This window comes from Patagioenas fasciata, chromosome 2 (genome assembly GCF_037038585.1).
Source record: "Patagioenas fasciata isolate bPatFas1 chromosome 2, bPatFas1.hap1, whole genome shotgun sequence".
Taxonomy (NCBI): domain Eukaryota; kingdom Metazoa; phylum Chordata; class Aves; order Columbiformes; family Columbidae; genus Patagioenas; species Patagioenas fasciata.
Window position 1 is genome coordinate 63,985,013 of NC_092521.1, and position 138,265 is coordinate 64,123,277.

General features: G+C 43.9%; 1 protein-coding gene across 3 annotated transcripts; it reads right to left on the reverse strand.

Moving 5' to 3' along the window:
* Window positions 1–6,048: 6,048 nt before the first annotated feature.
* On the reverse strand, window positions 6,049–78,432 carry RIPOR2 (RHO family interacting cell polarization regulator 2). Of its 3 annotated transcripts, none has more exons than XM_065830944.2 (23): window positions 78,140–78,432; window positions 42,835–42,961; window positions 41,471–41,626; window positions 40,749–40,827; window positions 40,517–40,540; window positions 39,441–39,494; window positions 36,077–36,226; window positions 35,090–35,153; window positions 30,719–30,762; window positions 29,536–29,661; window positions 27,442–27,590; window positions 26,183–26,312; window positions 25,485–25,631; window positions 23,378–24,070; window positions 20,584–20,768; window positions 18,581–18,749; window positions 16,634–16,769; window positions 15,536–15,697; window positions 14,418–14,576; window positions 13,172–13,374; window positions 11,584–11,667; window positions 9,538–9,628; window positions 6,049–7,670 (listed from the first exon to the last, which is right to left on the reverse strand). In XM_065830944.2, exons 1-23 carry the CDS (start codon window positions 78,198–78,200, stop codon window positions 7,570–7,572), a joined length of 3,294 nt encoding a protein of 1,097 aa, XP_065687016.1. In that variant the 5' UTR covers window positions 78,201–78,432; the 3' UTR covers window positions 6,049–7,569. The 3 variants fall into 3 exon arrangements, with proteins under 3 accessions (XP_065687016.1, XP_065687017.1, XP_065687018.1); XM_065830945.2 differs by lacking the exon at window positions 78,140–78,432 and adding an exon at window positions 61,098–61,365; XM_065830946.2 differs by lacking the exon at window positions 25,485–25,631 and having other exon boundaries at window positions 78,140–78,427.
* Between the last annotated feature and the right edge of the window lie 59,833 nt (window positions 78,433–138,265).

A 138,265-nucleotide genomic window follows, 5' to 3' on the forward strand; every position in this document is an offset into this window, starting at 1 on the left:
CAGGGCTATTTGGAAAGGAAATTTGGTGTTATTTTCAAAGTACTGCTCTGGTATCTACCAAGAAGTGAGGCACCTTTTTAGCAAGATGGTAATGTTCTGAAGGATTTACAGGAATAAAGTTGCTCACCATTTCAAAGAGGCTTTTTAAAATAGCATTTATCTGGCATCCACATGGGGGGGCAAGGGGGTGAGATGCTTACAGCTGAAAGCACTGAGGTAGAAAGTGGGAGAGAGTATGTTGAATATAGGTTTTCCAGTTCTGAGTGAACTCAGCAGTTGTCCTGTAAGTAACAGGGTCTTCGAAGGATAGGCTTTGGTTGCCATTGAAGTCTCTTGTGAAGAGCTTAAAGTTGAGTGGCTTGCAGGAGGCAGAGATAATAGGAGAGATTCTGGTTTATGGATCTATCAGGCCTTGCCAAAATGGGTGCTTCAGGGCATCTGTGAACACACCTGTGGTGCTATCAGATAGGCACCTTTAGATTCCTCCTGCATCTTATTCCCTGTGGATGTCCGTAGCTTAACAGATGCTTTACAGCTGATCAGTTGTGACATTTAGGGAATGTCAGGACCATTATCTTCCTTCTAGCTTCCATTTCACCTTTAATCTGGTAAACACAAGGTGAGGCATCATATTTTCTTGTGTTAAATCTATTCCCAAATACCTGGATACTTTCTAAACAAAAGATTATGCCTTCCAGTTTGTGCTCTAGAGGATGCTTAGACAATCCTTTCCATCACAGGGCATAAGTGGTGAAAAATGTGTATCCTTTAACTTGCGGTGTTTAAGAAAAAAACAAACTGGATGCTGGATAACTGCTTTGTAGAGTAACCTGGGTTTTCTGTTCAAAAATAAACAAATAATACTGTCAAGTGACTTAAACATCTTCTATATTGGATTCTAAACAATTTTCATGTCAAAGTAGTTCTTCAATAGTAAATGAGGAAACAAAATTTAACTTGTTATAAGTCTTTATGCAGTGCAATGTAGTTTGTTATTCATAGTTAAGTCATTCTGCAGAAGTGGCTTTATTTTTAAACATCAGGAATATTTTGCATTTGGAGAGACTGTAGAAGGGAAGAAAGCACTGTGTGATTAGCTGGCCAGGCAGACCAATCCAACCGAAATGGCAAGTGCAACTTCCACCATTTCACCTCTTGCTCTGTGAACTCCTGTAATACAGGTGCTGTTGCTAGAACAAAGAACTGCCAGACAGTAACAAATCCAGAATTTTCATGCATTATCTGCATCTGGCTCTTTCTTATTTTCATCAAGATGGTCAAGAGGAATGCCTAAGGTTAAATCTTGTGCTTTTTTTTGATCAATTAAAAAAAAAAAAGACAGTTCCTTGAGTAGCTGGATCATTACTTCTGTTGAAATGGATTGTGTACAAAATTAATCATGTGAGTTCTTCATGTAGGCTGATGGACATATTGCAGTACTTTTAATAGAAGAGCTTTTGGCATCAAAAAGATGTGGGCCACTTAGTAATAGATGTACTTTCACCCCAAGTCTCTTCAAACCAAGGCTACTATGGTTTTATTAACTCTAATTCATTACCAGATATAGTAGTTTGCTGTATAAACTCTTGAAAAAACATGCTGTGGGGAAGACACCAGATATAAGACAAATAAGCATGTGCTCTGTCATGAATGTATTGGACCTTGATACAGTAAGTATGGAGAGATTACTTTATCAGGAAATATTAATGTATGAAAGTGTCAGTTTTGTGATGCTGAATTAATTGCTGTTTTAAGTGTTCCCAAAGGGTCAAGTTTCATTTATTGTCCCAAAAATTTCTGAGTAATTTTTAAAACATGCATGGAGTAGAACTATCCTGTAGTAAGTATAGAAACTTGGTATGCACATGTGAAAGCCTTTGTTTTAAGTGTATAGGGAAGCTCTTATTTACCACTGAAACATGGCTGTGTAATGGGTGAAAATCAACATCACTAAAGACAAAGACATTTCATATCCACCTGAACTACAGACAATATTCTGTCTAGCATAATAAAACTATCAGTTGTGGAACCTAAGTGCAGAATGTGATTCATTCTAAGAAGTCATAACTGCCTTTGTGCACCAACTTGACCAACATACTGACTTCTTATCATCGCAAAGGCTGCAGCCGCAATCTCGTCTTTCACTGGTGTACCCTAAGGCTGCTTGGAAGTGGGGCATCTGCTGTGTCCTAGCACTTCTCCCATAAAACGTGGATGTCTTGACAGGACAGTTTTGGGTATATAAGACTAAACCCTGAGGAGACTGCCCATTCACAGGTGTCAGATGCTTGAAGAAGGAACAGCTGTGTGGGGACTAGCAGAGGCAAGCAAACTCTGGGGAGGGTGGATGCTTTGTGTGAAGAAAAACTTTTAATTGATTTAGCAAAATCACTGATCTTAGTGCAAACACCCATTGTATTTAAGACAATGGGTGGAGGAGAAGTGAATTAGACCACAGTAACTACTTGGCTGGGCAGCTGAAGTCACTTGATGTTTGCATTGTATTGTTTATGTGAGGGCCAGTGTTGCAGTGTGTTCTAGCCTGTGCATACGTGATGAGGTTGGTCATCTGTTTTTGCAAGGAAGTGTACTGCATAGTCATTTACTTTTCTTTAAGGGCTGTCTGAGGTTGCTTTCAGAACTGGATTTGAGTTTTTGAGCAGGTTTGCAAATCTACCAAGGCCATGTGTGTTGTTCTTGAAACTGAATTGCATTGTTATCAACATTTTCTTCAGCAGAAAATGTTTATTGTTGATTGTTATTTTTTTCTTTCCATTCTTGTAACAACACAAGCAAATGATAATGGTGTTCTGAGAAACTTTAATGTGCTGCTGCTGTGTCATTCTGCCAACAACTGCCTGTAAGGAAATGTGATCAGCTACCTTCAGGGTCAGACCCTTGGCTATTACAGTACCTCTGTTGTGCCTTTGGGTGCCACAGCCATTTGAAGGGTGCGCTGTGGATCCTGTCATCAGGAGGATTTCATTGCAAATAGGCAAAGCAGGGCTCCATACTTCAGATACAGAGTCTGGTAGTCATATTGACTCCTAATTTTGGATGCTTAAAATCAGCAATAATCAGAACTGCAGAATCATAGAATGCCCTGAGTTGGAAGGGACCCACAAGGATCATGGAGTCCAACTCCTGTCCCTGCACATGACAACCCCACAGTTCGTACCATGTGTCTGAGGGTGTTGTCCAGTCTCCAAGTTCTTGAACACTGTCAGGCTTGGGGCCGTGACACCTCCCTGGGGAGCCTGTTCCAGTGCTCCACCACCCTCTGGGGGAAGAACCTTTTCCTCATGTCCAACCTAAACCTCCCTGGCACATCTTCCTGACATTCCCTTGGATTCTGTCACTGGTCACCAGAGAGAAGAGATCAGCGCCTGCCCCTCCTCCTCCCCCTGTGAGGAAGCTGTAGCTGCTGTGAGGTCTCAGTCTCCTCCAGGCTGAACAAACCAAGTGACTTTAGCCACTGTTTGTACAGGTTCCCCTCCAAACCCTTTACCAGCTTCGTAATCCTCTTATGGACACTCCCCAGTAGCTTTATCTTTTTTTATCCTGTGGTGCCCAGAACTGCTCACAGTGTTCCAGTTGAGGCTGCACCAGAACAGAATGGGAATGTAACAGATGGCAGCACAGGGTAAAGTTGTAGTAGATAACCTTTCCTGAGGGTATACTGGGTAGAGGAGTCATCCTACTGATAGCAGCATGAAACTCCGACTTGCTGCTGTTGTATGTACTGGGTGGAATGCAGAGGTAATAACAGCAAAAACCACCACAGTTCATGGAAAGGATGAGGTGAGAATAAGCCACTAACTAAACCATTAAGGCAAACTCCTTTCCCCGAGTGCACTTTTCCTGGTGAGCTCCCTCTCTTCAGCCTGCACTGTTGCTGAGTTAGTTTGGTAATGGAACCTTTTCCTGACACACCTTTCTGGGGTGGCCCAGACCTTTAAATTTGTTGGAGTCAACCTGCTGTAGCCCTAAGAAAGAGGTTTTATAGTTGCTGCCTGCTTGTTCCTTCTTTGCTACTTGGTAAGTGTCCACTCACCTCTATGCACCTGGTTATCCCTGTTCTACCAAAGAGAGCTCTTGCATTAATGTGGTAGGAAAGGGCAGCGTTGTCAGCTCTGCAAGCACAAAAGTGTGTCAGTTATGAGATGAATATATGATTTGTTCCTTTTTATTTGCCTTCTGGTTTTGGAAGCTTTAAGGTTTGTTCACTTTTTCAAAGGCTTGTTGCCTTGAGAGCAGAAACTTTTGGGACTTCATTTGGTTTTGTTCTTAAATTAAGAGTGTGGTGTTTTTGTTTGTTTTTATGTGTTAGAATGTGATCCTTCGTTTTATTTAGTTCTCTAAAACAGCATTAACACTCAAAATGAAATTTAGCCTCTATACATCTATATATCACATTCAAGCTTGTCAGTCTTGGATACCACAATAGGAACTAAATTCAGTCTAACTGTTCCCACTAAAATTCCTGTGAATTTTCCTTGCTGACTTTGAGAGCAGTTTTCACTCCTGTTTCAGATGAGCTGTGTACATGGGTTTTTATGTTTATAATGGTGAGCAGATAAACTTTAGGTTAATAAGCTTTTCAAAGGGTGGATTTAAACTATGAGATGTAAGTAGATCTAAGTAGATACAAGCTCCATTTGACATGGTACCTGTATTTGTGAGCAGCCCTGTGCCCTCTGCAGATTTGGCTCTGCACGGGCAGCTCTGTGTTCCCCAGGTCCATGTTATCTGCCTGAATGTCTCCAAAAGGAAGAGAAGTGTTTTCTGTAGAGACAAGTCTGTCTTCACAGATGGGAACAAATAATCAGCAAATGTTTGGTAACAGTCCTGGATCCTCTTCAGCACATTTTCTGCTCGTCCTTGTGGAGTCTTTCTTGATAAATATCTTCAATGATAACACAACGATGATTTGCTCTGAACTTAAACAAGGAGTACATAGAAATGTAGGGTACTAACGCTTGCTTGAGAGTAAACTCATCTCACTTGTTCCTAAGCAACCGTTCAGAATGTACCCTGTTTCCCTGAAAATAAAGACAGGGTCTTACAGTAATATTTGCTCAAACTTATTACTTTTTTATATGTATAGCTGCCTGGACACTATTTAAATTGACTTTTTAAATTAACTGTAACTAGGACTTATTTTTGGAGCAGGGCTTGTATTTTGAGCCTCCTCAAAAATCCTGAAAAGTCATGCTAGGGCTTATTTTTGGGGTAGGTCTTATTTTTGGGGAGACAGAGTAGGACCCACAACCCAATGACTTCATAGCTTTTGCTTTAATGCAATTGTGTTCTACACTGTGATATGGAAACTACAAGCAAGCTCTTGACAAGATGCTATGTATTACAGGTAGGAGCTTTTGACAGATACAGGAATATAAGAATATTCACATTTTTAAATAGTGTATGCCTCTTGCTGATGCTCTGGGATGAGTGCAAGGGCCTGCACAAACATATTGGAGCAATCAGAGAAGGAACACAGAGGGCACAGTCCTCCCTTTGCTTCCAAAATAGCATTTTAGTTTAAAACTGATGTCTTTAAAATTAGCTTTGTTTTTAAAATTAGCTTTGGTTCACCTCACAGAGGTACAACTAAGAGCTGTCATTTTCACTGTAGTTTCACCCCTTCTCTACTTTTCCTACTTTTGTGGTTTGTGTTTATTTCAATCACTAAAATAGTTTGCCACTTACACCCCACCTTGGCCAGCAGAAAGATGAAAATGCAAGAGTTGTGCCTATTAAAGCACAAGCAAGTATTGCACCATTTCTCCTGCTGCACAAGAACTTATAATTCTCTGCCCACCTTCAGGCAGTAGTTCTTGCTACATGTATTGTTCACTTGCTCTAAGGCTTTTCCTTTACTATGATTGAACAACTCCCTAATGGTTTGTCCCAAATCCAGCTGCAAGTATGTGGCTCTTTCTGAGTCACCTCTGGTGCTGGGAGCTACTTCCATGATGTTTGAAGGTTGTATGAGCCTCACAGTGGAGAGGTTGCTCATAGAGTGACTATACATATGGACTGATGTGCTTAGTAGTTAAAAAATAATCTTTATTATAACTTAAATGTGATAGGAAATATGGTGAGTACAAATGTCACATAACTAAATGGAAAAAAAAGGAGGGGGGGGAGAAAAGTCTTTACAAAAGGACACCTTGGAAGAATTCAGCTGATGGAATAAGCACGGTATAAAAACCATGACATGGTTATTTCACCTTCTGCAAAGAGTCTGTATCCTTCAGTAACAAGTAAGCATTTTGAACTGTACAAAATGTACGTTTTTTTAAAGGAAGAATATATATATTTATAAATATACAGATATGTACACCGTTGTAACATTCACAGTAAAAAAAAAAAAACCAAAACAAAATGACCCCTGCCTGCCAATGTGTTTGGCGCACAAGGCTTCCTTTTGATGTGAATTGTTTGCAATCTTTTCTATGTAGCCTATGCAAATTTGGATACTTTAACTGACATCTAAATAGCATTTCATGCATAATGAACACAGTACAGGAACACTCTTCTGTTAAATTCTATTCACCTCCTCTGTTAACTTAAGGCTCGTAATCAACAGTTTGAAGTACTTGCTGTCTTTAATCCCTGCAGTGAGGGGGGGGAACATGTTCACTTCACCCTCTGTTTATTACTCCCTCCCAAGTCCTCTTCAGTTTGTTCTAGTTGCTTATATTGAAATCACTCAATAGAAGCTATGAATCACTAATTAGAGTGTATGGAATCCAATCCTGCCTGCGACTTACAGGACCAAATGGCTTTGGGGACTCGTGCAATTAGCTGTATTCACTACTTCTCTGAATAAATAAATGTGCTTTACCTTTTCATTTAGTTTTTGGAAACCTATGTGATTGTTTGATTCTCTGGATTAATGATGGCTTGTTGCTGGAGGGCAAGAGAAAGGAAATAAAAGACCAGTGGAGGCATTTAGAATGAGTCACCTAAGTGACACCTTTCAGAGTTTACATCATGCTGTTTCTGCAGGCAAAACTTGAAGAAACTTGCTATGTATTTCATTACTGAGACAAAACTGAGAAAGCTGAGTGGTGTTCCCTGCTTGCTGGTGTGTTGCTGGGGACACTGCATGGCAGCAGGCAGCTCAGGGTTGAAGAAAAAGCATCTTTGCAGTCCTGCTTAGGTGGCCTCCTGCTTGTACTTCTTAAATACAATATCACACACCTCAAGCTTTCGTGACAACTTCAAGGAGGGAAATGTCGTAGTAAAATATATGAAGTGCCAAATTCTAGAAACTCGCAGAAGTTTGTTGAGGCCGAATAAGTGCAATTACATTATTTGCTATGAATCAGTCACCAAAGTACAGTTACTCAGCATCCAACTGTTCCATCATGAGCTGCAAAGAGAAGCCAATAGGAACTCTTGAGCTGGGTTTTAGATTTTGCTTTTCCTTAAGAAGTCTGTAAATTGCTACATTTTGGGACACTCTCATAGAATTCTTTGAAGTCTTCCTTCTGTTCCCCACACTGAAGTGCAGCTCCATCCTACTTGAATGACTGTCAAATGTAGGCAGGTTTTTTTTACCTAAAAAGCTGTGGCAGCTTCAGTTCCACGGCGGCTTCCAACTTTAACAAATTCACGGGGAAATTTGTCCAGCTGTTCGTATGCCAGTCTCCCATCTTCACCTGAATGCACAATGTTAAAGCATAATTATGTGTTATATCATTGCACAAGTCTTATAAGGAGTGCCTGAGGGAAGTGGGTCTGTTTGGCCTGGAGAAAAGGAGGCTGAGGGGAGACCTGATCGCTGTCTGCAACTCCCTGAAAGGAGGTTGTAGTGTGGAGGGTGTTGGTCGCTTCTCCCAAGTAGCAAGTGATAGGACAAGAGGAAATGGCTCAAGTTGTGCCAGTGGAGGCTTAGATTGGATATTAGGAAAAAATTCTTCATGGGAAGGGTTGTCAGGCATTGGAACAGGCTGCCCAGGGAAGTGGTGGAGTCATCATCCCTAGAGGTGTTTAAAAGGTATTTAGGTGAGGTTCTTAGGGACACGGTTTAGAGATGGACTTGGCAGGGCTAGCTTAATAGTTGGACTCTATGATCGTAAAGGTCTGTTTCAACTTCAATTATTCTATGACTGCCCTACAACATTTAATATACTGGATGCTTTGCTGTTAGAAACTACTGATCTGCCAGTAACTTCTTTCCCTGTTTAAAATTTCTTATCTTGAAGGCAAATTCAGAAAGTACTGAGAGAAATTTAATGTGCTTTGAATGTTCACATTATTTTTTAAATTTTGTCTTGTAGTTTGCTTGTTTTATCTAGAGTACAACAGAAGCAGGTGTGGCTTGTATGATTAGAAGACACTATCTGTACACTTGTCTCAGTAAACAACCTATCAAGGTTTGCTTGTCAAGGTCTCAGCTGCAGCTGCGATACACTTGAGGCAGATGAGGTTTACCCACTTCTACTTTGAACAGTATAAAGTTTCCCCCGCTTCTCAGTTCCTGGCACTTTAAAGAAGTGAGTCTAGCCACATCTTTACTTATATATTGCTGAAAAGCGGGAAGCGCTATGTTTGTGAAATGTAGCTATTTGTGTATCTCAGTTCCTTTTCTCTTAGGTACTGTCACTGATAGGCACCTGCAGATAGCATTGAGCTCAAGTGTGTTGAATTGGCCATTAGAAATCAAAACGGTCTCTGTATGTCATCTCGAAGAATGGCAGTACAATCTCCCAGAGCTTACAAGATTGTCTCTAGGCTCATTGTTTTATAACTTGAGCAATAACGCGTCCAGCAGCAGAGTGAATTCCTGCTGAACCGGCGAATGAGAGTATGTTTGAAGAGCTTGCCTAATTGCAGTTACAGATGGACACATAAGCTGTGGAGTGGAAATTCATGCTTAGCCTAAAGGCCCAGATAAATACAATTTTTCTGTTCCGCTGAGGTATTGGGCCCTTGAAACTGTGCAGCCACATTTGCAGTCACATACTGCTATGCAGCCAGGTTACAGGTTAATGAACAGAGTATCTATGGTCTCAAGGACAAATGAAGGTCAATACAAGGTGCCATACAAGGTGCCTGAGGTGCCGTGTCAAGGAGGATTTGCAGGCTGGGGTCTGCCCAAATAAACATGTAAAGATCATTTAGATTCAGTGAATGCTTGGCAGTGCTAGTGGCACTACAGGGGTGACAGGAGGGGATCCCCGAGAGAAGGGTGTATGATAGGCAGCACGCAGTGTGCCAGTCCTGTCTCCTCAAGGCTGCTTGGTATTCAAATTCATTATGAATTACTTCTGTTTGTCAACTTCTCCTTTACTGTTCCTCCTTTTCTACTTCCCCTTCCAGACTCACACAATTCTATTTCTCTCTTTTTGGTCCATTTTCATGATTTTCAAAATTATATATTTCTAAGAATACATATTTTCTAACCTGAGTCTCTAGGTGAAGTTCTGTTTTGATTTAGAGTCTCACATTTGTCTAACTCAGGTGCCTTACATGCTGCCTTGTTAAAAAAGAAAATCAAATACTTCTCTAAGACAGACAACTCACCAAGTGAGAGCAGGGTTTCAGACGCCACTTTTCTGATCTCTTCGTTGTCAGACTGGCAGAGCGTGACCAGCATTTTAATACTCTCAGCAGCCTGGGAAGTGCAAAGAGAACCGCATTAGCATCGCATCATACACCACAGTTTTATTTCACAGACTTGTGTGGAAACAGTGACCATCCTCTGTATTGCCCTTCCTACTCCAGGGGGAGGGCCTTGGTGGGGACATGAGGAATGACATGGACCTGTTGGAGAGGGTCTGAGGAGGCCACAAAAATGATCAGAGGGCTGGAACACATCTGCTCTGAGGACAGTCTGAGAGGGTTGGGGTTGTTCAGCCTGGAGAAGAAAAGGCTCCAGGGAGACCTTATTGCAGCCTTTCAGTGCTTAAAAGGGGCCTACAAGAAAGATGAGGACAGACTTTTTAGCAGGGCATGTTGGCTGACCAGCCCGCTCTCTCCACTGTGAGCTCCTCACTGACACCTGCACTCACCAACATTTCCACATTTCTGCCTCGCCTCTCCTATTTTGGGGAGAAAGCAAGGAATAATCCTGTTCTCTTCTACAAAACTGTCAGGCCTTTGAGGAAAGCAGCTGTCAGAGTGTCTCTGGCAGGCTATTTAATACAATAAGAGAGATTAGTGAAAGGAAAGGGCAGGTATTGTGCTGGTGTGGCACACAGAAGATGCTCTGAGCCACAGAGCCAGGATTTGTGTGAGCCTTGTCAATCTGAGGGGCTCAGGTCAGGTCTAGAATGCTCCAAATCAGGGCTTAGCTACTGCAACCATTAAATCTCGCCACCCCATCTCAAACATGGTCGCTTTTGCTTGACTCAGGGCAAGACTGCGGTGGGTGCCTACTGATGACTACAGCTCAAATACTGACATGAGTGATGGGGCCACAGCAACGCAGATGCAGAGTGGGACCTGGTGCAGCCAGCATGGTTGGATGTGGATGAGGCTGCCACTGGGTTAGCTCATCCACAGTCACCTCTCAGAGCATTCCCATTCTTGAAATAACATCTGTCAGAAAGGCTTCAGCTTTTTATTTGAAGATCCCAAATGACAGAGGTCCTTTTCCTCACTATTTTTCTTTTCAGCAGCTGCCATTCTTACTGTTCGAGATGCATCGGGGCTACACTGCTCAAGTTAAATGTGTCTAGCACCAGTTCCCACCACTGTTTCCCAGTCTGCCTTTCCCTGAGAGATCACAAGCCCTGCTGCACCCTGCATGCAGCCGAGGTGTAATGCCCTTCACCGTTGCCTCTGTGAGATTCCTGCCAGCATCTTGTTTGGGGAAAATGTTTTTTCTGTATTTAAACAATATTGGATTATGTATTGGATGGTATCAGTTCTGTCTGGGATGAAGTTACATTTTAGAGATGTCTTCTCCAGGGGCCGGTTTTGAGGGAGAAATAGTCAGTCTGCAGTGGGTCTGTCTGATGGAACACGTTTTTTTGGCTCAGTGTCCCGTACCAGCTGGGTTTAGGCGACTGCTGTTTCCCATGGCTCTGTACAGCCAAAACAAAAGCAGCGTCTTTCCTTCCTGTCATGGGAGTGCAGAAATGGTACCAGACACTAGCTGAAGCTGTAGCACCCAGATGTACCAGCTATTTGTCCATATGGTTTGTAGTTGCTGCCTACGGCCACTCTGTGTGGTGTCACAAAATGAGCTGCGACCTGTCTCTTCTCCTGCTGAAAAACAGATGCATTACAGCTAATTTTATCCTGAGAGAGGATGATCTTTTCCCCTCTCAGTCAGTACTCTGCAGATGAATATTTTTTTTCTCTGTAGCGTGGAAGTAAGTCTCCCCAAATCAATATGAGAGGGAGGAAAAAGCTTTGTCATCGTCGCAGAGCCTGGCTGTTTCTGAAACAAAGATTCCAAACCATTCCCAGACAGCACAGTACCTGTAAAAGGATGCAGTGCAGCAATACAAAAGCGCTGCTGCTGCTGCTGCTATTGTAATTTCTATTTTATTATTTGTACCTCACAGATGTCCATTCTTTAAAATAAAGCCTAGTGCCACAACTGAATTCCTTTTCTCTTACCTTGAGGTATCTTAGAGCCAAACAAGCTGCTTTCTGCAGCTGGAGGTTGGGCTGGGTTAGTGCTTCACAGTAATAAATCAAGGCCTGAAAACAGATAAAGAAGCAATTAAAACATTTCTGCCTGTGTGGAGCAGAAGGGTGAGTGTAGAGACTGCTAAGCCAGTAAAGACAGAGGGATTGCAGCCCACCCCCCTGACAGTGACATGTGGGACAGAGATGCACAGGTGATGTGGTGGGATCATTCCCTACAGCAGATCCAGGCCAGGCTACTAGGTACAGCTCAGTGGGAATCTGAAGTCTCAGGCCAGATGTAGGTGAGGAAAAGTTCACGTTAAAGTGAGAATCACAATCTGGCACCCTTGAAGGCCTTTCTACATAAATCTCCAAAAAGCTTTAAATGGGCCTTAGAGTTTAAATAGCTGAAGAGCTGATCCTTGAGATGATCTCTCTGATGTAGGGATAGTAGTGAATGGGCTGGGATTGGACCCCAGAGGGACTGCAAATAACTATTACAAGGATATTATGAGCTGCTAAACCAGTTTACGGGTTGATCCTAGAAATTAGTAGCTATTACTGAGAGAACAAAACCAGCACGGGCAGCAAATCTTGGTGGCAGTCGGCTGCGCGATGAACTCATCTGCAGCATAAGGCTGCACAGTGCCCTCATACAAGGCACCTTGTGGTCCGTCCTGCAGGCAGTGAACCAGGTATCAGCTACACACACCTGTTCCAAGAGAAAGTTATTTTTTCCCTGAGATGCTGCCTCCTTGACAGTGGGCAGGAGGAAGGATGGTATGAGATACCAAGAGGCTGTGAAAATGGAAGATAAGATGAGAGGGCAAGCAAAGAGGAGACTGAATCAACAGAGAAAAACAACAGAGTGAGCTCCTTTTTCTCTTCCCTCTTCCTTCTGCCACTCTTCCAGCTGCATTTTCTTTCGCTCTCTCCTCACAGGGAAAAAGAAGGATAGTAGAGAAAGGTTGGCCATGAAAGTGTAGAAGCCAACTCCTAATTTCTTCTTATTCCTCTTCTTCCTTCTCTTTCATTTCTGTGTTTAATCTGGCCCTGCTTGTTGCCTTTGGTATCTGTGACTGACTCAAATCTTAGACCTCACAGCCGAGCTGTGTTCACCCAAGGCAAACCAACCCCTCCAGAAATGATGGGAGATCCTATAGATGCCAGCCTCCTTTGGAAAAAAAAAAAAAAGAAAAAAATCTCAGACCTATGTCTTTGCATGTTGATGATGCTGGGGACTGTTGCGTTGAAGCCTTGTACTGAAGCCAAGTCTGAGGCAGGCCAACAGAAATGCTGAAATGCGGTAGATAGATGGAGAGCACAGCACTCAGTAAGTACTTGCAGAGTTTTAGTTAGTACATGTTTAGTGTAATGACAGGTAGAACCAGACTGGCATCATGACAGAAACAGACCTGGATATTCGCAGGAAAATTCGGCAGGAAATCCTTCAGGATCGGTTTAAATCAAGCTTGGAGCAATTATTCTGTATATGTAGACATTTGAGACACTCAGGCAGAAAAAATGTCATGATGACACAGGTCTCTTATGTGATAGGTGATTTTATGCTACTTACCTTCTCCCTGAAGTGCCTGTTTTCTGCAGTAGCTGTTAGAAGTGATGCCACCGTCTCACTGACTTCATTTTTATTTTCATTGAGAAGTAAAGCCAAAGCTCTCAAAACTTCTTGCTGTGGTGGAAGGTTGTTGGAGTTTATTTTGGCCACATTTTGCTGCAGTTTTCCATCTTTCACTGACTGCAGCACTTGAATGACAGAGGCTAGAAGTGCAGGAGGAAGGTCCTTGTTACTTATTTTAAATTCTGGGTATTTCAGACTGTTCCTTTCCCTGCTAACAAACATCAATTTCTACTATACACACAAAGGACATGAAAAATCCCCATCTGAGCAATTGCTATGCATCCAAATTGCAGTATGTCTACAAGGGGGATTGTCTGGGTTAGTTTCTCAGATGTTCTACCAGAAGAGGAGATGAAGACATGGGCTGGGTGGGGCACTGTGGCACTTACGCCTGCTCAGAGTTAAGGACATACCTGTCAAAATGTCACTTTCTGCTGGCAAATGTAAATCTTCTCTAGAACAAGTGAAACCCAGTATTGTCAGTGTATTTCCTCCCAGGGCATCTTTGCAAGAGCTTTTCCTAGGCAGATTGGTGTCTTCCACCGAACGCCAGGGCTAATGTGTTTCAAAGGTGGGCTGAAGTGCCTTTTTCTTTCCAGGTTTTCGAGCAAAAGCTCCCCAGTATGCCCAAATAAAAATGAAAACAAGGCAAGATTCCTCAAACTCCCTTTCAAATAGGAAAGAAAACTTGGCTTGCCAGGGATTGCAGTCTAGCATGCTCTGTGGAGCATCTGCTTCTCTCTTTAGCTTTTGGTAGCAGAGCCTGCCAAACATTGAGGTGCTGTGATCCCTTGGCTCCTGAGAAGATCTCAGCACTTCAGAAGGTCTCTCCATAAAGGATGGTGAAAGACTGGAACATCATCCAAGCCATGGGCACAGAAAACTTCACAGACCTTGGGTCCAGCCCACCACTATCAGCTGTTTTCTAAAAACTAACTCTTTCAACATATGTTTTCCCATTCGAATATGGAAATAGAAATGTCTGAGGGTGTATCTGCATCAGCCCTTTTCCCTTTATATGTACAACTGTTCAGGTGCATTCAGACTTTATATCCAAGGCACTTTCTTGCCCCCTTTCCCCACTTCTTTTGTAAAATCAGCCTCAGGGCTGAACCGATTTGTGCTGAGCTCAGAAGGACACTAATGTACTCCCCTGTTAGCCACCAGAATTTAGATATCCTACCTTCTTTTGCGAGCTGCAGCAAATAGCTTCCAAGGTCATTAACACTGTGGCTGGCAAAATAGTTGTAATACTGAAAGACGGTGATGATCTCAGAGGACATGCTGGAGTAGAGGACAGGCTCTGTCCGGTCCAGGATCTGAGACACCAGGATCCTGAAGACTGCAGGCACCGCAGAAAAAGGGAAGCGTCAGAGAGGGCAAAAGCTGCTGGTAAAATGCCACATTTCCACTTCAAAGACAGAAAGAAACATATTTGCAAAGCCAGATGCTTCCCAACGTTTCTAACCTCAACTGTGGTTAGAAGCTAGACAGACCTTCTCCCTGTCTAGCTCTCATCACCATAGGATATCTTTGTAAGGATGAACCTCTGCCAGTTTATGGATGTGTAGTGCAGCTTCCTATCTGATACAGCATACTTTCTACCCAAACGATATCCTGAATCGCTAAACAGGTATCCACATGCACTGCCAGTTGCATCTCCACAACACCACTGAAGCAAGGGAGGTGGGCCCAGATGCAGGATTTCGCTTTATTTGTTTTATGTTCCTGCATGAGCATGTGGCATGCAGAAAGCCAGTTTGAGGCACTGTCTGTGAGAGCTGCAGTGCAGAGCAGGAAGAAAAACACTATCCAGGGCAATGAGGAAGTCACTCTACATCCCTGTTCTAGCCCAGGGAGAGCTGGTAAATGTGGTGCATCTCACTCCAAATAGTAACCTATATATTCAGACTCACTTGGATGCATATTAATTCCATCCCAGTGAACTGAAATGGCCAATGGACATTACACAGACACATTAAATTGAGAGGATTCCTACTTCACTGAGTTACTTACAAACTTGCATTTGGGAACAGACTTATTCCTGATTAGCTCATAAACCTTACAACAATATTTTGTTTTCTGCTGACCTCACCTTTTTTGTCCTATTCTGATCTGATCATTTTGGGCCAAAACTGTTTCAAGAGTTGTAGGGTTAGTTTTTGAATGAGATCTTGGAGCCATGGCAAAACAGATCTCCAAGGGGTTGGAAAACAAGTAAATGAAGGTTGAGTGAAGCCCAGTATACAACTGTTCTCCATTTTGATGACCAACACAATTTTTTTTTGCAGCACTTGGTACCTGTTTCTGCAAGTCCTGGACACTCCTCATTCACAGTGGTGGCAAAATTGATATCCAGTTGCTTCATCATCTTGTCTGCAGACGTGTGATACACTCCTGAAGGGCCAGTACACTTCATCCAGAAAGCCAGCAGTGATAGTTTCTTGTGGAACTCTGGAATAGCTGGAGAAGGAAACAAAATGAACAATGAAACAAAGCCGTGCTGGACACATCAACTCCCAGAAGAGAAAAGGTGGTAAGAGTGGAGGAAATCTCACTCCAGCCCAATGATGGACAGTTGCTGCTTAGTGGGTCACCCTGTGCCATTACCTTCACAGAACATGACCATGGGCTCACTCCAAGCTCATAACATGTTTTTTTTTTTTCTGTTTCCCCTGGTAGGATGTGAGAAAACGTACTCCTGGTTCAGTTCTGGGCACTGACATCTCATCCTTTTAAATACCATGAAATACTAGGGGAGTCCTGCAAATGGTCTGCACAAAACTGGTCCCTGTCCTAGCACTGCTCTCTGGCCTTGAATAAGTCACTCAATTTTGCCTCAGTTTTCTGATAAACCAAGTAAATAGACCATGGTATATTTACCTATTCTGCCAGAGTGTTCACAGGAGTAACTGTTTGTCAGACTCTTTCAAGGTTTTAAAATAGACACAACACCACCACAAATATCTAAATAGATCTCCACAGAGATGACTAAAAATAGCCTTTTGGATAAACTGTTTGAGAAGACGTCTTATGCCTCTGATAGTATAAAGGCAGATCCGGTCTTTCCTCAGGAAAAAGAGGTGGAAGATTTTGGCTCTTCAGAGACAGCAACATCCCCACACCACTGCAGCAATGACCTCTGTGCATCTTCTGTATATCAAGCAGCATAAGTCCTTTCTCTTCTCACCTGCTTATTTCTGGATACCAACACTGCAAACAGAATAAGGCCCCTGACCAACTCTACTGACTGCTACCTCTGCTGGTAATTGTGAGTTGACCTGACTATGCTGGCATCTCCTGCAGCCATGGTGAGGTCTGCACAACGACTATTTTAGCAGGCACACATGCCCAAACAAAAACTTTTTAAAAATAAGCCCCCCCTAACTTATGTCTTACCATCAGTAAGGGAGGCGATGTTTCCCAAGTTCTCAGTGGTGATCTCCGCAATATTCTCCATCACGAGGATCTGCCTGGACAGCTTATCCAGGAGGCCTCGTGCCACGAATGGTGTTTTACTGGAGAACACAATTTGCTGGTGAAGACAGATGGGAAGAGAAGAAGTCATCGAGTAGAAACAAAACAAAACAACAACAACAAAACTAAACCAACCAAACAAAAAAACCCACTGAAACAGAACAACAACAACAAAAAAAACAAAACAAAAACCTAAACCTCAGAAGAAAACAAAAACCTCCAAAACACTTGGCACCTGAAGAACTGCAATGGCAAATTCATTGCCTGAAACCATGGGATCTCTAACTTCAGAAGTGTTTTTGTCTCTTGGAAATTTTATTGTCCTGGTTGATATGTATTGTTGCTTACATCTTTAACATCTACATTCAGATCCAGGCCCACTGAGTATCCAAGCAGCCTTTTGCATAAGCTAATTTCTGATTTATACACTCTGCAAAGCTGAAGGAATCCATTATCATAAGCCTCAAAGCCAGAAAATAATATTAATCTGACTTTTGTACAACATATGCCATGGACTTTGAGGACATATCTGCCTGGAGGCAGACCACAGGTCATTCATTCTCCACTCCATTTCAGCTCTGGTTAACTACTCAGGTGTCTTTATTAATTTGGTTCTTTTTCCTTGCTAATACTCCCTGCTGCTGACATCTGCATTTTCTTCAGCATTCCATGTAAATATTGTTCATATCAAATCTGCTCCATGTGTGGACGTAGTTCAAGTTCGCCTCCCCCAGCTGCATATTTACTGTGTACTCTTGTATTTAAGCCAAAAACTTCCCTTTTTCTCACACTTGTGAGCCAGCAGAGTGTCCAGCTCAGCACTAAGGGTGCTGGAATCAAACTTGCTCTGTATTGTTTCAGTGGGCCTTTGGGAAAATAAAACTAATTACGTCTAAGATGGAAGATCCAAATAATTGCAAAGAGGAAGCTGCAGTATGTTTTGATTCATCAGGAAAACCCTGACGCCCTCACTTGCTAGAGTGGTTTGCTGGAGGGTTAAAATCACATTTGCCGTGCTTGGGCTCTGAAAAGAAACCCTCTAAAAGGTTGTGCTTGTTAGTTGCGTGCACAAACAGACAATTTTTATGTCCCAGGGGGGCTGTCGTGCGCTGCCTTCACAGTGTGTGCTGCAGACAATCTTTCCAGCTCACGTGCAGAAATTAGTTTCTGCTCCTGAAAATCACAGCTTTGTCTGGGATTTGGTTAAACAGTGGGGCCACGGGCTTCTGTTTTACCTCTGAAGACATGTGCTGCCTTAACCAGGGACTGATCTCACTGAGGACATCCCGGTGAAGCTAGTGGACATTTGTAACCCAGGGCTGTCCCTGTCATCTGCTGCACCGTCCATCAGTCCTGCTGGGCAGTACCTGCAAAATTCCCTATAGTTTGCACATCAGGTCTCTGCTGTGAGATGGACCAGTACAGAAGTGATGGAGCATTTTCTAGTGTCACCTTCACCCCATCATGATGGCTGTCTCAGCCATGTGGCTCACTGCCTCCCACGAGCAGCACTGGTTTTACATAAAAAGAGGGGAGATACAGGCTAGACATAAGGAAGAAATTGTTTGCAATGAGGGTGGTGAAACACAGGCACATGTTGCCCAGAGAGGTGGTCAATGCCCCATCCCTGGAAACATTGAAGGCCAGGCTGGATGGGGCTCTGAGCAACCTGATCTAGTTGCAGATGTCCCTGCTCATTGCAGGGGGTTGGACTAGATGACCTTTGAAGGTCCCTTCCAACCCAAACTATTCTATGATTCTATGATTCTATCTGACTTTGCCAGCCTGCTCATACCCTACATCGCAGTCACACTAGTGCCTGCAGGGAGGATTTTGTAATACATGCCCTAAATGAGCTAGATCTGGTACCTGAATGAGCTGTGTGCAATACTGCAAGTGCTTAACTATGGTTATATCGAGGCTATCGTTCCCTGTGGTCAGAGGCAGAGGGCTGCCGGCCACACTGGTGCCCACACCCGTGTCCTCGGTGAGAGCTTCGCTCAGGTGGCCTCTGGCTTCTGGGTGCTCCGTTCTGTAACTGGGGAGGGACAAGGGAGGGAGGTCAGTGCAGGGCCCACCGCCGCAGCCAGCACACAGACACACACGCTCACCCAAGACAATGAGCAATGAGAGCAGCAAAAGAGCTGAAAGCAGCCAGAAACCTCGCGATGAACACATCATATCACAAAGGAGCAGTGCTGCCCTGGCTGGGCATGGAAGGGCTGTCCCTGCCATGGGGAGAGCTCTCTGTTCCCTGACCAGTTTGCATCCAGCCATGTGATGCCCTCACTAGCAGGCCTTGTTAACCCCTGGTTACTGTCGCTTGGTGGTGACAGTGGTTTCTCCCACTTGTTGGTAAATTATCTCCCCAGTGCTCTGGATTAAGCACCATTAGAATTTGTGCCATTCCAAGCACCCAGCTGCTAAGAACAGCTCTGTGCTTTCGGTGTCCTCCTGGTGCCAAATTTAATGCTCATTGCAGAACAAAAGGAAAACCACTGCTGGAGTAAGAGACATGATGTTTTCATATGCTGTTTTAGGCACAACATGTACAGTTTACTTTGCCAGTCATTTCTGTAAGAGCGTAAAGCTAGTTTCACTGTGTTTTAAATCATTATTTCCAACATTGTCTTCTTGTCCAAATGGTCCTCCCTATGTTTAAATGCAAAGGCCGAGGTCAGTCCCCAGATGGCAAGTGTACTTGGCTGCAAGTTCAGAAGTTTCAACACTTGCAGTCTTTACACTGAGTCACACACTTACACATCTAAAAATGGAAGTGTGAATCTACACTGTCCGGGCATGAGCCAGAAGGGAAGAAAGGAAATATTAACTTCTACTTTAACTTTAAAAAATTCAGTTATTTTCTAAGTTAGCTTATAACTAACTTAAATTTTTGCTGCTTAAGTTAAATTTATGCTAAAGCGCCTAGTTAAAGCCAGATCCTTAAATCAATGCAGACTGAACTGAGCTCAGATTGCCAGTTTAGCAAGCAATGCAATTTTCCAAGTTTTTCTTCCCACTAAGTCTTATTCTGGAAAGAGGATATGCATTGAGATGATGGAATCTGCATGATGGTTGCTTGTTTGCACCCCGAATTGTTTTAAACAAGCCACAATAAGCTGTAAGAAATACTGCTTCCTAGCCAGAAAGTGTGGGGTGTGAGGGAATGATGTTCTTCTTTCTCCCAGCTCTTAGTGCCACTTCTGTGCCTGTTGGGCATTGTGCCAGCTCTGAGGATGCAAACATGCTTTTAGGATCTAATGATTGAAACACAGCATCTTAAGGTCACACGACAATGGCAGACCACGGCACAAACACCACAGCATTTTTGGTTTGTTTTTTTTTTTTTTTTTCTCTCAGAAAGACCAGAAGTGATGAAAGAAGGGCAGGTAACACGCAGGGCCATGAACAGAGTACCAGTCATCACTCTTACATTCCAAAGGAAACCTACACCATGCTGCTTAAATCTGGCCCTGTGTTATTGTTACTGACAAGCTTAATCCACTGCAAAGACTCATTTGGCTAGAGAGAAAAGACAAAGGGAGGGGGGAAAAACCACAGTGGAATTAGTAATTACATTCAAAGAAATCCAGGTCCAAACCTATGTCAAGGAAGAGGCTCTGCCAGTATCGATGTCAGCTTAATTTAAGTTACACTTTTCCTTTGGAGGACAGATTGCAAATATTTGAAAATGAAAAAAAATTATCCTGGAAGCTAAAGATTTTTTATGCAGCAGCACAGGGAACTCTCTGACCCTATAACCCATCAAGCAGTCTTCCTTGAGTAATGTGTGCACCAGGAACTGCTGTTAGCGACAAAGAGCTTGGGTATCAGTTTGGCATAAGCACAGCTGGCAGTGACTACAAACTTACCTATTCTTCTCAATCTCAGTATCTGAAAACACTGAGTCTGCACCTCCTCCACCATTACAAACCTCCACACCACCACCATCCTCATCATCAAAGTCAGAGGTGTTCAGGAAATCAAAGCTTTCTAAAGCACTTTCAACTGTTAGACTTAAACTGGAGGACCTGCTTCGGCTTACTGCTGGCTTGCACTGCAAAGGCAGAATGAACCAATGAAAACCCCAGATATTAGCTACTACTCAAAGAAAAGGAAAAAAAAAAAGGATAAAGCTTAAAACTTTCAAATTCTTCATTTTTATTTTAAAAACTTCTTTTTATTGGATGTTTCATTTCAAACCTTCATATTCATAGCATATACAATCAAAGCCTGAGAAGTGGAAAACCTTCCCTTCCTCCTCCCATCCCCATCCTACCCACTTTGTTCCCCAAAGGAAAACCCTCAAAGGCAAAATTTCATGTGTTTTGTAGAAATGAGGAGTACGTCTTGAATCCAAGTGACACAGCTTTTGGCATCCTCCAAAAGGAGAGATGGCAATTAACACACTGGAAGTTGGAAGCAGAAGGCACATTCCATAATTACTTTTCTAGTTATATGTATCCAATGGCACTATCAGATTTATTCCAGATGTAATTCCAACTGAGCTTAGCCAGGGATGAATTTGGTGCCATATCTGCAGATTTAATCATGGAATGAGAGGATTTTTGTGGCCTTTGAAGCCAGGTGGCTTATCAAGGAAAAGGCAATCACGTGTTGGATTCCTAGGTGACAGAGAAAGTCAGTACAATAACTCAGGAATTAACAGTGCTGGAGAGGGGAGAAGCCATGGCATCTCACTGCTGGGAAGAAGTGTGATGTAAGCCTTGCTGCTGCTGTAGAAAGTATCAAAGGCCTTGGCCCCATGTGGCGATTCATCCAGACTTGCCCACAGAGCTGCTTCCAAGGATCGCCTTGCAGGATTGAATGTAACTTGAGGGATCAACTCCATCAGTTTGTGCAATGACTTCACTATGTGACCAGAAACCGCCAAGAGCCATCACTACCATTCCACAAACCACATCTTCCAGGCCCCGGCAGACGCCAGAACTTTGTCCTGGCTTATAGAAAGAAATGCATTGGCCTCTGAGTTCCGACTTGGCACCATACCCTCTAGAACTGAGGAGGCATAGAGTTTTGTGTGCAATTCATTAATGCTATAATGGTCATACATTAGCACTTAGGATGCTTGACACCTTAAGTTGTTCGTGTAGTCAGTAGCTGATCAAGCACACTTCCCATCACGTCTGTGGCACAACAGATGGGTGCTGTATCCCACTTCCTCAGCAGCACCGATGATTTTAGCTACCATTTCTTTCAGGGCTGCTAGTGCAGCTTCTTCAGGCAAAAGCAAACAGCAAGATGTGGGCTTCTCCTTTTGTCTGATCATCTGATACAGCCAAGTGAGATTTCTTCAGCCATAGCTGGATTCCAACTCAACCTTTGTGCATGGGTAGCCCAGCAGGGCTGCTGGTGATGCCGAGCGTTGGTCTGCAAGCTGATCAATAGGCAGCACACGGACATAAAGCAGATCTGGAAAAGGCATCCTTCTCCAGTGTGTAGGAGTCCCACATGCACACATCCATTCTCTCTCTTCCCCTGCATCCCATGTCTGTGCCTTTTAATTTCTGATAAAAGGAGTGTAAATAAACAGTCTCCATTGTCCCTCTGATTTTTGGATAGTTGACCTCTTTGTACAAGCTGCAGAGCAGCCAAGAAGTTAAAAAATGATAGCAATTGTAGCTTTGCCTGCTCAAACATCCTTGGGAAATAATGCAAGAAACAGGGGCTGCAGGCTGTCAAAAAAGCGTTTAATTTGGGAAAGTACCATGCAGCTGCAAACACCAATGGAAACAAAGATGTTAACAATGTTTCTTTGTAAAAAGATAATGCTGAAGAAAAAATGCTTCTCTCCTTCCTCGTCAGCTATGTTTTTAAATGATGAGGCTTAAATGATTAGCAGACCAACTTGCATATGAATATGAAGCATTTGAAATGATTATTGCCCATATAATACTCTTTGCACAGTAATGCGTCATGAGTTATTATTCATGGAGGAGATATGAGTCACAGTGATCGGCAGTAAACTTATTAAAAACACACATGCAAAACTCTTTTCTTATTTCTATAATACTTCTCAACATGTTACCTCCATCCTGGTTTAATGACAGAATGTTTCTTATTTTAAAAATGGATGGGGAAAAAGAAAAAGTCTTGGGAAAAGCCTAAGTAACGTGAGGATGGCAACCTTCAGTGAGACTTGTGCTTCCAAATCTCTGGCAATTTAGAAAATTCAGCTTCTATGGCTACAAGGCCTGATCCTCAGCTGGTGTTAATTTTGCATAGCTCCATGGAGTTCATGTAGGCTAAAGTACACCCACTGAGGGTTTGACTCATAGATTTTAAAAACAGAAGGTTGGGTATAATCTGGTCTTCACTATGGCACAAGCAATGGGTTCACAAGTGGTTTCTTCACAGAAGATTATAATGTAATTACCCCTCTGCCACTGCACCTTTTCTCTTTCCCCCAGGTTTCCAGTAGATTAAAAGATCCATTGCTTGAGGATACAAGGCTATAGAAAGCAGGTTGCAGACAAGTTTAAAAATGCAACACTGTGACATTATGCTCCAAGCAGGAGCAAATCTACTGCAACTAAGGAATTTTACTGATCTCCAAAAAGCCTACTCTGATGTTTGTGAGGCAGGGGAGGAGATTCTACCTGCTCAGATTTTCTTTACAGTAGTATTTTCCAAAAACGTACTCACTTTTAGGATGTCATCTAGACGCATCACTTCTTGGTCCAGGTCCTGAAACTCTTTATACTGCTCTTTATGTGGCTCAAGAGCTAAGAGAAGCCCTTGTAAGGCTTCTTCAATGCTTCCATCGAGATAAGACTTATATCCTTCTGATTCCCCACTAATGGATCCCTCACATGGCAGCTTCTCTGGGGTCACGGGTGCCTCAGCCGACGTCAGCCTTTTCACCAGCTGCTTTGTGATGTTGCCCTCGTAGGTATCCAGCTCCACAGGCTTAAGCTCCGAACCTTCATCCGTGTCCTGCAGCAGAGACACTGGGACGCTTGTCTCTATAAAGACACGATCGCTCCCAGCGTCGGAGTTGTTTTGGCAAACGTCAGGAGCTGCCCTTGGGGTGACCTTGTTTTCAACCGCTGCTCCCTCTCCCTGGGACGGCAGGTCCTTGGGCTCAGCAACAGAGTCTCTGCGGGAGTCGCTGCTGCTGCTGCAGTTCAGGCTTGAGCTCCTGGAGGACGTGAGGGCTCGGTGCTGGGTAGGGGTGGCAGTGATGTCAGGGCTGGAGTTGACGTGAGCAGAAGAGGACTCTGCTGCGTTGGCTGGGGGCACACGGTCTTCGTAAGGCAGGTCGCCGAAAGTGAAAGAGAGAGGCCGCTTCTCGGTGGTGGCAGTCCCGTTCTCAAAGACGTCATCTGGCAAATTCGACTGAAAAGGTAACGAAGAGAGAAAATGTTTTTCATGTAGCCGTGGAAAGAAAAACAACACTGTTTTTTGTTTCCTGTGCCCAGGAAACAAAAATGCAAGTAGAAAGATTAGAGAAGCATTCAAGACTTGAGATATGGGAAAAATATTTCAAATCCAATTTCTGCTTTCATCTGGCATGGGTCCTGATTTCAGCAGGAAAACTGCTGGAAAACCCAAGCTCAGCATCTCTCTGTTAAGCAGAGAGCTCTAGGAACTGAGTCCCAGAACAGAGACCCAAATTCTGCTCGTCCTACCAGGTTTCCTCAGACAGCTTTTCCACTGTACTGCTCCAGTTCCTGTGACATGTGTCTTTTTCATGGGGCTGTACTTAAGCCACCTTGGCTGTATTTTCATATCCATTATAGTTTTCTGTTGTATTTATTTTCTGACTTCTAAAATAGCAATCTCTAAAATTTAACACAGTTCACTCCAAAAGTTTCATGGGATTTTGAAAGTGATATTACTATGCTATTTCTTTTCTGTTGAAAGTATGTTCTGTATATGGCGTGGGTATCTCTTATAATTGTTGAACATGAGTTACATAGGAGTCCTGTTGAACATGCGTTTCTGCTGAAATGAAACAGAAGAATTTGTGGTGGTGGTGTATTGACCAGTACATTGATCATTTAGGAAGGAAAACAGTGTATACAGACCCCAAAAAGATCACAGCATATCTATCTATCTATCTATCTATCTATCTATCTATCTATCTATCTATCTATCTATCTATCTATCTATCTGTATGTTCATCTCTCTGACTGGCCTATGGGGAAAAATCACTATAGGAGTCACAACCTGCCTGTCTGACCTACAAATCTCACTTTGTTAAGTGACCAACTCATAGAATTGCACAGCACAGATGAAAGGCAACTACTATTTTGCTGACAATTTGCTGGAAAGAACTGTAGGCATTCACATGTTGGTATGGTGCATAAGATTAAAATGTCCAAAACCTGCATTTTTTTTTTTCCCCAGCACTATTAGCAGCTTTTTTTCCCTAAACATAATTATACTGAAAGGTTAATTTCTTCTTTTCCCTGATGGGGGTATGCTTTTAGCATCTGAAAGTCATGTTACTAGGTGAATGTATAACACCAATCAGTGTAGCAGGCCATTTTTAAGTATCATGCTGACTTGTATTCCTGCCCTGCTCTCTGCCCACAGATAGTTGGCTTCTGATCATTATCCCTGCAGAAACCAAAAGGAACTTTGATTTAATGTGAGCAGCATGGGCTCTCACAGTCATGTTCTCTCCTCTAATCAGTCAGCAAAATGAGTGAGTTGCAACAGAGAACAACACAAGAAGCATGCGTGGGAACGGAGGTGCCACACAGGGACCAAAAACACCCTTCACCAAACCAAATCCAGGACTCACATATAGCTCTAGCCTTGCTTTTGGGCTTAGCCTGAGCGATGGCAGGTCACTAAAAGAGCGACTGCGACGAAGCTTGTCAAAGAAAGTGTCTTGCAGAGCATCTAAGATTGTCAACTTTGGCCTGTCTTGAAGGGGATGCAGCCATTTCTTCAACAGTTAAAGCAAACAGGGTGTGAGGGAGGGCAAGTTAAAGGAATGTTTTGTAGCAGAGTACTAAATTACAGGCATGGGATGCAGCACTTCTTAAATTCATATCTGTACAGATGGCCTATTCAGCTTAATACACAGTCCTGATTAAGCATTCAGAATTTGATTCATGCAAAATGTAAGAGCACCCTGTCAATATCTTTGGTACAGGGGCAAAATTGACCATGGGATGCATTAAAAATACTAGTTCTAGAACGGTTGCTACAGTTACAAAATCAACACACATTTCAGAAAGATTATTCAAGTGTTATAGCAGTCAGGCAAGAAGAATAGGTACGCAATAACTGGCCACTTAGTTTCAAAGATGCCAGGATCATAGTCACATTTTAGGATTAGCAGCTAGGAATGCACTTGCTTTGTAAGTATTTGTATGGGTAACCTGCTGAAATCAGGGGAAAAAAGCTTAGACATGTAAAGCAATGCAGCATTTGCAGTGTTTGAACTGCTCTAGGGCTTCTCATTACGTAAACATGAAGGCAAACAGAGCTTACAAAGAATGAGTGGTCCTTGAAGGTTGGCGTTTCTGGAGTGCCTTGGCTGTACATGGACATTCTCCTCTGGAGAGCAGATGCCTTGCTCACATTTCCTGTGGACGGGGTCAAATCTTCAACATCAAAGGGACTACAGGCACACAAGCAGCAAAAAAAAAAAAAAAGAAGGTTGTTAGGCTCAGTGAGAAGGAATTTCAGGTCCATGGAAAGGATTTTTGAAAAGGTTGTTTATTAGCACATCAAAACTTGGAGGTGGCAAATTTTTTAGGAGAAGTGTTTAAAAGAAAATGTCGTTAATTAGACACCAGGCTCAGAAGCGTGGTTTTCAGTTCTGATAAAAGTATTCTGCTCTCAGAAATCGTTTATGTAGTGTAGTCTGATGCTATTCTTCTCACATGGAAAGTATTCTCAGATTTGAGCTGACAAGTGTCACACATACTAATGAAAAACTTGCTCTACTATTAATAGAGCTCGTTGCCTTATAAAGGAAATCAGTAGCTGTTTTTGCTGGCTTTATGTTTATTGCATTACAAGAAACGGCATACATGACTGTAAAAGCCAAAAGCATCAATGCTCCTTGAAGAATGACAGTTATCGATTTTGTTAAAGTGCCATGAGAATTGTGTTTGGATCCTAACACCATCAGCTCATCTATGTTGACCAACACAGACAGAATGATAGAATCATTTTAGTTAGAAAAAACACTTAAGATCGTCGAGTCCAACCATAAATCTAACACTAAATCATCTCCCTAAGCACCATGTCTACAATGGACAATGCTGGTTTTCCCACCACCTTCATGGCATATGAATCCCTTTTAAGCCAGTTTTTAAAGATGGCCCAGCTTCTGCACTTGGCTATGCTAGTGTAAATCCAGAGCAACCTCACAGAACTTTACACTAATATTAAAAAATTCTAATGAATATATGAGGACTCAGTTATGCCGCTTTCTTGAGCTTGGAGAAGTATACATTTCAGGCAATTCTATGATCTCTCATCCCTATCTGTTCCACAGGCATCATGGTGTCAGTACTCACCACTTGTACTGTAACAGCTAAACCTAGCCACAGACCCATGTGCCACAGGTAACCTGTGGCTGACCATGAACTAATTCTCATCTCCCAAATGTGGGCCACAATTCCTTCCCCATTGGCCTCAGCAGGGAGCAAAAACTAGAGAAGAGACCACATGGATGTTTTCTCTTTAGTTTAATTTTTACAACTGCTTGACTCAGTGACCAACCAGACAGCTCTACTTACTACCAGGTGATTTCAAGATTCAGCTTTATTGTGCCAAGGTCGTTAATGTCTACTGCAACCACCTGAGGCCGAGCTGCAAACAGGTCTTTTGTTTCACAGGTAACACTTCCCACAAGGATATGAGTAGCAAGTCCTTTAACTTCTGTGACCTGCAAGAGACAAGAACAAGACACATAGGACCACACAAGGCATTGCAATCTTTAATTACAAAGCAATGGTTTTGATTTTCTGACCTGGACCCCTTGCTAAAAGGCTTCCAAAATAGGGCTATGTTCATTGCATTTTCATCACTTAGGGGAAAAATCAGATTTATTTTTTGAAATAAATATATAGTTACATATGATCATGCTTCTGTATTTTCTTTATGTTTCTATGAGTGTCAGAAGAGAACAACCATGCTGGCTCAGACCAAGGGGATGTCTGGCCTTGGTATTTAGTCTTTTGCAGTGACCATAAGCAGAGCCCAAGGGGAGAGTAAGAAGAGGGAGAGCATATTGGATGTTTTCCCATCTAATACTCTCTCAGTAACTGACAATTTTCATGGCAGGCAAGGTCCTGATGTAACTGGACTACTTAGTAATTCCCAGGGGAGCTCGCTTTCATGTGTTTGTCTCCTGTAATTCTGAAGCCATGTAATTGTTTGCATCTATGATGGTCTTTGGTGAGGACTTCCATGGATTTATTGGCGAGGAACGATCTCGGTATGCTTTTGTAGTAGGAGCAGAGTAAAGCACTATTGACACTTACACATATATCTGTCTGAAAATTTAGAGGGACAGTTATATATGCAGCTCCAATACACAAAGAAAGCTTTGGCTACTTGCTTGAAAGTTATGTGAAAGTCTTTGGAGAGAGTCCAAAAGGGATGAGAATATGTACATTAGCCTTAATAGTACTGGGACTCTCATTTGTAGCTCTTGTGTACTGTAAGAAAGAATTCCCTCCTAAACTTCCCTCTAAAAATTGTGGTGTTAGATTAGGGAGAGTGAGTCATCTTGTGTCACAACTTGGCTGACTATGAAAACCTACTGTCTCGCATATTTGGGATTATTTTGTTGGTGGTTTTGTAATTGCTTGCATTTTTTTCATGAAGGTTTTGTAGTCTCTAAGTGGGACATTTCACATGAGACTTTCAAGACACTCCCCTGTTTAAGCTGCCTAAGCAGGGACACCTGGCTTAATTATTAGCAGCAATTTCTAGACAGGGGTCAGGGAATGGATATCTCTGGGCTGGAGCTTTGTTGGAAGGAAAGCACATGGGTGCATGGACCTTCAGCCAGCAGAAAACTGTGTGGGGAAGCCTGGAGTAATGAGGGGATGAAGCAGTGGTGGAAAGACTCTGGTCTGGGAGGAAAAATCACTGCTGACTGCTAGGAGTTACAGAGGTTGTTCTTTCCCTGGGGAATGAGGCACAGAGCCAGAAGAAAGCAGAAGCTTGCAGGCATTAAGAAATTTTGGGAACTGCTGTGCTTTAGGAAGCTGCCAAAAAGTCTGAGAGATTTTTCTACAGGCCCCCATCTCACTGTGAGCGGAAACCTCACAGCACTGCTACCTCATACTGTAGCGCTGCTGTTCTGCACAGGACGGTGGGACTGGACCTCAGGGCTGTTCCAGCTTATGCCCAAATGGCCCCTACATGTGTTCAAATGAGAGACCTGTCTATTTCTCCAGAACAGCAGATGCTGCTCTCTTATCTGAGCAGTATTAAATAAACTCAGCAGCAGTGGGAGTTTCTGGGTTTGGGTTTTGTGTTGCTGTTGTTTCCCTGAATGCTGTTAGCAAAAGAAGTTCATAATGTCCCCTTGCTTTGGTGCAAATAATCTGAGTTGCTGGAGAGAGATGTGAAGCAAGGCCTGTGTTAGTATGGCTATGACACCAGTCTAGGCAGATTTAGGACAACCTCTCCCACAGGACTGCCCAACTGATTACAGTCTTGTAGCATCTAGATTGGACAATACTAATAGCACTTCAGTAGGTGTGTTGGAAATACTAATGATGGCTCATTTCCAAAGACTTTAATGATGATCTGCTGTGTTTTTGCTGATGGCACACAAGAAGGTAGGTTCTTGAGTCCTGCCTCGCTTGCATGCATACCTTAATGGAGATCAGTCCAACAATGAGAGGGAGGAAAACCATTTCTTCTCCATCCCAGCTTTGCTTGCCGTTCACTTCTATCTTGCCTTTCAGTTTCCATCGCTGGCGACCATAACGCATGAAAATCTGGAAAAGAAAAATCCTCTTATTTTCTTGAGAAATCTGGTCCCTTGATGCTCAAACACCAGAAACAGAACAGGGGAAAGGGTCTGAAATAGGTTGGAAGAGTTAGTGGCACAGGTGCTGCCAATCTGCTTCCCATCGAGCCAGAAGGAGAAGGTCTGTCCTGCAGAACTTCTGCCTCTCAGTTCTCCTAATGACTCCTTTGGGCAAGGCACCCCTCACCCCAACTTTCACCATCATGTAATAGATGACTAATAACAAAGAAGCTGCAGGAATTTTAACTGTCTTTACATGGAAAGCAGCAGTGGGGTGAGCAGAAGATTTGTGAGGGGAAGGATGAAAGTCCCTGTGGCCTTTCTACACCTACAGCTTCTGCACATTTCCTGCAGGGTTAGCTCAGTTCTGCATAAAGCTGGAGGCTTTCATTTTAATCCATCCCCAATTAACCTGCTCTTGATGTACTCCACTGGAATGCTGCAGTGACTGGAGATCCTGATGTTGCTTCAGAGCAGGTAACATCTGGGTCTCAAGAAATGATTCTTCTATGTCTTTCTGCTATTCTGCTTTATGATGAAGTCTAAGTATGCAGTAAAGGATGCTTGCAAAGACTTGTCCTATTTGCTCTGTGTGCATGGGATGGGGCATACACTTTTTTTCCAGGGAAATAAGAAACATTTATCATGAATAAGACAGTGAGAAGGAGACACTTAAATGATAAGCAGGTTTTGATTTTTTTTTTTAACTTTTTTTTTTTTTTACTTGTTTGTTTTAATAGAAATTTTTAGAATTAAAAAAAATATATAAAAGCTTGTAGTCCTTTGAATAGCCATCGTCCAGTGCTCTGAATGTAATTTTCAGGTCTTCTGACAGATGCCCTGACATAGGCAGACATATAAAGAACTACAAGGTTTTTCAGAGCATATACAGGGACAATAATAGCTGTTTCTTGGGGTGCTGATGTGAAAAGGCTTTATTCATTGTGATGTAAAAAGCAGCAGAAACCTGCCTTCCTTTTGATTTTTTTCTCTATTAAACAAACTATAAACCAACCCAGACATACCTCATATTGATCTCCGGGGCAGAGCCGAGCGAAGCCAGCCAGACCTGAGGAGGAAAGACACGGAGGGGCTGTGGGAGGGTCTGGGTTGCCGAGCACAGGGGTGCCCAGCAGCGGGGTGCAGTGGGGTGCCCTGGGGCAACCACTGCTACCATGCTTGGACAGAAGAAAGCAGCAGCCCCCCAACAGCCACTCCCCAGGACAGGTTTTTAATCCCCATCTTAGTGCTGCCTTAGCACCCTCTAAACCAAGATTGTCCCCGCACCCCACAGTATTAATTTTCTTTCTTTTTCTTTTTTTTTTTCATATAATTCACTGGGTTGTGGTTTCTTACATATCAAAGATTTGCACTTCCACCTTTTTTTTTTTCCTACAACAGCTCAAACTATTCTGTAATAGTTATAGAAAGAGAAGAAACAGCTCCTTGATGTCATCTGTCTTCAGAAACCCAGCTTCGCACCCCTGCTGTTGTGAGGCGTATGTGAGCTGCTGAGTACCATGTAGTGCTTGCTGCTTAACACTAATCAGACCGAGCTATACATTATAACACAGATTCCTTTTTAGCACATCTTAATAGAAACACAACAGGGTAACCTGCTGTTTGGCGTTTCCATGACATTATCATTCCCATACCTGCTCAGTTTCTTTCAATCGTAAATACATCAATAAACATGACTGACGTCTGTAATAAGAGATTTATCCTCTTTCCCCAGAGGAGGAAAACTAGTGTAGCAGAGCACTTGTGGTATATGTTTGCTTTTTTTAGTTCGTTGTTTGGTTGTGGGGGTTTTGTTTTGATTCGGTTTTTGTTGTTGTTGTGTGTAGTTAGTTATTTTGTTTTGGTTTATTTTTGTTTTAAGGTAGGACAAGATGGTGGTATTTTTGTGTTGGCGCTGTACATATGAAATGGAAAGTTTCGCGGGGCTTGTGACCATCCTGAAATCCCAGGGAAGTTACCATTCCTCTCCTGGCTTTGTGACCTGCTCTTCTACAGGACACAACTGGTTGTTTATCACTAACCTAATCCTCTCTCTCCACAGAGGGAATCTCTCCTTTCTCACAGAGCTCCTCAGTAGGTACCTATGGTACTTGTTCTGGTATAAAAATTTACTTGTAGCAGCTCCCGCAGCACTATGAGCTTGCAGGGCAGGTGTGTCTGTCCTGCACAATCCATTCTCTTAATAGGACTCAGCTTTGCCTGCATAAACCTAGAACTAAGCTTGCAATCCTGCAATGCCCCCCCAAAAACATCCTGAGGACACATATAAAGCCTGTGGCAGAGAAAGGAATGAAAACAAACTTTCTGGGGTCTTTGGGCTTCATTTATCCTAAGATGTCATGACTGAACATATATGAGTGAGTTAAAATCAAGGCAAGTATGAAAAACTAGTGTTGGCCTTATTTACTGGGCTGAATTAGTTCTGTTAGCTGGACTGTAGGAACAGCTAGATCCCTGCATGCAGTCATGGCCTGTCCCTGTGATCTGCTGATCTTCCTCTTCCATTTCGTTGACCAGAAAAGAGTTTTCTTCGCTCATCTTACAGTTTAGCAGAACAGAGAGGCCCTTGCTCAGAGCTCATGTTACCAATTCCTTTCTAATTTATTTACTGTTTATAAATAATTTAAGCTTACTAGCAATTCACTGATGCTTCTCTCTCCCCAGGTATGCTTTTATAATTGAATTTGATCTGTTGGGACATCACTGAAAGTATCTGAGGAAAATAAAAGGCTCTTTCTTTGCTCAGTGGATGGGGTGGAAGGGGAAAAACAGCTTAAAACAACACATGGACCTTGTATGGAGTGGAGGTCTGTGAGCAGTGACTGCCCCAACCAGGCACTGCTTTGGGTTGATGGACATGGAAGGGAGAGGTGAACCTGGAACTGAGCTCCTGCAGCGGTAGGTGATGGTCAGGTCTCCACAGCCTGATGAAGAGGGGGCTAAGATTTCATGGAATAGGTATTTCGAGTGGAAAAAAAACTTTTTGTAACTGAATGGCTCTTGGGGACTAAATGTATGGCAGGAGCCAATGGCTCTGTTGTACCATTTCAAATGTCACACCTTGGTAAAAGCACTGTGCTGGGCTTGTGATGCAGGCTGGGCGGGAGGTGGTTCCTGGGGTGTCATCGTAAGTAATGAGGGACAAAGTCATTACGTGGCTGTGGTAAGGTGGCAGGACACTCATGTCCTTCATTAACGGGGCCACCTGAAATTCAAGCAGCAGGTACACCTCTGCTCATCTGCAGGGTGCTGGCCACATGGACTGGGGTTTCTGGCGCTGGGCTTTGTGTTGCAGACCCCCTGGTGCGTCAGGCCAGAGTATTGCTGTCCTTAAGTGAAATGCCTGAGCATTTTGTCTCCTGGTGTCCTGGCACTTCCAATAGGTATAGGGGCACTTCCGTATATATCATAAGAGGACACGCCAATTCCATACAAGGACTTCTAAATTTCCACATTGGGTTTCCCTGTTTAGTTTCAACAGCTGATTAATCCTGAGCAACAATCAGAGCATGCTGGCAAGTTTACTATTTTGAAAAATGATTTTTATTTTTTAGATAACAGTCATAAAATCACAGTATGGATCCCCTTCTTCCAGACAGCACTGTGCAGGTTGGTGTACTTTCAGTGTAAGTGACAGAGGGCACAAAATAAAAATAACTTTCACTGAAATGGCTAGGAATAGATAAGCTTTGGGGACAGGAATGCTTTGATTTTAAATTAGATCCTAAAGATAGTTAGATACACTGCAAGTGTAAAATAAGGGGGAAGCTTGCTGCATGACCTGTAGGCTTTTGTGCTAGAGCTGTTGTGAGCTCCAGCACTAGCAATGGCTGGATTGTCCTATTGGATTCCTGTTCCTAATAGAAATCTTAGCTGTCCTCATTAGAGAATGCTTAGTGATACCACATTTCTCTTTGCAATTTTCTAATTTGGTCATCCTTACGTTATGAGAACAGTGTTCAGAAGTCACTGTTGTTTGTGGTTTGTTCTCTGCTCCTGCACGTGAGCGCAGCACCTGGCTCCTGGAGAGCCCTTGAGCTTTGCTGGAGGATTTGGGTGTACAAAAGAGAAGGGGCCAGACCTCTTCAGCCCAGTCACTTGTGATGCCACAACAGCTTCTGCAACGTGTCCTGCTGTCAGAAACTATACATTGCACTGACTTACAGCAAGTAAGGAAATGCTCCAAGGGACCTGGCCTAATGCAGTTCCCTTTCTACATTGCATAACCTCATGTTTCCTTCAGCATGTCCATGCTGAGGTTCTGCTGTGGGGTTTTATATAAAAATATCTGTCTCAGGCTCTGTGTGTCCATCTTGTTATTTTACATTTGGAACTGCCTTTCCATTACCTAAGAGTGAGGCGCTTAATAACCTGAGGTTTGTTGCTATGAGATGGAGCTAGGAGAACTACAATAGCAGCTGCATTTGTTTTCTCTAGTGTGGAAGCACAGAGTAACTATTTTAATTTGATCTAAGCTAGATCATGTCTCATGCACTGCAACCACTGGACAGAAGTATCTCACAACTATGACAAGGCAGGCAGAATCAAAACCATGTATGAGATTCATGAGCTATAAAAACTCCACCAGAAATGCTGTGAATTTTTAAAATGGCAAGATTTCAAGTGAAAACTTAAGAGTGCATGAATATTTAGACGCTGACTTTGTTTCATAGAACTATTTTCAAGGCAGTGATGGAAGATCCAATAAAGATCCCCCCACAATCTCTTCTTTAAAACATTGAGTCTTAAAGAGATAACATCATTAGCAATACCTGGTGATTCACTGAGGCTTCAGGTAAAACTAATTCCATTGTATTCAGACCCATAAAGCCCCCTGTCATAAAGGTGGATGCCATCACTGAGTTATCTCGGTGTTTAAATGGTAAACTACCCCCAGTTCTTTCCTTTTTTACATTTGTTCAAAAATAGTAGTAGTCAGCCTCAGCAAAAGTAAGCAACAGAGAAACAGCTGATGTCACATTAAGAAAGTATTTTGAACTTCAGCTCCACAGGCATTCACATAATTTCCCAGTCATCTTCTTAAAGGATTATGGAAATAGAGACCAAACGTACAGCAGCCTTTAAAACTAAATTGCTTTGGTTTTTGGGAGGAGCATTTGAGGGAGGCAATTAGCCTTGAAAACGAGATGCAGCATCTCAGAAAGTCAGTCTGAGAGCTTTGATGTTCCTGGCTCTGTGATCCTTTCCACTGGGCAGGGGTGCAAATTGGGGGTTTGAAGGCTCAGCAAAGAGTGGAGGAAAATCACACCTATCACAAATCCATGTCAAACTAGCCTGTCTCAATGCCTTCACTAATGTGCGCAGATACTGTTACTGTCCAGGGGGAATGAAGGGAAAGGTGAAAAGGCAATTACCTTTCATCTTGATGCAAAACTCCCCCAATAGGTTTTCCAGCTCTGCTTCTATGGTACACATGTTCTGTGTTGGAAAAGAGAATACTGAGGTCAGACAAATCTTTCTGCTTTTTTTGTTGTTGTTGTTGTTTTGTTTTTAAGATCTATTTGGAAAGAGAAGCTTCTGCTAGACAGTTGAAAGATATTTTGCAATAAAACCAATCTGCCACAGCCATCCTTGCTGTTTAGCTAGGTCTGGCCCTAAAAATGGCAGCTATGCCTACTTGTACCAAAGCTGAATGTAACCCCATGCTGTTCTTCTGTTGTTCTGTGATCCTTCTGTTGCCAAAGGGCAGCTGTGACGCCTGAAGCATGACCTGGTCACTGTCCCAGTCCTCTCCAGACAGGACATGTGCCAGAAGCAGCAGCTCCATGCTCCGGAATGGCTCATAGCATGTTTTCAATCTCTCAAGAAATGTGGACTACATTAAGAAAAAAAAGACTGTGGGAGACAGGTACTGGCCCCTCTCCAGTTTGTCCTTCAGATTTCAGAAGGATGTCACAGCGTGTGTGCTGGCACATTTGTGACACTATTAGACCCTTCTTCATCTACTGCTTTTTCAGTAAAACAGATGCTGATAGCAGCAAGTAAAACAGGGTAGAATGCAGCATGTCTGTACATAGACGGGTTCCAGCCAACCTGCCACACCAAAATCTGCAGAGCGGGATGGACATAGTAAGAATATTTGTAGTTTCAGGCAATATTTATGCTTTTTTTTTTCTCGTGCAGCAGTTCCTGACTATAACCCTGGTCTTGTAGAACATAAACATTATGATCTCAAGGAGTTCTTTGGGCCCTTGTCAGCCATCTCTGTAAGTCATCAGGTATTCCTCTTTGCTGATTTTGCTTTTAATTCTTTTATCTTGATGAAATTCTCCCTGAAATCAGTGGCAAAGTTCCCATGGCCTTCAGTGCAAGAGAGAAAGCCTAAACTGATAAGGGTGTACCTCTGTGTACTCCTTGTAACTCCTGTTGATCTCAGTTAAACTCTCTCGAGCTGCTTTGCTGGCAGGAGACATTGCAAAGGCTTGCTTCATTTTACTGGCACCATCACAGAGACGTCTTTGGATACAGTATGCTTCATAAAGCTCATCCACCTAGTGGGAACAAGGAAGGTGAATTGGGAAAAAAACAAAACAAAACAAAACAAAACAGAAAAGACAACAAAATAAACTCGACAAACAATTAATTTCTTTGCATTACAAGGAAACTCAGCCAAACTGTTAGATCCATTGGAGGTGGTGAGCAAATGAAGCTGTGATACTGTTACAGTCTATGAAAAAAAAAAAAAAACCAACGGGTAAAAATAGCTTCCACTGTAAAAGCTTCATTACAGCTACACTAGATGCTGCCAGCAATTCACCTGCTTGCCATGCATGCCTTTAACCATTGCGACTCCCTTTCCCTCATAACAGCAGGGCAAACACGGTGCAAGCTTCTCAAGCATATGTGTGGAAGAGTTCTTTCAAAGGCAAATGCAACATCCACACCACCACATGGGAACGGATGCCTTAAATGGCACATCTAACAGGGTCAGCAATATCTTCTGTTTTGGTAACACAGATAGAGGCTGTTGCAATATTTGACTAATAGGTAGTACTGGATGCAGAGAGCGATTCTTTGAATTCTCACTGCCCATCCTCCAAAAGCTGGGAATCACAGTCAGAATCAGCACAAGTAAAGGACTTAGAAACAGCTGATGTTAAGAAAATATTTCAAACTTCAGCCCCACAGGCATTCACATTATTTCCTAGTAATCTTAAAGGCCTTTGGCATGGCTTAGGCACCCAACATTTTGAAAGCATTCTGGCACTTCTACAAAACCTACTCACGCACAGTTTAAAGTCTCACCTGGATCTAGCTTCAGAGTGCAATGGATTTCCGCGTGTCTCATGCTTTTGTTTCCCTTTTCCCTCTGATCTCGGCACTGAATGTATATATTTACTCCAACTGAGCTGCTTGGTGGGAGTCTACAGGGGTATAGCTGGTGTATATACATATCTATCTATCTATCTATCTATCTATGCACACACACCAGCTATTTATGGTGGTATATATCGTGGTACATATTTATATAAACTTAATCTGCCAGATACAGGAGATGCACGTTTTCTAATCTGACTTTATCAGGGTGAGGAAAAGGAAAGGAATAGAGGAAACTGTCTCTTCTTGCTGCCTTTAATGACCCTGCTAAGATAGGATGACACTTGGTTTTGACCTATAATAATTATTTCCTTTGTCATTTCTGACATCAAGCGATCGCCCTGTGCCCCATGTTGCTCAGTAGCATATTTTCATAGCACAGTCTCTCTCTGTGAAAGGTTCCAGTGCCTTGGGCTCCTCAGTCTATGACTTTGTATTGCAGCATTAGAGATGACCCTGATGTGACAACCTAGGTGTGTTCCAAATCCCACTTTCCAAGCCTGCTTAACCTCCAACAAAATGTCTGTTGTTGCTTATTTATTTGGAGTAGAACTAGTCTTCCTGACAGCTTTGAAGTGTTAGGTTGACCTTTACACAGCTAGCTTGGATACCTGGTGGCCAAAGTCTCTGACTGGAGGGATCCCTCACCGAAACAGGGACTGCTTTGAAAACTGAAAGAGTTCAGCAAGGAGTACTGGAGGCACAGGTAGCATTTTGCCATTTTGAAGTTACAAAAAAAGCTTCTTGGAGTCATATCCACTCCTATTTCTCTTGCAAGTCAGCTACTATAAATATAAATATCACTTGGTATTTACTTCTGCCATTGGGTGGAGTGTTAACCCAGAGTCGATGTCCTGCCCCTGCCCATGCTAGAGTGGCTAGGCCATGCTCAGCTGACCCCCTAAATACATGGGGTCTGCTAGTGTGCATTTCATTTTCCTTGCTTTGCTTCCTCTACAGAGCAGCAGCACATAGAGGGCAGAAGGCATCGCTGTGGCCCTGGTTCAATACAGCTGAAAACAACCTTCTTCTATCAGTAGAAACAAATATGTTTCTTAACCTGTCCAAGTCTGTATGTTTTATAGAATCATGGAAAAGTTTGGGTTGGAAGGGACCTTCAAAGGTCATCTGGTCCAACCCCCCTGCAATGAGCAGGGACATCTGCAACTAGATCAGGTTGCTCAGAGCCCTGTCCAGCCTGGCCTGGAATGTCTTCAGGGATGGGGCATCTACCACTTCTCTGGGCAACCTGGGCCAGTGTTTCTCCACCCTTACTGTAAAAAATTTCTTCCTCCTGTCTAGCCTGAATCTCCCCTCTTTTAGTTTAAAACCATTAACCCTTATCCTATCATACACCCTGCTAAAAAGTCTGTCATCTTTCTTATAGGCTCCCCGGAGCCTTCTCCAGGCCGAACAACCCCAAACGTTCTAATGCAGCACAGCTCCATTCTTTTTCTCTCTGTTGCTGCGAGTTACGGAAAGTGAACTAATGTACTCAGCAAGCCTGCGTAATACTGACCAGCGTTACCTCTTGCGTTTCATGCTTTTCAGTCCTATTATCATGCCAGAAACCATTAGCTCTGAGCAGGCTGGAGTGGGAAGGACTTGAATGGAAATGTTCTCTAAGCACTAATTTTGCCATTCATGTTGCCAGCAAGAGAGAAGGTGGTTTGAGGAACAAAATTCAAGTCTATCACCTGATGTGAGAAGACTGGAATTAAAAGGTTTGGATGGGTTGTGGTAATTGGAGCACTCCAAGCAGCATGAACGTTTTTCAAATTACTCTCAAAAGAGATTTCGTCTGTCAAAAATAATTCATTCTTTTGTCAGGCTCAGAAAAGCAACTAATTGCTAGCAGATATGTTTATAACTAAGAGAATACAAGCCATGGATTTTGTCCAGCTCTAAAATGTATTAGTATAAATCACAAGTATTTCTACTGATTATTCTCACAGATCTAATCAAGTGGGTGTGGGCCCCAAACCATGCAGCAGAAGTGTTAGTAGTGAAATCCAGGAATAAATCCAATCTAGCTGCTGTGTACAGTAGAGACAACTGCTGAATTAAATTGCTTTCAGATGCAACTATCTTTACACCTATGGTTTAACAACAAGCATGTAGTGAGATAGACTTTTCCCAGCAAGCTCCTGACCCTGTGTTCTCTCTGTACTTAAAAGTGAGAGGGAGTGTCTTGTGGCATGGCTGGACCTCAGGGGCTACAAACCATGTGGGAACCCTTTTCTTGGCTCTGACCATCAGCCCATTGCAGTAAAATACCAAATCTAGGAGAGGCTTTGTCAAAGCGATCTCCCTGGAGCAGAGGGGTAGCAGGAGGTCAAGGGTTTGTTTTCCTAATAACAGGAACAGATGCAGAAGAGCGCCCGTTACCTTGCTAATGTGGAACTCCAGCCTTCTCATGTATCTTTCAACCGCTTTGATTTGCTGAAGGAAATGAAGATGCAGAGGGTAAGGAACATTTAAATAAATCAGTAAGTCATCACACTAACTCTGCTCAGGTCTTCAGGTCCTGTGAGGCTCAGAAACTCCTACTTAAAACACAAAGGGTTTTTTTCGCTGTGAATCTGCAATTAACTGTCCCACATTACTACTGTTACTTTGCTGATGGAAATGGAGCTCACTGACTTCTGTACTTAATGTATTAAAAAACCAAAAAGTTTTCTTTGGTGGGATTTCCTTAGTTTTTTGAATTCTTAAAAAAGAAAAAACAAAGAGCTTTTTTAGCTGAACAGATAGTATTTTGAGTACTTTGAAAACCTGCATTAATCAGGTTTTGCATTTCAAAATCCATTCTGTTCTTCAGCAAACTGTTTTTGACAGCAAAACCAAGCTTGGCATTTTGACTGAAAAAAGCCAGACTTGTTCAGGAAACTTTTTTTTTTAAAGCTTTCTTCTTGTTTCACTCAAATTCTCCTGCTGAGAGAATATTTTCAATTTGCCATCCCCAGAACTGGCAGGAGCAGGGGATAAGCCAGGGCTCGACCTGGGTCCCACAGCCACCCCTGGCATGTCCCTGCCAGCCTCCCCCCAGCCTGGATCCGGCAGGGCCATGGTGCACAAGGCAATGGACTTAACAGCCAGCAGCTGACAGAAATTGGAAGTCTCACTCCTTTTCCTCCCTCCTCCCCTGGCAGGGGGCTGCCTCCTTCCCTGTGCCTGTCCTGGAGCCAGTTTAACTTGATAAACCCTGGGAAAGGGCTGATGGGTTAAGTTTGATGCTGGGTTAGTGAGCACAGCTAGCTTGCAGAGACGCCTGGCAATACCAGGTCCCCTGGGAAGAGGGGAGGAGCAGGACATCTTCCTTCGTAAATGTAAATTATCAGGTAGCTTCTCCTTCAACTGTGTTGGCCTGGGTAGTAGATCCAGGCTAAGAGAGGCTTCCATGCCATATACCATATGGATACGAACACTTCCATGAAAAAACAGTGCCAAATGGAGTAACATACCTTATCTAAATCATACAGGACTCCCTGCAACAGAAAACATGGAACTGTCATTAATTTTGCAGCATAACAGCACCACGAGAAACTAATGTTTGTCAGTCAACAGAAATCACAAACAAGACCAAGGAAAGAACAGCATCAATGCAAATCCCTTATATCCTGCTTGCACCCCGGTGGCTCCAGCACCTCGAGAAGGTTACTGTGCATCTGCACCATGAACAAGCGTGACACGTACCAGGCGTGAGTTTCTTTTCATGTCTTTTAACTGAGTAGTCAGCTTATCCAGCTCTGTCTGGTGAACTTCCAGATACTCGCTGTAAACACAAACCAGAGAAGGGATGCATGAATGCTGCAGCACATACCGAGCTGGCTGCTGACCATCCTAAAAGAAAATCTGTGCAACAAATGGCTTTCCTAATTGGATCTGTTTTCAGATAAAAACTTATTTATGTTGATCTGTCCAAAAAGCAGCTCCCTACTGCATTTTTAGTAATAAACAGGAGCCATTTATTTCACTGTGTATAAGAGCTCGGTGTTCTCCTTACATTGAACAACCAGTTTAAAGTAAGCTAATCTGTCGCTTAGTTTACAGGCTGGTGCCTCCCAATTGCTGCTCTTGTATCTGGCTGGTAGAAGCCCCATTATCATCTGGGAGGTTCTCTTAAGGGTGATACAAGCCTCTGATGGGACTCTAGGAAATTCAGAGGAAAAAAAAAACCCTAATGTTGAAATCCCAGCCTTTGGGAGCTTTCCTAGCAATGTAAGTGGAAATGGGATTCTGCCCCCTGTATTTCTGTTTCTCGTACAAATATTTCAGATCCTGAATCTTACAATCCAGGCTCCAAGAAGTATATTTTCCTCTCCTATGGTCAAGGATCCCTGTTCCTGTGATATGTTTCTGTAGGGTCTAAAATGTCACAGGAAGCTTCAGTCAACAAGCAGGATAAAGACTCTTACTTCAGGCCATTCTTCAGGGCTCTGTAGACCTCTTCCACCCTTTTAGGCTGGGGCTCTTTGGGTGTAGTGCTGTTCTTATGGCCCAGATTATGCATTTTCTTCACCTTTGCTTGTGGCTTCTTGACTGCAGAGGAATTCTCAATAAAGGAGTTACACCTGCAAAAGAAACATTAAAGAGGAGGAAACCCCTATAAATCACAACGATCTCAAAGGAGTGTAGCTCGAAGAAATCTTCTGATATCATCTCTGCTAGCAGAAACAAATCTGCTTCTGTGCCTGCCAGCTAAAGGACTGCATTTGTTTACAGGTTAAGAGTTCTAAGCAGTCTGGGACAGGCGCTGTCAGCTTTTGATGTGCCAGTTGCCTCACCAAGATACGAATGCTGGTCTGGAAATGCCAGGCTGAGTCTGAGGCTCATCAGATGCTTCTCTGTTTTATACCATGCCTGTCTTGCCTCACGTTCCTCAGACACAGCCATAAAAGGGATGAGCTACATCCAGGTGCCAAAAACAAACAGGAGCCCAGATAATTTCAGGCATAAAGCCTGAGGGCTGCTAAGGAAGACTGGGATTTAGTTAAGAGTGTATTTGGAGGACAGCATCACGCTGCTGGTCCTAAGCATGGACTGTAGGTAGCTCCACAGGGCAAAGGGAGGATAGTTGTGCTGCATATAGGTGACTCTGCTGGGGGTTCATCAGCATCTAACAAGTACCACTGGCCTGAGCTGGTGATGGGAGGCAGCATTTTGCCTGTCAATCCTTCTCGATTGCTAACTGGTGGTCTGACACCCAGAGACTTTGCACAAGTTACAATTAATTGTAAAGTAGCCTCTGGGGGCCTCAGGAGCAGGTTGACTTGATAAGGAGCTGACTCAAAGCCCTAAACCTTGTCTAGCTAAAGGGTCATGCAAGGAAAGGCTCTGCAGCCAAGCTCTGCCCTGTTTCCAGCAGGACATGAAGGCAGCCCTGCAAGGGAAACAGAGCTGTGTGGTAATGAGAAAACTGCCTTTTAGGTAGCAACGGTCTTAAACTGGGGGCAGTGGGAAGTGTATCATGCTCCTGCACATTTCACACATTGAAAAGATCACTGCATACGTTAGCAAATTAAAATTATTCTCTGAAATTCTCTCACAGCTCTGAGGCGTGTGAGGAAGCCCTGCATTAACGGGGGAGAGGCAAACAGGCACTTGGTTGCTAAGGCAGAGGGCAACAGCATAATTATACAAACAATATCTAGAGAGATTTTTAGCCTAGAAGACATTATTCTGCAATTAGGGAGAAGGCAGCCCTCTCTCACCTCTTTCCCACCTTCACCCTCCCTCAGTGCCTGATTCAGATATTCCCCCTAGGGAGCATGGCACTTGCCTGGAGCGTCTCTCCTGAAGCCCGCTGAAGCCAGCAAAGGACTGGCTTCTAATAATCCCATTAGGACCTCCTGGAGAGAATGAATGTGATCCTATTGACATGATTTCAGGAAGCCTGGAAGATATTCCTGAAAAACAACAGAAATCAGGTCAGCAATGACAGAGGGTGAGAGGCAGGCGGTGAGGCAAGGACTGCCTGGTGCCCATCAGGCATGGTAAGGGCTAACTGAACCCCATGAGGGGTCACAAGCCGAGGCAATAAATCTGTTTGCATTGCCAAATCGTCTCGCCTGAAAAATGAAATGGTCCTATTTTCACTTCTGACTTGTGGTCCATAGTCTATTGAAAATGTGCTGGAGACACAAAGAGGGTCTGGACTTGGGACTAGAAACCAAATGCTTCAGTGTACCCATCCCAGTGCCATCCTCAATTTCTGCCACGCCTGGCAGGCTTCTCCCCCAGCCCCGTGTCCCCATCTGCTACATCAAGATGCTCCAGAGATTATTCTGGGAGCGTGTAGAGCTCTTAGGGGTCAGTCACCATCACTGTGAGGTGTTATTAAATATATTAAAATTTAAAAAAGAGCGTTCATTCAGTATGAATCAAGTCCTGCAGCTCCCCTTTGATTCTTGCTCATTTTCCCTGTGGCTGTTCCTGCCTGGCTGCTGAGAAAGAAGATGCGGTGGGGGTATGCACAGCCATGGCACGCTGTGATGTGAGAGGGATGATCTCCACCACAACAAGAAAGAAGTAAACGAGCTCCAGGCACCGTATGCTCTGCGTTTCACATGTTCATGGTGGGGGCCTCAGCACCCGAGAAGGAAGCCCTTGCTCTGTGTTTGTGTGTGCATGTTTTCAACACTCAGCTCAGCATCTGCACCAACCTAACGTGATTTATATCCACTCATACAGAAATAGCAAACAAGTGCCGTAGTTCTTATAACAGCTCCATCAGCTTGCTGCTGCCATGAGGGGAGAGGAGGACATCTCCCTTTTTATTTCCTCCTTGTTTCACTCTTTCTTGTCTTGACTCCTGTGCTTGCTGCCCTCGGCAGACAACGAAGCAGATTTTTCCGCTGCTTTGGTTTTGTGCTGCTCTGGTGAGATGTATGGCCCCACCGAGCTGTCTGAGGAGCAGCACAGCCAGCTGTGCCCAGGCAGCAGGGCAGGGAGCGGGAGGGTGATGGTGGAGACGACGGCACTGGTCAGCAGATGCTGCCAGGGACCTGCTCCCCAGTCCCGCAGGACCCATCCTCTCACCCTTCCCAGGGTGCCAGCATGGCTGCTAATGCCATTGTGCTGTGAAACGGATTGAGAAACTAGGCCAGCTTAAAAATAACCTGACAAAAAATGAAAAAGAGATTTTTCTTTCCATTTATTTTAAAAGCTGGACCTAGCATGCCCCATGCCCCGGTTCATTTCACTCCAACAGCTGGGCCGAAGGGTGAGTTTGGTGCCCAGGCAGGATAGCACGGCAGGGGCTGGGTCTGCCCGCGGGCAATGGAGCTGATGCCCTGCAAAATGCTGACCTATGATGCTGAGGGGGGTGACAATGAGTCTAAACCACCTTCTTATCCCCACAGACTAGGAATGACCACAAGCACCCAACAAAGCAGCCACTTGTGAAGGCCACAGATTTGCAATGTAAGCCTTCACAACCAAACATATTTATTAAAGATAAGCACCAGAGCTACATGGTACCTGCATGGCAAACACTCACTGGAGAAAGCAAACACAGAGTGAAACACTGCACAGTCCAGTTATGTTTAATTTGTAGTGCTAAGCTGAGCAAATGTTGTTTGAGGTGGCAGTAGCTGTCATGGCGAGTTACTGCTTCCCTGTGGAGAGGACTCCATTGCCCAAGGAGCTGCTTTGTCAGCAGTATTTCTGCAAGAGCTCCACCAGAAATACTCCTTCCAGTCCCGGCATTGTCAACACTACCGGTAACACGAAATTTTCTCTATTGCACAACCAAAACAGTGTAAATCCTTCTGTTTCAGAGGCGAGGGCTGCCCCCTGAGACTGGACAGCCCTCAGAGATACCACCTGGGCTGCAGTTACACAGAATCACAGAATGTTAGGGATTGGAATTAATGCCAGTTTTCTCCTCCACTGTGGCCAGCAGATAATGGTGCTCCACCACTCATCCCTGGCTGAGGCCAGACACAGCATGCTTATCCACAGCGAGGACAAACCCTTGGGATAGAGAAGTTGCTCTCAGGCAGACCAGGGCTGTGAGCACCCATGCTAGGCAGAAACGCATGGCCAGGAAAGATCGGGGAAAGGGAGAGGGCTTAGTAGAAACTGCAGTGAGGATGTGCTTCAGCTAACCTGCACTGGGATAAACATGCTCCAGCCACAGCTGGAGAGTCAATGTGAGCCCAAATTTGGCCCTGCACTCACTCCCAGCTCTTTAAGGCTCTCAGCACACCCCTGCAGGGCTGAGCTCTGCTCAGGCTTGCAGATACCCAGCTCTCGTAGAAGCCGTTTTGCAGCTTCCAGGGCCAAACTGCACATCTCTGCAGACGGTACAGCATCTGCCCACACCAGCTGACATATAACAGGTCAAACCCCACTGAGAAACAGCTCCTGAGACACCAAGTGCAAACCACTCAATCACAGTACTCCAGGAGTCCGCGCAGCAAGTTCCCTTTGGTTTTGCAAATAACCTTAAGATGGTTTGGCTGTTTTTGCAAATAACCTTAAGATGGCTCGGCTGTGTGCTGTATGCTCTCATTTGCATACAAGGATTTGCATTAAAAGTGAGGTCCAGAGTTCTAAGGAGCAGAAAATCCCTTGCAAGTGTTCAGCACTTGCCCCATTTGACAGGATGATTGATTAACATCCCCGCTGACAGCCTCTGGAGGCTGATGGGGGTAGAAGCTGAACAACAATGAGAGTCAGAAGAGATTTAGTTGCATAAACATCAGTCATTCCACAGAAAATACAGAGAATAAAACCAAACTTGAAATTGGCTACTATTCATGACCACACTGGCTACAAAAACATAATTATTTAGACTCAAAACTCTTGTCAAAATGCTAACATCTTCCACACGAACATCTTCTGTATTAATGTGAATGAAAGATGAATGGGTTTCACTCCAAACAAAATCTCTGTGTGCATGTGTGACCATGTGGACCATGTGCACACATTCTGGAAGCATTTAAGTTTGCTTTTGCTTTAGGAAAACTAAAAACAAAATAAATAAATAAATTAATTAATTAATAGAAAACAAATTTATTTATTTACTTTATTTATTTTGCCCAAGCGCTTGGATGGCTTTGCAATGCTTTAGTAGCTAAGAATTTCCTCAAGATACCAGAAGGAATTGTGGAAGAAGTAAAATTGAAATGCAAATTGAAGCCCTGCCCAGCTACTTTTGCTTTGCTTTACATAAAATGCTGAGAACTCAGAGCCCAGATAGTCTTATGTTCTGTCTATATATACTATATGTAATCTTGGTGATTAATGTATGTTTCATTTCTGTACAGAAGAAAACTGTGATAAAAGGAGGTAACAGAGTCAGAATTGATTAAATTTCCCAGTTCTGTTCAGTTACTTTTCAGTTCGTTAGGGTAGAGGTTGACTCTATCATACAAACACAATCTGTTCTTAAGATTTAAACTTACATTGCTGACATCTCAGATACTTTCAACTGACCTCACAAAATCACACCGACGCTGCCGAGCAGCAGCAGCCTCTTAGCCCAGATTCACATAGACAGTGGCTGCATATGGGCTCTGTGTTGATGGATTATTTATGATACCTACATCCAGCAAATACACTTTGAGTCATGAGTATTTGTCACATTGTTGTAATATACTTCATAGAATGGGGATTTTTTCCTGCCTCTTAAACCATTCAGAGGCCTCTGTGCTATCAAATAAACCCACCTCTGCATTTAATAATACAGTTGTGTTCTTATGCATAGATGTAGTCACTAGTAAAACTTCCATAAGGCCTCCCCACAAGGACTTACCCAGATCTCTTGTTGATCTGACCAGTATCCCTATAGATGAGCACTACTATTAACGGGATTTTTGGTGCTCCTCTAGTGTAGTGACAAAGCTTCTAAGTCTGCACTTGTCAGTTATCTGATATACTGCTACTGTCTTCTAGATACAGTATACATTTTGGTCTCAATATAAAGCATATTGCATATCTAAAATGGTATTAAATGGTTTTGAGATTCAACAGCACCACCTCAGCAGGGGATGCAAAGAGCACACTTACATTTTTAAATCTATATAGCTCATGAACTACTGATGTTTCATTTTAAAAAGTCACCGGTCTGCTCATTGCTAATGTGAGCATGTGCTGTGTAGGAGCATAATTAATATAATTAGTACTGCCCGTGCTAAGTGCACAGCAGATGAATGATGAGCCCATCAGGGATAAGGTGAAATCCTATCAGTACTCTTTCTCTGTCCTATTCACTGACAGCTTGCTGCAGGGAATGGCAGATAATTGACGATATCTCTGTCCCCGGGGAAATAAGAGTCCCCTTTCCCAGCTCTTCTTTCAGTCTGGAAACGGGGAGACAGCTGAGCCTGAGCAAATGAGAGGGGAAGGGACTGCCGAGCCCCTCATCATCACCCTCAGCATGGACTCCCACCTCCCATAATGCCAAAATATTGGATAAACAGTGTGGACTTCAATCTGAGATAAGAGAGGGGAAATTCAGTCAGAAACACATTTGCTAAATCTACACTGACTTCCACATGGTCCCTTTTTGTTTGCTTTCCCCCACGACCAATCCGGAGACGATGTTTTTTATTCACCCCACGATGAGGGAAAACTGGTTTTGCTACATGCGTGCTAACAACCATGTAAAGCTGCAACAAATCTACCAGTGATTGCAGTGCCCTTGATTCCTCCTGGTCCCTCCTTCTCACAGCTACGGTGACGGCTCTGGGTCTGGGGTTTGCTGCAGGGTGTTAGGGAGCTGTCTGCAGCTGAGGATTCATGGAACAGAAGCTTCGAGGACACTTCAGGATTATGCATAATCCTTGATTAAATGGAAATGGGGGGCAGGACTCAATGACTGAAGGGACCCTTAATAATCCTTTGTTCTGATTTTTTTTTTTCCTTTGTGTAACACATCTTTCAAAGGCCATTCTGCATCTAAGGAGCTGTAGTCCCTACAGTGAGACTGATGCAAGTGGACAGCTACAGAAAACAACTGATTCTGTTTGGCATGCTAGGAACATTTCTTACCTGCAAACCTGGGGTACATTTAACAAATGAAGTGGTATCTTCTTGAATAAGGAAAGAAAAGAATATGTTCTTCTCTCGTCTGTCAAGGTCTATGTTCTGCTTATCAGACTAGCTGCCCAGTTTACAAAGGTAAAAACTTTTAATTGCAGTAAGATCTCATTTAGGAGTGTGCATCTCCAAAAGAATAAATCCAGTAATGGAAGAAACCGATTTTACCCTAGAAGTCATGTCCTCCCAAACAACCAATTCCTTCTGCTTTGCACTCATAGACCCAAACTGCACAACTCAATTCTACACTTACTCAGGCTGAGTTCAATGCCAAGCTCATTCAGTATGCCTTCAGCTGGTGCCACTGGCTTTTGTAGCCTAAAGTCTAGTCATTTTTAATATTAATTTTCCAACTTCTCCTTCTGACTTAATTGAATCACCCTGGCAATATGAGGCCAGCATGGCCAGTAGTCCAAATAACCACCTGGAATTTATGGTTTCGATGTTGCCTGGACTCATAGAAGGCACAGAGGTATGCATCTTGGATGATAATGTAGGCATTCTCATGGGTGTTTTTTTAATATAAATAGGGCAATAATGTATGGGTAGGGGCGCTCAGGAGCATTATAAAAACCTTCACAATAAATTTAATTCTGTCACAAGAGTTTTTACACTTTTGGGACAAAAACTCTTGGGCACTATTAGTGCACAGGCTCCCAATTCCCAAATCTGCCAGGAACATTTCTGTGGGTTGGGATCTCCTGGAAGCACCCATAGAAGGGCACCTTCTGTTGGTCATTGAATTACACAAATCACGGCTTTCATGGCACATTTTATGCTCCCAGTGACTGGGCTCCTCCTTCCTGGTGCAGGGTAGCATTTGCCGGAGTTGTACAGACATGTGAGCTCCATCTGAAGAGCTATTCTTGGTTGCCAGAGCAAAATCATGTGCATTTGTTCCATCAAAGTCCAAGGCTATGAAATTATTCCTAAATAGCAGCATATGGCTATACTGACAAGCACACTTCCTAAGCCTACATCAGCCAGTGAAAGGCCAGCAGATCCACGAGCTTCAAATGCTAATTTTAGCGTACAGGAAAAGAGCCACGTGGGCTCACCAGCATGGCTGCGGAGAGCAGTATTGCATGCAGAAGGAGCTGCAGCCAAGATGGCTCCCTCTCCTTCAAACACAAGATATGAGAACACCCATGTCACACTTGGGCGGGCATCAAAGCTGTTGGTAACCCTGTAGTCTGGCCCCAGCATAAGGATGCAAAACTTCTGCCCCATCTCTTGCAGCAACATTAATCTTAGTTTAACCCACCACAGCTTGTCCAGCCCAACCTGGATCTCTTTCCCCACTGTGGATGGACATTGAAGCCTTGCTTCTCACGTCATTGACTATCCAGTGGGATCTCTCTGAAGGCTTGTGCTCACTTTTCATTAACAGCTTTATCTGCGCTAGTGATGCCTGCAGTAATTATTTCTTTTATTAGTCGTATTTCAATAGCTTCCGTTTGGGTGGAATCAGTTTCCACAATGCACAAATAAGTGTTTATGTAACTTATGTATCTTTTATAGCTTAACTTAAGCCCATAGCTAGGAGCTTTACTTTATCACACAGAAATCCCTCCGAGTGAGCACAAGGTGCTGCTACCTGTTTATAACAACTGAAAACGTTATCTTTGAATGCTTCAGTACCAAATTTAAGCTTTAGTTTTGAATAATATTCTTCCCAAAACTTGATCGTAATAGCAAGACTTGTTGTTTATGGTCTCATTTCTGTAAGAACATTTTTTTATGTTGCATGTAAGGACATTTTCAACTCAAATGCTAAAATATTTGCTAGTTCATCTCTAGACACCCTGAGCAGAAACGCAAGTTGTCTACCATCTGGAATATCTCATGCTGTTTGTTCTGCTCCTCCTACCCAAACTGGATGAAGTACATCAACCAAAGAGCAATCATAATAAGAAAGCTAACAGTCCAGGTCAATAGCAAAATGGTAAAGAATATGTGGCTGTAAATGCATAGGACCTGATACTTGATGCTCCCACCACAATATTGCTCTATAAATTTAGTAAACATCAGTTGTCTCTTACACCAGTCTAGATGACAAAGTTAGTGTAGAGACTTCTAACTTAATTTTTTATTTTTACTGTAAAACATACTTTTGGCTCTGTCACTGCCTCTCTAGCACAGAAATACTGACTGATGGTGGCTCAAATTGCCCCTTCCTCTGCTTAACCTCCCCTCAAAGAAACACCTGCAGCACCGCTTCTTGCCCTTGGGTTCAGCACATGCCAAAAACATAAGGAGAGGGAAATGCAAACGAGTTATTTCACTATAATAAACCCAAGGAAAATATATTTGATCATAAATGGCTCTTGCACACAACAGATGGGTTTGTGGTAGCTGACCTCGTTTTTTTCAGTTCTAACATTTGTTTTGTGCTGGCGGCTGGAGTGAGCGTGCGCACAAACCTCACACTGTGCCCCCCCTAATGCCATTCCTTACAGCACTAGGAACACAGAGAAATCATATTCAGCTGGTATTAGTGGAGATAAGCAAAACATGGTCTGTAACAGTACATATGAGTGTGGCTGAGGGATCAGAATCCGGCTGCCTAATTAGATTTGACGTTCACTCATTTCAAACCCACCCTAGTATGCAGAATTGTCTTTGATTAGAAGTCAACTTCAATTCTACTCACCATTGATTATTCATCATGTCAATTAAAGAATTAATTAAAAACAAAGCCCCACAACCACTCAAGTGCTGGCAAATGATCCAAAGGAAAAGCATTTCTGAAAATCAACTGAGAAGGATCTCTTCATGCCTTAAACCCACTGTGCATCGAATCCGTAACAGCGGTCCAGCGTGAATGACCTGCGCACATCATGAATCACACTGTCATTTTGGCAGCATTACGCAGCAGTAAAGGTGGAATGCTTTGTGCTGCTCTGTTATCTACCCCTGTACTAGGAGATAAACTACAAGGAGTGGTCCAGTGAGAAGTAGTAAGACCAGCAGGATGCAAAATGGGCTGTGGGAATTACTCTGTCTAGCAGCAGCCTGGTCTTTCTCTACCTCTTTTGGCATTTGCGCTGAACACTGTCCTGTTGACCACATGTTGGGTGGAATTTCAATTTCTCAGCTCATATCACAAAAAGTGATCAGCCTATTCTGCATTTTTGCAAGCATTAGCAGTAAGGGAGGCCTGGGAAACCATGAGTGGTACTGCTGGTCTCCCTTGTCCCTTACAGACCAACAGAAACATTTGGATGAGCCTGTGAGTAAAAGCTGAGAATAAGTGGGTAAGTCAAACCTCATGTCAAAAGATGCAACTCCGGTGGGAGCCTTTTGGTACAATCCATGATGACTCTGAGCAGTGACCTAAATTTGCATGTCAAGTGTAAGCAGTGGAGTGTCTTCACTTTCTCAGACTGTGGAAGTAATGAACACAAAAACCTTCTCACTGGCAGGAGAGAAAAGCAGTGACCCAGCAGTGTTTCATATAAAATCATCCTTAAGAGTACTCCTTTCTTTTATTACTTTGCACCAGTATTTCTGCTGTTTACAACCTTCATTTAATGCAGATGCCAGCAGCATGGGCAAGGACAGCAAGACAAGGCTCCTACCCTTTTGCATCTGCAGGAAAGTAAATGCATCAAGTAGACACATGTAGGACACTTTAGGTAACCAGTGGGCTGCTCTAGAGACTAGTTGTTTGGCTTTTGCCAAGATAGACAAACTGTAGCTGTAATTTGTATCCACTCCAGGTAGCTCTAATATAAGCACAAGTGAGCTAAATTAAACAAATAAGACGGGCATTTCATCCCTGAAAGGAAAGTAAAACATCATTGTTGTCAAATCCTTTCAGTCGCTAATGAGATACAAACGCTTTGCTGCTCCTCTTTAAATACGTGGGATTATAGTGACTTAAAATGCCTTGGATGTTTAGATGATTGTTCTGTTTCAAGGGCTGTCTTACTGGCACATTGCTCACTAAAATGTTGTTGAAGATGCCTGCTACATGTTTTCGGACAGAACATACTTCAAGCTGGTCGTTCTTCTCCCCGATATGAGTATTGCAGCAACAGATTTATTTAATCTTTTCGACACCTCACAAGTGTGGCCATTTCAAGAGCATCTCCATAAAAGTCCTGCGTTACTTCATTTATATTTGGCTATAGCATGTGCCTGAAGCTTTCTTCTAGTACATCAAGTGGTTGAACACTGTCCATGCACAATCAGGAGAGGCTGGGTGCTCTTTTGGCTTTATTTCATTTAAGTTCAAAATTATAATCTTGAACTAGAGAAGAGCTTACCTATATGACTTCAAAAACTTATCCTTTTGGCTAAAATATTTTCCATTTAAAAAAACTCACTAAAGCATAGGAGACAACAGTGCACATCTAATACCATCAATAGCCTAAACTTCCCCCAAACTACCACCATCTTCTCTAGCCAGGATCATTAGAGAAGCTTCAAAAAGCAGCTGAAAGAGATTCGATGCAGGATAAAGAGAACCTGTGCTAGGTAAAGAGTGCCTGTTGGAAAAGCTTGTGTTAAAGACACTGGTACTGGAGAAGAGATCTAATGAGCTCAAGGCAACTGAGCAAAACCCAGAAGGTTATTGCTACATGTGGATGGCCTGGAGGCACAGGTATCCCAGCTTCCTGTCCCCACATTGCTGTTTTACATGGAACAGTCATTGTCCACATGCACAAAAACCAGGACAGCTTTATAGACACACAAGCCTTTACAGAAACCACTTGAAAAAATACATAGAATTTTATGGAGAACTGCTGTCCTCACCACCACTTTCTGAAACCACATTTCATTTCAGTAGCTATCAAGTTTCTCCACATAGAAAAGCTGCTCCCTCTTGAACCTGTGAGTGATTTCTGCTCCTTGTGGCAAAGGAGGTTACACTGCTTGAGCAATCACTGGCACAGATTTGGCTTGGACTGGTTAGCACTCTCCCACACAATTACTGGGCATGGTTTGGGAAGTGGCATAGGCCGAGGAGCATTCCCAAAGCAGTCTTCACATGCTTCCCTCTTTTGGACAACAGGGCAGTTTAATGCAATGGATACAGGCTGGTCTTTTCCTGTTGCCATTAGTGCCTGAGAAAAATCTCAAATGGCCATCATTTAACATCACAGACACATCCAATGCAAATCTAATGAAAACATTAAATATATGGTAACTAGATCTACTCAAGTTAAATTGCTAAATTTAATCTGTAGTGAACATTAACAAAAAGAAATATTGAGTTTAAAATGTCATACGCTCCAGACGTGCTATAGGATTAGTTACCATTTGAGTCTTTTAGACACAGAGACATTACAGATAAACTGAGCGTGGATTAAACAGATCTGACAGCGTTTATTGTTCCTGAACTACAAGGTAATTATCTTGCGCAACTTTTCATTGCACAAATTAAGGCTGCACACATCTCAGAACAGCTCTGCTTTTCCACAGCCTGCCATTTAAAGGAAAAACCCACTGGGGCCATCGCAGGCTAATGAACAGCATATAGGAATGATGCCGGAGTTTGTCCTCTGCTGCCCTTCCACTCTTTTCTCTTTTCTTTCTCTGTTGAGATTTCTACATTTTCCAATTCACATCATCATTCTGGCTATAGGAAAAGGAGGACAGAACCATTTTATGCTTAACCAACCTCATAGCCTTTTATGAGGACATAACGAGGTGGACAGTTGATGGCAGAGTGGTGGGTGTGGTCTATCTTGATTTCAGTAAAGCATTTGACACAGTCTCCCACAGCATCCTCGCAGCTAAACTGAGGAAATGTGGTCTGGACAAACGGGTAGTGAGGTGAACTATGAACTGGCCAAAGGAAAGAAGCCAGAGAGTCGTGGTCAATGGGGCGGAGTCCAGTTGGAGGCCAGTATCTAGTGGAGTGCCTCAAGGGTCAGTACTGGGGCCAGTGTTATTCAATATATTCATCAATGATTTGGATGAAGGAATAGAGTGTACCATCAGCAAGTTTGCTGATGACACCAAGCTGGGAGGAGTGGCTGACACGCCAGAAGGCTGTGCTGCCATCCTGCGTGACCTGGACAGGGCAAGTGCAGAGTCTTTCATCTGGGCAGAAACAACCCCAGGTACCAGTATAACTTGAGGAACAACCTGTTAGAGAGCAGGGTAAGGGAAAGGGACCTGGGGGTCCTGTTGGACAGCAGGATGACCATGAGCCAGCACTGTGCCCTTGTGGCCAGGAAGGCCAATGGCATCCTGGGGTGTATTAGAAGGGGGATGGTTAGTAGGTCAAGAGAGGCTCTCCTCCCCCTCTGCTCCACCCTGGTGAGACCACATCTGGAATATTGTGTCCAGTTCTGGGCCCCTCAGTTCAAGAAGGACAGGGAACTGCTGGAGAGAGTCCAGTGCAGGGCAATGAATATGATTAAGGGAGTGGAGCATCTCCCTTATGAGGAAAGGCTGAGGGAGCTGGGTCTCTTTAGCTTGGAGGAGACTGAGGGGTGACCTCATTAATGTTTATAAATATGTAAAGGGTGAGTGTCACGAGGATGGAGCCAGGCTCTTCTCAGTGACAACCAATGGTAGGACAAGGGGCAATGGGTGCAAACTGTAACTCAGGAGGTTCCACTTAAAGATGAGAAAAAAATTCTTCACAGGCTGCCCAGGGAGGTTGTGGAGTCTCCTTCTCTAGAGACATTCAAAACCCGCCTGGACGCCTTTCTGTGTAACCTCATCTAGGTGTTCCTGCTCCGGCAGGGAGATAGGACTAGATGATCTTTTGATGTTCCTTCCAATCCCTAACATTCTGTGATTCTGTGAATATGATGATGGAAAATTATTCTGTCCTTTTGCTAAGGGAAGCAATTATCTTTCGATCTTTTTTTCACCTGGTGGCAGCATGAGATGCCCACAAGAAATACACTGTCTGGAGAAAGCATGCATACAAGTTTGTTTTATGCTCACATGGGAGTTATGCTGGATCTACCGGTGCTGCCTTCTCTACTGGGAAACAGGAGGATTATTTTCTTTTTAAGGGTAGAGCCAGGAAAGAATGGGGAAAAGGCAACCCCTTGTTGGACAACTGCAGATGAAAAGCTGTTTAACCTTCAGGGAGTTTCTCCTCTCAGTATTCAGCATGGAAATCAAATATATTGCAAGCACTTCCAGTCCAGCACCTACATGCATGGAAACAAGGATTTGTGGTCCAGATGGCATCTGGGGAGATGAGAGCAACATCTCCCTCCAATTTCAAAGAAAGCAAAAACTTGGTATATGTAGACAGAATTTTAAGCTGATTATTCTCCAGCCTCAGCTGAAGTCTTAGCATTTTTAATATGTCTTTGGTTTGGTTTTGTGTAGCACAGATGACTCAGTGAGCATTTCCAGCTCTTGATTTTATTAATCTGAACATCTAATAAACTAAACATTCACCTCTGTTTACTTTAGCAGATGTCTACTCTCATTAATAAGATTTTGTGTAAATCCAAGTAGATGTGGCCTGTGAGTGTTACACTGAATTCAGGAAAATGCCTCATGGTTCAAAGAGCACCTCACAGCCCATTGCTTCCTATCCCACAATCATCCCTCTGGGAAAACCCAAGTCCTTCTTCGAACCAACAAAATGGTATTTTGCAGATGTACCAAAAGAGACAAGGAAAAGGCAGTCAGCCATGCAGGACTTGACATATTAAACACTTAATTGAGCAGTGGCATTTTTTCAACAGCATCATCACCCACAGACGTGCCTGTATGGTTGGGAGAGTGCACAGGGATTGCTGTTGCTACCACAAGCGATGAGCAGGGAAAAAGGTGTCTCCATACCCAAAAACTACTTACACAGACTTTACTGCAGGAAGCTTTAACATTCGCCCCTACTTTCGTACCACAACTAGAGTTTTAGAACCTAACATTCATAAATTAAATACCAACAGAGGATGTCAACTTGCTTAATTGAGGAAAAGGACCTTTCCCTTGCATCATATGATAAGAAAATGCCTGTCAGACTTCGAGCACTGAGCTACACCGAGCATCCTACCTGTCTGCCTGGGGCAGTGCCAAGGAGCAGTGCCACCGTCCCAGGCATCGGCTCCTCTCCTCAAGAGTTACAAGGCATCTTAAAGGGATGTATTCACTACAAATCATATTTTTCCCTCTGTTTTGCCTCAGTCTTCTAGCAGAAGTAAGATAAATTTGACAAAGAAGAAAGACACCTCACTGAGCGACAAAGTTGGTTTTGGCTGCTCAGACAGTGAGATGATAATTTGGGGAAAGAGAAAGGAAGCTGCGGTGCTCAACCTTGCCCTGTCTGTCAAAACACGAACCTCCTGCAGTTATTTGCAGGTGCTTATTTGCCTGTCTATTGCCAACAGATTCCACTGTAGATGAGTTCCTTCCTTTGGTCAGCTTGAATAGAAAGGTTTAAACAGTAATAGATAGGGTTGGTCTAGCCTGGTCTTTTGCAGAGGTGAAGGCAAAAGCAAGAATCTCAGTGATGATTAGATAGATTTTCTCCGCTGCAATTGCTTTTTGCAGTTGATGCATGGCTTGAAGTTTTGCTGCTGGTGAGACTTTCAGGACAAAATCAAGCCTGTCAAATCTTTGGGTGTTGCAGCTAAATGTTATTTTTGAAATTTGTTTTTAATGATTTCTCACAGAAGGGATTATTTGAAACAGATCTGGTATCACTGAAGGGTTACCAGCAGGCTTCCTGACCTGGGAAGCTCTACCTGCTGCAGCTAATCGGGCTGTTTGAGGGCTGTGAGAGATGGCAGGCTGTGAGCAGTGGGACAGCAGTAATGAGGTGGCTGGCTCTGCCAGCCAAGGTCAGCTTACTGGAGGCATCAGAGACCAGAGAGCTCCTGATGCTTTAAAAGGGCTGGAAGATAAAATGTATTATTGTGACGACTTCATGTGTTGCACTGGTTCCAGGGAACTGTCAGCTTCAATTTGTTCCTCCCATTGAAAAGAAGAAAGATGCTCACATACTTCTGTGCTAATCCCTCATTTCTTTGTCCTGGTTGGGGGGTGAAAATTACAGGATACCCTTGTAACATAAAAATGCAGCAGAAAAAGACAACTCTAGAAAAAAAACACAAAAACAGTTCTTGCATCATGCTTAGAAGACTTGCCTTTTATTGAGACCACTGGGTGCAGAGCTTGGATACAAAGATCAAGGCAAGGTCTGTGCTTGTGGCTGCCAAAAGGTAATTCAAGAGCACCAAGGAACCTGCCCTTAACTCCACACCTTCCAGGGAGCAGGGCAGCATGTACTGGGACCTGCTTTCTCATCACAGCTGGGATACAGCCAGTCCCCTGGAGCCTCACTGGCACTTCCTAATTAACCTGGGCCTGGTCAGAGAGGGTGGTCCTCTTTCTTCACAATAGCACTAGACCCAGCCTCAAAGATACTTCAAAGCTAGAGTTGGAGAGCCAAAACTCAGGGGGCTGAATCCAAGTCCCCTGGATGCGGGCCTGTCATGATAGGAGAAGGGGTAATGGTTTTAAAATAAAAGAGGGAAGATTCAGACTAGATATGAGGAAGAATTTTTTCTTTACTATGAGGCTGGTGAAACATTGGCACAGGTTGCCCAGAGAGGTTGTAGATGCCCCATTCCTGGAAACATTCAAAGTCAGGGTGAACAGGGCTCTGAGCAACCTGATCTAATTGAAGATGTTCCTGCTCATGCAGGGGGTTGGACTTGATGAGCTTTGAAGGTCTCTTCCAACCCAAACTGTTCCATGAGTCTATGATTCTATGATAAAACTGCTGCCCACTTGCAGTGAAACAAGAGCACAAGGTGCTCTAGGGAGCAAACAACCAGTGCTTACATGCAGGAGGATGCTCTACCAGGTTTTGGCATGGCAGCTTACTCCAGGTTGTCAAACAAGGTAAAAGAAGCTCCATGGGAGGATTAAACACTGCCTGATGCCTTCTTTCCCCTTGAAATACCTGCCTGGAGCAGGAGCAAGAGCACCAGCTTTGTGGGACAGGAGCAGGAATGAGCCAGCCAGGCTCAGGTAAGCAAGGGCAAGAGCAGCGTTTGCACCAAGGAGCAGAAATAAAGCTGCTGAGCAGCTGTGGTCAGAAAAATTATGCAGTTTCTGCTTTGCTTTTGGGTGAGCAGGGAAGGACAGTTGTGGGACTCACAGCGAGCTGGCTGCCCAGCCTTAGCTAAGCCACTCCTGACATTAGGCAGGAATATATAATATGATTTGGTTTATTGCATCCAGGGCTGGCTCCCACTGCCACTCTCCTGCCAACCCTCTCACAGGGAGTTGGCAAAGCCCATCCCATCGCTCATCCTCTGTCTGCCCAGCTCTTCTGCACACAGGCTGCTTTCCTGTCTTGCCCTGGCAAAACTCAATTGTCTGAAGGACAGTGAGAGAAACAAAGATGTTGGCAAGTCAGCTACAGGGAGGAAATTAACTTCTAGTTCACGCTGTTGCAAATCCAAAGTGGAGCCACCACAGTTTGTGAAGTCCCCATAAGCAAAATTACTTCTGGTGTCAAAAGACTGATTTTCAGTTCACAGTGGGCCAAATTCTTTCTCTCTGCCTTCTAGAAGGGTAAGCACATCTTGGAGTCAGTGACACAATTTGTGCAAAACTGACAGGGGTGTGGGGGGAAAGGTCAGTGCATGCTCTTGCTGATTAATTTTGAAAATCTCTTGCTGAGAAACCTCTTTAACAACACACTTGACAGACGAGCAGTGAGCACTGAAAGTTGAGTGAACAGAACAGTGACCTCCAAGCTCCTGCTAAGTGGTAGAACAACCAGGTTTCTTCCCATTTTTGTTAACAGACTCATCCAGGAACCACATAGCTTGGAAATGATGCGACAAGCTCCTGTCTGATACTGGTCATCTCTAATGAGCCCGTGCCAGGAGCATGGTTCAGGCTTTGCTTTCCTCGCTTCCTTCCCTGTTTGCTTCCAGCTGATGCTCTGTGCTGGCTGAATGGCTACAGACACAAGCCACCCATCTCCCTGCTGCTTGCAGCTTAGATTGACAGATGAAAACTACCCCAGTAAGTGGCTTGTCCATGAGAAGCTTGTCACTGCCACATGTATAGCATGAGAGGGAAAAAACCAAAAATAAAAAAAAGAATCAGACCAGCCATCCCTTTTTTGGAAAAAAACAACACTGCCTTTAGTTCTCATTCCCACTTCTTTCCAGCAGGGAAGTGAGGTGGCTTCTCCCAGAAGAGGACCTTTCCCAGCAGCATGATTTGTCTGGAAGTTACCTTTCTGCTTGCTTAGGTTTGAAAAACATAAAAGAGCAAAAGGTAACCCTGCACGGCATGTGACCATGCTGCTGTGAATTTGAGGCCGTGCTTTGTACCATTCTTACCCTGAGTGTTTGTTCTGTGATACAGGTGAATAGAATGGTCATGTGCCTTGACACCACAAGAAGGTAAAGCAACCTTCTCACTTAGGAATGCTCCTTCCCAAACCACCCTATTCCACCCTTACACATTCCCAAGTGTTTAAGAAATCTTAATTCCACTACAGAAAAACCTCTAAGTTATAACTGTACTGTCATTCTAGAGAGGGGGGCAGATGTGGAAAAGCCAATTACTCTGTTCCTTAGACAGAATCCTGGAAATAAATTCAACCTGTTGCTTGTTAAAAAGAAAAACAAACAATCAGAACTCCTGAAGCCCACACCTTGTCAAAGAAGTGGTACTTGGATGTCAAAAACTAAACCAGCACCATGTTACAGATGCTGGGATTTTAAAAGTCCACATCACACAAGTGCTTATCTGCACGTTCAGAAGCACAGACACCATCTTAAGTTACTGTTCTAGTGATTTAGTTACTGGCTGAGAAAACCCTGAATTTACGGAAGAAAAGATAGATTTTGCTGCCTTTAGACTCCCACTGTGTAATATATACCACCCACACGTACTTAAGTGTGGAGCAATCTGTCATGTTTGCCCATTATGGTTATAAACCAGGGCTCCTAATTTGTCCCAGTGGATACCTTCCTCGAGTTTGGCCACAATAAACTAGAACACATTATATCTCTTCCTGCTGTGTGAAGATCTCAGAGGTGGCTGGGCAGCAAGCACAGAAACCTTCCAGGAAAGACACCCTCCTCTTACCTCCTTCCTTAAGCCCCCTGTTTGGGTGTGCTCCCATTTTTGTTTATTCAGAAGGAGAGAGAGACTTGTGAAAACTAATTAGCCACTGGAGAAGATGAAGATAATGTTTCTGCTTGGGAGTGTGTTCCCTGCCCCCGGCTCCAGCTGTGTGACAGCAGCTCAAACACGGTAATTAAGATGAGCGTGGCTGAATGCACGGCCAGATGAATGAATGCAGAAATTATGCTGAAAATACATTCAGCTCTTCCCAGGGAGATCTATGAAAGGGTGCAAAGGCAGAATGGCCACACACAAGCAAATGCACACACACGGTTTTCCAGAAAGCTTTTTGAAACTTTGAATGAGAGACAGCAAAATGGTCAGTTAACACAGCTGTAGAAAGATCAGTCATAGGATTAGTATGACCTTTTGTAACCGGGGCGTTCAAAGGTAAACTGAAGTGCAACGGCAGTGTGTAATACGTTTGCATCAATTCCTGGGAATGAGCCAGAGACAGAAAGGAGAACTTAAGAGGGTCTAAGCTTTCCTCACACTAATAATACCATAAAAGCTCACTGGAAATAGAAAGTCAGGACCTAAGGGAACGCTGAGATTTTTTTGTTTATATATGGAAACCAGGCTAAGCACTTCCATGCCCTATAAGAAAACATTAAATCAGATCCCCACAACAGCTTCTGATACCCCTCAGCGAACACCCACAGCCAAGACTTTCTTCACATTCACAGTCTAAAACCACACACGAGAAGCCGCACAGAAGCCCGGCTTCCCTCCTCAAAAACCTGTCGCTGCCTAAACCCCCGCAAGGGAGAGGGGACGGGGGCCGCTTCCGTGACAGCGGCTCCTCAGCCCTTGGGCTCAGCTCGGCCACGTCCCGCCTCGGGAGCGGACAGGCCCCCTTCCATCCCACGCGGGTTCCTGCCCCCATCCCCGAGCCCGGCCGGGTACCTGTTGCTGCCGGCGGGGCTGCCCGAGCCCGCCGCGGCTCACAGCCCGCCCCGGGACGCCGCTCGCCCGCTGCCGCCCAGTGCTCCTCGGGCACCGCGGCGCCCCATGCCCGGCGGCAGCGCCCGCAGCTGCAAAACTAATAGCGGCTAATAATAATTAAAAATAATAACTTAAAACTAAAAAAAAAAAAAAAAAAAAAAAAGGAAGGGGAGGCGGGGAGGGCAGTCCGTCTCCGATCGAAGCGCACCGCCGCTCTGCTAGCGAGCGCGGCCGCTGCCGGCTTTTCCTTGCGGAGATGCGGGAGGGAGGAGGAGGAGGAGGAGGCGGTGCTGCGCTGCGCGGCCCGCCCCCGCGGGTGGTGCGGAGGGCTGCGGTGCAGGGGGGTGCTGAGCCCCCCCGGGCTTTGAGGGGGGATGTTGATTCCCCCGCACGTCGTGCAGGGGGGTGCGGGTCCCCCTGGAGGCGGCTCCCACCTCGCCCCTGCCGGGTGCGGCGAAGCCGGCGCTGCCGGTGGTTCTGCACCTTTTTTGGGAGCGGCGGCGGGGCTCTTCTCCTTTTTTTCATTCGGCGCTAGTTGCCTCTCGTGCTGGGGGGGGAGGGTGTGGGGGTGGGGGGTGACTAAAGGATGGGAGATCCGCAAAATACCCCTGATCCGTCCCCCGGGGAGAGGGGCAGGGAACGGGGCTGCCGGCGCTCCCCTTCCCCGTGGCCGGCGGGCTGCTCGCTGTAGTCTCCGATGCCATCAGTAGCGTGTGGGAAAGCAGGCTCTAAATGTGGAAATTGGGAAGGCTGAAGACAGCAGTTAAACGTGAAGATAAATGAAAGAACATTGCAATGGATGGAGCTTAAATTTCTTCCTTTGAGCACTCCTTGCTGTACTATCCTGAGCCAAATAAAAAGGCAGGAAAGCTGTGTTTTCCCAGAGGTTGTGGGGTGTTGTCTTCAAATTCTGTCTTCCTTCTGAAATATATAGTCTTAGTTATTATAAATGGATCTCGCTATAGAGGTAAGAATTTGGAATATAATTATTTCTGGCCTTAGGACTTCTTCATTTCTCTTCTGCAGCTTTTTTTCATACTGGACTTCAGCCATCACCCCTCTCTTATTTTCTATGTGTTTTGCTGGCCCTTGTCCAACATTTAAAGCTCCTTCAACATATTATCCCTTGTGTTTTCTAAGCAGTTGGAAGTGCTGCTTCTTGGGGGGTCAGAGGGAAGCCCTGGCATGTTTATGAGTTTGGTAAATGGACACAATTTGGAAGATGGCTTGAGGATGCAACACTGACTCTCCCTATATGCCTCTATCTTTCCCCATTTGTTTCTCATGGAACACACAGATTCGTCACACACAGGATGATACCATATGGAGGAGTTTGGGAAATGACATCAAAGAATAAGAGTTGGGGGTTCACAGAGCATCATACATGGAAAATAAACCTCACTGAATAAAAAATCCAAGCTGCCAATTCCAGCGGACCTATCACCTTAAGCAATTTCCAGCAGTAATAATGAACATGTGGTATTTATATTGTATGCTGAAAATAAACAGCACCCTATAGCCTTAAGAAGTAGAAATTGTAGAGAAAATTGCTCCAGATTCAGTAAAAGCAGGAGTGGATGTTCTTCACACTGTCATGCAGACCTCTGGGGCCTGCAGGCCATTGCCAAGGTTTCTGAATTTAAATGGACTCTATGGCAATCACAGTGGTGGCATTTCCAGAGGCACCCACTTCTCCACTGGAAAAAAGTGTAGGGGCTATTGCCAACACAGTGCTACTGCTGTAGCTCCAAGGCAGAATTTTTAGGGTGACCTTGTTATGTCTCTGACTGAATTGACTATGCCCCTGTTTCATGTGTTTCACATAGGATGTGAACTCCCAGGCCAAGGCGGAGAAGTCGCTTTCTGGAAAAAGCAGCTGTGCGCTTCGGGCTGTGGAATGCCAGGGGAAGAGGAGAAGGAATATTTGTGGCAATGCTGGAAGCTATAAATGTCTCATCATGCATACTTAATATGCTTTTGAGTCCATTTCAGCCTTTTAGGGGGTGGCAGCTCTCACTGTGGAAGCCTGGTTAATTTGTTAAAGGTTTTCAGTGCTGTATACTAATTGCAGCATCTTACTTCAACCTTGAGCCTTCTACAGTAGTTCTTGGCAACTACTCTCTGTTTAACCTGTGTTACAAATTCCCTCTGGCCCTTTGCAGAAGACTTTCTGAACTTAAGGTTGCAGACGTAAATACCTCATTCATTTGCAACCTCCTCTTTCAAGGAAATATTCTCTATTCTATGCAAATGTGTGTACTAGGGATGTATGAGCTGTTTTTCTTGGTTTCTCAATATAGTTTTGCATAGCAAAGGCAGAAAGCTAATTTCCTTCTCTCTGTCACCCCCAACCCTACACACATTCCCACTTCCCTGTTCTCAGTGTTGTAGTTTGCTGAAACTCCCAGGAGACTGAGTAGGTTTATGGATGCTCTAGATAAAATCTTTGCCCCAGTTCATCCTTCCTAACATGTATTCATCCTGACACACATGCTTTTGAAAGGCTTGGGTCATTTCACGTGTGTCTTGTTTTGCTAATTCAGTGGAAAATGCCAGAGAGCTCTGCCTCCCTCCATAATTAGGCAGGAACTGAAGCTGCTGTTGTATTGTGACTGTGATCATGCTACTACTTCTATAAATTATTCGCTGTATTGCAGTGTAATCTGCTGTTATGTTAAAAATAGGTCAGCATGAATGTCCCCAGTGAAATTTCCAAGTGACATCAGCTGATTCTAGCTTTGTCTCCAGAAAACAGTGACCTCTCCAAACCAGTAATTGCCAATTATGCTGCACTTCCATCTCCCTGGCAGCTCCAGCACACCTTCACAAACACTAATTCCCAGCAATGGTAACCCCACTTTATGCTTGAGAGAACTAAGCCAGAGTTCCTAAATTACCTGCTGGGCTTTGCTGGAACACTTTGCTTTCTATTAGCCTTTGCTCCCAGGCCAAAGAGTAAATCAGGATTATCAGAGAAGAGATTATAGTCTGAGAATACCTAAGTGCTCTGCTCCTCCCAGGCACCCGGAAGGCTTCTTGCAAGGGCTGAGCAGGATTTTCTGGCTGATATGCATCAGTTACACATCGCTGTGGGGGGTGGATAAAATGAGAAGTGCTTCAGTTTTCCCAGCACCCCATGGACTCCAGCCTGCTGAATCCTCTGAATCAGCAAAGCAGGAGGGACCCCAGGTTTTCAGGTCCATGGCAGACATGTCATCTAGAGAAACCAGGAAAGGAGGAGTGGGACCTGGTAGCCTGGACAGAGGTCTGAGATGAACCCTCTTTCCCCCATTAGATTCTTTGAGGGAAGACTCTGTGATGACCCCTGTGAAAACGTGGGATATTGCTGCACGTTCCCTGCTTGCTGAGGTGATGTATGTCTGTTATGCAGATACAAAGACTTAGTCCAGTCCTGGCTCTCTCCAGACACCTGAAGGTGAGGGTTGTTGGTGGTAGACAGCTGAGTGGTAGTGCTAAGCAGACAATGCAGAGGACAATTTGCATGGATGTATCTTGTCAGGATGTTTGGATCAGCGAGAGGCCAGAGGAGGTGGGAGGATTATGACTTTGAGCTTTGGATGTCTGAGGTAGATCAGGCCTGCCCTATTCTTTGAGGAAGACAATTTGTATACGGGCTTTTCCTGCTGTGACTCCTCTTTGCTGTATTTCTGTGGAAGTCCCTTGCTCAGAAGGGAGTGCAGCATCTTCATTTCACTGCCAGATGCTCCGTGGGACATCTCCAATAGGTATCACACTCAGGCAAGCCTCCTGTGGGAGCACAGGTAGCAAACCTGAGTGCTCTTACCTGGGGACCTCAGTCCAAAAAAGAGATCAATGATCAGATTTGAGAGTGGGGAGCATGGCAGGTTCAAGAACCATCAGTTGGAAAGTCTTTTAGGGGAGAGGTAAAAGACAAGAGCCTGACTGCTGCCATGAGCAATCGGGGCAAGAAATGAGCTTTAACTTGCTGACCATACACAAGTTCAACATTAATATTTCTGGCAAAACATATTAAAGTATTGCCGCAGCTCTCCTATTCTCTATACTACACCCTGCCTATGCTGATCTTTGGGTTGACTCTGTTCCTGTATTTATACCTTCTCTGTCAGACGAGCCTGCCCCGTACATCTGGCTTGCACTTATCGTCATCCTGTAACATGTCTTGTTCCCCTAAAAGCTTTTGATACCCACTTGTTTTTCACTGCTGACATCCTCTAACCACTGTGCAACCATTTCCCCGCTTTTACTTCCCATCACAGTGTTGCTGCTCCACCCTCAAGTTCCTCATTTCTCTTGATGTCGCTTTTGCAAAGCTTTCCACCTGCAGCTCTCAGGAAAAAGTTATCTGAACTGGTCATCTGCAGTGACTTAGGAACAGATTCAGTCTTCTGGGACTTCTGGTCAGATGCTCAGCACCGCTGGATCTTTGGGAATGACTGAAGCATAATGCAGTGGTTGTGTCCTGTGGCATGATGGTCAGACCACACTCGGTATACCAAGGAACAGCTAAGTGTGCAGAGGGAGAGGTCTAAGGACAGAAAGAGGAGGTGCCTTTAGCTTTCAGTGCACCACAACAGCTAGTACTTTCCATAGGTAATCCTTCATTTGTCTCTTCTTTGTCCCGCTGTAATGCATTCAAGGTGGTCTGAGATAGCTGCCTTCAGAGCAAGAACACTTCCCAGTGACAGCCAGTGCCTGTGTCACCATCTGAAGATAGCAAGTTAACTTTGGGACATGTACACACAAACATACACTCTACCCGCCCTCATGTGTGTAACATGGGGAACAGGAAGAAGAAGCCACTGATTGCTTTGTTTTTTTCCCTGGACTGTTCCTCGTCAAAATCAGCCCTGATGACTCTTCTGGACAGGTTTTGGGTGGCAATGGGGAGGAGTTCATGGAGAGCTGGAGGGAAAAGCACATTCCAGTGTCTCAGAGTGCTTAGCAACCAGGGCTGGCTGAGCTGCTCTCAAGTGCACACCAAGTGTGTGAAAGGCATGTCTAGTACTGCAGCTCTAGCCTTATTTGTTTCCCCTCTCTTGTTTTTGAAAAACATTCCTTGTTTTCTAATTAAGGCGCATGAAAAACTGCTGGAAACTTATTTTTGCTTTCCTGGGCAGCTGGAAGACAGCTACGCAATGTGGTGATCAAAGCTATGGTAGTGATCAGAGATATGAAGTGACAGGTATGGCGCTGTCGGTCTGCTTTTAGGGACTGTGGCTGACAGATCACCTCTTCCATGCCATTGGTTATGGCCTGGCTTGAAGTCCTGCTGCTGGACAGCCCTGAAACCCTCTCTCCCACCATGTCTGAAGGAGTGAGTGAGTCTGCAGAATTTGAGATACCTGCTCAAGGCTGCCTTTCCCAGTACAACCAACAACTATAACGTCAAGAAGACCCTGTTAGACCATATCTAGGAAAGCATTTGACTTTTTCTGTTGCTTAGCTCTCAAGTGCCCAGGCCCTGGGGTCCCTGCCGTAAACCTCATCTTCTATCATGACAGTGGGCTGAGCTCCTCACTGTGTTTGGGTCTCTACCACCTCTACCCATGTTATCGGAGAGTAACACCCACCACTGAAACTTGCTGGTTACATCAGAACTGCAGTTAAAATGTGGACTCAGCCTATGTCAACCTCCAGACTGCCTTTGCAGCCTCACCTGCAGTTGAGAGGCAAATTTTGGGCAAGCTCTGAAGCACAGAGAAGGAGAAAGCCTTTCTTTGTACATGCAAACTCTGGTTAGCAGTCTCAGGCATGGCTGGGCCAGCCCTATCCTTGTCCATCCCATGCTATGAAGTAGGCAGCTGGCCTGGAAGGACCAAGGATCATGAAGAATAGTTATTATATGAGGCAAAATACTGTGGGACATATTAGCGGCCACTGAAGGTATCCTAGGTCCATGATTGAAAGAGCAGGTTGGGAGCTTTGGCCTGCCTTTCTGTACCCTTCAGCAGCAGTGTAGAGACAACCTCTGCCTTCTTTCTACTCAGTGTGCCCCACAGGTCATGGCAAGAAGGGCAAGAGCTGCAAGGGTGAAGAGCATGGTCTGGGGAAAACGATGGTCAGGCAGAAGAAGAAGGCAAAGGCTGGGGTGGAAGGAAAGGAGCAAATAAGGCCAGACAGGTTTCAAAATCAAGTGCCATGTATGAACCCTGCAGTGCTGCACACCTGTATTCCTGCATGTTCTTAACATGGCAGTTTCATAATAGAAACCTGGGAAGAGTCGGCTGGGGCAAAGCCTCCAAGCAATTTCCATCCTCAGTTACACTAGTATAAAACCAGAGTTGCCCCAAAATCATTTCCAGATGGACAGTAGCATGGGTGACCCAGCTGGGTCCCCAGTGTGGCCAGTGACCTGAGCTGACTGTGCTCTTCTTTCCTTCTTTTCAGCCACAGCTCTGCACAGAGCACCACAGCTTTGAGAAATTATTTCTCTTTCCTTCCTGCCTCCAAGACACCACCACAGCCCCCTTTTCCTCATCAGCGCATATTTCTGTGGCTTAAATATAGCAAATATAAAACAAGTGCAGCACACACAAAATGCCATTCGGGGGAGCGCAGTGAATATGCTGCCTCTGTAACGTAATGAGACCCAAGTGCATCTGCCAAATATTTGAGCTGAGATTCCAAGTGAGAGGAGGGGTCCACAGCACAGAGAACTTCACCACCAAATCCTCAGGCCAATATCCCTCTGCATCTTTTGGGGGTTGTTTGTTGGTCCAGCTTGCCTTCACCTGGAGGTGTTTAACCCCTCTCAGAAGTCGTTTCCTCTAGGAAAGGTGAAGAGCAGCTTTTTGTGCTGGGGCTTTGAGTGGATTTGAATTAAAAAATCACCAATGACGTGTAATGTAAAGCCAAGAAATTGTGTTTCTTTAGGGGTGTGGTCTGGCTTTGTGGCTGAGGTTAAATGACACCAGTTAAACCACGCCAGTTTTTGAATGTCTGACCCTGGGTACTATTTTCAGTGCAGTGATTTTTGAAGTGATTAATGACAACAGCTTGGCACTAATCAGTGGCTTGTGTTGCTGATTAAGCTAACTCTTCCTTGGCTCACAACAGGCATCAGGAATAGAAAGGGCAGGAAGCTCCCCAGAGCGACAGGAGAGGCAGAGCAGATCAGGACCTCCCGAGCTGCCTGTTTTTCCATGGGAAAATGAAAAAAAAAAATAGCCATCCAAGTTCAAAGCTGAGCTCAGCAGTACTGGAGGGCTTCATTTTGCTTTGAGAACATTTTTTTATATGGACCTCTTTCAACATTCCTGTCCCTCTCAATAAAAAACAAACAAACAAACAAACAAAAAACCAAAAACAAAACCAAAACAAAAAACAGACAAACAAACAAAAAACAAAACAAAAAGGGCTTTACTTGTTAAATGTATGCTAATGTTGCTAATGTGGCACTGCGTGCATGTGTTAGTAGGAGGATCTCAGAGATGCTACCTAGTTTCAAATCTAGCTATGTGCATCTACAAAATCTTTCCTTTCTTCAAGACACTTAAGGAAATCTGTTAGTTCAGTGTCGAGGCTGCATGTTATGACCTGATCCATCAGTCCTGATGTAACCCAAACTCCCCAAATCATCCAATTTGCAAATGAGACAGATTCTCCAGATGCCACCCCGTAACTAAAGGAATCCCTAGAGGAAGCAGACTGTGCTCTCTCTGCTCTTTACGTCACCTCCATTAAGAAAATGCAGTGACCTCTGCTCAGCTGGTGATGTTTCAGACAGAAAAAGTCCCATTTCCTCAGTGCTACTTCTACATCTCTGTGACATCAACTGGGCCCTGTCTTATCTTTTGTTTTTTCCTTCTCGAGTGAGAAAATCCAGTGAGCAGGACTCCGAGACTTACAGGGAGCCGTTGCTTGGCAGACTGCACTTCTACACAGTCACAACCACCCTGCTAAAATTGGACATGGTGGCTAGTAGGTGACATCTGTGTTCACAGCAGAGCTCTTTCACCATCCTGAGCTACCATAAAGTGAGAAGGATGCGAATGAAGCTCCATTTGTGCTGTGGAGCCTGAATGTTGGCCAGCATCGTTAGCCATTGGCATCTTGATCACAAACTTCAGAAAGCCATAAGGGAAATACGTGAGATTTTATAAGCTCGACTTCAAGAGTGTTCTGTGGGAGTCCTTGAAAACTTAATGTCTATGGTAATGACAATATATTCACAGAGCTTTTGGCCATCCCATTGAGCCCTTCACAGAGGCTGTCCCTCTCTCTTCTGCCATGGGTGGTTCTGACACCCCTCTGGGGAAGCTTCCAGATTGCTGCTTGGTTCCTGAAATGTAGGGGCACTCCTCAGAGGAGCCCAGGGAGCTTCTCTCTCTGGTATTGCACAGCATGAAGAGAGGATCACTTGCACAAAAGCTCCTCACTGCAGGTGACTTCCCCTCAGGCCGGGCGTGGGGCAGGCAGGAAGGCAGGGCTGGCCCTCAGTGGAGCTTGGCATGATGAAAGGGGAGGTGTTGCAAGCCTTTGTGCAAAATGCCACACACACCTCAGACAGTTTTGTCTGAGTTTTTGAGGCAGTTTAAGGTTTTGCTTCCCAGGGCGGACATTTCACCTGGGATTATGGGCCTGAGTGTTTGTGGGGCTGGGGTATTTTCAGTGTCTTTTCTTCTCTGTGGGATGCACCATCATCACTTATAAGCAGGATCATGCATAGAACGATAGAAACAGAATAATTTTTCTTGGAAGAGACCCTAAAGATCATTGAGTCCAACCATAACCTAACTCTAGCACTAAACCATGTCCCTAAGAACCTCATCTACGCATCTTTTAAATACCTCCAGGGATGGTGGCTCCACCACTTCCCTGGGCAGTCTGTTCCAATTCCTGACAATCCTTTCTGTGAAAAAAGACTTCCTAATACCCAATGTAATATCTGTATCTAACAATCTAATATCTATAACTAATATAACTATTCAATGACATGATGTGGGCAGTAAAGGCCAGGCATTGTCCTGGCACGGGTCTGGTGAGTGATGCTGCAGGAGCAACTTGGGCACTGATCTCTCCCACTGTGGTGCCACAGGGCAGCACCAAGCGCAGGATGTTTTCTCAGTGGGGCATAACTAAAAGTATAACTGTGCACTGGGGGAACCTAGCCCCAGGCCTGTGTGGGCAGCACCTTAGCTACCGAGTCCTGTTTGGAGGCAAAGTATGAGTAAAGTATCACTTTAATGGTAAGAGGTTGCACCAGGGCTTCGATGCTGGGACCTGCAGTCACAAAGATGACCCTACATGGCTCCTGCAGGAGTTCTGCTTCCCATCGCCCTGCCTGGGGACCAGCCACCCCAATGGACATACCTGCTGCCCTATGGACACCAGCCATGCTTGTGCCCACTGCTGCCAGGCTAACAGCAAGGGACTGTCACCGGCAGGGAAAGAGCCAGGCTCTTCAAGCAGGTAATTAAATAAAGGATCTCCATTTCCATGCTTTGATTTGGCACCTGGAGGGACTTCTTGTTTCCATCCCCTGTTTTCCCTCCTTCTCACACGCACAGACACACACATGCTCACTGTTGACTATAAGGGCAACTTCAGAAAACCACTTCAGGAGTTAGGGCTCTAAATACTTGAGAAGGTTGGAATAGAGGTGATTCAAACTGCCCCAGTTTGGGTGCAGCCCAAATGTGTTTATCCCCTGCCATTTGTTCAGGCAGGGGCTGTATTGCAGTGGGACTTTCTCCAAAATCTCACTTTATTTTCTCAGTCTTTCTCTGTTGCCTCTTTTCTTGACAACTCACTTTTTGTTGTTGTTTTTTCCCATCCTTTTATCAACTATTTCAGCTCTAGGCATCATATCCAAGCTCTGGGTCTCTGAACTTTCCAATTCTCAGACAATTAAATCAGAGTAAGCCAACATCAGCCCCCATAAGTTATGCAGCATTAAGCCTATTGTGCTCAGGATTTCCATAGTGGTTTTGCTTCACCTGTTATCCAGCTGCCAAAGACACAGGAATATTAGTGGCTCTTCACAGCATAAATGTTTTCCTGCACCCTCCCCACCCAATCTTTTTTTGGGTGTGCAAATGCACACTCCTCCCCACCAGCCCTTGGAAGAAAGTCTGTAGGTTGAGCTGCAAATTCCAGCAGCAAGGAAGGGCTGCTTGGGTGGCAGCCACAGTGAGACCCTTCTTCAAGACATTTCCCTGCTCTTAGATGCCAGATCAAGACAATATGGCTTAAAATTCTGTGCGGCCTGACAACACTCCTCATCCCCTAAGTGATGCAGAGTTGGTAGGAAAAATCCTACTATGGAGAAATCATCCCACTATCAACATTTTAGTGCCCCTGTGACATTGTCAAGTGCTTGACTACTGTCCCCTCTCACTATAATTCACGTTCTCAGACTGTTTTCACCCCTTGCCTTTTAACTCTGCACTTCCTGAGCCGGTTGTTTTGTGACTGTCACACCCTCGGCGCAGCAACCACAAGGCTTTGGTTTTAGCATCCAGGCAGGCAGAAGCTCATTTCAGAGGCAGCTGAGCTGTGCCTCGAATTGTTAAAGGGGTGAAGTTGTTTACACCACCAGCTCATGCTAGCCAAGCCACATTTATTTTGTGACTTTAACGATGGGACTGGATGACAAAAAGGTTGTGTTTTACAGAGCTTTGTAAAGACACTGTCTAAAAACGGGAAGGGGAAAAAGGGTGCAAAGGAAGGCAGTTTTGCTTCAGCCTTTGGTGAGACACTTGTTTTGAAAGCCCGGAAGGTGGCCTGAGCACACCTAATCAGTGGTTTCTCTCCAGCTGGTACATACCTTCCTCTTTTCTCTGAGGGCTGGTTAAATGCCACTTGTTTATTTGACCTGTTTTTTCCCCTTGCTGCTGTTATTATTAGTGATCTCAAAATATCGTCGACAAATACGAACCAAACATGTTGCCTTCAAGACACGGAGAAGGAAACTACAAAAAGATCAAAGATCATTAATTAAAAAATAGGGAGACAACAAATAGAAAGTGTCTCTCATGCCAATCTTTTCTTCAATTTGAGGCCTCATAGACTCAATTGTTTATGCTTCAACTACAGAGTGCACTTCCCTGTTAAAAATATCCCCCCAGCTGCCCAGGACAGCTGGAAGGGCCGGGGGCTGGAGCGCTGAGGGTGGGTCGATGCGGGGGCACCCAGGGTGGGGACAGGGCTCTCTCGCTGCCTCCTCCAACCACAAAAAGCTCTCTCACCCGTCTGCATAACTCTGTGTCTGCCCATGGACCACAACCAAGAAGCAGCAGCTGCGAGAAGCAGGTGAGCAAAGCATTTAGCATAAACAGGAATAAGCAAAAATGCGCACCCTCTTTTCCACACCATCCTTCTCCTGCACCCTGAGTGAGACTGCTCATGCTCTTGGAGAAAGGTGCTTCAATCTGAGTTTATAGGCCAAATATCCCTTACTGCGATCTACCTATCTGTTTGAAGCAGGCACTGTTGCCTTGGTGATGGAGTGATGGGATTTCTCTTCCTCTGGGCTGCAGTGAGAACAGCACACGTGTTCTCCGTCTCCAGGAACATGAGATAAGCCAAAAGGACAGGTGGGGCTGGTGGGAGCTGTAAATGTTTTCAAGACAATGACCTGTAGTCTCTCAGCAGTCAGGGAGGAGAAGCTCCCATGCTTAGTACATTGCCAGGCTGCTCATCTTTACTACAGCCTTCTCAGGTATAAGGCACTCGTATGCTGGAAAATGGAGACCTGTCAAAAACTGGTTTGGGTGAAAATTTTGAACGAATGATATCTCTGTATTTCTCTGAGGCACACGTGTGCTGGAATACTGTACTGATATGTACATATGAACATCCTTAGAAGACATAATTTGCCTAAAGGTGCATCAGTTTGATGTGTTCTGTGGGGAGGGAACATACCTGAGCTGACTCTCACCAAAGCAGGGGTAGGGTAGTGGCTGCTGCAGCCAGCAACAGCATGGAAAGAAGCCTGGTCCAGTGGGTCACAGGCAACCTGTGACATTGATGTTCCTGCCTTACTTTTAGACAGGTCACTGCAGCTGCATGCCTGAGGAAAGCAGAGTGTCTTGTATTGCTTTAGGGGAAGAGGAAGGTAGATTAACCTGAATTGTTGCTGAATAAAAAGCACATCTCAACTCTAAGTTAACATCTAAGACTTTATCCTCATTTCTCTCTAATATCAGCAGCGTGTTACAATACACCAGGCGGCGCGTATAACCATGAACAGCAGCTACCTTTCCTCTCAGCAAAGCCTCAAAGCTGCTCCCAAACCACAGAGCTAAAACTTTTCTCTCTTAGAAAGGGCAGGCAGGCTTTACAAGGATGTAAAATCATCTGGTACATTTTTTGAAGCATACCTTAGACGTTCAATGCAATTACAGTTCTGCTGGGAGCCTTGATGGGTGGCAGTGCTGGAGTGTGTCTGTGTTGAGCACCATGTGAGTCCTGGGCGAGGAGAGTGCCTTGGGACTCTAACATCATGCAGTGCACCATCTGAAGTGGGGCTCTGGTCTACTAAACTGGAGCATGCATTTATTGAATGTTAGGAAAGACAGCTGTGCTTTTTTTTCCCCCATACTTTGGAAACACAGATGGGATTTTGTGTCAGCTCTGGCCTGAGAAGGCAGGTCACGGTTAACATGAGTACAACCAGAGGACACATACAGGAGGTGGGAGGTGCAGATGTGAGGAGAGGTTGGTGTGGAGCAGCTGTATGAAAAGATCTGCAACAAATCACGGTCTAATTTCTATTTCTCCTGTGCATTCCCAGTTCAGATATGTTGATCACTGCTAACGAAGTGCCTGGATCCATATGCTTGCTGTGCTTGCTGAATGCTTGCAAACCCTGTGCATGGATGTGTCTGCATCAATCCAGGAGCTCCTGCTGTGCCAAGCCCCCAGCCCTGGTCTCAAGCTGTGCTGGAGTGTTGGCACCATGACTCCATGTGAGAGACCAGCTCTCCTCCCAGGGGAGACGAGGGTCTGTCTGCCAAGAGAGCTGACTCATGCCCAAATCTCCTTCCCTCCCTGGGCCTGGGAGCTGCAGGAGCCTTCCTGGCTCCTCAGCTCAGAAAGACCCAAGGAACACCCATGCCTGTTTGGCTGCAGTGATGAGGAGGAGGCTTGTGCTAGTGGAAATGATTTCTTTTTAATGAAATATCACTTTGGAATCTCAGGCACTTAAAGTCACTAAAAATTAAAAAGCATTTTCCCCACAGTAGGTGTTGTGACCATATGTAAGACTAAGTGAAGTCACTTGCCTTGAATTAACAGAGAAAGGCCATAAAAGAAACAAAACATATCACTTCCTGTACATTCAAGAGGCTAAAATAGTTCCTTCTTGAAACTTTTGTGTACTACATCTGTGCCCTGTGAAACTGTGGCCACACGGCAGAGGAGAGGGAGTTGCGCTTCACCAAACCTAAGGACAGTAATTCGCAAAGTCTCCACAGATCTTTTGAAGGAGACAGCACAATGTAAGGGCAGGGTTGTTACTAGAAAACAAGAAAATTAGCTGACAGATTTTCTTTGAAGGTGAGCATTTTCAAGTTTCTAATAGTTATTGCAAGAACCACCCTGATTTTTTTGAAGATACGCATAGTATACTATGTCACACCCATCTCTGTGACTTGGAATTTCAATGCACGATAGGGAAAAACATTGCTATTGTAGCATATGTAGATAAAAATGCTGGAAATATCAGTGATACTGCAGAAAATACAGAAATTTTCAATGAAGGGGGTTTTTTTTGCTTGTGGGAAAGCATCAGTGCCAGCTTATGGTCTACATCAATGGGAAAATATTTTCCCCTTTGTCTTTCCCAAAGGAGGATTTTAAACTATAGCTTTGAAAAGAGCTATCCAAGGAGCTCTTTGTTGCTTTTTCGAAAAACTTAAAACATCAGAGGATTTCCAGAGAGGTATGAGTTAATGTTGTATCACTAATGATGCAGTAGCCTGACAGTGGTCCTGACTCATTGGGGAACAGCTGATCTAGGAGTCCTATAGGCAAAACGAAGGGAGATGCAATACAATCAGTGTCACTCATTAGGGTTTTATAGAAAATAATTGTATTGATAGTGTACTTGGACTTTCATAAGAAATGAGACCTGGTACTGCATGAGATCTAGACCAAGAAGTTTGAAAAAGAGGAGATCAATTTGGGACGTGCTGTATGGTTCCAAACCAAGTCCAAATGACAGATGTAACCCAGCTGAGGAATCATCAAGGATGCCAGTTTTTAGCGAGGACCTGCACAGATTGGTTCTGTTCCTTTGGAATTTAACTCTTTTTATGTCAGTGACCTGAAAGCAAACTTTAAACACTGACTGACTGAACATGCAGATGGCACCATGTCTTGGGAAGTGGTAAACCACTCCGAGAACAGGCTGCTTGAGAAAGTGAGCTGATTCATCTGGTTTAGTGTGGACTTAGCTGGGAGCAACAGAGATAAGCGATAATGACAGGATAGTGTTGACCCTGTCCTGAGAAATTTTAATGCTGAAAGACTTGAAGATTATAGAGTAAAATTTGATTAAGAGAAGACCCTCATGTGATGCTGGGATTCAAAAGACTTCAAGCAGTCCTTGTACATATCAGCTGTTCCTCAAGCTGATCCTGACATATGTATTTATAAAGTATGAGCGAACAGATCATGTAACATTTGGATTTGCCCCTGGTGTAACAGTTTTGAAGAGGTGGGTTCCATGCTGGTGTCCACATCTCCAGGGGGATGTTCCAAGAATGATGAAAACACTTAAAAGATTGAAACTCTCATTTATGAAGAAACATTAATTGATAACAGTCCGCTCGGCAAAGGGTAAGAGAGGTTTGAATACAGTCTGTGGATAGTTATATGAGATAGGTATACATATATAAGCAATAGTGAGTTCTTTGCTCTCCTGGACAAGAGGGTATCAAACTCCAAAAAAACTAGACAAATCAACACTAGAAGAACTAAGATGTAGCTATCTTTAACTGTGACAGTAGCTAACCATCAGGAGAAGTTTAAAAGGTGGATTGGGGGATTTGCCATCACCGCTTTCCAAATCGAACAGGATGTGGAAAATAAAACAAAAAGCCCACACTCTGAGAACTGTGGTCTGCACTGAGCTGGGAGTCGGAGTTCAGCTCCTGGCAAGCGCCTCCATCTGTCCCAAAAATCTACAACTAAGTTTTGGCCGGCACCTGAGTCTCTGCAGCATGAGCAGGGTGGGGGCTGCCCTGTGACCAAAACAGGGACAGCTCCTCCCCGCTCGGATCCCATCCAGCGCCAGGGACCGCGCTGGGTTGTCCAGGGTCAACAGAGCTCCAGAAATAGCAGCCAAAAAGCTAATGTTCCCCTTCTAACCCATTCATGGGAGAGGAGAGGGGGCTGAAGGGGAACTAGCACTGCGCCTGTGTTGTTTGGGCTTTACAGCTGGCAGGTTTTGGAGCCAACAGACCCTCTGGCCCAAAGAGCAGCTGCGGTAGATTTGTTCCCAGTTACACGCAGGCAAATTGAGGAGGCTGTCACCGACTCTTGAGCTCATAGGATAACTCAGGTGGGAAGGTATCTCAGGAGGTCATCTAGTCCAACCTCCTGCTCCAAGCAAGGTCACAGAGAGGTTTCAAAAATGTTCCTGCCTTTGAAAAGCCAGCCTCCTATAGCTGTTGCTGGATCAGCCCTGCCAGAAACAAGTTAGCTGAGAGCCTGGAAAGGATTTCTTAGGCGCAGTATCTTTCCCTACACATAATGCAATATAAATGTCGAATAACCTGCATACATTCCTCACTTTCCTTCCTATGTTTCTGACTAAGATCATAGGCTAGCAGTTTCAGAAACAGCAAGGAAGCCTAAATCCCACTGGCTCTTCAGAGCACTCAAAAATGTCCTTATCAAGTCGGTTATCCTGAGAAGCAGCATCCATCTGCGTCAAGGCAGGATGCACGGAATGCAACAGGGTACTTTCAATGCCAGGTGATTTGCCCAGTGGCATCAGGTCTTCCCTGGACTATCAGGATTTTTTCCTCAATGCAAATGCTCTGATCTCTCCTTTCTGCAAATCCATTGCTCTCCTGAGCCCAGAATGGGACACAGGGTGAGGAGTGGGGGCATATATACGTGAGAAATTTTGAATACGGACAGTACTTCACTGAAACTGCTCTCTTTTCTGTGCTGGTGCCTTTCACTGAGGCTCAGATAACTTGATTTGGCACTACTCACTGCTAAGTTTTCCCTACCAACCGCAGTTGAGCTTTGTTTAAATGAGGTTTGCTGAAGCTGTGCTCAAAGTGAGTTTAAAGGTTCACAGTCTTTGGAGAGGTTCCAGGCAGCTCTTTGTGCCTTCAACTCCCTTGGAAACTGTGAAGGGCTGGGGGCCGGGAGAAGATTTGCATGAGCAAGTTCTCTGCCCGGCCCCCACTCAAGTGCAAAGGGGAGCAGCCAGCAGAGGCAGAAATTAGACACCATGGGCCAGATTCTTCCTTCTCCTCTATGTCCTCTTATCTATTTTGACCTGGTAGCACTTGATACACATGTAAACAGCAGCACAAGATGCAAGTGGTGAGGAAAAGAGCTCCGACAGAAGCAGTTTAAGGGATAAGAAACTGTGGCACTGGCTTTGTGCTCTGGGTTGTGGCACTCGGAGAGAAGGAGGCTAATTTTGCTCGGTTAATTTAAGTAGCAAGTAACCTTTAGCCCCTGTAAAGAGCCCCTACTACTTTAACGACAGCTGCACCTGTGGTGTTGAATGCCCGACGTGCTACTTTGCATAGTGCAGCCACTGTAGAAAACACATTTGGTGTCTCCCCAGCTTTTTTCTTCTTCAGTAACCTCCTTGCTGAGGAAGCAAGCTGCTGAACCAGTGTGAAAGTTATTTTTATTGCATACAGGGTGCTTTTGTTTTCCATTCTCTTAGGAGAAAAAGAGAGTCTGGTCACCCTGTGACCTTGGAGCCCATAGACAATTCCAAATTTACCCAAGAAATACCACCCACGCAAGAAACTGGTCTCTAGTCTGAGTAGAAGGGTTAGTGTAATAAAAGATGACTTTACCTTCCCCAAAGGCATCATCTTCTTCTCCGGGTGCAGTTGGATCGTCTTGGGTGTGCTGCATCGTGGTGAGGACACAGCTCGGGGAGCAGCCAGAGCCTAGTGCTTGAACCGGTTCCTATGCTACCACTCGACTATTTCCTTTCACCAGTTTCCTCAACATTTTGGTGGCAACAGCTTCCGCATCTGCACTTACGAAAATAGTCTCATTCATATGAATAGCGCTTCTTGTTTTTACGGGCAGCCTTTGAGATGAGTTTAGAGGTGGGGTGTCCCCACTGCTGAGAGAGAAGTTGATTTTGAGAGCAGAGGCAGGCAGGACAGGCTCAAAATGCACCCTGCCCTGTTGCTGTGAATACCGCTGCATAGCAGCAGCCCTTTCAGGCCAGGATGTAAGGGGTTTTGCATATGAATGTGTATCCTTTCTTGCGGCAGAGGTAGAGCAGGGAAACAACTCTGCAGAGTGGCTTGCATTCATCCCAGGGACAGTTTGACCAGAGTAACTGCCTTCCCCCTGGCCCCAGCTCTCTCAGTGCCATGTGCTCAAGGGATTTTATTTTTTATTTAGCATGACAGCAGTGACAGCACGTTTTCTTGCGCACTGTTGTGACCTACGACCACAGACATGCAGGCAAACTCGAAAGCCATACGTGACACCATTTCTCTCAGGGGCACATGCACTAGCAGGGACTTAATTTTTTTGCACGTACGTTTTCCCAAATCACCATCTTTGGTGCATTACTAAACATAAGGACCTTCCTGATGATCAGGTGAACAATAGAACATCAAAGTAAAACTTGCTGTCTGTCGATAATAGGCATATTATTTGAGTATCTCTGTCACTACTAATTCTGCATCACAATGGCCTATTCAGCTGCTGTGTTTCCCAAATTTTATAAAGCAGGTTGACTCCTCTCTGCCAAGTCTCTCAATTTATGAAAGGACCTTGGCTACCAACTAACATACTCTGAACTTACAGAAAAACACATTTGGGCGTCAGGTAGTGTCTGAGCCTTGCATAGTTCTGCTGAACATCATTGGACCACTCAGGGACATTCATATGCATGTGTGTGCACATACAGGTGTGGGCCTAATACCAGTAGTCCCTCACATCTCTGCTATCAGAAGTTAGGGTGTAATGACAGTAAACCTGTACCAAGTTTTGATTACTCAGTCTAGTAATTGCATGTGTCGCCACACCCTTGGAAGCGAGATTCCTAACACAGCAGTCATGTTTGCTACAGCTTCTGGCAAATGAGTCACCAGCAGATAAAATGAGCTCATCTCTAATTATCATGGCTCTTTTTTTTTTTTTAAAGCTCTGCCAGTGGGTTTCTGCAGGGCTGAAAATGGAGACAGCTGGTCTCCTAGGCAGTGCACAACTTGAACAAATTTGGATGGAGAAGACAAGACAGAAGACGGGACAGGTCCATCTGGAGTGCCTAACCTAACGCCCGCCCAGACCTTAGAGCCATGTTCGTTATCTCCTGTAGCAAATCCTGTGGCAGCAATTTGGTCATCATAGAAAGGTGACAATACTCTTCCCAGCTCAAGCACAACCTTCCCCTGGGCACGGGGTAAGGTGTCTCCTGGTCCCTGGAAAGTGATTCTGCATCCTGCAGAGTTCATGCTTCTCCCTCACTGTCACGTTGGGTGTCTCAGCTGTGCAACCTGATGGATGCTGCCTTGCCAGGTGTGGAAAGCTGTGTTTTCCTAAGGGGATGTGGCCAAAGCCCAGAGGCTCCTAGGACTGGGTTTTGGTAGGGTGATGTGGCTTGACTGACTGGTTGTTCCTCTGCAGTAACACCAAGCCTTCTTGAGGAACTCTGTTCCTAGGAGGCTCCTCTTGTGCTTTGCTTTAGAATCACACTTATTTAAGTCCTTCCAGAGGAAAGACAACAGTTTGGCCCAACTCCTACGCAATGGGTAAGAGAGAGGACTTGTTTCTGGCCCTGCTGGACAGGCTTGGGGAAATCACTTCTCCTCTCAACCTTTTTCCTGCCCTGCTTATTTCAAGTGATTTCTTCAGGCAAGTACCATCTCTCATTAGGTGGTAGCTGCATTTTATTACACACAACAGGACAGTCCCTCTGCCTCAGCAAGGCCTTCTGCCATGGTGGTGGGCAGATGAAGACAGTGGTACAAATAGAGAAACACCGCTTTGGGATGATGAGAGGAAACAGAGCAGAAAACGGAATCAGTAAGAAAAAAGAGCGAGGTGTGAGAAGACAAAGGACAAGATGGAGATGTGAAAGCTGCAGAGGAAAAGCATCAATCTGGAAGGAGGGGAGACCAGTGCTGGGGGACAGCACCTATCTGGGTGATGCCTTCCAGGGTCAGAGCTGGAAACTGCTGACCTTGCAGAGCCTGGCGAGGACAACACATGAGAATATTGCTGGGGGTGAGGGAAAGCAGAAGTGCTGAAGGAAAGGCAGTCACAGGGTGTACCTTGCCTTAAAACTTCCCGGCAAGAGCCACTGCCTGCAACGGGCAGCCACTGCCCTATGGTTTCCTGGAAACAGCAGGAGGTGGATGGGAGAAATCTCGAGCCACTTTAAAGTCAATGGCTAAACTGCTCCGGGGAGCTGTGAAGCACATCAGCCTTTGAGGACCCGCATGGGCCACAAGAGGCTTCGCTCTTTACGCTGAGGAGGTTTTTTGGGCTTGATTCAAAGAATTTGCAAGATGAGCAATGCTACACACACATGTGAATGACTCTAAACAGGCAGACAGCCTAGCAGGAAGAAACCCAGAGAAAATACCCCACAACAGCAGTGCCAGCTTTCCTGTGTTGTCCTGCAATTGGAGCTCATTTGTAAATCAAGCATGGGAAGTTTTAGCCATTTACTGCTTCTTTCAGAAATACGAAGGAGCAAGCCATGCTGTCCTGGTTATTGTGGCAGCTCCCTTTTGTGTTGCATTTTCCTGTAACTTAAAGTTATTTCCTTACCCACTGTTTTCAGTCAGCTTCTCCGGATGCCTGTTACCTTGACAGCCCTTTTTTCTTTTATTTTTGGGAATTAAAAGGCATCAAAAGCTGTCGTCTCTCCCGAAAACAACTGTCACCAGAATGAACACACCAGCCGGGCTGGTGATGAATGGTAATGACTCAGCCTCCCCTGCAGATGCACAAAGAGGAGTCACTTTGATTCGTTCCCATTTGCCACATCGTCCCTTGACGGCAGCCTCACCTGCATCGCTCGCAGCATGTGACGTTCCTCCAAAAACCTGTCCCCTAGGGGATCATGGTGCAAAACGAACCCACCTTGCACAGATGCCTTGGCCCCGCTTCTCCCTGCTTCATTTTTGTATTTAGGGCAGCATAATTTTGCCCTGCCAGTTTGCATGCCCATGTCTTTGCTGTTTACTGTCCTCAACCATCCAAACTAACAAAGTGGCTTCCCTGCTTTATTTTGTAGCCTCTCAGTGTTTTTTTCTGCCTCTCTGTCTCCATAAGAAGTACTTTTATCTCATTCTTGTTGCAAAGCATGGTCACTTTTCAATTGTTGGCTAATGAAGCCTCACTTCACATACACAGAAAGAAAAAGTTTGCAGTCACTGCAAAGTTCTCACGTGCGTGTTTTTCATGAAACCACATCTGATGCTGCTCTCAGAAAAAGCCAACACCCATCCTCTAAGAACCTGTCAACCAAAAGCGGGGGAGACCAGGGAAATGTCAAAAACAAGGGTGGATCAAGCAAGAGGAGGTAGGTTTTAGAACAGCTCCTTTAAATCATCCCAGCCTTATTCTTCTTCCCTTGTAACTTTATTAAAATTTCGGACCCAAGAGAAAAAAACAAATGTTCTGATGTTTTATCTTCAGATACAGGACTAAAAGCCAAGACATTCTTAATGAAAAGTGTGAAGAATTGTGCCATTTAGCAGTGTTGGATGGGGTTGTTTTAATTCATTCCTGCCTTAAATTACCAGCATTCCCACAAGCAGCAGGAGATACGAGTCAGCCCTTTTAAGTCCAGCTATGCTGGTGCAGAAGGGAGATGTATTAAACAACTTCTGCCCTATTCACATCTCCCGTGCATGGAGGATTCCCAACATACAGTAAGTTGTGTTGCAAAGGCTTAGTTAGTCCTCTACTTTGTTCTGAGGCTATTTGGTGGGTGAAGATTGCATTGCAGGGGACAACCTACATGGGAAACAAGGAGAAAAAAGCTGGTGAAGGAAGGGCAGTTGACCCTTAGAGACAGTATGAAGGAGGATATAGGAAAAGGTGGTTGATGCCAGTTACGGGGCAGTTTGGGAAAGATAGTGTTCATGTGGATTTAGAATACTTGTAAAAGTTTTGCTCTGGATATTGCTGCAGTTTCAGTTCTCCCAGTAAACATCCTCCTTAGAAACCTGAAGGATGGAGTTACAATAACTTGTATAATTGTTAGGTCATTTATGAGGCACAGGGTCTTCAGGGACCTAGATTATGTTTAGACAGTCTGTGTCAGTGACTGTCTGAGCTTAGTATGATTTTTTTCTTTGCCAAACTCGTGAAACATTTAGCACTTCCCCCTCCACCTCCCCACCCCAGCGAAACAAGGCTCATATTGATATTCAGTTTCATAGAAAACATGGGAGGAATTCTCCCTCTTACTGTCCAGGAGGAGAATCTGCAGGCCGTGGTGGTAGAAGATACGACTCACTCCACACAGCTTCACAAAGCTTAGGAGCCCCATGCACGAATCTTTGTGAGGCTATGAAATTCACACTATATATTTTGGAGAGCTGGAAAAAGGGCATGATCCAGGAACCATTCACCCAGGGGAGAGTACAGTGCTTGCTGAGGACACCCATACTGCATTAGACAATGGAGACAAGCTGGGTGTATGAGCTGGCCTCTGGGAAAACTGATCTCTTGTGCCAGGGAGGTTATGGTCCCAGTTTGGGATGTAGCTCGATGCACTTGAGCTATGCAAAAGTCATGGTAGCTGAAGAACCACAGGCTGGCTCCCCTAGACCAACAGTGTCCATGTCCATCTTGGACACCTCGGTTTAGGGACTTTGGGGGAGGTCTGCACACAGCCTTGTTCTCAATGCCCCAGCAGACACGCACATTGCAGCGAGCAGGAAACATGACACGTGTTGTTGGTGCCCTACTGTCTCCCTTCACATTCCTCACCATGTTGTATGCAGTGAACCCATCACATGCGTTGGAGGTGAGTGGTATGTTTGTCCATTCTGGCCTGTTACTGCAATCCACAACACCTAGTGCATCCCACCAGGCCCATCAATGATGACTTTGGCTTTCTTCTTTTGCTCTCTTACTCCTTTTTTTTTTCATTCCAGTATCACTTGGCCTATGAAAGTAAATAACCTTATGAGAGTAAATAACCTTATGAAAGTAAATAACCTTATGAAAGTAAATAACCTTATCATAGCAAAATACTATTTCAGTTCAAAGCGGGGAAGCAAACCAGCCTAAACGAAACTTCTGCAGAATTAATATAATCTGCAAAATTGTAGTCAGTAAGGAGTTCCCAATTGCTCGTTATTGAAAGAAAATAACATGGTAAAGTGTGATTTTGCAGAGCTCATCCTCAGATACAATATTATTCAATATATCCTTTAATATCCTAGATGTATATGATCACACTTGTTACATTTGCACACACCAGGCTTCCCAGGAACGTACATGCACTGGAGGACAGAACCACAATTCAAGCTAATATTGACAAACTGGACAAGTGGTGTGGAAAAAATTAAATCCAGTTCAAGACAGTGAGCTGTGAAGGACTATGCTCCAGCAAGAATGATCAACCTCATAAATGCAGGCTGAGGTACTGGTTAAGTACCACTTTTTTCTGAAAAGAGGCTGGAGGCAGTGAAACATGAGTTAGCAATGACACCTGAAAAGAGCAGACAACATGTCATCAGATTTAATCAAATGCAGAGACACAAGGTAATTCTCTCACCATGCTGGGGATTAGCAAGCCTCTGCCAAGGCAGGACATGGCTTTCAAGCATCTCAGTTCAGTGAGGATAGAGACCGTTTGGTGACAGTCCTGCGAGGAACAACCAGACCGCTGAGAGGGCCAGAAAACAGAAAATTAAGGAAAAGATAGGAGGAACTGGAACCACCTCATTTGAGAGATACAAGATGAATACAGAAGATAAGAGCAGTTCTCAAGCCCTCCTCTCCACCTCTGTGGTGCACAAGGAGCCATGCACCTAGGCTGCAGAACGGAGGAGGGAAATTAAGTAGCAAACTAGCAGAAACTAGGAAAAAGCAAGTTAGAAAAAAAAAACACAACAACTTTCCAAGAGTCAAGACTGTGAAGCAGCAAAAGCAAGTGCTTGGGTGAGTCACTGCTGAGTGAATCAGAGTGCTGCTTTAACTTACAAAGCATTCATGAAGCTTTTGAAGAACAGAGTAGACGAAGTAGCTATTGGGAATAGTGTAAGAATAGTTGACTCTGCCTTAGGGAAGGGCAGTAGGAGTAGGGGATCTCTTGAGGTTAGGCTCAATGCTATTTAACTAGAGCAGCTATTGAGTAATGCTGGATTTCTACTTGTTGGATTTATTTCTCAGGCACGCTTTGCTGAGTGCTGAGTTGTCTCACTGCTTGAGGGGTCCAACACATTCCAGTGGCTCTTGGCTGGGACAGAAATATCTTTGCTGTTTCAGCAAATTTAAGTGTCCCTACCATCTTTCTCCTTCTGTAAGAAATCTTCATGTTTAGTTATTTTTGCCTTCATTCTTTCTTCCTAGTTATTTTCACACCTATTCCTCTGTGATCCAGTGAGGTCATTGTCAACGGTGGAGATGGCAGGTTTTTCACCCTTTGATGATTAAATCCCAGGGATTTCTCTCAGAATTATTTCAGATTGTTTCCACAAATTGTGAAAGAGAAGCTGTCCGCATACCATAATAACATGTAAACTAGCTGATGCTACTCCCAGCATAACCAACAAATATGCTAAATCCTGCTAAGCATCAGAACGTTATGTCTTACTAAGGATTACACATCAATTATATAACGTCTTTACCAACCTGAACAAGTTCTAAAATTGATCAAACAGGTCTATACTATAGTCAAATGCTTGTGCCCGAGCCACAAGACCTTCCCAATTTTCTCTGCCATAGCATTTGTTAATCAAACGTTTTTTCACCAATAGTAATTTTCTTGGGTGTTGGAGGAAATACAAGGAAGAAACTTATTGTTCAGCTGTCTGTCTTCCATCCCAGGCAAAGCATATTGTCAGTTGATTCACAGCAATATTTCAGTAATATGTCCATAAAGATATGAGTTCCCCTTCTTTACCTTTAGGTCGATTGTGAGAAATGGAGTGAAAGCCCTGGGTCATTTATTTTAGATTCCCCAGTCATACTGTCAAACAAATGGTACCTGTAGATCAATGCCTTTCCTTCACATTAAATTAATTCTGCTTGCAGACTATTCAGTTCTGGGGCCTTCATTGTGTACACCATGTTTCCAGTTTCTCCAGCAGCTGGAAGGAGTTCAGGAGTTGACCTTCTCCCCTAGTCTTCTCTGTTTCTTCCAGCTCCAACCAGCATAGCATTCATTCTGCTGCTGTGAGATGGTTCTTGACAGTATCGACCCCAGGCATTTTGCAAGACAATGTGGGGTTTTTTTTCTGCCAAGGGAATTTTTGAAGACATTCTCTCATATTCTAAGAAGGGCAGCTTCAGTTGTGAGATGGCTACAGACCCTGCCTGGGGCAGCTGCAGAAGGAGCATGCGTGCATTTCTCTAAGGCAGTCTTGATTTAGCTGCTTCCATCACCAGCATTTCCCATTTGCCCACAATGCATTCTTTTCAGAAGTTCCTAAAAGGCTATAAATCACAGATTAACATGATTCTGCAGCTCTCTTGCAGAGCACCCCTTAGCAGGGGCTGGTGAACATAAAGAATTGCTGATGCAAATAATGTTCCAGGCAGAAGTACGGAATTCAGTCCATGCCTTTGCTTTCAAACTGTGTTACAGAGAAGGTTCAAACACCACAGGTCCTCTCTGGCAGGGTTTTCTCTGCCAGACTCCGTATTTGCAAAAGCAGGAACAGCCCAAGACCTTGAATGTCCTCTGTATTGTAGGAAGGGATCACTTCAGTCTAGCTCACACAGGTAGCTGCAAAGCCAGTGTGACACCAACTACACCACAGTCTGGAGATACCTGTGAAGTAGTTTGGTTTCAAACCCAGTCTGGTTTCTGTGAAACTTTTGCCCATACTGGTCCTGACTTGGGTGCTCTCTCCCAGGCCATGTGTCACTCAGGCCTGGTACTAAGGTCCCAGAGAATATGAGCATTTAAACCCAAACTTAGTGGCAACGCTGACACTCAAGATTTTGATCCTTCCCCAGTTGCTTTTTCCAACCCATGCTTTGCAGGTCACCATGACACCATTATAGTTGGGGTTATATTAAAACTGGAGCATCTTGGTTTGAGAAGAAACAAACAAACATTTGGTTCCAAAGGACAGAAAAGCTCTCTTATATCTCTTGTTTTGCATGTGACAGCAGAGGAGAGCTATTTCGTTAAGGAAAGTTGAGATGAACCTATTCTGGTCTGGCTTTCAGGCAACTTTACGAGAACTTTTTCTGAAAAATATCCCAGCTTTGTATTTGCAAAGTCTTGGTACATTGGTGCCACTCTGGGATTGAGTTCTCTGAATAATTGCAACAGTGGGATTTACTTCTCCTTTTTTTTCTTTTTCTTTTTTGTTTTTTCTGAAGCCCTAGAATAAAACCATAGCTGAGAACGGAACCTGTGGTAAAGGAAATCTCACCACAAGGGATCCCCGCCCTGCTCGCCTTCCTCCTTGAGCAAGCGACACAGGGCATGTGCGGGTGCTGGATGTGCATGGGGATGGTAATAGCTCTCCTGGAGAGATTGCTTTATTTTCGCTCCTACAAAGTAGGGCAGAAAACATGAGGGTTTTTTTTAAATCATTATTATTTTTTTAGCACGGTGCCTCACTTTTTGCAATTTGTTGGAGTGATTAGCAGCTCAGAAACAGTGTAATGACCACAGCAGACCAGTTTGGCATTTGTGTTTTATGGTAGCTTTAAACTGAAGAGTAAGACTTCTCCCTCCATGCAAAGCACAGAGCGTCAAAAGCAAGGATGTGGATTTGGGGGCCATCAAAAGAAAGAAGTGAAGAGCCACAGTCATATCTTCCAGGAAGAAGTTCTGGCAGCTGGGTGGACAAGCAATGATAATATTTGTAGAGTATTTTAAGATGAGGAAATCCCTGCAAGCATTTACATGTATCTCCAATTCTTTACCCTACAAAGGTATAATAGTTTAAGATGGGAAACGAAGAACAGTTTTCCCACCTTCAGATGGTGGATCAGCATCTGCATAAACTGTCTTCTGCTGACCATGGTATCCTGAACAAATTTCACTTGTAAAATGTACTTAAAGCCTTCCACTGACTGTAAATGGTGAGGATTTTGGTTCCCTCCTGTTGCATTGCTGCACTAATACTTAGCTGGCTCAGGAAAAAATCACCACCCACTGCATCAGTGATTCTTCAGCAGCCTTGATTTTGTTAATCAGCCTGTCTTTCATCCTGGCCTTGTTTGCTGAAAGAGCTACTTCAGAGAGAGCTGTACAACACAGAAGAATAAAAATAGCAGCAAGAGTTCCAGCAAAATGTGGCACTCCATGCTATTACTTTGTTCCTGTTTGCCTCTCCTGAATTTTCTTTTTCTAGCAAGCTTAACTCTACTTTAGAAACCACCCCACACATACATATTGAAGCTAGTGAGAGACTCTCTTAAAAAGCAGTGGACCATGGAGTTAGTTTCTCAAAGTAAATAAAAAATGTTTCCATCTGAAGTACAAGTGTTAATGGGCTTTAGTATCTCATGGAACAGGCAGTTCAGAAATAATATTCATGGCCGATAGAAAATAATACAAGCTGGCCAAAAGGAAAATCAAGTTAGGATATCCCTGAGGGCAGACTCCTTGTTCTAGTACAGAACAGTGCTGTGGTTGTTCTAACAGCCTCGGTACAGGCTTTGCTATTGCAGAGAGACAAGAAATTGATGATAGCAACCTAGTGACTTACGGTGGGCAACAAAACAGCTATTATGGAAGGCATACTGTCATGTCCTACTTCATGCTCTCTGCACAGAGAGTGCTACAGTCTGTGAAAAAGCTTTAAGAGCGAGGGGAAAAAAAAGAGTATATTTTATCTCAATTTGACTTCATGCAGCCCACCCAGTTCTCATAGAACCATAGAATCACAGAATGTCCTGAGTTGGAAGGCACCCACAAGGATCATCGAGTCCAGCTCCTGTCCCTGCATGTGACAACCCCACAGTTCACACCATGTGTCTGAGGGCATTGTCCAGTCTCTTCTTGAACACTGTCAGGCTTGAGGCTGTGACACCAGCCTGGGGAGCCTGTTCCAGTGCTCCACCACCCTCTGGGGGAAGAACCTTTTCCTAATGTCCAACCTAAACCTCCCCTGGCACATCTTCCTGACATTCCCTCGGGTTCTGTCATTGGTCACTAAAGAGAAGACATCAGCACCTGCCCCTCCTCCTCCCCTTGTGAGGAAGCTGTAGCCACCATGAGGTCTCCCCTCAGTCTCCTCTTCTCCAGGCTGAACAGACCAAGTGACTTTTCTGGAGACATGCAGAGAGATGCCACCACTGGGGGAAGGTGGCAGGGATGGAGAGGTCCAGGCATGGGCTTGCTTGGGGACCAGCAGCAGGCACTGCCCAGCAGCAGCATTTCACCTTTGCCATTGCTGCAGTGGGAGGCAGAGCCTCTCCCCACCTCTCACCGGGTGGCTGCCCCCAACCACAGCAACCTGCCCTCCCGCTGGACCCCAAGCTGCTGGGGTACAGGGATGGTACCCCTGCTCCCTGCTCTTCTGCAGGGGCTGACCAGGATGGGTATAAAATACAAAGTCAAAAGAAAAAAGGTTATTTTTTTTTTTTCCCCAGCATGCATCTTAGCAACAGCACCTACACAAAGATCTAAGTACAGGATCTTTTACCCCCCACCTTTCCAAGCAATTAGCATGCTGAAATACAGGCAGGAAACAGGATGCCGATGTCAAAACTGACAAGTAAGAAGCCTGTTTCCTTTTCATAAGGGTTTCACTGTGTGGACCAAGCTGGCTGAGGACAATTTCTGAACTTTTCTCCTCCTCATGGAGAGCTGCCTCCTTGTCCAAAAGTGCCTGCTTTTGGTGACTGGTGCTCTCCTGCTAGTTGGTGCCCAGAAGGTCTCATGTTTTCAAAGTAATAGACCCTCAACCCCCATGCACTGCTCTCCAGAGAAATTAGGTTGCTCAAAAAAACATCTGAGAAATGTGGAGAACGAAGGCTGCCTGTTTGAAGCAGACAGGCTGCCTCTTGGAGCAGAGCGGAGAAGACAGGCAGCTGGTGACATATTCAGTGCAGCGCTCGCTCTGCCTGAGCCTTCTTTCATTGGCCAAACTTTAAATTAATCTCAATCTGGTCTCTGAATCTTGCTGGCAAGTTTTCCAGTAAATCTGAGACTTAGAAGGGGCTAAAGAAAGATGCTAGCCAGACAAATTTATATGTTTTTCCAAGTGTGGCCAGCAGTGCCTGGGAAGCTGCTTGTGAAACCAGAGGCTGCTGTGAGAAATGTGGGGTGATCCCCTCCAGCACCACATGCTTCCTGTTCAGGGCTCACACCCAGGGGTATATAGCTGGCCATGACCAAACCTGGTTACACTCATGAGCTGATATTCGGGGCTTGCATCTTGCATAGAGAATTGAGTGAGTCCAAGACCTCTGCTCTTGCTGCATTTTCCTTCCTAAGAGCAAATGATATTTTTTTTCCACTTAGCATCTAAGAAATGTTATTTCCACCCAAAAAGTTTGCTGTTCCAACTCAGAGTCAATAAAAGGAGCAGACAAGGTGAGGCATCGCCATGCGAGCAGAATGTCATGGGGGGCAGCAGGGAAGCTGGAGGTGGGAAGGAAACACTTGTGAGCCTCCTCACACAAGGCCTTAGGAAATTGAAATCTTCATAGAGATTTTATCTTAATTTCTTCGCATTTATGGAGATTTGCCTTCTGAGTGCCTTGTCTGTCTGACAGCCTGATTCTTGTTTCACAAGGCTGGGGCGCTGAATAATATATCCAAACACCTCTTCCCAGAGTGCCCGCTTGTCCCTGTGTTGAGTCTGGGTACTTATGATCGATTAAAATAAGGTGAAAACTCTTGTTGTGAAGATTTTAATGAAATCTCCCCTAGTCCCCACTTACTTTAACATTTAGGTCAGCAGTCCATCACCACTGTGCTTGCAGGTCTAGATCTGTAAGTGTGCCCAAATAAGGCTGTTTCCATTTTCAAGGCCAAAATTAAAGTTTTGAGGCAGTCAATAAGCCTGCAATTAAGCCTTTGGAGTAGATTGCATTTTAGAAGGTCCAATAACTTGTGGAATGAATCACCAAATTTAAAGTTACCAATTTTTTTTTTCCCTTAGTAGTTCAAGTTAAATATTAGAAGAAAGTAACTCAGTGTAGGAGGATCACAAAATACGTTAACAACATAACAGCAACAGCAACAGAAGGACTGACCCAGACCTGAGAATTCATGGGTTTTACTTTCTTAATTGCTTTTCTCTCTCTCAGGAGCCACTGGAACAGCAATACACTGAGCTTTTAGCTCATGCTCTCCTGTTCCTTCATCTCAGTGACCCTCAGCCATGGCCAAGTGACTCTGCCTGGCCTTAGCAAGCTTGACCAAGCAAGGATGAGCAACCTTTGCTTGCTCAAGCCCTCTTTTCTGAGAACACGGAAGGCAGAGCAAAGTTGTGCTGTGCTGGAAAACCTCTGCCTTTCAGACCTGCGGGTGAGCTCTCACCCTTCTGTTGCTAGTGTCACAGCCCAATGAGTGGATCAAAACCTGAGACAGGGATGCATGTTCCTCAGTGGGTGGTCCATGCTGGTAGAGATGACTACTGAAAGAGCTGGTGAGCTTCCTTGACTCTGTCGCCAGTCCAAGCTGTTCTTTGTTAGCTGGCCTTCCCTAACACACACACTGCTGTGTAATTATATTCACTAAAAAAACCTCACAAGCCAGAAGCAAACAGGTCACCAAACCACAACACTCCACTGTGCCCTTTGGAGACAGGAAAAGAGAACAAGTGAGCTATGGCAGATGCCAGTCACACTGCGTGGCATGCCCCTGGATGGGCATGAACCCAGATGTGAACCTCAACCTCAACAGAAAATGTGATACAGCTCCTTGCCAGCTTGCATGGTGCTCACTGAACCTTCAATTTGAGGAAAGCCCTTTGAGTTAAGTGCTTTGCATAAGAATAGCAAACCATCCTGAACATCAGGCTTATTTTCTGCTTTATTGCCAATGCTCTGCAGGTCTGGTTATGGGCGTAGGGCGTATTGGCACTGTCTGTGGATCGCATTACCTCCCAAACTGTTTGGAGGAAAGGCGTCACAAAGCAGAGCTGGGCTGAGCTGTGCTTAAGATGATGTCTTTTGTGCTCTAAAAGAGAGAGGTTCCCCAGAGCACATAAATATATTATAAAGCAGCAGAACGTTCAATAATTAATTTTCAGCGAGGAGAAGATTTTCTTTCAACCGGAACTACAGAAAAAGTCTTTTGGATTCTCACAGTCTGTAAGTGAAAACCTGAGATGATTCAATCCAAAGGCTGCTCTGAAAGAGGCTCAGCCAATGTGATCTGATCCCCATGCAGTGACATCCTGACTCCATTCAGGAGCAGATGCAATTTTCAGTGCTATTTTTCAGTAACAGAAGTACAGACTCCACCAAGCAGCAGATCCCTTTTCAGCCCTTTCCTCTTATTTTGTTATTAGAAACGGTCTGCCAAAGTGTCAGAATTACAGCAGCACAAAGGATTATCCCATCCTTTTCCACCAGCAGTGAGCTCTTTGCTCATTTGTGGTGTTGCTCCTTTCTCATATGCGCCCAGCCAGTGGTTGGGAAATGGAGTATTTAAAGTATATTAAGGCAGGAAGGGTTGATATGTTACGTTGTTGCTACTTTGCTAAATAATTCCTTTGATGAATTATCAAAATACAAATAGAAGTTCATGAAGGACTCAGTCTGGGGACAAATATCTCAAATAGCTCTAGCTGAGGAGAAGTAACTTTTTATGAGCACTTTGGGTGGTAGAGGGCAGTGAGGCAGCTATGCCTGTGTCAGGAAGATAAGATGACTATATGGCATAGCTAGTTTAAGAGATGAACCAACAGAAGAGATTTTCTGAAGACACGCAAAACCGTGAACAAGGAAAGTGATACAAAGCTGGTTACTGTAAGTACTTTTCTGCATGCAAATTCTGACCGAATTACTTGTAAACCACCTATACTAAATTCTGCTCTTCATTTGTTATCTTTATTGATTTCATAGAACCATAAAATAGTTTGAGTTGGAAGGGACCTTCAGAGCTCATCCCGTCCAACCCTCTGCAATGAGCAGGGACATCTTCAACTAGATCAGGTTGCTCAGAGCCCCGTCCAGCCTGGCCTTCAATGTTTCCAGAGATGGGGCATCTACCACCTCTTCAGTCAACCTGGGCCAGTGTTTCACCACCCTCATCACAAAAAAACAAAAACAAAACAAACAAACAAACAAACAAAACCCCCCCAAACAAAACAAAACCAAAAACCCACACTACTCAAAACCAACAGCAGACAAATGAATAATCTTACGCAGCACATTAATGTAGTTTTGTTTTGTGACTCGGTTTTATAATATTTCCACTCTGTTACTTTTTTTGTCATCCCTAACAAACCCTGCAGAGGCAGCAGCTCAGCAGCAGGCTGAGAGACACAGCCCACACGGCAGCCCTTCCTTGCACTGGCAGCATCTCCTTGCAGCATCCTTCCTCAGCTCTGCCCCACCAGACCAGCCATCAGCAACCTGTTCAAGGGGCAGTCCCACTTGTCATCAAAGGGGCTGAGAGAGGCAAAAGAAACCTGCAATGGCTGCTTAGCCCCCATGCCACAACCTAAAAAATAAATACCAATAAAAACCAGGCGCACCTGCTCCTGGTGCCAGTGTTGAGGTTAAAGCCAGGAAGATTTCACATGAGGTTGGCATCCCCTCAGCAGTTTATCCAGAGGGTGTGGAAATTAGTCAGGGAGGTTCTCCTTTGCTCAGAATGTTGTAATTAAAATGTAGTAATAAAGACCTAACTACTGCATGACTGATGGCCAGCAGACAGATTACTGCCTTGCAGCAAGTACATAAGCATCTGCAGGAAGGGGTGAACTTGTACCCATCACCCAGAGAATCCACTGGCAGCATAAGGAGTGAAGCAGCAGCCAAGGTGCTCTGGAAATACTGACTGGCTCTTACTCCTGCTATTTCTGTGACAGTTACAATAGTTTGGTTTTTTTTCCGTGTTTATAATAGCCTGGCCATGATTCTGGTGAGGAAAAGCCATCTCTATTTCACACCAGCCTTCTGTGAGTTTTTGTGCCAGCTATTTTAGAACTTATTTCAGTGAGTTTTCTCAGATATCCCCAGTCTGAAATGCTATGTGCTCTTGTAATGAGGACACCACACATAGCTAAGAGGAGTTTTCATACATTATTTATTCGTTATTCTGTGTGATGAATGTGGGAGGTGTTATGAATCCATGGCAGGAGATCTGGAGGTAGACTCATTTGCTTTTAGTACTATGTGATTAAAAAGAAATTCTTTGCTTGCGTAGGCAATGAAAGTATTGAAATTCTCTTATCACTGTAATGGTGAAAAACTTGATTTCTTTAATATCCTTCATCAAGGAAGCAAGGATTGCCAGTACAATCATACAGTGTGGTCTGTTCAGAAGATACACAGTTGCTAGACTAGATCTGTTCTCATCACTTGCAAAATGAAGAGCCAGGAAGTGTGCATTTAAGGGATAACATGAAACATTTAGGAGATAAAATCTGCAGAGTGTAAAATGAAAGATTTAATCTGAGTCTTACTTTACAGACCTGTGTTTGTTTTCCTGTCTACTATGTACTGCCCAAATCCAAATGAACCCTTAGAAGACATTACGCTTGGCTACAGGCAATGTAGAGTTCAAAATCACCTGGTTCAGGTATGTTGTCACTCAGGGTTTTGTTTCTACTTGTGACAGAAGTATAGACCTTTATGACCAGGTGAGATGGTCAGAGGTTTCACACAGGTTTAAAAGGGGATAAATGAAGACACACCTTTTTGGTTTCTTTAAGGTCCTACAGTTTCAGTTTTCTCTTAAAAGACCCCAAACCAAAACCCACAAACCTCAGCTACTAGAAAAAACAGCCAGCCCTCACTGAAGGTGAGCATGCAGGTAGCATTCAGGAACTGCAGGGAGACAGACACGTAATAATAGGACTGGTGTTCCTCAGCAAGGAGGGTGTAGGTACTTGCAGTCATTATTGAGAGCTTTGTCTGGATGTGGAATTGAGAATAGAGAAGATAGTGATGCTCAGAGCACCACCAGGACCTGCATAGTAGCATAAAGCCACAGAAATGGAAGGAATAGTCAGATGGGCATGACTCAAAAAGCCAAGAGATGGCAACACTCTAAGGCAGAAGACAGTCCTTCTCCAGATGGCTTATGTATTCGTGGTGATTCAGTAGTCAGTTGCAGTGGCCCTTGAAGACACTGGAGGTGTTACACAAAACTGTGTGGTTGTACAGCTGAAAGCAGAGCTAGAAAATACCTGCATGACTTGCTCACCCTGCTGTGCTCAGCCCTGTGCTCTCCCTCTGCTCCACATGCCCCTCTGTCCAAATCCCATAGCCCCACCAACAACTACCCCGGGTAGAAACACACTCCCAGGGCCAATGACCCATAGAATCATTTCAGTTGGAAAAGACCTTTAAGATCACTGAGTCCAATGGTGAAATTAGCACTGCCAAGTACACCTCTAAACCATGTCCCTAAGAACCTCATCTACTCATCATTTAAACAGCTTCAGGGATGGTGACTCAGTGCTAGTTGGTTTTGCCTAGAGCTTTCCTCTGTTTTGCTTGCATGGTTTCACATCTGATCATGTTTATAGTGTTCCCTTTAATGAATTATTGCACTTTGCTTCTTAAAATCTTACTTGCACAGGTATTTCACTGAGTATTTTAGTGCTGAGGAAAGGGTCAATATGAGAAGATCCAGGAATATAACACATCCTTTATTCAGTTGCCCCTGAAAACTAGGGAGCCTCTAAGCTGAGCATCCTAAGCTGGACAGAAATACCTGTTTTAATGGCTTGATGCACCAGAAATCAATCCCAGTTATTGGGTTTAGGGCCTCTTCTCTGCTCCCAAGATGTGGACAGGCCAAAGAACCATCAAACACAAAGCACTGTAGACCACAACCAAGGCTCCAACAAACACTAGTGCCACCAACAATAAGGCACCATGCATGCAGTTGTCAGCGTTTTGGTTTTAGGCTAGCTTCCTGGGTTTTTCTGAAGGCGAGGAAGCAGTGCTGGTCTCCCACCCTCAGATTTTGCCCCAAACCCATCCTGGCACTTGCAGACACTGTGCAGAATGCAGCCAGAAAACAAATCCCTTGGCTGGAGGCTTTCAATGAGGTACAAGTGACATTCTTCAGGGCAATCCAGCTGCAATGACAGCTGAGACAGCCACTGTGTGATGCCTCACAACCTAAGGCGGTGAGGAGCAGGTGAGGCTGCCGAGCGGCAGGGAAGGAAGATGGATCCATCCATCTCAGCTGCTTCCAGGGGAGCTTGTGGGAAGCCGCAGCATCACACCCTCAACTGCAGCATCCACAACCACTGGGTACAAAACAGCCTCATGGTTGACAACAAGAGTGAAGCTGGATGGAGAAACAGCTTTTCCTATTATGGTTTTTAATATGATGGGAAGGAGTGAGGAAGGGTACAAACAATTGGGATATGTGTATCTTTAATCACCCCAGAGTAATTGGGAAAAGAAGCCTGGGGATCAGCCCTATTAAATGCAGTGAATGTCCAAACTATGTGAGAAAAAATAGATATATTTCCATAGCTTTCTGAGCATGTCTTTACTGGTACAAATTCCCTCCCCTGCTATTCAAATAATGGAAGTTATTTTTTTTACTTTGGTGACAGGAATTGGTCTCCAAACACAAATTTTCTATTGCTATGCCTTAAAAGGATGCCAACAATAAAAGGACTTTCAAAATGCCTATGGTGGGAATATAGACCTATACATCTTCTTGGTATAAAGTTAATATCCTTATTTAGGTATAAAAACCATATTTTTTCTTTTTTAGAAGTCAGGTAGCTAATACAAATCCCATATACTGGAGAGCAAATGCAAATTCCCTGAAATCACTGTGGCCTGCTCTCAGGGTTGGGAGTTTAGCAGAGCTTTGCTAATGCCCTGGCTATGACACCCTATGAGTGACGGCACCTCAGATGGGGGTATGAGCACAGACAACAGCTCTGGCAGGCTCATGGGCTAGTGAAATATCCCAGCAGAGGAAAACCGTGAGTACAGCTTCTTATGTTAGTGTCCTCTCATTAGCTAAACACCAGCTTGTACTGGCTATGCAATCACTTAATTTGATTATGAGCTGGAAATATGGCTTTCAATAAGACGATTTATAATTTATAGATTAGTGGTGGGGTTACAGAACTACACAAGGAGAACAGGGAAGACCCGTAGGCATACCCGCTAAGCTGTGGATACATCTGTGCCATGTTTTTCCTCTGAAGGTAAAGGAGAAGGAACAAGGAAGGAAAGAATTTGGAGAACTAGTCACATAGCATCAGCTAAATATAAAGCCCCTGAGCTGGCAGCTGGGTAGGAGACCTCAGAGAGACACTTCCTGCCAGAAAGAGATGCTGAAATCCTAGATTAAAGTTAAAATTAGTCTGAAGTTGAAAATCTCTTTCTTGGAGAAGATGGCCAGTAACATTCTAACAGGAAAGATTGTATCTTGCAAAACCATCTCACTGAAATTAAGCAACTTCTGGTAGAGGCAGAAGTGACCACTGGGTACAATTTCCACTTAATCTGAAAATTGTGGTCATGCATGGAGTTGGTAGGGCCCATTTCACCAGCAAACACACAGCAGCCATGTGAGTCTCATGAATATTTGAGAGTTGAGAAAACTTGGGCACAGACCAGGGAAATGTTTAACCAAATCGTCAGACAAGTTGGTGGCAGCAAAGGGAAGAGAAAGATTTCTTGCTGAAGCTGCTTGCCGAAATCTCTTTTCAGTGCATGGCCGAATGTCATCTCTGGCAGCACAATTGCCCAGAGGTCCCTGTCTGACAAAAATCCCTCTGCCTCATGGAAAATACTTTAGTTCTCCTGACACTAAGTCGATCTTTAAAGAGCAGGAAAAATGGTGAAAGATGACACAATAAAATAATTACAAATTATTGCAGCATGTGCTCAGCTGCCTTATGCAAATCCCAGGGTGTGTTCTACATTGTGTGCCCTCTCGTCACAAAATAAACCCTCAGCTCTTTTCCTTGTCAGCAGATTTTTGGTAGCCAAGGAAAATAAATGCCACCAAGGGCTGACCATCTTATTTATGGAATAACTTAAAAGGAGAATGGTTTGGTATTTGTGTTCATTTTCTAGCACAACAAATGCCCGATTATAAAAGCAGCCCAACCAGGCGGTGTTGACACTGCTCAGTACAGGCTCCCAGCCTGTGATGTGAAGTGCAGAACAGCTGCATCTCCCTGGCAGGAGATGATGTTTCTGCCCCCATCGCCATCCCTGTGGCTCTGGGAGGAGATGAGCACCTGGGATCTCCTCTCCTGAATCCCCCTGTGCCCCACAGGGCTCCCACATCCCCCCTCAGCACCAAACTGGGAGCTGCTGGTGGCTGCCCCCCAACACCGACCAGGGACATCAGTTAAGGACACAGGTACAGAGAAAAAATCTAGAAGTGTAGAAAATTAAAACAGAGCTGGAAGAGACCTGCAGAAGTTCATTCTCCTGCCTCAAGGCAAGACCACTCTGGACAGATATTGGCTAAATTGTTCCCTAAGAACCTTGGGTGGTGAGGAGCCTGTCCCACTGCTCCGTAGTCTCCACCCTTAAAAAAGGTTGCCTGAAGTCTAACCCAGCTCTGTCCTGCTGCAGTTTGATACCAAACATCAATGCAACATTTCCTTTTTAGCAATTGTGTTGAATTTATGTACTTTTTAAAGGAAATATATTGATTAGGGATCTTTTCCTTACTTTTCTTGAACAAGATATTTAGGAAGCCTTTGTTTGCAATAATCTCAAGCCTTTTCCCTGAATTCATTGTTCACAGTTAAAGGGAGGACACAAGAGCAAAGATTGATTCAGGAAACAAAAATATTCACATGTCAAAAAGACTTATGATTTAGAATCTAATATTCACTTTCTGAAGTGAAACGAATGCTGCAGTTTCATGCCATACCCTCAACTTTACAGTAGCAATGGGCTGTGGAGTAGAAACAGCTGATCTTGTGCTGAGGGGTGGACACGATGGGTTGGCTGGCTGGGCTCACTATGGGGTGCCTGGCTCTGGAACCCCAACTGGGGAAGCAGCAGGATGATTCCTGTGGGTGAGCAGACCCCTTGTTGAAACCAAGGCACAGCTGCTCCCAGTCCCCCAGCCTGGTGCTGCTTGGCACCCTGCAAGCACCTCTCCCCAGCCCCAGAGCCTCCCCGTGCCCTGCCAGGGGCTCCTCCTGTGCTGTCCTGCCCTGACCTCATGGGTGGGATTGCACCAGAAGACTGAACCTGATACTTGTTGCTGCCAGGAGAGAAGGTTTCGGATGCTTAAGTGTTGCCGCAGCCCTTGTGTTTGGCACCAGTTCAGCTTTGCTCATCTCTGGCCACTTGTGCTAGTGAGCATCTGATATCACAATGTACATGAGATGTAACAGGGTTACAAGCTACTAGGAGGTACAGGGAGAGGCAGAGAGCAACTGTGTCCAGGTGAAGCAGTTCTGAGTTGGTCTTGGTGGGAAAAAACTTTTTGTACATGACAAAGAGGGGCAAGACACGTGTTACCTGTAGTGGGGAATGAATGGGTTGATTCAGCTGAATAGCATCACACATCATCTGTTGCTAGTAGTTTTCTATGTAGTACCACACATCATCTGTTGCTGGTAGTTTTCACAAGCAAAGGAAATACTTTATGCAAGTAAAGGCTTATTAACACCAGTAATAAAGAAAATGGAAGGCAGAGAGGTTCACACTTAAGTCAACACACATTCAGGAATGTGCAGTGCCCGGCTGCAAGCATTAGAGCACTCCAACTAACAGTGCAAAGAGATGATGCTGTGCGGTATTGCTTTCATTAACTGCTGCTTAGAAATGTCTCACTGAGAAAATCAAGGAAGGTCATCAAATAGCAGTGAGTTGTTTATTTGCATGACAGTCCCAGCAGGATAACGCTGTTTTGCACGAGGTTTGAAATCCCAGGGACGACAGGGTGTAAACAAGGGAATGCTCACCCAAGATTGAAAAGCATGGCCCAGCAACCCCAGCAACCCTCAGGGGAAAAAAACTCTCTTAAGTGAATGTTTTGCTTGGTTCTGCAGCATCACAAGGAGGTTTTGACACAAACAGAGCCTTTCTGTGCATTATCAGGGTCACGGCTGAAGTGAAATGTTTGTTAAAACTTCTAAAAAGTCACTCCTGGATGGTAATAAGGGGCAGAACTTCAGATGACTATATGGATGTTTCTGCTGCTGCTTGCTTCAGGAGGGCGTGATGCCCAGTTTTTGTGGGAGATGTGAATAGTTCTTCCTCACTAGCCTGTGGTACGGCGAAGCTACTGATGTCCTACAAGGTATGAGCATTTTCTTTAGCCTCTTGTTCAGTGATGAGCTGAGCATGTGGTGCTCATCTTGCCATGGCTAAGTGTTGTTAGCTCTCTGGAGTGGCAAGCTCAAATGCCTCCAGGGTAGATAAATGAAGCCTTCTGCTTTTACTGTGTGCTGTTGTCTGGGGCCTTAGCACCTCACATTCCTGCCTACTACATGGGATGGTCAGAGGTACCAAAGCCATTTTTCTGTAGATTTCTCGGTTATAGTATCTGCCTCCATCTACCTCAACTTTTGTATGCAAGTACAGTTTGTGCATAATACATCATTCTGATGTGTGAAGTATTTCATTGACTCAAAATATGCTATGGATGTTTCTGAACAGCTGTACTGGAAGGTATGCTTTCTATCAAGTATACCAATCCCTGAATTTAACACAGGCTGTGAAAATTAGCCTCTAGGTGTGTAAGTACAAATGAAGCCCTAGGTTTGAGACTTGAGTCTCACCAGGATGAATGTGCCTCCCAGTGCCATGCAATGCTCTGTGTTGTTGCAGGAGCCCCAGGCTGGGAGAGCCTGCATGTCCAAGAAAGAGGTCAGAAGATCAGGACATTCAGGAAGCATATTTAAAAAATAAATCATCAAATATGAAATCATCCACAAATACATAAAAAACTTTCCCATTAAGGAGGAACAGCCCCATGATCATCATAAAGATTTGGGGTGCTACATGCTGTTTTCCAGCTCTTAATTAATCTGTATATGAGGAGTAAAGGCAGGCAGCTGTGCCAGAGCCGCTGCCAGTGTTTCCAAGCCAGGCAGCTGAGAGACACCAGCATCTTTAACCATTTTCAGCAGCGCAGCTGGTGACTGGCGGGAAGTTTGTGTGAAGGGAGTTCAAGACATCAACGCCCTTGCTACGCATGGCAGGAATTCAACAACTGCTGAAGAGCAGCTGCCAGGGGAATTCCCTCAGGACACCGTGCCCCTACAGAAAACTTTTAGGAACTGAGGATCATAGAATAGTTTAGGTTGGAAGGGACCTTCAAACTGCTTTATGATTCTGTGTCCCAAGAAGGGACATTTATTACCTATTTGTGTTCTTTTATCATATAAGGACACTTGTCACGACTCAAAACTTCTTCATTTTTATAGCCGTGTCAGTGTGGCTCTTTTGGCAGAACTTTGCAGCTTTTAGCCTGCAAAATACTAGCAATCTTTAGTAAGATTTATACTCCAAACTCGCTGAAGTTAGAGGGGTCACCTAGACACATAACATGTGGTCTTTTAAAGTTGGGTGAGCCAAATTCCAGCAGTTCAAACTGAAGCTAGAAAGTCTGTGCCTCTTCACAAACTGAGTTACTGGAGCAGACCAGGTAACTTTTTGCTCCGTCTTCATTAAACTTGGGACCTCTGTGTTCAGAGAGCTCGAGTGTAATAGTACATATTTTTTAACTGTGATAAAGAATCTTTAAAGACAAGATACATTAAGGAAACACAACAGCGATAAGATCAATATAACTTGAAACTGAAACACTTGAAAACTTGGCAGAGAATTTGCTTAGGAAGTTTACATGGCAGGGAGGAGTGTGATCCCCCAAATGCTGGGGATTAAATTTCAAAAATTACAGCAGGGATATGCAATAACAACTCCATAATATTTTGATTATGAAGGAAGCAAATAACATACTGCAGGCTGCTGCTGCCATAGCACACTCCTTGGCAACACCTTCCTTAAAAAATAAGAAAAAAAAAAAGGAAAAAAAGGAAAACTTCCCATTGCTTAAAGATACATAGAGGTAGAATTCAATGCTCAGATAAGGCATTTGCAGGCACTCCTTCCCTTACCACCATTTTCCTCCATGAACCCATCAAACAATCTGTGTTTAGAGAAACCCAGTTGTAGCCAAGTAGGAAAACTTCTCTTCAAGACTGCCGCAGCCATTGATTGTTTCCTTGGGATCTAACTAGTCTAGAAGGCTTTCCTCCTTTGCTTTTATGCAAATTCATTACTTTATTCTACATTCCTGGTCAATCCCAATTAATTTAGCCCAAACCTTTCACTGCTCTAGGTTCTCAGAAAGTGATATGCAGTGGCCTCCTGAAGTCTGGAGAGGACAACTTGGTTTAATGATCCAGTTCTGACAGTTTTGGCGTTGTGGACATTTGAGACTGAGGTTTAAGATGCATCTGTAGCAGGAACTGTTCTTGCTTTGTGGGCTGGCTTGTTCTGGAAACCAGGTTGTTGGGTGTTAAGTAGCACTATCAGTTCCTCTCTCATGAGTGCCCACCACATCACCTAAAATAGAGAAGTGTCCCAAAGACCTTGTGTCTGCCCAGGGCGCAGAAGGAAGGTGCTGTTTTATTCTTTCCAACACTGCAATATCAGCACTCTCTGCATTTGACTTCTGCTTTCATCCTGTAGGGACTTGCTTGCTGTATGTTGTAACATACCCTAAGCCTAAAAGACTAAGGTAGGCCCACAAAAATATTTCTAAAGACTAGACTGGGAAGTAAAATTCATAACACTACTAATATTATAAAATACTAACTGCAACAGAGAAACTGATTTCATGGTACACAATAATTCTCCCATGCTATATTCCAGTTAATGCCTTAATGTGGTAGCTACCTCTCTGTTTCCACTTGTACGGGGGATGATGACTTCATCATCCCTTTTCTGTCTAACATTCACCATTACTCCACAGCTACAAGCCACCTATTTCTCTTGAGATATCTAACTGATTAGCATTGTTAGGATAAACTCAGCAGTTTTCTGAAGCTATTACTTAACTCCCAGTACACACAACTTGGAGTTAAAGTCTGCTGCTTACAACCTGAAGAAGACCTTCTGTGACCAAAAGCATGTTTTTACATTTTCAGTTATATCTGCCAGTTGAATAAGAAAGGATCCTCTTTGGTCTTGTGTCACTGCAACTTAATTTGTTACTTTCTTTCACTAATGACAGAGATTTTTGAACCTGTTGACTGGTATCATGTCTAGCACTGAAGAGTTTTAACATGGGAACTAGTGAGTGAGTGTGTCTTCATAGATCCTGTGAGGAATCTTATTTCAGACAGAGAAACTACCACACAGTGAGAGAAAAGACTTAGAAAACACTGAAATTCAGAAGAACTGGGTTATATTTCTGACCTCTTCATTATACAGTTTATACAACTAGACATAATGACAAAGTTAATGCTCTGTATCTGGCATCCGGTCCTCCCACAGGCTCCAGTAGCATACTGTAGCTTCTCAGCTTTTCCAGGTTCTCCTCCCTGAGTATTCCTATTCCTAAATTTTAAATGTCAGCAGTTAGCAAGCAAAACCACTCTCATATGAAGGATATTTTGGCAGGATGGCTTCCAATCCAAAATAAATCTCTGGTCTTACTCTCCACAACTTAAAAATGTCTTTTAGCAATAACTAATGTATTTGTAGTAGGTCACTAGAAAATATACAGGTTATCAATTATACTATATATCATCCTGCGAAGAGAAAGAGGCTCCAAAGCTAGTTTTCCAAGTCTGAATCCCTTATTACTGTTGGTGTAATGCTGATGAAGTTGCAAAGGGAGCAAAGAGGAAGGAAATTATTTTTCCAGAATTACAAGAGTTGTTACAAACCTAAGTTTAGACACAATAAAAGACAGTGAGTGAAGCAGAGTGGAAACCTATCACAAAAATCTCAGAAAGTGTTGTGAAACCAGAATTTGACCTGCTCTTTTGTGTGGTCTTATGTACTTACGCATAATGGACAGGCTAAAAAAAACCAACCCCAAACCCAAACAGAAAACAAGGCATGTTTGCACCCACAGTGCAACTTTGGTGGAACCTGGCCACCTCAGTCCACTGGCAGCTTTGAGACTTGGACAAGCCAAAGTTCCTCAAAGGTCATAGGCATCAAAATTTTCACTACTAAGCACACACACACAAGATTTCACTGCTGACGCCCAGAGAGGGTACCAAATATCTCAGCACATCTCAGACCATTTTTGGTGCAGCAGCCCAGTGTCCCCAGGTGGCAGGAGAAGGTTTCTTCACAAGATAAAGCCATTTATGTGGGCCTTGTGGTGTTCACACCAGCACTCATCTACTCCCAGCATGAGCCCTGCAAGGGAGCTCAGTCAAGAAAACCTGACCTACAAAAAAATTCCCCCGAGCAGCTGGGTCTCCTGGGTGTGCTCGTGCTACTCCTAACATACGCACCAGCATGTGGTTTGGCACAGCGCAAAGCAGCTGTGTCACTTTATTATTCAAAATTTCTGATTTGGCCACACCTAAATCCTCTTGTAGCTCTGGGCTTTAATTAGCAACATGTTCAAAATACTTCCAGTGCTTCTAGAAGCACCTATAGCTATAGGTGCCTGCAGACAATGCTGGGTGGTGCCAGCAGCCCCATCTGTAAACATAAATGTAGCTAGGTGTTAATGAGTGTCACTGGTACTTAGCATCACTCAAACAAGCTAAAGAATTAATTTCTATCAACATCTCTATTTCTAGCATCTCTGGATATTTAACAAAGGAACAACAGTGGTAACTTAATAACAAAAGAAAACCAACCAACCCAACAACACACACACACACAAAAACAAGATGAAAAGGGAAAAGGGAAGAGGAAAGGGAAGGGGAGGGAAGGGGAGCGGAGGGGAGGGGAGGGGAGGGGAGGGGAGGGGAGGGGAGGGGAGGGGAAGGGAGGGGAGGGGGGGGAAGGGAAGGGAAGGGAAGGGAAGGGAAGGGAAGGGAAGGGAAGGGAAGGGAAGGAAAGGGAAGGGAAGGGAAGGGAAGGGAAGGGAAGGGAAGGGAAGGGAAGGGAAGGGAAGGGAAGGGAAGGGAAGGGAAGGGAAGGGAAGGGAAGGGAAGGGAAGGGAAGGGAAGGGAAAGGAAAGGGAAGGGAAAGGGAAGGGAAGGGAAAGGGAAGGGAAAGGGAAGGGAAAGGGAAGGGAAAGGGAAGGGAAGGGAAAGGGAAGGGAAGGGAAGGGAAGGGAAGGGAAGGGAAGGGAAGGGAAGGGAAGGGAAGGGAAGGGAAGGGAAGGGAAGGGAAGGGAAGGGAAGGGAAGGGAAGGGAAGGGAAGGGAAGGAAAGGAAAGGAAAGGAAAGGAAAGGAAAGGAAAGGAAAGGAAAGGAAAGGAAAGGAAAGGAAAGGAAAGGAAAGGAAAGGAAAGGAAAGGAAAGGAAAGGAAAGGAAAGGAAAGGAAAGGAAAGGAAAGGAAAGGAAAGGAAAGGAAAGGGGAGGTCTTTAGACCATTTAGAACTTGCATAAAACTATTATGGCTAATTAGCATGAAATCAGGAACCAAAGGTAATGAGACCAAAGTCAGCTTCCTCCAGGTCACATCAAAACTTGACCAGAGTAGTAAGCAGACACAAATCAAACAAATGTGGAGGAGCGCTAGTGCAAATAACCCTGTTTTGCTTCCCTCACAGTTTTTCTTCTCCTCTGCTTTCCAAAAACAGGTATTGCCAGGACATGAGTGGTCCCTGGGTGGTGGGTACCTTCCTGGTTGCCTGCACGGGCGCAGGGCCAGCACGGAGCATCCGTGCTGTAGCTACCGGCAGTAGCCATGATTCTGCTCCAGCAGGGAGCTGTTATCTTACAAGAATCACAGCTCTTGCAAAAACATCTCACACAAGGTGCCTTCCTTACAGGCTGATGCATTATCTGAATAAAAAGGCATTCATTTATCTTATCTTGCACTTCGATTTTATGAGCTGCAGCAGCTCAGAGTGGCTTTTTCAGCTTCAGTTGATAATTGTGCTAATTTTTTCATCTAAATTAAGCCACATAATGCTTAGGAGCAAAAAGCAGTCACATTATGATGTGTATGGCAGAAATGTTTAAAAAATGCTATGAGGAAATCCTTTTGTGGTGATGGTCAGCAAGCAAATATGAGGGTATTGGGAATATGGCAGGACTTTTTTCTTGGTAGAATCAGGGAACTTGGGTGGAGTGGGCCACAGCTGGTCCTCCTCAGCAGAGTAATTTCGAGTCTCATTTAGGTAAGGCTGCTTGCCCCCTTGTCTTCTCCAAACCTCTTTCTCTAGACCCAAGTAACAGCTTCAGAAGAGCACCACAGAGACAAACTTGTCCCTTTGAATTAATGGGTGGGAGGACACACCATCTGTGAGCAGGTGGGCACCTGTTTTGAACCCACCATAGGGTGAGCCTCTAATAAAAGTACTTTCTGTAGGATCCAAACTTCGGTGAGCTCTCTCAGACACCTACAGCTGAAAGGAGAGTCTCTGTAAGTTTTGAGAGAAGAGTTGTTTCCTTTTCATTTCTTATTTTTTGTGGCTGCACAGGAGATACACCTGAGGGAGTGTAGAGATCTTGGCAATAACAGACTGCAGACAGGACTAGCAGGGCCTGACTTTGAGTGAAGGTCTGGTTCTCCCGTTGGTGGCTCAATGCACAGACTCCCTCAAAGAGCATGCCTGTGATCATTAATAAGGAGGCTACAGCAAGCTTATCCTTCGGCAGACAGAGCAGGATGTTTTGTCCTTAGTTCTTTTATGGTCTCACCTAAAGCAAAAAATTGCTCCTTATTTTTGACACTCCCTTTCTATGAAGTGCTTGATTAGAGGAGGCTGGCATAATCCACCCAGCAGCTCTGGGCTATTTTACAGAGAGCAATTTCAGGAGAGGGGCTCTTTGGGCCTGTGCGGAAGGGCAGCTCTCTCATTCTTCTCCTATGTGGGGTACAGTACCCTCCTGGAGCAGCCCCCCCAAAAGGTGCACCTGCAGGAGCACCCTGCCAGCCCCCTGGCACACACCGCTCCTGCTGCCAGCATGTCCAGCTCGCCCACGTTACTGCTGTACATACACACCGAGCCCACGCTGGAACAAAACTGAAGCTTAGAAGATACATGAAATCTGTTGTTGCTACTGTTTGGTATTTCTTTTTTTTTTAAGTAAATTACATTTAATGAAAACACCTGAGACACAAAGTACCTTGTTTTCATTTTAATTAGCCATTATGGTTGCTAATTAAAGCAGTGCCAAAATAATTGCGTCATAGTACAAAATTAATGCAGATATTTCTCTGTGCCAGAAAAATAAGATTATGACCTCCAGTCATAGTTCCAGAAGATATATTGGTTTACTAATACCTTTAGGGGCTTAATTCAACGTGCATATGAGAGAGAAAAGCTGTGTAGCATTTGATGTGTGGTGCGGGACACCATGTTATGTGAAGAGACACAGAGAGATAACAACAGTCCCTTTTCTTAAAATTGCAACACAATTAACCAAAGAATCAGCTCCAACTTATCTCACATTCTTCACATTTTTTTTTCCCTAAATCTTCTTTATATTTTAAAATATAATCTGTAATTCTGTTAGTATGGATACTCTTTGCCTAATGCCTTCAAATAGATAGATCCTTGACCATTCATTCAGGGAAGCACTCACTGAACAAGACTGATTTCCTGCAACTAACTAAACAGTCCTTTTTTTTAAAGAATAAAAGAAAGGCACATTCTTCACAAAAGCTAATTCAGGCAGTATTACTCTTTGAATATATAGTCTAGCAATACACAAATGTTGGAAGTGGCACAAAAGACCCTCAAAAACACTTCTAATTGATTAATTCAGCAGGGTAGCACAGTGGAAATGATTTATTTTAGTCTACCAGACCTCCCTCCGACCTTTTCAGAGACTCTGTTGATGGGTACTTGAATGGACAAATTTGAATACCAATGGCAATATGACAATAGCATCCAAACTCTTTAAAGTGAAATTTTCCCATCATTTTCATGTATCAGACTGCTGCAGGTTAAAGATGCCCCAAAGACCAAAGCATTTTTTTAAATGCATCTTTCATATAGCGACAACATTCATGTCAGTAGTAATATCTGATCTCAAATGACTGATCTGATTGACAAATAATAGGTGACTGTGTTCTCCTTAGACAATAACAAACACCATGATAACATATAACAAACACCATGATAAGGGCTATTAGAAAGAGTAGATAAAACCACAATAGTAGATTTTTTTAAGGTCTTCAAGTTAGCTTCCTGCTTTATCTGTATTTGATGCAGCCTTTGCAAACAAAAACAAGGGTGTGTACACCACCAACACTTACTTAAGCTGCTTTTACTTTGCCAATCAACACAAAAAAATGTTCGCAACATGGGTCGATATTTCTGCTGCTCAGCTGGAGTTTGGGGGCAGGTTATAGCTGCACTGATGATATACAATTATGAAATACTAAAATGAGAAATGAGAAGGACTATTTGTAGGTGCCTGATCCTTCAGTCTTGGCTCAGGCAGACTCCCACTGCAGCTCTCACTCACCTTCAGAAGCCATGCAGACCTGCTGCAAAGAGTGGTGGTTTCACTGCCCTTCCTTTGGCAGGATAACACTTGAACATGGCTCATGATTTTAGTAATAACCATCTCATTGCGATTCCAGAGTATTCATGTGAAATATTCATGTGCTGAGGGCAGAGGAGGCTGGTAGTGGCTCTGAAGGAGCTCCTCACTCTATGGGAGGAGAATCACCGATGTCTCCTGCCTGAAGAAAACCTTTTCTTGATGAACTTACGGCTTTTTGGAAGCTCCTTGGCTTCCCTGGGCCCCTGTCCGAAGCTGAGGCTATGAGGGCGACATGGATTTCACACATGGACATCTACAGGGCACTTGAGGGCTCAGCAAGGTAAGCAGGACACAACCTGGCCCGCAGTTTGAGAGGGAAGGCAGCGTTTCTCCTTCCCAGCATCCCCTACACAAAGTTAAACACATGCTTTACTTGTGCTTGGTGGTACCTGCCTAGATTGCTGAGCACTGCAAGAGGGGAAGCATGCAAACTCATGCTCATCAAAGGTATTTAGGTACCTTTTGCTGGTATTTGCAAAGGGACTTCAGTATTTTGACAGTTTTTGAGGGTCCAAACCTAGTAAACTGGTTTCTCTTCGCAGCTTCCAGTGGTCACTGGCGTCAGTCAGCACAGCTGTATTGTCAGACCCAACCAGTGCCATCAGGGCCTGCAACTGGAAAATATTTCACTGAACAACTTGCAAGTGTCTCTTCAGATATCACAGTCAGGAGTTATTCAGGTTGGCTGGGACTCGGTTATATATGCACTTGCCTTAAAATTGACCAGCTTGTTCTCTGGAATCCCTGCTTTTATTTATACATGTATTCAAAATCTCTTACCCTTATGACTATAACGTAAAGTGCAAAATTATTCACAGAATGTAACTGAGTAGCAACATTTTCTCAAGCTATGAGCTGCTTGATGGAGGTGTCAGCACAGATGTTTCTGGTGAGCAAGCACCAAGAAGTCCTCTCTCTGCTGCCCCACAGCCGGCAGAAATGCACAGCTAAGCAGGGGAGACGATCAACTAGTATGCACCTGAAAACATTTCCCAGCAAATGACCTAAGCAGACAGCATTTCACTCTGGAACAAGGAGTGGGAGCTCCTGGAGAAATCCATCCTTCCTGTCCACCAGCTGTCCCATCGGCCGGGAGGGAAGGGCACGTAGGACTGGGAACCTAGTGTCTCCCAAAGGGAGTCCTTCCTGCACAACTGCTGCCTTTCCCTGTGGCTGTCAGTCACTGTGCATTACGGGCACATAGGATGCATCATGGAAGTATGTGCCAGAGTCATGCTCACAAGTGTTGTTAGTCTCTGTTAGTCAGACATGTTCATGCAATTGTACACAGGGCGATTGGAAATGGCTTACCCAAACCTATTACTACAAGCAGAGTGTTAATGAGCAATAATTAGTTAATTCACGAGCTGTGGGCTTACCACGTGTACTTAAAAAGGAGTGGGTTTCTAACATAAAGTCAATTTTCATTACAGAGGTATCATCAGCTAACACCCATCTCAGCATCAAGAAGATGTTGCAGTTTCTCAATTCGTACTGAAAAACTTACTGAAATACTTTGGTGTTTCTAAAGAGTATCTGAGTGCTCTAGAAAGACACCATATACATGTGCAGGTAAAATATTAATTACTTAAGTTTTAAACGCTGAATTTATCCAGCAATCTTGCACTAGGAAAGCAAAGGAGATACAAGCAATTACAGGCAAACTGAATTGCTCTGTCTATGTTCTTAGAAGATTCTTTCTTTTCTTCAAGGCGATTTGACATTTTTGGGTTAGACTTTAGGAACTCAGTGCGGGAGCCTGGCTTTGTACTGCCGCTCCAAACACGACATGATTCAATTATGCATCAGCCCACCCCTTCCCCAAAACTAAACCCTCTCAGATCTTCAACTCCCTTCAGCACAGGTTTTAAATAGAAAGGATAAGTAGGGTAAAGCTGGTTGTGGGAGCTACTTTATCTTCCATATTTTCCACCAGACAATTCCTCTGACCTGGCCAGGCTCTCAGGCCCCTGGCTGTGTTTTCTCCTGTCAGGAGATGCTGATCTCCTGGTGCTCTGTGGGTGATCAGGAGGAGGATATGGAGACATTTCTGCATTGCAGAGCTCTCCTCCCTAACTGTGGGTCTGTGCACTACTGTGCTAAGATTTGGTGAATGCAACAGGTGTTATTCTGATATAAGGGTTCAAGTTTTATTTCAGTTTTTATATTAAACAAAAGGGCCTAGTTTCACTGAAGTGTAGTTGCTTAGAAGCATTCGAAGTCTGTTCATCTTAAACTAAAGTATATAACAGATACTTCTCCTAAGCAGTTTTGCAAACCTGGTGACAAGCTTAGTCCTATTATTTTACTGCACACTGTTTCCTTAACACTTGGTTTATGTTTATCTTTTTTCAGTTTTGCCTTAGTGGTCTAAAACCTGGACATTAAACACAAAATTGAAAATTTGCGCTTAATTTCTCTATTGTTTTTGAATATGATAGTTTGCATCCAGAAAATTTACCCCAGCAATTTGACTCCTGTATCAGAGCAAATGAAGTAAAATTTTTGAAAGTCAAGAGTTTTGCTTATCACAAACATGAAAGAACCTTTTGGTGGGTATCTTGGAGACCAAGTGATATGAAAATTAGAAGCGAAGAGCTCACTTAAAAAAATTTGACAACTCTAAGTAAAATGAAAAGCATTTTTCAATTTTAATAGCACAACAGTAGCATTTCACCAGAGGCTTCTATTCCAGAATTTGTGTGATGCATACTGATATTCCCTATAGCTGCCCATCACTTGGAAAGTAGCTGCTTTTCATTATTTAATACAGATGCTTTACAAATACTTCTGTAATTCCATTTCCTCTCCCGAGAAACAGCCGGCTCTTGCAAAGCTACTAGAGCTCAGTCGTGGGCAACTACAGCCCACACCAGCTTTTGAAGGTGACTTGCAAAGAGGACTTCAGGATCTGTTAGCTTTGATGGAAAGCTGTCACCAGTACTTGCAAGCCTTGACAAATGCAATTGCTGCCTTCAGTACAGGATCATAATCCACAAGGGATTTAAAACCATTTATTCATAAAAATCATACCACAGCGACTTATTTATCCTGCTTGGGTTTAAGTCTTCATCTGACAAGACCTAAGTTTTGTTCTTTCTGCTCTTTTAAAATATAAGTTACATGTTTTTATCTGGATTTCTCCAACCAGGAGCTCAGAGTTGTGACCACTCCACGTCTTGTGACTGTACTGATACGTAAGGCTCTTATGTACCTTGGCATTTTTTTAGCCCTGGTATCCTCCACTCTGCGCAGGCATAATCTGTTATTCCTTTTCGCCACTTTGTCTTTGCTTTCCAGCTTAGTTTTCCAACATGTCACTCCTTACTCAGATCAAAAGGATTAATAGAGCTAAAAAGCTTAAGTGAAGCAGTCATATTTGGCACAAGTTCACTAGTACCTATGCTGTGGACACTGTAACCAGTCTGTTTAAATGACCAGCTTTGGACCAGCTCATTGTTTTTTTCAGCTGACTGCTACACTCATCTATTTTGAAAAGAAGTTAAGGTTGAGATCGCTAAAAGGGGGACTTACCTTGACTAACTTTATCCATTCAAAAGTTTTGGGACTAGCCTAAGCCCATACTGGAAGAGAACGGAGGAAGTGAGGATCATCAGAGGGATAATTCAGCAGGAGGTAGGAGTATGGCAATACGAAATGTCTAGATTGCTCCATTCCCTTCATCTTCAGACCCAGAGGCTGTGCTGCACCCTCCACTTGGGAGAAGATGCTGTGGGGCAGTTTCCGTCTCCTCATGTAGCGCAAGGCTCACACACCTCCTCAAAGCACAGTATAAGCAGGATTTAAGTGAGACTGGTGCTTGGCCCACTCAGGGATTTAATTCCTTTGGATTTTATGTAAGCAGTTACCGAAGCTATTTAGCGCAAGGCATTAGGTAATGTAGTCTGCTCTGAAGATGTGAGGCTTGTGGGTTTCCCGGACGTTCAGCAGAATGGCAAAGTCCTCTCTTTATGAACATAACAGTTTTAATGCAAAAAAAAAAAAAAGAAACATTTGACTGTTGGACAAAGTTATTTCCTTACACTGCCCCTAGTTTCTGTCCAGTAATCTTTTATGACCAAATGAAACTTGTTCTAACTCCCACAAGCGGTGGGAGAAGTTCAGTGGTTCAACATTCTCCTTTAATTCAGCAGTTATCTCCTAAAGCCAAGGCATCTTTGACAGGGCTTCACGGGACATCTGTAAGCTTGTGCTGTGTAACAGTGGGGAGCAGCAGCACCATCGCAACAAGAGCTATTGCACCAACATGATACTTTTTAACTGATGCTGAGTGTGAGATCACTACTGCTCTGCCTGAGAGTTATCAGATTTGCTGTTAATTCAGATGAGAATTGCAAAAGGATGAAATGGAGCGGGACTTATATGCTAAGTCTATAACTAAAACAATATAACCGTCCAAAGGAAGGGGAAAAACATGACAAACAAAATAACTATTGCCACTGGTTTAAATTTTAAAAGTTTTTGTCTGTCTTCCTCAGGCAATTCCAATTATCATCTGTTTCCTAGTAATTCTTAATATTGGCACCTGTGAATTATTACATGTTATACAAACATTATTTACTACATTCTCATCGCCAGCTGCCCTGCCAGGGGTCTGCTGCAGCCTCATCATTAAGCTGTCAGGTTCCCTGGCTGTCATGAATAATGATGAAGCAGTTCCAGCCTCTCTGAAACACACCTCAAAATGAATGGCTGGGGGGGTTGATATTAAGAAAAACACACAAAAAAATCATGCAAATGTTCTTGAGGCTGTTTTCAAAGACTTACTGACGTGAAATTCTCAGTATTTTAAATTGGTATTCAAAACAGCTTACCTAGAAACCCATTATGATTTTCCAGTCACTGAAAGATCGAGTCTAAGCATCGCACAGGTACAGCACTGACAAAGGCTCGGTGGGAAGAGGTTTTGCACAGCAATGGGTGAACATTAGTCATACTTGCATATTCTTCTTTCCACACGCTGAAGGTTTGTGCAGACAAAGAGCTGTGCCCTGGATGGTTTTGAAATCCATCAATCTCCATTGGTCCTGAATGGACCCCTCCAAGTGGAAAGGTTTTTTGCCCACGCAAGTATCACAGCGCTGCATGGGGTGTAATGCTGCTGGGTACGTTACAGTATGTTTTCCAAAGAACATTTCCCTGAGGTAAGAGGCAAAATATAGCTCTTGTATCCGATATTGCATAAAGGCTACTCCTCTGCAGGAAAGCAATCTTCTCCCCGCTTCCCAAAACAAAAACACCATTTAAAACTACACTATTACAAAGAACGAGCAGGACAAACAGTGTGTTTTTTAAAATTGCCACTTAAGGGTAATTTAAAGCCAAGCTTATCTATTCACTTATAGAAGATTATTTCCATTTAGCAATATGAACAATATTTCTCTACTGCTTTCCCTAACACCAGTGACTTGTATAAATACTTTTTATTTTTTCCTATGAACTAATTACATTTACCATGAAATATTGTAGGTTTTGATATTGTGTGAGGCTATGCAGTTCACATAGAAATTGAGCTTTTGCCATTTTCCTTTCCAGATGACATTTTTGGTCCTGGTTTCTTTCTTTTCTCTTAGTTTTGGTAGCAATTGATTTTTTTTTTTTTTCACTTGGAAACAAATCAAAATACACAGCAGACATTTTCCTGTCTAAATTGCACAGTTAGTTTGCAGCAGAAATAATAAAGGGCTGTTCACAGTATTACTCTAGTAGCCCTTGCTGGTGAGGAGAAAGAATGCCTAACAATTAATATTAATGAAATTTGATCAAAGCTCGCCATCGATTCTTCGCCCTAAAGGTTATAGGTTGTGAAAGCCACATTAGCAGCAGAAAGATATAGCTTTTTATTTCCACCCTTGCTGGGCAAATGTTACGGTTGGATGTCTGATAGCTGGCAGTGCCCCAGCATGAGTTTGTGGTGGTGACAGGCAGCGCTAACAAGGGCTGGACCCAGACCTGGACCCAAAGCTGGACCCAGACCTGAACGTGGACCCGGACTCAGTTCCAGCCCCAGCCCCAGCACAAGGCTGTGGGTGGCTGGGGTTCATGGGATGAATGTGAATGAATCCCAACTGGGATTATGGCTCTAAACAAATCACTTCACATTTCTTCTGTAGCTTCCCTACCTCTTCCCTTCCATCAAATGCTTACAGCGATATGTGAAGTGGTATGGACTAGTCCAACCAGCAGAACAGCTGCAGAGACTACCCAAGACCAGGGTCCTCCCATCGTCTGAGCACCAGGCTGGCAAGGCATGCCAGCAAAAGCCATCCAAAATGCTCCTCAGCCACATGCTCAGCAGAATTTCCCAACTTGCATCCTGCATCAGGACATACAATCCTTTTTTTCCATGTGAAGTCTCATGTTTTTTGTGCAAACAGCATCTGTTAAATGTCAGGAAAACGCAGAGAAACCTCCTCCCCACTGATCCCCAGGGTCTCAACATGTGTTGGCGGCCAGAAGCCAAGTACATTTTGGGGAGAAGCAGCAAACAGCTGCTTTTCAGACTCTTCCCAACACAGTTTTAAGACTTGCTCCATACAGTTATTACTAGCATGATTCAATTTCAGTTTCCAGCCCTGGCGTAAGCAGGACCTTTCTGCCTGCTTTGCTCAGGAAACATGGTACATGTGATGACACTCTGAGCATTAATATTTTTTAACCCACTGGCCAGCTTCAGTCAAACCTAGCAGCCAGGCAGCAGTCTTGGAGACCCCAAGTTCCTAGAAGGTTCATGAACCATATTTGGCTGGGCCAAGGGAAATGAAATAAAAAGCATGTCAGCCTGTATGAGGATGCTGTGGGTGCCCCACTCCAGGAAAGCTTCACAACATTTTTCATTGACACAGGAGCATCCAGCAGGAAAGCAGTCTCATCAGTTCCAATATTGCTTTTTACAGCAGTATCGTGAACTTATGCTTTCTGTCTAACGTCTCCCACAGCACTGGAACCAGCCCCGCTGTGAGATGAAAATGGAGGGTCAATTTTGTGACTGTCAAAAGCCTCTCAGAGGGTTTCTCTGGTGTGAGCTGCGGTTGCTTTCCCTTGGCTGGAGGGACAGCCACATCCAGCAAGGCAGCGAGGAAGACATCACTCTCCATTTGAAAACATGCCTTTGTGCAAAGCAGAATTTTGCCATGAGCACACGTGCCTGCAAGGAGTTTCCTTCAGGGACTCAACTGTAAAATGGAGCCATGAGGGCAGGCATAGAAGAACTGCAAAGTCCTCCAGCTGTGCCTTTGAATGACTGCTTTAACAAGAAGGTACAGTGACAGCCTGTGCTCACTGGGACTTCGAAAATCAGCCAGCAGTAGCTTCCTTACTAGGCTTGTTTGTTTGTTTGTTTAATTCCAAACTGCACATTTATAAACAGAAGAGTTGCATGCCTTCTGTAAAGGCAGCAGCTTTGCTTCAGTGCCTCGGCAGAAGGCAGCTAAGGAGGACAAGCTGAGTCTTCACTTGCGAGGAACAGACCCATGAGACTGGCCTCAGCACAGGTGTTATTTGTAGTTTAAGACTCATTAAGAAATAAAGAAAAAAAAATATTTATCCCTCTTTTTCTTTCTGTTCAGTGCAGCAATGTTTCCCTAAGCTAGGAGCAAGATAAAAACATGGGCTTGGAGAGACGTGTGAAGATAGCACCATTGTCAGCCAAAGAAACTTCCTTCAATTATTCAGAGTATCTGCCATTCTCAAATATCCCATTCTTACAGCTTGAGCTAAGTGGTATTGCATGCACCTGGCAGTTTTTATTAACTCAGAGGACAGCCAGAATAAAAAACACATGTATTCATAGGATAATTGATGTCTATAGTCAATGTTGTGGTAAGAAGTTTCCATATACATTCCCAAACTATCTGCCAAATGCCTATTTGTAAAGAGTGGGGAACTTCAAATGGAAAAGGTAAATGTAATCCTAAGTAGACATGAAACAGAACTGCTTCTAGTTTTTGTACTTCGTTAACAGCTAGAAAATGGATCATAAAGCTGTGGCACACCAAAAAACTCACAAAGCTGCAAGCATCAAAAACCAGTGAGCAACTGAGCACAGTCAACAGACAACTAGGAAAAGCAGGCTTTCTGACATCTACCAGCAGTATTTTGAATCAGAAAGGCAAACTGGAGTTGAATTCATGACAAAGCAATACTTAAGAAGGTAAATGTGAGAGCTGGGTATCTATGCTGCAATGCAACAGTTTCAAAAATTAAACCAGATCTCAATATTTCCATGGATAAAATAAGATAGTGAAATGACGTGAGTTCTGGGCAGAGGCATTGACAGACAGCATGCTCATTTTACCATATTTATCCTTTTGCAGTATCCTCTGAACAGCATTCTCATTCTAAGATCCCTTTTACAATACATCACCCCCCTAATGTGGGAGGGGATGCTTCAGTTTTCCAGCCAACCCAGTCCATCCTTCTGGGCCACTGCATTGTATTTCCTTGGAGTGATTAGATGCCACAGTTGCCTAAACCAAAGAAATACCCTCTGTTTTCCCACATTGTCATGGATGCATTACCTTTCCTGAGTCTCTGCAGAACCACTGGCAGCATTTCTCAACACGGTGCCAGCTGAAAGGGAGTCTGAATAAATCAGCTAGAAGTGGCTTGGATCTCTGTACAGCAGCACCTGCTGCAGTACAGAAGGTCTGATGTTAAAGTGATGAATAATGTACTTCCAACCAGGCTATGTATACATTAGTTCAGTGATGTGCACAGCTTCTACCAGCTGAAGAAGCAGGAAGGCTCAGGATTTTGTCTGCACCCTGACATTTCACAAGCCACCTATCTGGTTATGTTCCTTTCAATCAAACTTTTTTGATTTGTGAAGCTGGTCAAAAAAAGAGGGACGGGTAGTTTTCTGCATTTTTCTGTATGGCCCTTCTAACACTCAAACCATTCCCTCTTTAAACTCCCTTAGAAATGTGAAAAAGTGCCTGGCCATGCTAATAAGGGACCCTTTCAAACCAGCCTCTCCCAAAGGTGATCCACCAGCCACAGGGCTTTGCTCAACAGGAGCTTCCCTGTATCGGGACTGTAGGGGACAGACTGCCATGGCCGAGCCCCTGGCCTCCTGCCGTGCCCTCAGTGGTCAAGCAAAGAGCCCTGCACCTGGGGATGCAGATACATGCTGGGGGGTCGCATGGTGGGATGGGTGGGAGCCGGAGAGGGTGCATGCATGAGGGTTGAAAAGGGGGAATAGGACACAGGGGGATCGGACACAACACTTACTGCAGAACCGCCGTCGTCTGGCCCCGCATCGCCAGATCCGCGTCCGCAGCCAGTGCAGGCATGGGGACAGGTCCATGGCTCGAGGGGCTGCCCGTCCCCAGTGCCACCTGGGACGCCTTGTTTCCCGCTGGGCAAACCTGTGGCAGCCCCGAGCCAAGCCCCAGGCCGCCGGGAGGATGCGGCGGGCGGCTGCCGAGGCCCTGCAGTCCCTCCGTCGCCATGCCATCTTTTATGCATGAAGGTGACGGCACGTAATTTCATCCTGATTCCCTGCGCCCAGTGTGTACGTGAGCTCCTGTGACGTGGAGGAGCCGCGGCATCAGTCCCTGGAGACAGCGAGCTCAAGGGGAGGCAAGAAGCGTGCAATGCTCCCAGGGTAGGGGAAGGTTCCTGTTGGAGAAATGGGGCCTTTTTCAGCTTCTGTGGTATCTGCTCAAGTTCATAGCATTATAGAATAGAATCACAGAATCATTTTGGTTGGAAGAGACCCTCAAGATCATCAAGTCCAATCACAACCTAAATCTGGCACTAAGCCATGTCCCTAAGAACCTCATCTATACATCTTTTAAACACCTCCAGGGATGGTGACTCCACCACTTCCCTGGGCAGCCTGTTCCAAGGCCTGACAACCTCTTCCATGAAGAATTTTTTCCTAATATCCAATCTAAACCTCCCCTGGTGCAACTTGAGGACATTTCCTTTCATCCTATCACTTGTTGCTTGGGAGAAGAGACCAACCCCTTCCATGCTACAACCTCCTTTCAGGGAGTTGCAGACAGCGATCAGGTCTCCCCTCAGCCTCCTTTTCTCCAGGCTAAACAGCTCCAGTTCCCTCAGCCGCTCCTCATCAGAGTTGTGCTCCAGGCCCCTCACCAGCTTCATTGCCCTTCTCTGAACTCTCTCCAGCGCCTCAATGTCTTTCTTGTAGTGAGGAGCCCAAAACTGAACACAAGATTCTAGGTGGGGCCTCAACAGTACTGAGTGCAGGGGGACGGTCACTTCCCTAGTCGTGTTGGGCACCTGATACAAGCCAGGATGCTGTTGGCCCTTTTGGTCACCTGGGCACACTGCTGGCTCATGTTCAGCTGGCTGTTGATCAACAGCCCCAGATCCTTTTCCACCAGGCAGCTTTCCAGCCACTCTTCCCCGAGCCTGTAGCACTGTCTGGGGTTGTTGTGACCCAGAGTTTATCCGTCTACAGGGGCTGCACTCTACATGGACCCTGGAGCAGGATGATATTTGAGCATATTAGGATGCCCTGCAGAAACCCATGTGCTCTCTGGTCACAAAACCATGGCCTGTGTTTGAAACCCCAACACTGTTGCTGCAATACGAGGAAATAGGGGTGTTGAGAGTGTATGAGCACAATAAAGCTACAGCATGTCCATGTCAGTCCTGCATTGCTAGGGGGTGGCCAGCATTTCTTACTTATATTCTAATTTCTCTTTTGATATTCCAGTAACCCCCAGAGTGTCACTCAACCCTGTCACTGCTGTGCGAGGCACTTGTTCTGTAACATGACAAAATGGCCTCTCCACCAACGAGCTGACAATTTAGGCACCTGATCTCATACCTATAAGCTTTGCCTCAGCAAATACATTTGTGGCTTTTACCTTAAATATTCCCTAGATCACAAAAAAAAAGGTTACCGTACACACACCCCCCGGCACAGCCTTTACCACGGAAGAGCAAAGCCCAGCCACATGTAGCAGTGTAACTGGAGAGTGGTGGCTGGTGGAGTTTCAGGTTCCCTTGTCATTTGAATTTCATAGTAGGGTCATCTGAAGGACCATCGTTGTCGATTTTTTGTGCCTGATGTAGGCAAGTAAATCTTGTGCCCTCATTGTAATGACAGATAAAACCTAGCAGATTCATTTGAGCTTCATTTTAAAGCATGTTGGATTCATCCCAGTTGGGACTTAAAGAAATATTTTGAATTCCTGTTGGTAGTATGAAAAACTCGGTGATATTTGCCCCTGAAGTTTGTGTTGAAGTCCATGCATATCTCATCCATACCGGGAATTCACACAGGATTCAGTATGATAAACCCAAACAGTCTGGATATTTAAAAACAAACCTACAAATCATTGTCAAGGGAAGATATAAAATTCCACAGACCTCCATTAGATTTTGCCAGACATCAGCCTTGTCAGATTATTCATTTGGAGCTGATCAAAAATGAAAATAATGGCTGATGCAGAAAAACACTTTGAAAAACATGAAGAATTCACTTCGAGTCTTGAGGCATCGTGCCATAACTTCATTTTGAGACCAGTCAGAGTGAATCAGCCGCACACTGTGGTGGACAACGCTGCTGGCATAACAGGGAGCACCTAACCCAGGTTATTTTCCACACTGACATGCTTCTAGTATGTGAATGGGCACCATCACCTATTTCTGTTTCTGTCAAGAAGGGCTCATCATCTGATGCTTTGGGCCTGCTGAAACCTCTTTTCTAACAGACTGGAAGGGATTTGTGGGTCAGCACATCCAGTCTCCAGCTGCCTCAGGAATGCCAGCATAGTTCCAGACTTCAATAAATTATAACTCAGAAATAGGCTTCCTGCCCTCTTGCCCATTCTTCACCTGAGGAATAAGGAAATAATGGCTGAGAGTCACTTTCTGATTAGAATTCAGCACAGCTGTGATCTCAGTGTCACCAGTTACTTGCAGTGACTCTGATGCATATAATTTACAGCAATAAATGAGATATAACAGCAGGTATGTGTGGGATGGAAATAGAAATTAGATTTGAAATGAGAAAGGTATGACAGCTTTGGTGTATCTTATGCTTAAATAGTGCTTATAATTGTCTTTTTAGAATTGTACAGACAAATAAATAAGAATAATGTAAGAGACTAGCTATGTAACATTCAATTTTGCTTATTTAAGGAAAATACATTATGGTGACAAGTACATTTGTGCTGATTATAGCATGTTTGCTTCAGTATTTGATGTTTGTCCTCCTCCTTTTTTTGTTTTTTTTTTTAAACACAAATACATCAAAGCTTAGAATAAGGTATTTGTAGATATATTTTTAACTTTGGGTAGGCATAAGTCATAATTTTTTACACTTAATTGGTTCCAATTCATTATTATTTTCTTCATAACTTACTGTGTGATTTGCATGCAGTCATCTGGCACCAAAGTGCTAAGGAGACATTCAGAAAAGCTTAATTAGTCATTTTCAACATCACTCCTCCTTCAATTTTCCTCCAGCTCGTTCCGTGTAAATGAATGATGACGTCAGAGTCACAAGTCAGGGCACCCAGTATATGTGTCTTTCTCCATTTTACTTTAAAATCTTGGTGGAGAGGATGAGACATGCTATTGCACTGTGGAAATAGGAACCACTGAGCTAGTTTGCACCCAGCATTGCTTCTGTAACTCATATCAGCAAGAAAAACCTCGGCAACAGCCATTGCGGATTTTCCAAGGTTAAATATAACCACTCACGATTGTCATTGACCTCCCAGCACGATGTTGTTTTCTAGTGGCTGCTGTTGTTCCCCTAGAAAGACAGAGACCTCCTGCAGATTGTGATGGCCATAAATTGGTGTATCAAGCCCTGATATGCAGCTCTACTAGTTTTTTCCTTGACATGCTGCTGATAAACAGAGCTAATGAACCTTTTCCATAAGCAGAGACCGTTTGATGAGGGACTCTGTTCTGCCACTTCTTTTAAAGGCTTTGAGATGCTCTGTTTGCAACATAAGCAATAATTTTTCAAGTTAGCAAACCATCAGCCTGCTAAATGTCATAGCGTTGTACTTTGGCATGTCAGATTCCTATTTTATGTACAGTGGAATTCAATCTTATTTAGTGCTTGAAAGCAGTTGATAATGTGTAGTGATGTTAGCGTATGTCAAGAGTACACAGTGCACTCAGTGATGGAGTAGCTTGTGTTTCAAGAAGAACTTCCACTTAAGCCACCCACTCCATGTGCTTCCATGCAATGACTCAGTTAGTTAAATCACTGGGTAACAGGGTTTATAAATACTGTAGGAGAAAAAAAAAAGTCAGCATTGATGTCTCAGTGTATAACTCCGACTGCTCAGCTCTCCTCCTACAGTGCAGTCCTGTGCTGTTCTTGTGCCACCTACTGACCAGCTCCTCCTAACTTAATTCATCATTTCCCTAAACAGAACATTTTCCAGTTTATTTTTAGATGCAATTATTTGATGTTGGATTTTGCCCAAGCCATTAATAGCTAGCAAATACAGTCAGTCTTCATGTCTTGATAATAAGCGCTAATTTAGAACTGAACCATGCCATCCTGCCCTAGTTGGCTCAGTAGAAGGATGGGATGGGATGGGATGGGATGGGATGGGATGGGATGGGATGGGATGGGATGGGATGGGATGGGATGGGATGGGATGATCTGTGTTATCCAACACATCAGTTCAACAGTGCTTTCTGTCCTTAAACATGTAATTCCCCACTGAAACAATTATGATTGCACAGATGTTCAAAAGCAGAAGCTACCTCTGGAGTTTGCTGTCTGTAGGTGCTTTTCCTGGCATGGCAGAGCAATGGTGAGGGGCTGACCTCTTGGTCCCATACCAGGGAGAGGTATTGAAATGCAGGCTGCAGGTTCTCACTCACCTCTTCTAATGGAGAAATTATTTTCTTTTGGATTTCCAAACCCCTGAAATCAGGAACTACCCCTCATAACCAAGAAAATGCTTTCAACTTTGTTATCAAAAGCCAAGGCAATTGCTTGGATGTGTGTCTCCTACCTGGGACATTCCTGAAGTGCTCACAAGGTGAAAAACATGTACCTATTTTAGCTGTAAAACTATGTGTTTGCACCTGTCTTGTGTAGATAATCCTGAATTACCCTAACGCTGTGAGTTGCTCTGCCAGCTGGTCAAATGGTGGCTTTAACATTTGTTGGTTGGCTGGATGTTGCTATTGCTCTGCAAATGCTTTGGTAGCCCTGGTCTTCCAGGGTTCAGATTAAAAAGTTACTCCAGCCCCTATCTGCGAAATGACTGAAACCTGTAAAGAGTGGCAGATTGATGTGGTAAGCCTGGGACTGGGAGTCTCAAATGACTGTGGCATTAACCAATAATTCATCCAGAATAACAGCACCACTGGAGCAGGCAGTCCTTCCAGAGCTTCTTGTAATGAAAAAGGTGATCAGAATGGCCCCCTTTGCTGCATTTGATCCTAAATGGTCTCTTTGCTCTGGGGCTGAGGCAGACTTGGCCAGGCCAGGAGTGACACTGGAGAAGCTGCTTCCAGATGCAGTTTCTACCTCCCACTCCTGTTCCCCTCCAGCTGCACATGTCAGTGGGGCCATGACCTCACTGTGTACTTTTAAAAATATGTGGAAAATAAGCTTTCAACTGTCTTCATTGTTAAATGGGCTGCCTGTTGTAACTCTTGATTCAGCAGCAAGGTAAAAATGGGAAGATTGGATGATAGGCTTCTTCACCCTAATTTAAAGCATGGTGGGAATTTCATACACTCTTAAAAAGAGATGACAAAGGGATCATGCACAAATTTTGTGTTTGGGGATATGATATTTTCTTTTTAATTATTAAAAGTTCAGAATGTGATCTTAATTTTTTTCTTTGCATTTTACTTGTTGGACTGTGGGCAATTTATTCTAAAATTAACTAGATTAATCATTCCAGAAATCTCAACTGGATGCTCATGTATTTATTGAACATTTTTAGGAACAATTTCAGATAGTGGTAAGCATTTGGATTTTGCTACCAATAAACTTGGCACACCATCGAACTGAAAGTTTCTCAAATAATTGTGATGGCTTTCCTGTCTAGGCTCAACCATTCCCCAGGTACGTTCTCTAGACATGACCTGCCAAAAGCATCAAAGATTTAGGATTTAGAAATAAACCAACATTTGCCACTTGTATACATAGATTTGAGTCAGAAACACTGCAGGAAGCTCACTTCTGACCAAAAAAAAAAAAAAAAAAGCTTTCAGAATAGACTGCTGGCAAGAAAAACAGCAGGAGAGATAACAGTCATACTTCTTGAAATATTTATCTTAGCATTTTCCCATCAAACATTGAAAACACAGCTGCACCACTTATGGGTCAAGAAATAAATATTGTACTCAAGGCACAATTCTGTTGTTTCCTTCATCTCTTGCTAAATTTCCCTGGTTTCATTTGCAGCCAGCTACTCAGTGCAGTAAAGCCTGCTCATTAAGCCAGGCTTTCAGGCCATCCAGACTTTCACAGGTGTGAGAGCTAAACCAGCTGCTAAACCCTTTCAGACGGTTGAACTCAAGGCGGGGATAGGATTGTGTTTCTGCAAAGGAGGATGCCTAAAATGGGAGCTGCTGTGAGAGTGGAACTCATATGAAAGCTCCCAGTATGAATTTATTGTTGTCTTTCTCCTTGAAAAGATGTACCCAAGCAAAACACCAGAAAGTACAGAGTAGGCTTGTATCTGGTAAGAACACATCGAATACTTTATTACAATGATATTGTAGCTATGTTTTATTTAGATAAGAAATAAATTTTACCATAAAAGGCTCTTAATAAGAATAAGTATGCTTTTTAAGTTATATCCATTCCCAAATCTACTGAGCTGCTTTTTCTCTTTTACTTTAAAGCCTGCTCCCTTATTTATTCATTTAAAATATCATTTATGATTTTCCTTTTATATAATCTCTTCTATTAATCTCATATTTCTTGGTTTTAGCTCTACTCCATATTCTCCTAAATATTTTTTTTCTCTTCTTATTCTTTTAAAACATGTATTGTTAACACATCACTGTTTTCCATAGCCCTGACCATATTTTTATTATTATGCATCTTTCTCTTTGAAGTTACTTTTTGACAAATGTGACTCCAGCACCAAAAACAGCACCCCAAGAGCTTCACAAGGACTATATGGGCCAGAACTTCACGACCTTTTTTTCGTATAGTTATGCTTTTGCAAGCACCACAGTATATGGTCCTACATCACAAAGGAAGCTCACACCCTGTTTGTTTTTCAATCTTCGCACTTGACATTCTGTAAGTAAATTTATTTATTAGCATTCTGATTTCATATTTATATAAAAGTGAATATTACTATGCCTCAATATTTTTTAATAAGATCTCATAGAATAAGGAATGATTAGATATCTCATATAACTATAACATATCTGGTTACCTTAAACCAGAAAAAAAGAGGTAGCACTTAGACTACTAATATGATTTTTAAAGATGAGTTATTATTTACCTTCCACTACGCTTTAAGATAGATGATCTCTTTTAATAATACTGTGAGAAAGTGTGGCTCGCCTCTTTGAACAGACCTAAACAAAGAATCCACAGCTATTGCAGTTAGTATTATATGGAGTCATTTGCCTTCATGATTTCTGATTTTGTAAAGCTGATAGAGACCCTAGCAGCACAATTCAAAACCAAAGAAAAGTGTAAACCTGTATTCTAACTTATTGTGTTCTCAAACTGAGGTTGCACAAGAGACAGATCTCTTGTGCAGAGAGAAATGAGTTCAAATTACTCTACAGTCTGACACAAAATTTCCCTTCCGCTGCCTCATGAGTCAGATGCTTTTACTCACTGAGTGCCTTAGAAAAGCATATCTGATGAAACATTTCTGGGCATTGTTTCTTCCCCCTCCAAAACAAATGACTGTATAAAAATAATCTTTTAGGCTTATTCCAGGGACTACTGCAGAGAATCAAAGTCTTTAACCCAGTGCACTGCTGTGAAGGCACATCAGTGGTCATTCAGAAAATACAAAAAATCATGAAGTCTGCAAAGTCATGTTTCAAAAATAGTTTGCCTCAATCTTGTAGGGACATTAATTTTTCTCCTGAAATTCTGAAACTTCCAGGCTTCAAAAGCTGAAACTTGAAAATTACATCCCAAATATTTGTTATAAAACTGCAAAAAGAGGCCTCCTGTGTCTCCAGGGGAGTGGTAGCATTTACATCATGATGTAAATAAACTGTGAGTTAGGCCTGAGTTTCTCTTCAAAGAGAAGCTTGGTTTGACATGTCACACGGCTTGCTGGGATAACTATAACTCGGCGAATGATAGAAGAACGGAGATTGGAAGGGGCTTCTGGAGGTCACCTGATCCAACATCGTGCTCAAATGAGGGTCAACTTCAGAATCAAATGAGGTTCTCAGGGCCCTCTCCAGCTGAGCTTTGAATGGTTTCTAAGGATTAAGCTAAGCAAGCAGTGCCAAGTACCTGAGGTCCTCCACTTATACTAAATAAAGATAGGCTCCTAAGATTTTAGTCCTGAAAACCAACAATTCCTGATTCTTATCCTAGAGACATTTTTTTAAATGCTAGGGCTCTTCCCCCTTCAGGTTTGTGCATAACCAAAATTGCATCCAAAGCCCCTGTCAGTATCTTTTCCAAGGGCTGCTCATCTAGAGGTATCTAGTCTCCTTTCAGAGTGTAACCACATGTGAGAAATGGGTGGCACCTCTCCTGTGGGGTGCAGTGCCATGACCTCAGGTGCCTTCTGCTGCTGCCAGCTAGTTTGGCACTGGATCAATCTGACACCCTCTGGACAGATTGACAGAAATACAGTTGTGCATGCGAGCCCCACAAATTCACATTGACACGGGATTCAGTGTATGTGAAAACATGACCCCTCTCACAGAGTGTTGGAAACATCCAGTCCATTGCAGCTGAATAGCCTAGAGCTGGGATCAGCTTTTATCGGAGGCTCCAAAATGTTAAACAGGTCCTGAGCAGAGGCAGCTCCAGCCAGGAGTACTGTCTTGGTTGATGTGATAGGCAAGTGGAAAAAGAGCTGTCATCCCCTAAGAGAAGGAAAATAAAAAGAATGACAAGCAAAGTAATGCCCATAAGACCTGCAAACATGAGTTGTTACTGCTACTGACCCAAGAAGAGGTTGGTGTATACTGGGAGGACACATGATGGCCAGGTGGGCATCTGCACAAGCTAAAAGGTTATGCAAAGCAAATTTTTCCAGACTGAGGAGTTCAGAACAGGCATTACTCCTTACTCAGAAATAGGTTTGGATGAGTCTGTCAGCTCTTAGGTTCACATACAAGTGATCTTACAGCCTATATAGCAACAGAGCTAGGAATCTGTGACTCTCTGACTTCAACACATAGTAAAGCTTAAAGTATCTTTGACATTCTCACCATGGACAAATGGCCATTTGTATCACTATAATGGCTGCCTATGAAAACGTCAGTGATTTTTTTTTTCCTTGGCCATCTTCAAGAGATAACTGTTGTACTTTGGGAGAAGTTGTGTGCTCTGCACAAGCAAAACAGACTGACCTTGAGTCAGGTAACACTTTTATTGCCAGTGTCTGAACTAGCCCAGTGAACTTTTTGAGAGGCAAAGGATGCTTTGCATTTTCTTCCTCAGTATCCTCCATTCCTAGGAAAAGCTTTCAGTCAAAATCCAAAGAAGTTAGACATAACCTTTCTGACATCTCTGCTCAAAATTCACCTTTCCCATGCTGACATACAAATTCTCATCTGACATCACTCAAACTGGATAAGCAGGAATGTCTGTTTTTTCCCCCTCTCACTCTGTTGCCTTGTCTTCCCAGCTTGCATCCCTGCCTATAATCTGTTTTGCTTAGCTGATGCTTCTTGTCCACTATGTAGACAGTGAGGACACGAGGTAACATCTAACGACCCTTTGAGTATTTTGTTAGTACAAACCCCAGCACACTGAGTTCCTAAGAGTTAGTGTAATTTCAGCAATAAAAATAAATCTCCACATAGGAAGAAATGCTGGGCTGGAGTGAGGGCTGTTTCAAGCCCTTTCCACTTCCTTGAGCTAAAAAGATTTTTCAGAGCCCTGATATTTTTTTTTGCTAATACAGCAATTAAGAAACCAGAGATTTTAAGAGAATCTTAAAGTTTATGTGAAAGTTTTATGGCAGAAGCAGAACCAACATCCTGAAGTAGCCAAAACTCATCCTGTCCTCAGATTATGGTGGCCACCTCACACATTTCTTCATCTCCCGAGGCTGAGGTCTGTCTTGAAACAGACTGATGAGGGATCCATGGCGAACAGTCTCAGCAATTTCCACTGCAAGATCATACTACGTGTGCTCACCGAGGTCTTGCAAATGCTTCTGGTGGAAAAAACTTTTTCCTTAAATTCCAGCAAAGGACTGGGAGTAAAGGTTCCCAGCGAGATAATCCTTGAGCTATCCTCTCCCTAAAGAATAGTCTGGCTGGAGCAGAAAACCCTCACCTGGCTGCTAAAGGAGCAAAGTGTCCAAATGTATTTTCTGTCCCTGGAAGATGGGAAGTTAAATCATTCTTAACCATATAAAACCATAAGGGGAAGAGGACAAATCCATACTTCTGCTCTTACTTCTGTGCCTCTTTAAAGAGCAAAATAATGATCAAAGAAAACTTTGCCCTGTAGGCAATGGCCAGACGATTCAAAAGGTGATTATTTTTTCTTTAGCGCTTTCTGGCCACAAGGTGTCAACCCTTACTCACAAGAAGAACTAATGGCTGGCGTAGTATTCTCAAGCAGAGCTGTAGCAAAGCTCACGGGTCTTCCAGGAGCAATGGCAGCTAGGGAAATAAAAAATGAAAGGGCAGTAAATGCAAGGGATAAGCATAAACCTCAACTGCAAAGTCATCTCCTTTCATCTTGTAAGGAGATCACATGCATGCTTTATAGTATTAGATATGCAGCTGTACCTGCATAGCTAATGGACTAAATCAAAACTCAAGTGCATTGTTACTTTTCTGCAATATTTCAGTTTCGATGAGATACGTTAAAAAGTTGTACTCTCCTCCACATGCTTCTATTTAATAAAGATGTGAAAAAGATCAGCAAAAAAAGAGAAACCTATAGAAGCATGTCCAGAAACACTTAACACTTCTGAATAACAAATGACAGAAAAAAGAAAAAAAAAGTGAGAAAAAAGAATAAGGAAAGGCAGGCTTTCAAAAAGCTCACCACCATTTAAAAGTCTGATAAATAGCTGTATTTTTCAACAGTGCTTTAATAATGAAACACCTTTTTGCCAACTGCTGCTGTATAAAAGCATTTTTTTCTTCAAAGACCCTGACAGACCACTAATAGCAAAGTATAGCAAAGACATTTTTCCCCTTCACCACAGCTAATGGACATTGAAATCCCTCTGGGTTCCCTGGATGAACTTCAGTTGCTCCAAGCGGCCATTCTGCATTTATGTATTCACTCCGAGTGCTAGTGGGAGAGAATAGCATTGATTTGCTGAAGAGGAAAAATACAAATTACATAGCACATGTAATTTAGTGGTATTCTGAACTGTCTCTTTCAGTTCTGCTATATTTTTTTTTTCCTGTGAGCCAGATTGTGCGTGTATATGCATGGAGTTATGCTCCACGGTGTCATATTGCTTGCTGTGGGGGGGAGGGAGGCATTTTTGCCTCCTTATAGGTGTTCTTTCCAGGCTTGGGAAAAACTGTAAATGGGAGAAAACTCTTTCTGTCCAGTCCACAGCAAAATAGTCTCCTAGTGCATTCACACTCTGAAAATAGACTAAAGATGGTGCATTTTTAGCCAGGTAGGTATCTCCTGACCTTAGTTGGTTTGTCCTCAGTGCTACTCATGCCCTTGAGCAACTCTCTGCAGCACACACAGACACCAGCTCTGCTGGCTTCATTGCAGCGAGTTCCCCCATGAGACAGTACCAAAGCCACCAAAGCCGCCACTGATGGTGTCAACTGATGGCCATTTGGTCATGCAGGCACAGCCGAGGTTCAGAGCTTGTCGGCTGGACCTTTCATTGCTGGTGATGATGCCTAGAAAAGAAGAAACCCAGCTCAACTGTTAGAGACTTGACTGTGTTGGCAGCTAAAGAAAACACTTGTTCTTTCAAACCAAGCTTTTCATGGGAAAATAATTGTTAGTAAATATTACAAGCTCTGTGGAGTGTCTCTGAGGAGAGCAGAGCTGCACTTCAGCAGGGGAACTAGGTAGGTGTTCCAAGGGAATGAGAAAAGAATTGTAATTTAATGCCCTTGGAAAAAAGCAAGGAGGCTCTGAAGTCTGGTGAAGCAGGGAGTTGCTTTGGGAGAGATTGCTCTGTGTGAATGTTACAGCGAACTCAGAAAGACCACACTAGGCATCTTCCACCCCCTGCCATTCCCCTCTGCCCCTACCTGGCTGCCATGTCCGTGCTTGGAGGGGTGAGCACCTCCTGCTGCCTCGCAGCTCAGCAGCTTTGACACATACTGCACCCAAAGCTCTGGTGTGTGATGCATTAAACACATTGCCCTGTATTATTGCATCTCCCCAAACTCACTGGTGTATGTTGTGTGCTGGGGCCTGGGCTGGTCCCCTTCCTGCATGCAGTGAGCACATCTGGTGCATTTTCCCTGACACAGAAGCAAAGGTTTTGTGGCTGAACGTCCTTGTTTTGGAAACATGGCGTCATGGGGGCCTAATTCCTTTGCTGAGAAAGGAAATGATTCGATCGGGTGTGTGCAACTGGGAAGAGTGAGGAGGAGTGAATTCTTTGTGTTTGTGGCAGTTTTTCCCCTCTTTTTGTGGAATCACAGTTAGATAAATAAATCAAACTATCCAGGACAGCCATGGGACAAAATCTGAAGAGCATTCTTAATGCACAGGTAAATAAACAAGCTCTGCCAAAGGTTTAATTGTATCTGTGTTCACCATGAAATGCTGATAACACACATTTTGTTGCTTATTAAAGAACATTAATTTCAGATGCCATCTGATAAAAAAGTAAAAATAGATACAGCTACTCGCAGGGCAGCAGCTATAAACTAAAGGTTCACAGAGCTCCCAGCTTGCTGGGAAATGTGTGTACACGACTGCCTCTGGAAAGGGCTGCACGGCAGCCAGCCTGATTCATGTCAGGCAGTTCCTGCTGAGCCAAGGGGCGAAGGTGCCTGTACCTCCCTAGAGAGTCCCCAGCACTCCCTGGGTAGGGAGATGAAGCCATCATGACAGTTGTGGCTGTTCTCTCTGTTTTCAGCTGGGGTAGAAGAAAGATGGATTTCTACTCTGTCCGGTGAGGCTGCATCTGGAGTATCACATCCAGTTCTGAACTCCCCAGTTTAAGAAGGACAAGAAACTACTGGAGGGCTACGAAGATGATTAGGAGCCTAGAGCACCTTTCTCATGAGGAAAGACTGAGAGATTTGGGTTTGTTCATCCTGGAGAAGAGGAGGCTGAGAGGGGATGTCATCAATGTTTATCAGTATCTCAAGGATGGGTGTCAAGAGGATGGGACCAGACTCTTTTCAGTGGTGCCCAATGACAGGATGAGAGGCAATGGGCACAGACTGAAGCACAGGATGTTCCATCTGAGTATGAGGAGAAACTTCTTTACTTTGAGGGTGCCAGAGCACTGGAACAGGCTGCCCAGAGAGGTTGTGGAGTCTCCTTCTCTGGAGACATTCAAAACCTGCCTGGATGCATTCCTGCGTGATCTGCTCTGGGTGAACCTGCTTTAGCAGGTGGTTTGGACTAGATGATTTCCAGAGGTCCCTTCCAGCCCCAACCATTCTGTGATTAACATTTTCAAAATATTGGTTTTGTGGTTTTGTTTGCTTGTTGGTTTGTTCATTTTGTTTGTTTTTTCCTGATGTCCACCAAACAGGTTTCTTTTCTCCAAACCCTGTCCTTCAGGTGTCCTGCTCTCACTACTGCAGAGCCCAGGATTCCTGCTGATTTCTCGGCCAGGGCCCTGGCTGTGCTAAGGTAAATACTGAATTAGACCTTCAGCTTCTGTTTTCACCCCAAACCACAGTTTGCCACCTCTGCTTCCTCCCAGCTCTATCTGCAAATATTGCAGTATGTGTGTTGTACTGCATGCTCACAGTTTGGGATATTTTTAACAAGGATGTTTCTGGCTCTCATTCTCCATAGTTTGGTTTTGAGTTGTTGCAAATTTTACTCTTTGTATTTTAATGTCCTGCAGCTGAAAGAGAGGTAGGAAAAACCCGGAACCATCTGTCTGGTTGCAGCATGAGAAGCAGCTCTGCCAGCTTCATGCTGCCTCGAGTTGAGCTGGTCACCCGGCCCTATTCCAGCTCCTGGGGACCTCAGTGGGGCCAGTGCAATCCCTCACGCTCTACAGACCCCTATGTCTGCTGCCAGACATATTTAAAGTCATATTTGTAATCTGTCTGTATACTCATCAGAAACACAACTGTGCTCACCGAACAATTTAATGCAAGTTGTCTGACAAAGATTTTAGGCTTCTGTTACACTCAATGTAAATGAGCGTGTGTAACACTGACCGAGGTTTCCTGTCATGAAGCTGCCTGAAGGTAAGGGGTGTTGCTTGTCTGCTCGGATAAGCTCATCTGCACAGAAAATGGAATAAAGCCATGCCATGTATATAGAAACAGTTCAGGTAAGTAATTTCCTATTGGGTTACATAATATGTCATAATTTTTTACTGGCCCCATGATGGTGTATCAAGTCAGGTGACCACCTTGTGGAAGTTGCAGAGCTGACCTTCTATTTGCATCAAGTCAGGGAGGTTGTGTCTCTGCTAGGATTTTATGTAGATTTGGCTGGTGATTTGTACAACCAAATCCTTTTGCTCTTCACAAAAGCCTACAGCAACATTTAGCTATCACTTTTTTAAAGCCAGTAAAATTATGCCAGAAGCCTCTGTGTGCACACTGGAAAAAAGAGGCTTTCTTAAGAGTGGGGGGAAAAAAAAGGCAAGCAATCAACCAGGCAAGGCCAGTGGTAGACCATAGTCCTCTCTAGGAAAGATTCTTGGCAGCCTGCATCACTTGGTATCTCACAGCAAACCCTCTCTTTCCCTGTGTGCCAACTGAGGCAACGGTGTAGGTATTTGACATTGGAGAGCGATGGAATTTTCCAAAGCACAAAATCTAATGGGTTGTTACAAAACAAAAATCATTTTTGACCTCTTGCTGAAGAATGGGGAGCTAATGCTTTCTATCAGCAGAGAGCTGTTAACGCATTGAAAAGATGACGCTGATTCCTTGATGGCGGCGCAAATGAATTAGAATGAGGGAAGGAAAATTGTCATCTTGTACTGAGCACCTCATAATTTTGCTGTCAGCTGAAGAGCTAAGATTACTGCCAGCAGCAGATAATACACAGTGAAAGGAACCAAAAGCATCAAGTTGCAGAGAGAAAAAAAAAAAATACCAACGCGTGCAGTGAGGCAGGGAAGGAAGAAAGGGTAATAAAAACCTGCTCAGAACAGTAAATTAACCACTTAGAGGCAGACTGAAGACCACTAAATACTACTGGATCCTTTATGTTGATATGAAGATTAAAAAAACCCAACAAATTCATCCCTGACACTGCTTTGTTTTACTGTACATAATCATAATAAACTGATATATTTGTGCTTTGTGAAATTACGTTACAGAAAATGACAGCCAAGGAAGACGACTGGAAAAAATGCTTCTAAAAATCTTTAATCAAATTCATGAGTAGATTTTGAGTCCACTGGGGAAGCACCCATTTCATAATTGTTTTCAGAGATCGTTTGAGCACTTGAACTTGATCAGAACTGGCACTCACGTGCTAAAAGCAAACTTCAGGCTGATTGTGAAATATGCCATTCTTGTTGTGATAGTTTATTATACAAATAATCCAGAGAGGGAACAGAAATAACACCATTTGACCTATACCACTGACCAAAAAGCACAGCTTGCAAATTATGAATGTTATGGTCAGCCATAGAGTTCCCTATTTGCCATGTTTATGTCCTGGCCTAAATAAACAGGTCTTTTTTTCTGCTCTCCTAGCTGGGCGCTATCTGTAACTGAGATCAAATTGTAACTGGAGATTAGAAATGCAAATAGTTATTCATAAAATTGTGCTTTGCAGATAGCTGATTATATTCTGAATAAGTATGTGGCTAATTCTTTTCTAATAAGAAATATATTCAGCAAGTGTGTGGTCTTTTCAATGGTGATTTGAAATTAGAGGAATGGAAGAATAGTCTAAAACATTCACAGCAAGTTAAAAGATCAGCTGTGATTTTTGTAGAGCATCTGCCCTTTGAGTATGATCTCAATATTATGATATTCTGACTTGGTTTTCCCTTGGATCTTCTCACCTGGTTTCCAGCGCAACCCTGCTCACCCCTCCACACTGTGGGATGGGGGAGAGAATAGGAGGGGCAAAAGTGAGAAAACTTGTGGGTTGAGATAAATACAGTTTAAGAAGTAATAAAACGAAACGAAACAAAACAAAACAAACAAACAAACAAACAAAAAACAAAACCAAGAAAAACAAGTGATGCAAAAATCCATAGTTGCTCTCCACCAGCTGACTGATGTCCAACAAGTCCTCAACAGCAGCCCTGGAAAACTCTCCCCTGGCTTTTATTGCAGAACACAGCATTGTATGGGATGGGATGAAATGTCCCTTTGGTGAATTTGGGACAGCTGTTCCAGCTGTGTCCCCTCCCACCTTCTTGCCCACCCCCAGCCCTCTCACCAGTGGGGCAGCAGGAGAAGCAGAGAAGGCCTTGACACTGTGCAAGCACTGCTCAGCAATAGCTGACACATCCCCACCTTAGTATCAGCACTGTTTTCATCAAAACCCCAAACCTTAGCACCACACGAGCTGCTACAAAGAGAATTAACTCTGTCACAGTCAAAACCACTACACCTGGTCAAATGACTATGAAATGTGGCGATAGGGTGAGCAGAAACATCTTAGGCTGGTTTTGCTGATGGTATACCATAGAACTGCAAGGCAGGCTTTCCTTCTGCAAACTCCTCATATTTGTGGCTTATCTCAGGAATTTTACAAGTGTTTTTCCTCCTGCTGTTCTCAAAGTGCTCCTTTGGCACTGCTGGCCTGAGGTCATTGCCTTTGCAGCAAAACGTCATTTCATTGTACTAGAGAAGTCCTCTGAGCACCCTTCTTCATGCAGGGGAGGAGAGACACAGCATACGTGGGCTAAGTCTATAATCCAGAAAGAAACTGTGCCAGGAGCCGTACTCAGCCTCTGGAAAGCAAACACCTGCACTAAAAAGCCATTCCTTGGTGCAAGGCTGCCAAGTGCCACCTAGTAAACAACTCTTTGTCACTGCGTAGGACTAAGGTTCTCCATGTACCCCTTTGGAGGTTAAGGAAGCTCATTTGCACAGAAATAAGCCACCCCATGCTCATCATCCTCAGCACGCAGCAACATCACTGAGCTGTTCAACTTACTAATAGAAAAAACAGCCTTTCTCTTCACATACCTGGTGTGGTGATGTTTCTCCTGCTTTTTTAAAGCTACTGATGTGAATTTTACCTCTCCTTTGCTAGGGAGCAGAACACATAGCTGGAGTGGGAAGTGAGACCAATCGGTTGCTGGTCAGCTTCCCTGAGGTACTCTGAGGGCCACAATGAATGCCAAGAATTGTTTCTTGCCCCTTCAGCAAACCAGAACCTCTTACCACATTAGGTTCAGTGGTGGCATTTGCCCCCAGATGCCAGCCACTTTAGAAATTAGAAATAGAGCTTGGAATTAATAGCCTAAAGACGCTATTTTTCATAAGGCTGAGTAGATGGCCATAAGGGGAGGCAAATCTACTCAGAGGAACGTCTGCATGGACACTGATTAACAGAGGTTGTATGCGTGGGTGATAATCCTATTGCACAGGATTTTTTTTCAGATCTGAAAAGTGATGATTTGAACCTGAAATGTAGCACTTTTGAAATAATTTGCTCCAAATCATTGGTGACATGAATGCATCCAGAAAAACTGCTGTGACCTCAGCCTTGCTGCATTAGTCAGCCCTTATGTTAACATCCTGTTGTGGTCAGCCCTGGAAATGGCAACCTCATTTTGCCAGTAAACGCCTATTACATTGCTGTATCACATCTGATGCTGTTTTATATTAGTGATATACAGCTAGGATGTTCTTACTGTTTGCTCACACTGCTTTCCATGCTTGCTAATTCCTCTACATGTTCTTTGTAAAACTTGTCTAAGTTGTCCAGGGATGACTGATGCTCCTTGCTTTATTTTACAAATCATTTAGGGCAACTCTGGACACTATGGAAATGGCAAGGAGATCTTCTAGAAGGACCTTGTCATTAGATGAAGCTCTCCTGAAGTCAGAGATAACCATGGATTTTTGCCAGGCAGGTGCAAGCCTGAGTACAAAAAAAGTGCATCCCCCAAAACTGTACTAAACCAAGCCTTGCAGTACTCTGACCTGTAAAAAAGAGCAACACTTTGTTGCTTTTGAACACCATTCAGCCAGAGCTCTGTAAATTGTTTACGAACATAAATGGGCGCTGGTTCTCAGACTATAGTATGCAGGCTCCTCCACAGAAAAAAGCTTGTGCAGAAGGAGCGAAAGTGCCATACAAAATATTGCTGCCACAGCCCATATCAGAGTTCAGATCTCCTGCATGAAAGAATGTTCTAGCCACATCCCAGGCTTTTCCTAAAGGTGGCTGAAATTCAAAAGCTTGATAGCTCAGTGTAGCGAGAAAACTTTCGGCATTTAAAATTTATCTGTAATTGCTGACAGCAGTCTCTTTGGTCACCATATATTCAACCTTTTCTCATCCCAAGGCAGTACAATCCAAGATAACTTCTCCATACTTCTCATCTCCTCCTCCCTGTCTCTTGGGCTATCACTTTGTGAGCTGGAGGGTTATGTGTGTCAGCATTTCGGCTTAGCATGCTCTCTTGAAGGCTCTTGCTAATGCACCGCACGGTCACTGACCCCTCCAGAATGTGCTGCTTTTGACAAACCTTTCTAAGATTTAAAGAACTTTTTTTTTTTTCCAGCAGAGGTTGCTAGGTTGAATGAAAAGTGTTGGTGTCAATGGTAGGGCTGTTAGTAGTTTCTGCAGGGGAAGAAGTGAGACTAGTAAAGGCCAAGAGAGAAGCTCAAACTTTTAAAAGGGAGAAAGAGAATCATGTTCTGTTTGAAATTTAGGTCAGAACTTCTCCAGATGTATTTTTGTATGGCTTCATTTCATTCGCTTCATTGGCATGAAGAAAATCTATCCTCTTCTTCAGTTATCTCAGACAGTAGAAATAATTTCTATGGAGCATGTTTCATCATGTCGATTCCAGGCGATAGTTAATCTCATGAGGCTGACAGAAACACAGTCAAGACATGTTGTTTGATTAAGTTGGACTCAATGGTAAGAAGAAGAGGCTTGCTGAGACATCTGACATGATGAAAGTAGAGGAGAAACAGGATTTCACAGCCCCAAAATATGGTATAGCTTGACATAGTGCCAGGTGAGCCAAGGAGTTGAAACACTCACATACTTGTTTTAAATGCTTTCAGATGCTACATTTCCATTCAGTATCCTGCCAAGTGTATTCCATGCATCGCTAGTAATGCCTGGTACAGAACTGAGAAAGCCAGAATGCCAGTTTAGGCTGCAGGTTTAGGAGTCATCTGCTTTTGCTCTCTAGTTCCACATCTAAAGTCATAAAAATTATAACAGTTTTTAACTAAACTTGATCAGATATGCAAAGTATTATGCTTTCATGAGAGAGCTAAGTAGCAGAAGCAGATGAACTCTTAAGCAGCAATGATCCTGGTTTTATGCAAATATGCCAGCTAAAAACGAATGAAGGAAGAGGAATGTGGAAATAGATGATATAATAACACAGTAGAGTAACCAGAATTATTCTGAATAGATTTTTCTTATTAAGATTTTCATGAGGTGTCAGCTGCTCTTTGTAATTCTTTTCTTAAAACTACCATCACAGTAGGCCTTATCAAAATATACATCTTTGCTGCTGAATTTATATTCATCCTATTTTAAATCGAGACAAAACACAGGGGTTTTTTTGTGTGTGTGCAGGGTACTGAAATAATCGTAAGAGCAAGCCAGAGTAAAGGGTTTGAAAAGACTCAGTCACCGATAACAACAGAAGACTACTTACAAGTGTGCCATTTCATTTGCCAAACTAGTGACTGGTTGAGGATATGCATTTTCCTCTATCAATTTTGTCTCAGCTGCTGAAATCCAAAGCGGGCATCCAGTCATTCGGCAATATAAGATATATTTATGATTGTGCAATTAGCTAGCTACTTGTTTTCTGCCCTTTTTCTAATTAATGTTTTGTGTCAAAACATCTCTAAGTCCTGGAACATCTACAAGTTTCTGAACAGATGTGATCAATGTGAGGGGCCCAAATATCACATTTAATGGTATTAACCACACATAGACAATGAACACAAAGATACTTCTTGGGTAAAAATTATAAACAAAAAACGGGAGAGAGCTCAAAATATGAAGTGCTATACATTCTTTTTATGCCGAGTGGAAATAAAGCTGGCATGGATGGGTAGACGTCATGAGCTTCTGAGCTCAGGCATCATTGGAAATACATGTATTAATTGTGCTTCACATACTTCCATAGAGTGGCAGGTTGGGTGCATCTTGGTCTTTAAAATACCCATAATAGTTGCAGTGATTGAAAAGCAACACTTCCTTAAACCACACTGCTGTTGTAAACACCTGACTGGCTGGTATCATGGCATATGAGATGGTATGGCATTCGACATTGTCTAAGGGGTTGCAAAAAACACAGCTGGGGAAGAAGTCAACCCTTTGAATTTGTCCTTAGAAATGCAACTAGCAAGACTGGGTCATTTCTACCTAGAGCTGCTTTCCCTCCCATCTTTCATGAGATGTTCTGAACTTCTGCTGCATGCTGCAAGGCAGCTTTGCAAATCGGATTGGATCACCTGGTTCCTCCCGCTGTGATGCTGCTCTGCAGTGGGATGACTCCAGGGTGTCACCTGAATCTTGATCTGACACCTGCTGTTGGCAACTGAAATCTTTCTACTAGCTTCAGCGGGAGTAGGATCATGCAATTGATCACATCATAACATCAATGACATCATAC

Coding starts and splice junctions, on each gene's coding strand:
- RIPOR2 (XM_065830944.2), bottom strand. CDS start 78,200: ATGCAGCACACCCAAGACGATCCAACTGCACCCGGAGAAGAAGATGAT. Junction 25,632..26,182: donor TCAAGGACCACTCATTCTTT/GTAAGCTCTGTT, acceptor TAACTGTTGAAG/AAATGGCTGCATCCCCTTCA. Junction 18,750..20,583: donor ACTGAGATTGAGAAGAATAG/GTAAGTTTGTAG, acceptor GTCCCTCCCCAG/TTACAGAACGGAGCACCCAG.